The sequence below is a fragment of the Vicugna pacos genome, chromosome 8 (assembly GCF_048564905.1).
Source record: "Vicugna pacos chromosome 8, VicPac4, whole genome shotgun sequence".
NCBI lineage: Eukaryota > Metazoa > Chordata > Mammalia > Artiodactyla > Camelidae > Vicugna > Vicugna pacos.
In genome coordinates, this window is record NC_132994.1 from 31,277,482 (window position 1) to 31,421,660 (window position 144,179).

At 42.6% G+C, this 144,179-nt stretch overlaps 1 protein-coding gene across 1 annotated transcript; it reads right to left on the reverse strand.

The window, feature by feature from the left end:
* Window positions 1-6,174: 6,174 nt before the first annotated feature.
* PREP (prolyl endopeptidase) lies at window positions 6,175-121,122 on the reverse strand. The gene is made up of 15 exons (XM_072965692.1): window positions 120,685-121,122; window positions 115,507-115,581; window positions 101,035-101,168; window positions 100,310-100,440; window positions 97,429-97,638; window positions 94,050-94,171; window positions 76,943-77,048; window positions 67,268-67,459; window positions 63,284-63,481; window positions 57,592-57,695; window positions 21,752-21,888; window positions 20,022-20,116; window positions 16,953-17,084; window positions 9,503-9,659; window positions 6,175-6,913 (listed from the first exon to the last, which is right to left on the reverse strand). The coding sequence occupies exons 1-15, from the start codon at window positions 120,727-120,729 to the stop codon at window positions 6,619-6,621; spliced, it is 2,133 nt and encodes a 710-aa protein (XP_072821793.1). The 5' UTR covers window positions 120,730-121,122; the 3' UTR covers window positions 6,175-6,618.
* Window positions 121,123-144,179: the final 23,057 nt, after the last annotated feature.

Below are 144,179 nucleotides of genomic sequence, written 5' to 3' on the forward strand. Positions count from 1 at the left end.
GCTTGTTTAACATTTGTTGTAAAGCTGGTTTGGTTGTGCTGAATTCTTTCAGCTTTTGTTCATCTGTGAAGCTTTTGATTTCTTCATCAATTCTGAATGAGAGCCTTGCTGGATATAGTAATCTTGGTTGTAAGCTTTTCCCTTTCATCACTTTGAATATATCGTGCCACTCTCTTCTGGCCTGTAGAGTTTCTGCTGAAAAATCAGCTGATAACCTTATGGGAGTCCCCTTGTATATTATTTGTTGCTTTTCTCTTGCTACTTTTAATATTTTCTCCTTATCCTTAATTTTTGTCTATTTGATGACTATGTGCCTTGGTGTGTTCCTCTTTGGGTTGATCCTGTGTAGAACTCTGTGCTTCCTGGATTTGGATGGCTGTTTCCTTTCCCAAGTTGAAGTTTTCAGTTATTATCTCTCCAAAAATGTTCTCAGGTCCTTTCTTTCTGGGACCCCTATAATGTGAGAATTAGTGTGCTTCATGTTGTCCCAGGGTTCTCTTAAACTATCCTCATTTCTTCTCATTCTTTTTTTCTGTTCTGCAGTACTGATTTCCACTAGTCTGTCTTCTAGCTTTCTGATCTGTTCTTCTGCCTCATTTAGTCTGTTGATTCTAGTGTACTATTCATTTTAGTAATTTTATTCAACTCTGGGTATTCTTTATATTTTCCACCTCTTTGCTAAAAACTTTGCTCTGAGCATCTATACTCCTCTTGAGTTATCTGAACTGTTTCTTGGATAAACTGCCTATCTCCTCATCACTTATTTCTTCTTCTGGGATTTTATCTTGTGCCTTGGCCTGGAAGATATTATTCTGCCACCTCATATTTCTACTTGTATTTTTAGGTAGATTAGTTATATTTCTCAACCTTGAACTGGTCCTCTGTGGGAGATGTCCTGTGCGTCCCAGCAGTGCACTCCTCTCTTGTCACCCAAGGGCCAGGGGCCAGCTGGTCCCAGTGTAGAGTCTGGCCTTTGTGGATTCCTTCCACAGGCTTTAGGATTATTGTTTTCTTATTTCTGGTATCTGCCCCCTGGTGGATGAGGCTGGACTAGAGGCTTATGCAGGTTTTCTGGCAGGAGGAGTCAGTGCCTGCCACTGCTGGGTAAAGCTTGGTCCTGGACCTCTGGTGGGTAGAGCTGTGTCTAGAGGCCTTTGGCTCAGGAAGTCTGCTGACAGATGGGGCTGTGTTCCCACCCAGTATGTTGTTTGGCCGGAGGCTTCCCTACAGGCTGTTGGGTGGGGCTAGGTCTTGGTGCTAACGATCCAATCAAGATGTCAGCCTCCAGGAAAGCTCATGTAGATGAATACTCCCGAATGTCCGCCACCAGCTTTTACGTCCCCTGGGTGAGCCGCAGCCATCCCCTACCTCCTCAGGAACCAGGTCTGGCCCAGGTTCCTATGAAATCACTGCCTCTGCCCTTGGACTTGGCACATGTGAGATTCTGTGTACACTTCCCAAGAGAGCAAAGTCTGTTTCCCTGAGTCCAGTGGGGCTCTTGGAGTCAAGCCCCACTGGTCTTCAAAACCAGATGTCCTGGGGTCTCCTCCTCCTCCCAATGCTGGAGCCCTGGGCTGGAGAGCATGACGTGGGACTCAGAACTCTTATTCCTGTGGGAGGGCTTCTGTGACTTAATCATTCTTCAGCTTGTGGGTCGCCCACCTTGGGGGGGGCAGGTATGGGGCCTAATTATATTGCTAGCACGCCCCTCCTACCATCGCGCTGTGGTTCCCTCTTGAAGTTTCCAGTTGAGTACCTTGTTCTTTTGTTTGGAACATATTCCTTTGTTCCTTCATTTTCCTTGACATTCTGTTTTTCTATGCATTAGCTAGAACAGCCACCTCTCCCAGTCTTGAAGAAGGGACCTTATGTAGGAGATGAACCTTATTGTTTGACCTTCCTCTAGCTCTTGGTTGTCTCAAACCTTCATGATTGTCTAAGCAGCTGACTGTATTCTTAGTGGCTTCTGGGAGTTGAGGGTGTGCAAAGATCTCTCAGGGTCCCAAAGGGGAGGATCTCAGTTAGCACCTAGATTCAGGCTGGTTGGAAGCCAGACCCTTAGGCAGCAGCTTTTCAAGTGTGCAAATATAGCTCTTTTAAGGCCAGACTGGAGATGGGCATTTCTGTCTCCTCTCTCTGCCCTGAGCCCTGAGGTAACAGCCAGTTAAGAACTGTTCCTTTGTTTGCTGTGCCATTAACATACGAACACAAGTCCCATGAACACAAGCCCTGCTGGCCACCAGGGTCAGGGATGTGGCACTGCCACAAAAGTCGGGGCAGCAGACGTGGACAGTCTCCTGGAGACACTGGTGAGCTGGGGCAGGACGGAGGGAGAGGGTGACGACACCCACCGACCTTCCTGATCTCTGGAGAGGATTACAGTGGGCCCTTAGGTGTGCTTGGCTAAAAGCTTGCCCCTCGGGCTACCGCTGCAGAAACAGACCTCATTCACAGAAAGTCTTGCAGTGCATTTCATTGTGCTGTCTCTGTGCTGTGCCCTGGGGTGGGGAGCCAGATAAGAACTGTTCTCTATTTGCTACCATCCTATGGTACCTACTGGCCACTAGGGCCAGGTGATTAAGGGGTGTCCCCTGGGTGGCAGCCACAAAAACCAGGGCACCAGATGTGTGCACAAGGTCACCATAATGGTGACCTGGAGCCAGGCAGAGGGGAGAGTGTGAAGATGGCCCCGCCAGCTCTGTGGCCTTTGGAGAGTATTCTAGTAGGCTTCTAGATGTGTGTTAAATTAGAATCCTGCCGCTCAGGCCACAGCTTTAAGATAAGCACACAAGTGTCTTTCACAGAAAGACCAGGCGCTTTGCTGGTGGCTGCCTCTCCACTGGGCCCTGCGGGGGGAAGCCGGGTGAGTCCACGTGAGCCCTTTAAGAACTGTCTCTGGCTGGGCAGAATGGGTGGAGGTGGTCAAAAGGTGCAAACTTCCAATTATAAATAAGTCATGGGGATATAATGTACAGCATGGTGACTGTAGTTGGTAATACTGTATTGTATATCTGAAAGTTGCTGAGAGTAGGTCTAAAAAAAAACTTAAAATTTTCTATATTAGAATTTTGTTTTTCAAATTATAAATGTGACCAGAGAGCACAAAACAAAACAAAGTTTCTCCTTCACTGTAGACTGTGGGTCTCATGCACACAAGCCCTGTTGACTTTCAAAGCTAAATGTTTTAGACGTTTGTCTTTTAGACACAAATCTTCTAAAAGTTGGGGTGCTTGACATGGGGTCCAAACCTTTCGCTCGTCAGGGAGCAGCTGGGGGTTGTGGGTTCCCTCCTGACTGCACTGGCCTGGCCAGGGCTGGGGCGTATGGCCAGTGTCTCAGCCTCTCCTACCCAGTCTCCTACTCTCCTACCCTCTCCTACCCAGACGTGGCTTTCCTCTCATTCACCTGAGGTGTAGGAGCTGCTGTCTAGTTTGTGGCTCTGTCTCAGAGGACGTTGTTCTGTAAGCAGCTGTCAGGTGTGTCCGTGGAAGGAGTGAGTTCAGGACCCTCCTACATCACCATCTTGAACCCTCTTGCTTTTATCTTCTTACTAGACTAGTGGGTAAGAGAGCAGTGTCGAGGGTCCAGCTATCAGGGTTACTGCCCCGCCTGCTTACTTCCTGGTTGGGGAACTTGGGCCTTTGCACATGGGGGTGAGGGTAGCACACGGTTGATAAGGCTGCATGAGGACAAACATATCCACACACACCGAGTGATCAGAACACAGGGGACTGAGCAACGTTCATCATCTGTCTCCTCCTCCTGGAGTGCCAACTCCATCAGGGCAGGACTTTTTCTCGTTGCACTCCCAGCCCCTAGAGCATGAATAGATGCAAATACGGCTAAATGTTCCTTATTCATTGGCCTCAGCCCTCATCCCACTGGCCTGCCTGACTACCGCTTAGAGTCTGACCGTGGCTTTTTCACAGCCCCCCTCACAGCTTTCCAGCCTGGCCTTAACTCACCTTTGAGGCTTTGTAGCCCTTCTGGACACTGGCTCTGTGGTCTGCCCTGGGGAACTCCCTGAGGCGGGTAAACTTATGTGGTAAATATGGAGAGACTGGTGACAGGCTTTCTTAGCTGAAATTCAACCTTTCATACTAGCAGCATCATCTATGTGTAAGTGCCTGAGCTTTAGTGGGAGTATGAGGAAACATGACTAATCTAAAAATTGTACAGTATTCCAGATGTGTACACATTAAACATCATACATGTGACGTTATCTTACTAAGGTAGCGAATGCTCTGTGGCGTGTTCAGCAAAGCCCTGTGACAAGGCAGTTCAACCACCCGGGCAACGTATGCAGCTTTTTTCTTAAAACGTAAAGCAACGTAAGACAGAGTAGATGGGCAGAGCCCAGGACAGAGGGTGGCTTCAGTAGGGAAGAGATCTGGGGAGGACCTCCAAGTCATCCAGTGTTTAAGGTTAAAAAGGCTACCTTCAGTCTGTGGGCTCAGCTGTCCAGCTAAAATCTAGATATGAACATGAGCTTGGACACAGAGAACAAACTTACGGTAACCAGGGGGTACAGGAGGTGGGAAGGGATAAATCAGGAGTTTGAAATTTGTACCTCTTGGGGAGTGACAGAAATGCTTGATTGTGGTGGTGATTTCACAGGTGTATACATTGATCAAAATTCATCAAATTGTACATCTGAAATGCATGTAGTTTACTGTACAGGAATCATACCACAGTAATGGTGTCTAAAAAATAGAAAAGAAAATTAGCTTGGGAAAGAGAACTCACAGTCGGAGGCCAGTTATACACTAGGCACTTCTAAGTGTATTGTTTATTCCTCATGGTCACCAGGTACTAGGTTACAGAGTTGGGATCAGAACCCGGGCCTGACTGACTTCCCTGGAAGCCTAGACTCTATACACAGTGCTTCCACTTCCTGCTGTTAAGTGGGAGACCTCAGGGGGAAGGTACGGCTGGATTCTGTGCAAACATGAAAATGCTCTGGACTGAATGGGTACAACTCAGCTGCCTGCACCTTGAATGACCCAGCCCGTCTAGCATAGAGGCTGCCTTTCAATTGTCTGTGCAAATACATTTCTTTTTCTGCCATGCTGGTCAGCAGTTACACGGCAGTTAGTGTTAGCACCTCTCCAGGCAGATGGCGGTGATGTCAGCCTCTGTAAGCACTCTGCTAGCTACTGGCTCACTTTTCTCTGGGGGTTGGGGAGGGGGCTTATAATGAATCCTATGTTTGATGACAACTGCATTAGATACAGTGCTTATTTAAACCACCAGCAATTGAAAACATGACTCGAGAAAGCCAAACCATGTTTGTGCTTTTATATAGTGATAAGCTTGACAAAAAATAGTGTGTCTGATTTTAGACCACAGTTTGAGAGGTAGAGATCTAAAGAAAAGCACAAATATGGATGATTTGGAAAATAGCACTTACCTGGAAAAGAACAAGCTATCAGAGTAATGAAGAAACCTTTTAAACTATTTTTTTAAGGTTAAACTACTTTGTACAAAATAGTAGTTATTTTTGTGATACCTGATGAAGCAAGACAAAGAAACTGTTTTCTTCTCATAAATTAGACTGGCATCCCCCAAACTGTTGCCCAGAGGAACAGTATTTCATGAGATGTTAAAATACATGCTTTAATTTTTTTAAATGGACAATAGTTTGAGCAATGATACATCCTCTTCTGGAGGATTTAAGGCGAGGGAGACATCAAAACTGTTTTTAAAGCATGGCTATTTCTATACCCAGGCAGTGGTCTGTGGAGGGGAAGAACAGCCTGGCAAATGCTGGAATTCCTGACTGTAAGATAAGTTTGGAGAGTTTACTCATATGGTCTCTTAGTTTTATATCCTAGGCACTCTTATTTCAGGAATACTCTGTCACCAAACTGAGAGACAAACAGGTAAAAAATCTGAAGTTTCAGGTCCATTGATTTTTAGGGGGCATCCAAACCAGAAGAGCCCTGGGTGAGATTATCAGCTGACCAGGTGGTTAATATGTCTAATCAGCCACAAAGGAGGAAGCTGGCGTGGATGCACCCCACTTCTCCACAGCACGAACATCCTCTGACTTCACTGTTTGGAAACTAACTTGTGTGGAAAGCAAAGTGCTTATTCCCACCAAAAAGGGATGTGATCCAGAATGCCTGCACTTCTGGGCTTGCCCCTCAACACAGAGGAACTAGAGATAAAGCCTCCCACTCTTAAATAACATTTATTATTGTTGCAAAGAAGTCTTTCATGAGAACAGTTCTCACATTCATTTAAAGATATACTGGTTATGGTTATAGAAGCACATTTCACTGAGCTGCTTTAGATGAAGGATGCCTGACCACGACTCAACCCAGCAATCTAATATCCACAATGTGTTGGCTGCCATTTAGCTATTTACCCAAACATGCCTTTTTTTTTCCTTTTTTAAAACATGTGCCTGCACAGGGTGGAAAAAGAAACGCCAAGGGCCTGCTAAAAAGGAGAAGCCTAGAAAAGATAAAATCCCCGCAGCAGTTCTGTTCAACTGCAGCCCGTGAGGGCAGGAAGTGTGTTCGTGTGGGGAAGCGTCGTGCCCAGTGGTTTCTCGGCTCTAACGGCGTGAAAGCCCTTGAGGTCTTGTGGCTGGAGGAGGGTGGGCCGAGCCGGTTACTGAATCCAGTCGATGTTCAGGCACCGCGCTATGAACGCGAACATGTCGGAGACTTCTTCTATCACTTTGGCCGTGGGCTTCCCGGCCCCGTGGCCCGCCTTGGTGTCCACGTGGATGAGCAGGGGGTTGTTCTGCTTCCGGCTGCGGCCCACGATGTACTGAAGGGTGGCGATGAACTTCAGGGAGTGGAGCGGGACCACGCGGTCGTCGTGGTCGGCGGTGAGCAGAAGCATGGACGGGTACTGGGTGTCGTCGGCCTCTGGTAACTTCACGTTGTGCAACGGAGAGTATCTGAAAGGCAAAGGCACTTGCCTGAGGCCGGATGTGAACAGCAGAGCTGTGTGTCCAGCAGGATCATCAAGGGGGCTGGTGGGCACAGGGCTGTGTGGTCTACGGGCCCACCTTCACCTGCATCGCGGTCGGGGCCCGGACTGGCCAGGGCTGTTGGGAGCTGTGTCATTTATGTGAGTCCCACTCTGAACGACTGTGGAAGAGCCAAACTCACAGGGCTGCTGAAATGACCCCAACTACATGCACACTGGCTGCCCGGAGTTGACTGTTCTCGTATTCTTCAGACTGACTGAATTGCTACGAAGTGGACTGACTGTCCTTCTGTTTTCACATGGAAAAAAGCTTTTAAAGTTCACGTATAGTGGATTGACAATATTATATTAGTTTCAGCTACAGAACATAGTGATTCTGTGGTTTTACAGATCATACTCCATTTAAAGTTATTGTAAAATACTGGCTCTGCTCCCTGTGTTTTACACCATATCCTCATAGGGTATTTTATACATAGTGGTTTGCACCTCTTAATTCCCTACCCCATTCTGCTGACTGTCCTTTTAAACCCCCGACTGTGCGTATAATAGGTGCAGGCCTTTCTTTTGCTGAAGAGCTTGAAATCCAGTGGACAGCAGCTTTCTGCCTGTTTAGTATCTATAAAATAATCTTTATTCCAGGCTCGGCTTGGCAGTCTTAGGGAGAACCCGGGTCTTCTGTGGTGCTAACTTCCTGTCTGACACTCGGGGAACCCGGGGCAGGCTAGTCCTATGGGAGAAACAAGCTTGGAAAGTTCCGTTTGCTAATACCTCTCCCTGCTCCAACATGCACGTGCCACATTTATACATTACAGATTCTGAGAGGTTCTGCAGGAAAAAAACTTTCAGGCTTGATTTATCCCAGCCATTCGCAAATTTGGAAATCTAGACCTTTTTGGGGGGTGGGGCATAGACCCTTTAATATACCGAATTGAACCCTCCACAGCAGGTAAGAGGAAATAGTCCTGTGAGTGCTGGGTTGGAAAACTGAAGTCAGATAGTATCACAGACAGCTTGAGAGCAAAAAATTTTAGAATGTTCTCCTTTTGCTTTAGTTTTAGAGGTTATTAGGTTCCATCGAATATTTTGTTGCCTTCAATATACAATTAACTCAGTATTTTCAACTGACTGTACATGGGACTTATCCCCTCAAGTGTGTATTTTCTCTAAGTTAATTTGAACGTATGTACCTTCTTCAAATATTCAGCTTTTTCTCGTCTGTGTCAATGAGGCTATTTGTGTATTTTAAAAGTAGTAGCTTTCAAGTAAACTTTCCCTCCCTCTACAGAACAGAATTTAGTAGTTTTAAAAAGTATTCAATTAAAAAAAAATTCAGTCTCTAAACAGCTAGCATGTAAAATGAAAGAAAAACGTGACTTGCGAAACAAGTTATTGGAAAATTTTTAGGCGACAGAAGACAGGCTTCTCGTGCTATTCCAAGGGCACTTCTGAAATACTGCTGATGAGAATCCAAAACCCCTCCTTGTGGGAAGTAAAGAGTGATGAGCCAAAAAGGAGTGTAGCTCGCAGTCTTGAGAATCTCAATGCCTGCCATTTTCTCAGTGTTAAAACCACCCGAGTAGTTGAGGGATGTGAGTATTTCAATAACGCAACCTGTAGTTTCACATCACACGCGGTTATACTGAGAGCACGAAGTAAGTCTAACTGTACTTGCTTATGTTCTTCTTCACTTCCTTATTTCTTCATTTAGAAAATACATGTAAGTTATAATGACACCGTTTTTAAAAATTAGTTTTGGATTGTTGCAGTAACCACAAATTTAGCAGCTTTTAAGAACACAGAGGTTTCTCATCTCACAGTTCTGTAAGTCAGAAGTCTGGGTTGGCTCAACTGGCTTCTCTGGCCCTGGGTCTCTACACGATGGAATCAAGGCGTCTAGCTGGGTTCTTACTGGGGCATTTTAGAAAAAAAACTGGTTTCCAGATTCATTTGGGCTGTTGGCAGAATTCAGTTCCACGTGGCAGTAGGACTGAGGTCCCCATTTCTTTGATGGCTATTGGTGAGTGTTCTTAGGTCCTGAAGGCCCCCTTCCTCCACCTTCGAGGGCAGCACTGCCAGGATGAGACCTTCCCATGCTCCCAATCTCTCTGACCTCCCTTTCTGCCACATTCCCTGACTCCAGCCAGAGAAAGTGCTCTGCCTTTATAGGTTTATGTCATTAGACTGGGCCCACTAGGATAATCCAGGATAATCTCCTTATTCTAAAGTCAGCTGATCACTAACCTTAATTTCATCTGCAATGTCATTTCAAAGCAGTACCTAGATTAGTGGTTGACTGAAAAATGAGGGGTCTCAGGAATCTTGCTGGGGAAGAAGGGTACCTTTTAGAATTCTGCCTATCACATCTTTGTAGTTTGTTTTTTGTTAAAGATCGGATCAAAAGAGGGAAGACAGACAGGTACCCTACTTCCGCAGTAAATTACATGTAAATAGCAGACACTGAAGGGGACAGAGTGTCAAACGCTTATGCTTTTAACTAGGTTCAGTATTCTGATATCAAACTGTTAGAAATAAAGATGTGTCAATAGGGGAACCTTACTTGATGAGCCATTCAAAGTGTTGTTTGCTGTCCGAGCACCCGTAATCGGTGGTCCAGGCGTGACCAATGGTGTATTTATGGAACTTCAGCATGTCCATTACACCCACTTGGGCAATAACACAACCAAAGAGGTCAGGACGCTGATTTGCACAAGCAGCTAAAAACCAAGATAGAAAAGGGAGAAAGTGGTTCCTCATTAAACATCTACATAAACAAAACCAAAACAGAACAAAACAAAACTTAAGTGCTTTCAGGACCCTGGCTGCCTTTCTTCTGAGAGCACAGAATGAAACCATTAGAAATTACCTGCCCAACAGCCCGCAAGCTTTCCTGCCTCCTTCCAGCACACCAGAGGGAGTCTCAGTGGGGAAGCATTATGTATCTTATCCTATGCATCTCTTCCATCCGACTGTTCCTGAGCTCTGTCCTTCATAACGAACCAGTAACATAAGAAAAGTACGTTCCTGAGTTCTGTCCAATTACTAAACCTGAGGAGGGGGATATGGGAACCCCCAATTTAAAAGAGAATATTCCACCCTGTGTCTATAATACTCACACATACACACACACCAAATCTTTACCCATTAATTTATCAATGGATACAGTGGACATTTGGTTTCAAAAGCTTTTTCTGCATCTATTGAGGTATGATTTTTATTCTTCAATTTGAATGTGGTGTATCACATTGATTTACAGATATTGAACCATCCCTGGGATAAATCTCACTTGATCATAGTGTATGATCCTTTTAATGTATTGTTGAATTTGGTTTGCTAATACTTTGAAGATTTTTGCATCTATGTTCATCAGTGATACTGGCCTGTAATTTTTTCTGTGGTGTCTTTATCTCGTTTTCATATCACAGTGATGCTGGCCCCACAGAAAGAGTTCAGCATTCCTTCCTCTTAAATTTTTTGGAACAGTTTGAGGATAGATGTCAACTTTTCTCTAAATGTTTAGGAGAATTCACCCATGAAGATATCTGGTCCTGGACTTTTGTTTGTTGGGATTTTTATTTTATTGTTTAAAATTAATTAATTTTTTATTAAAGTACCATCAGTTACAATATGTCAATTTCTGGTGTACAGCACAATGTCCCAGTCATGCATATACATACATATATTCATTTTCATATTCTTTTTCATTAAAGGTTATTACAAGATTGTTGGGATTTAAAAAAATTTTTTTTTACTGATTCAACTTTATTATTGGTAATTGTTCTGTTTATATTTTCTATTTCTTCCTGATTGAGTCTTGGGAGATTGTAAGTTTCTAGGAATTTATCCATTTCTCTAGACTATTTTATTGGGGTATACCTAATTGTTTATAGTAATCTCTTAAAATCCTTTGCATTTCTATGGTCTTGGTTGTAACTTCTCTTTCATTTCTGATTTGATTTGGGCTCTGTTTTTCTTGATGAGTCTGGTAAAAGGTTTATCAATTTTGTTTATCTTCTCAAAGAACCAGCTCTTTTAATCTTTTCTGTTGTTTTTCAGTCTTTATTGTTGGTCTGATCTTCATTATTTTACTTCCTTTAGGTGTTAGGTTAGATTGAGATTTTTCTTGTTTCCTCAGTCAGGCTTTTACCATTATAAACTTCTTAGAACTGCTCTGACTGCATTCCATTGATTTTAGATCACTGCGTTTCCGTTTTCACTTGTCTCCAGGTATTTTAAAATTTTCTCTTTGATTTCTCAGTGGCTCACTGATTGTTTAGTAGTATCGTGTTTAGCCTTCAGACATTTTTTTGTTTTTGTTTGTTTTTTTTTTAGTTTTTTCCCTTGTAGTTGATGTCTAATCTCATATTGTTGTGGTTGGAAAAGATGTGTGATGTGATTTCAGTCTTACATTTATTCATATGAGTTTTGTGGCCTAACATATAATTTATCCTGGAGAATGTTCCAGATGCACTTGAAAAGAATATGTATTCTGCTGGTTTTGGATGGAATGTTCTAAATCTATCTACTAATTAAGTCCATCTGGTCTAATGTACCATTTAAAGCCAGTGTTTCCTTAATAATTTTCTGTCTGGAATATCTATCCATTGATGCAAGTGGAGTATTAAAGTCCTCTATTATTGTTTTACTCTCAATTTGTCCCTTTGTTAATGTTTGTCTCATATGTTTAGATGCTCCTATGCTAGGTACATAAATATGAATGTTATATCCTCTTCTTGTACTGACCCCTTTAATCAGTATGTAATGCCCTTTGTCTTTTGTTACAATCTTTGTTTTAAATCTATTTTGTCTGATATGAGCATTACTACCCCAGCTTTCTTTTTGTTTTCCATTTGCATAGAATACTTTTTAAAATTTTTATTTTTTTTTATTGAAGTAGTCACTTACAATGCATCAATTTCTGGTGTACAGCACAATGTCCCAGTCTTGCATATATGTACTTATATTCATTTCATATTTTTTTCCATTAAAGGTTATTACAAGATATTGAGTATAGTTTCCTATGCTATACAAAAGAAACTTTTTAAAGAAAATCTACTTTTATACTAGGTTCAATTCCTGGTATCTCTGTCAAAAATAAATAAGTAAACCTAATTACCTCCCCCAAATAAAATAAATAAAACAAAAAAATTAATGAATTAATCTCTAGCAAAAAAAAACCTAAAAAAAATCTATTTTTATATACAGTGGCTAACATTCATAAATATAAAACTCCCAAATTTTTCCCTTCCCCCCCTTCCCCCGGTAACCGTAAGATTGTTTACTAAGTCTGAGAGTCTGTTTTGTTAGGTGAGTTCACAGTGTCCTCTTTTTTCTTTTTAGACTCTACATACGAGTGATATCATGTGGTATTTTTCTTTCTCTTTCTGGCTTCACTTAGAATGACGATCTCTAGGTCCATCCATGTTGCTGTAAATGGCATTATTTTCTTCTTCTTAATGGCAGAGTAAGTATTCCATTGTATAAATATACCACAGCTTCTTTATACAATAGCTAAGATGTGGAAGCAACCTATATGTCCATTGACAGATGACTGGGATACTGCTGCTTTGAACACTGGGGTGCACGTATCTTTTTGCATTAGGGTTCCCTCTGGATATATGCCCAGAAGTGGGACTGCTGGATCATATGGTAAGTCTATTTTTAGTTTTTTGAGGAATCACCATACTGCCTTCCATAATGGTTGCACCAAATACATTCCCACCAACAGTGTAGTGGGGTTCCCTTTTCTCCACACCTGCACCAGCACTTATCATTTGTGGACTTTTGAATGATGGCTATTCTGACTGGTGTGAGGTGATACCTTATTGCAGTTTTGATTTGCATTTCTCTGATAATTAGTGATACTGAGTTTTTTTTTGTATGTCTATTGGCCATTTGTGTGTCGTCACTGGAGAAATGCTTGTTTAGGTCTGTCCTTTTTTGGATTGGACTTTCTTTTTTTAAGTTGTATGAGCTGTTTATATATTCTGGAAATTAAGCCTATGTCAGTTGCATCATTTGCAAATATTTTCTCCCATTCTGTAGATTATCATTTTGTTTTGCTTATGGTTTCCTTTGCTGTGCAAAAGCTTATGAGTTTAACTAGGTCCCATTTGTTTATTTTTGCTCTTATTTCCATTGCCTGGGTAGACTTCTCTAGGAGAACACTGCTAAGATTTATGTTTGAGAATGTTCAGCCTATGTTTTCTTCTAGGAGATTTATAGTGTCTTGTCTTATGTTTAAGTCTTTAAGCCATTTTGAGTTTATTTTTGTGAATGGAGTGAGGGAGTGTTCTAACTTCATTGATTTACATGCTGCTGTCCAGTTTTCCCAACACCACTAGCTGAAGAGACTGTCTTTTCTCCATTGTATATTCTTGCCTCTTTGTCAAAGATTAATTGACCATAGGTCTTTGGGTTTATTTGTAGGCACTCTATTCTGTTCCATCGATCCATGTCTGTTCTTATGCCAATACCATGCTGTTTTGATTACTGTAGTGCTGTAATATTGTCTGAAGTCTGGGAGGGTTATTCCTCCAACTTCATTCATTTCTAGAATACTGTTTTTTTAATCCCTTTACTCTCAATCTGTAGAGTAATTTTGGATCTGAATAGATATATATTTTAGGCATATAGCATATAAGAGACTCTCTTCACTATATAAGGCATATATAGTTGGGTCTTGTTTTATTATCCATTCACCCAATCTGTCTTTTGAGTGGAGCATTTAGTCTATTTATATTTAAATTACTTGTTGATAGGTATGAACTTACTTAACTACTATTGTGGAGTCTGTCATTCAGATTTGAAAGAGAGGTCAAGAGTTGTACAGATGAGCAAAAGCTAAAAGAGTTCAGGACCATTAAACTGGCTCTAGAAATGTTAAAGGGACCTCTTTAAATGGGGGGGTTGAAGGAAGACCACACCTAGATATATGAAAATTATAAAAGGAAAAATCTCATTGGTAAAGGCAAATATACAGTAAAGATGGTAGATCAACCACTTACAAAGCTAGTAAGAAAGGTAAAAGACAAAGTAGTAAAATCATCTATATCCACAGCAGTAGTCAAATTATATACACAAAGCAAAAAGTTGTAAAATATGATGTCAAAACATTAAACATGACAGAGGGAAATGTAAATCCAGGGTTGTCGGAAAGTGTTCAAATTTGAGATCATCAGCTTAAAGTCATCACAAATAAAGAGCCTCATGATAAGCAGGAACAAAACCCTACAGCAGATAACAAGCAAAAAAGAGAAAGTAATCCAAACATAACACTAAAGGTCGTCATCATATCACAGAGGAAGAGAGCAAAAAAGAAGAGAACAAAAACGACCAGAGAACAATTTTTAAAATAGCAGTAAGTTCACACGTAGCAACAATTAATTTAAATATAAACAGACTAAATGTTCCAATCAAAAGCAGACTGGCTGAATGGATAATAAAACAAGACCCAACTATATGCCTTATGTCGTGAAGTGAGTCTCTCATATGCTATGTGCCTATTCCTGGTTGCAGAGTTTTCCCTTTCATCACTTTGTATTGTGCCACTCCCTCTGGCCTGCTAGTTTCTGCTGAAAAGTCAGCTGACAGTCTTATGGGCGTTCCCTTGTAAGTAACTAGTTGTTTTTCTCTTGCTGCTCTCTTTACCTTTAACTTTGACCATTTTAATTACAATGTGTCTTGGTGTGGATTTCTTTGTGTGGTTCTGCAACCTGGATGTCTTTCCCTTCCCCTGGTTAGGGAAGTTCCCTGCCCTTTTCTCTCTCCATTTTCCTTCTTGGACCCCTATAATGCAAATGTCAGCCTGCATGATGTCTCAGGTCTCTTAAATCCTCATTTTTTAAAATTCTTTTTTCTCTTCAGCTTGGGTGATTTCCACTGCTGTCCTCCAGTTCTCTGATCCATTCCTCTGACTCTCTCTAGTGTATTTTTTCAGTTATTGTACTCAGTTTGGCTCTTCTTTATAACTCTTTGTAAAGATTCATTCTTCTCCCAAGTTTGCTGAACATCTTTATGATCATTACTTTCAATTCCTGCTTGGACAGATCGCTTATCTCCATGTTGCTTAGTTGTTCTCTTGGGGTTTTGTCTTGCTCCTTAGTTTGGAACATATTCCTTTGTCTTTCTCATTTTGCCTAATGCTGTGTGTTTATTCTTATGTATCAGGTGTCCTGGTTATGTTTTCTGATCTTGGAGAAGTAGCCTTATGTAGATGGTGTCCTGTGGGGCCCAGAAACAGACTCCCATGTGACCAGAGTTACATGCTCCAGAGGTGTCGCCTATGTAGGGCCCTTCTGTTGTGGCATGGCTCATGCCAGTCTGCTGGTGGGTGGAGTGCTAAGAGCCAGAGGGAGGACTCCAAAATGGCTGCCACCAGCATCTGTGTCCCCACAGTTGCCCCCTGACTGACTCTCTGGGATACTCTCCAAGATTACTCTTTTCAAATTTTTGCCCAAATTACTGCCTCTGTGCTGGGACTTTTAAGAGTGGAGTGTCTGTTTCCCATAGCCTTCCTGCTCTTCTGAAAGTAAGCCCCACTGGCCTTCAGAGCCAAATGTTTTGGGGGCTAATGTTTTGGGGGCTTATCTTCCCAGTGTAGGAATTTGGGGCTGGAGAGCCCAATGTGGGTCTTGAACCCCTGCCTCCTTAGGGAGGACCTCTGCAATTGTCATTCTCCTCCCGTTTTGGGTCACTTACTGGATGTGGTAGGTCCATGTGTCTGCCCCTCCCTACTAGCCTCACTGTGGTTCCTTTATATCATTAGTTATGGAAAACCTTTGCTGTTTTGTCTTCAGGTGGTTCTCATATATAGTTGTTCTGTAAACAGGTGTAATTTTCGTGTGCCTGTGGGAGAAGGCAAGCTCAGGGGCTTTCTACTTTGCCATCTCTACCCTTTCGAAATTGAAATTATTTTGGACATATATATTTTACCTCCATGGGAAAATTTTCTATTGGGATAAAAAGTGAGGATAGGAATTCAGGTTTTGACAAGTCTGGATATTTCAAAGACAAGGAAACTGACTGAATGTGTCAATATCCCCTAACAACAGTGGATTGAAAACTCTGAAAATTGTCAATCATGTGTATTTTAGGTTGAGTTTGTTTGTGCTAATCTATGTTTGTACAATGGCCCCTCATATCCTCATGACATTGGATGTAGGACCCCACCAATGAAAGTTCAGGCCCACCATCAACATTCATTACAAAGTAAGTGCTGCTGAGAGACAAAAAGCACAGTAAAATTGAACTACCAAAAATTAGGAACATCTACTTGGAGGCAGTGCCACACAGAGGTTAAAAGAGCAGATTCTAAAGCCACAGCCCTAAGCACTGACCCCAGCATTGCCATCACACTAGATAAGCTACTCAACTTCTTAGTGCCCCAGTGTCCCCCCCTGTCAAATGGGGATAATACCATCCCCAACTCCCAGGCTGCCTGCATGTCAAGGGTTCAGCACTGGGCCTGGCACACAAGGTTTCAGCAAGTGCGAGCTATTACTGTGAGCTGTTTCATTAGTATTAAGCTGTGGATCAGTCTTTGTATGCACCTCATTTTCTTTCATGACCTACCTCTCTGCAACTCACAGCATTTAGCATCACGTAGAATCACATAGTGCAAGTATTACAAATGTTTCACGATGATCACAGCTTACAAGTTCTGGGTAACAAAGTCAGATTGGCATTATCAGGCTCAGTCCTATGTTGACTGAACCCTAGAAACCTGTGGATCCAGTTTGTGGGGAGAGGGGTCCCACCCCAGGGAGGGAAGGTGAGAACTGTGGTCCAGCTTGGAAGAGCTCGGAGGAGGGACAGCTTTTCAGGCTATGATGAGTTGAGCTGGTATAATGTGGGTTCTGCTGTGTGTCTTTAGATGTCATTTATTAGATGCCCAAATGCAGATGGGTTTTCCTTTCTTTGTACCACTGTTCCCATCCATGAGCCAAAGTAAACTGAGTATCTGAAAACCCCAAGAGTTAACTAGTAAGATCAGTAAATCCAGTTCTCACCTACTAAGAGGCCTCCATTTGAACCTCCGTTAATAGTCAGCCTCTTGGGAGACGTGTAACCTTCCTTGATAAGATATTCAGCAGCACACTGAAAGTCATCAAAGCAGTTCTGTTTGTTGGCCAGGATACCACCTACAACATGCCAAAGCAAGACAGTTAATTAACAACATAAAAAAAAAAAGGGGACATACTTTCAACTGTTTTTTTTTTTTTCCGTTAACAGAGGTACTGGGGATTGAACCCAGGATCTTGTGCATGCCAAGCACGTGCTCTACCACTGAGCTATAACCCCCAGTTTCAACTATTGATCAACTCATTTAGAAAAATGCCTGAGTTTTGTTATGCACTGTAGAAATTCACCATCAGTACCACAACTGCTAATCCATATGGTGGATTTGTATTTTTCTAGAAACTCTTAGAACATACAAGCAAATGTCCCAAAGGGAAGAGAGAATCTGTTACGGTGTCAGAGAACAATGAGAGTGTGAAAGCATGTAATCAAAAAGAACCTGTGTTTTGGGAGGAGCTGAACTCAAAATTGAAACAAGCCCTGGAGCAGAGGTCAGTCCTCCTGGAGCAGAGGTCAGTCCTCCTTGAGCCCAGGATGGGGCTGAGCGCACAGACCCCTCCCTGAGAGGATGGACATGCTCTGCGCAGAGATGCACTTGTCACCCCTCTGCTTCGCCAGAGTTTGAGGTAGGGAAGTGATTACGAGAACTAAGCTCTCCGGCTTTGCCCTTGAGTTACTTATTTAAAGAACTTAAGTAGATGGGGAGGTGGTGCTACACAGAGCAGCCCATTACAGTTTCTCCAGTCTTGAGTGCAGAGGATCTCAAACGTCTCCCCAAAGAATCTGGGCTTTCTCATCCAGAAGTCACTCTAGCGTATAGAGCCAAACAAAGAAACTACTTAAAGAGACGAGCATTTGTAAGGTCTTGGCATATCTAAAAGTAAAGGCCGAAAGTCAGTCACGCCCTCAAAGGAACGGATGTCTGAAACAGCTGCTTATGAAATGAACAAAAAGCAGACACAGATCTAATTAGATATTTGAGACTAACCCCTTTTGTAGAAATTCAATTAAAGACGAAGTAGTGCTACTGAGGAAATTTTTTTTATAGCAAAACAAATGTTATTGAGATTTTTAATAAGAAATTATCAGTGAATTAGAACAGCTAGGATTACTTAGTTTCCAGGAATAATATCATTTTGGGTATATGACTATTTTTTAAAGAGCATTAAATTTTAAACTCAATTAACAGAGTGGAATCTAGATTTATCAATGTTCACTATGCTATGGTCTATCTGGAAAAGGTCCATTTCAGGCCCCTTTGCTGCCTAAATTAGGAGAAAATTTATGGTCAGTTTAAAGACAGGTAACCAACTTTTAGCCTCAGTCAAGCTGCAAACTCCTTTCCAAAGGCTTTTAGATAATAACTTGGTTATAATTAATACAGAGATGAGAAAGAGTTGACCAAGACTCTTACCCATCAGAGCATGGTGGACACTTCATAACCAGAGGAATTTTATGGCTAAGACCCCGGGTTCTTTGAAGAGAAGGCCACAGGGTCTGTAGTCTATACAGATACATATATATATATGTATATATATATTTTTTCAAATTAGGAAATCGGGTGAGTCAAGGGGTCGAGACTTAGCATGTGGATTTGGGATGTAAATCAAACACATGGTATGCAGAGATTTTAATTTTCTTTGTACTAGTCATCTCTTAGTATCAGTTCCAGAGTATGATTTTAATTAGAGTGTAATTAAACTCTAATATCAGGTCCAAGTTAAAATTATACAATGAATTTTATGCTGTTTCAAATACAATGACAACTGATAAAGTCTTTGCGGATGACACCTGGCAGCAGGGGGCCCAACAATGGCTGGGAGACTGGGGGGGCCTGTGTGTTAAGTAGGGACACTCATCCTTGCTAAGATGCTCAAATAGCTTGCTGTCTGATGTCATCCCTTGGGAAGCCTGGCCTTTCCCACATCCTGACTCCTAACAAGTACTCACGAAAAATCTCTTTACTGATCTATCCTCCTCATTGCTGATTTTTGATGCAGGAAACCAGAGCCTTTGGCCTCAGGAAGGCAGAGAAGAGCCCTCTCACCTGGTGCTGCTGGCCGCGCCCAAGCACTGGGGGCCGCCCTTGTCTCGGCAGACGTGGCCGACCGAACGTCTGTACGTGACAGCTGATGGTGAGAGGGGAGAAGCAGGTGGTGACGGTGCCTCCCACCTCGTCCTCCCCCAAACAAAGGAACAAGGTAAGTGAAAACTTCCAGATACACAAAAGCCTAGGAGAGGGGGTGTGCTCCATATATGAAGAAAAGGAAGAGAGGGCTTTAAAAATAACAATTGTCATAGTATTTTTAAAAGAATGATAATCTGGGGAATAAAGTTGAGTACAGAAGCAATTTCCTCAATCAACTAGAATACATGCTTCAGGAGGCCAGAGAACAGGCACTGAATCATTAAAAAACAGAAAAGAAAAATGGCTGAGTTCTCGTGTTTAATAAAACCTGCACAGGATAGAGGCCCAGGAGCAATGCTCGGAGGAGGCCATTTCTCAGCAATGTTGGGAAGGTCAGAGAAAACGAGCACAAAGATGCCCAAACTGGGAACAGGAAAGCTCCATTAGGACTGCTCTTTTCTTTCAAGTGAAAATGACTTGTTTTTGCAGTCTGTCTTGAGATAGCCTGGCTCCTGCTGTAAAGCATTGTTTGGCTAACAGGAGATGCAATAAAAATGAAAAGTATCCCCCAGACTCACTTCTGACAGTGATAGACAAGAATGTACCCCATACATTGCTGGAAAAAAATGGATTACAGTCTATAGGGGATGCTTCTGAAAACTATGTACTTCATTAAAAGAGACTGCAAAGGAAAGTAAGATGTGAAAAGACAGTTGTTAAAATTTAAAGGGGGAGCGGTGCCTGCAGTGTGTCTGCAAGCACCCTTATTTTTCATCTGTCTCGCCAAAATGCCTTTCTGCTCTTAACACCCTTGGCTTTTTCAAACACTGCTTTGCCTGTGCCGTATTTGTCTGCAGAGAAAACACCTCACCTTTATGCCATGTCTCTCCATATTCGCCACCTCCTCTGATGTTGGCCACCGCAAGGACACCACCCATGTGTCTCACAAAGATGAGCCTGGACACACTGAGGTGAGAAATAGTCAAAACAGTTAACCTTCCATTGGTGAGGACTGTGCTATCTCCCTCATCTCACCACCCCCACCCTGCCAGAAAAGGATCCCTGCACACTCTCCACATGTGGTATCATCTAAACAGGAACCCAACACTCCAGCCCCCGTGACACAACCTGGTGTGAATGGTGCTGTCCTTGCAGGGACATCGGGTGATGGCCCCTGCTACCATTTTCCCAGAATTGCTCTCCAAATTGTTCAAGTTGGAAAAAAGAAAGCTCTTTCTGAAATAAGAATTTTACACAGGTTTTCCAGTTTTACAGAAGTTTAGATGTTAAACTAGGTAGGAGTGAGGGAGAGGAGAGATCAAGGACACAGACCAGAAAACAAGAAAGGAGTGCCCAGGGCGTTTTCTAGAAGTAAACAGAGAAGACTACAGCACCGAGCTTCTTTGGAAGGTTTGCATTTTGTTCTCCTCCTCTTTCCACTCTGACCCTAACAATTATTTTTCTGTCTGCTGTTAGCTAAAATTAATTTTGCTTTGAGAACTATTTCTGAAAATTTGATTATCATTCTTCCTTTTAGTAGCTGGGGAAACTGCAGGCTTCTGCAGCCTGAGGCTCTAGATGGTCTTAGTGCTAATTTCCTGAATACTGAGGAGGAAAAGGAAGGAGAGCAGCTGATCAGACCAGACACCCGTGTGGTCCCCTCTCAACATTCTTCATGCACCTCTGATGGTCTCTACAGAAACTGCCAGTTTCCCTTCAACTTACTCATGATGCTGCTGCACAAATCTTCTGGAAATACTGTTCTATATGATCATTTTATACCCTCATCGACTCTTCTAACCCTTCACTAACAAAAGGATAAAACCGAACTCTGCCCAGATGTTCAAAGCAGTTCACAGTTTGGCAACAACCCACTTGATAGGGGGACCATGTTTCATACTTCATTACATCTGAGATAGTTGAGATGAAGCAGTTTCCTACCAGCCTTAGGCTGGGCACTTGCTATCAGCAGAGCACTCTTATTAAAAAGTGCTCAAAATTTGAAAATTTTTAAAAATTTGTGCAAAGCAAATGTCATTTTACACCATGAATAAGGTATTAAAATCAACTGTAAATGTGAAAATAATTGGTTTTTCTCCCTGAACATAGTTATTGGGAGATAATCAGAAAAAGTTTAAAAAACAGTTGAAGTAATAGAGTATACAAAAAATATATGTAGGCTGAATACTACTAGAGTCTACTTTAAGACTATTCTGTTGAAAAACAGAATCACTGGCTGAAAAGTCATTCCCTGAGGGGCAGGAGCGTGGTAGCGAATGCCAACACTGAGGTGGGAGCTTCCCTTCTTCAAGGCTTCACTTGATACTAACCTTCAGTAGCCCGGCAGCTAGCCTCAGCCTCAAACAACCTACTCCACTGAAAGACACAAGGTTAACGAGATTTAACTTATAATGATCCTGAAATTTCTGGCCCCAAATGCAGGTAGTTGACACATAATCCTGCCTCTCTTTGAAAACAAGAAGCCTGAAATATACACTGAAATGTATTAGAAAAGCACGACGCGGCAGACCATTCTCTGGTTTCTCCCAGCTGTCTGGAGAAGATCAGAGACGCGCTGAAGTCCCAAGGTGCCGTGCTCACCTGTAGTTGGGGGTGATGGATATATTGAAGCCGCCGTAGCCGTATAAGAAAGCAGGGTGAGAGCCATCCAATTTTATGCCCTTTTTATGCACGATAAACATTGGAATCTTTGTACCATCCTTGCTGGGGTAGAAAATCTAGAACAAAGAAAGCAGAAGAGTTAGATTTAGCATTCCTCAGCAAACATTTCCATGCTTTTGTTAGGTAGTTTAGATAGAAATGAGCACTGGGAGCGGGAGAGGAAGGGGAAAGGAACCATCCAGAATATAAGGGACCTGAGCTGTCAATCAATCACGAAACCAGGATCTAAAAACAGGAAAAATGAGGGAACGGCGACATTTTTCTCTCTTGGATTAGCCCGCTCCCAATTCTCGGGAGTGGACTATCTTTCACTACTTTTTTTACTTCACTAATAAAAAATCTTGCTTATATCACGCTTTTTGTCTATTCAAAAAATTTTTTTTTTCAGGTGACTAAGAACCGAGGTAATTCTTATCTCCCTTTTTTCCAGTAACATTAATTTTGGTGCCATGACTCAGATGGCGTGCTTAAACCTAATCTTTCCTCCTTCATTTCCCTCTCCCTCCCTGAGGCCAGCTCCTGGGGCCGGTTGTGGCAATTGGACTGAGAATACAAGGTGTGGTAGGGTGACCAGCCACTCCAATCAGACCACAGAGATACCCAAGCACATGGTAAGACTGTGGCCGTTTCCCCCTTTCTGGAGTGGAGGCTGAGACATCAGTTCCCATCCCCGAATCAGGATCCTAGGACGCTAGGCACTGCTGATTCATGGCTACCCTCTAGGATGCATCTGGTTGTGGACAGAAGCTGAAACATCAGACCAGTTAGTCCATGGGCTTTTCACCTTAGGACGCTAAGCTCTGAAAATCCCCCTGTATCCTACCCTTGTTTTTCAGATGGGAAACCAAGAGTCTATCCCTGCTGGGACTCCTTTGGGCTGCATATTGGCCAACTGGGACCATTTTAATCTACAAACCCTCAAAAGAAAGACACTTATATTCCTTTGTAATATTGCCTGGCCACAACATCGACTTCCCTGCGAGGAAGCATGGCCTATAAACAGGAGCATAAACTCAACCATCTTGTTCCAGCTTGACTCTTCTGTAAGAGACAAGGCAAATGGTCTGAAACACCATATGTTCATATTTTTTACTTACTGAGGGACAACAATGATCTCCTACTCAGGTAACGGTTACATCTAATAACCTACTATCCCCGCCACCCCCTAGAGAGGGGGACTCTCCTAAACCTCCCGCTCTGCTGTCCATACCATATACTCTTTGTTTCCCTCATACTCAGGAAAGACACTGCCTTCAGCTCCTCCATTACCTTTGATAGCTAAGACCTGGCCCCTGGTAGAAACAGGTGGAGAATTTGGTCCTCAATTCATATATAAGCCCTTCTCTCTGGTAGAACTGAGACAAATCAAGACTGATTTGGGAAGCTATTCAGATAACCCAGATAAATACAGAGGCATTTCAACACCGCACTCTGGCACATATCTCACCCAGAAAGGTGTTAAGGTTTGGCCAAGGATAATATTATCTCACATAGAAAAGGAAAGCGTTCTCAGAGAAGCCAGAAAATATGCAGACAGTCCACATCTGTCTAATAAGTACCCCACGGGGGAAACAGCTGTTCCCCCAGTGGACCCTGGAAGGGACTATAATGACCTTAACCAAAAGTGGGAAAGAGACCATTTTTAAATCTGTGTTAAGGCAGGGCTCCAGGCAGCCGGACAGAAAGTTATCAGTTATTCTAAGGTGTTAGCTGTTAGGAGCCCAGAGAAAACCCCACTGCTTTTTTAGAGCAGCTCCCGGAGGCACTTACTAAGTACACTAACTTAGACGTCAGCTCATATGAGGGACAAATCATCTTAAAGGATAAATTTCTCACTCAGTCTGCCTCTGATATTAGACAAAAACTCCAAAAGGTGATCCAGGAACCTGGAGTAACTCTTGATGAAATGCTAACCACTGCTGCTACAGTTTTTATAAATCAAGATCAGGTGCAAGAGGCCAAGGCTCAGGGAAGGAAAGAAGGAAGGAGGCCAGGCCTGCCCAGATGACTGCAGCCCTTCAAGGGCAGCCACTGTCCATACGTACTCGGCCCCCAACAGCCCGAGGTAAGTCCAACAGTAAGTGCAACATGTGCCAGTGCAACGTGGTCACTGAGCCAAAGAATGTCCCTAGAGGGACAAACCTCCAAGATCTGCCTGCTTTCAGTGTAGCCAACAGGGTCATTGGGCGGCCCTCTGTCCTTTGAGCCAAATGACCCGTGGGGGAGAACTGGCCTACGACTTGCAAATGGTTGTCCGGGACTAAAAAGCCCCCTCCAAGTCAGCCCCAGTGCAACAGATCCTCATCACTGGGCTGGAGCCGCAGGTACAAACGGATGTGGCAGGTAGGACAGTAACTTTTCTTTTGGATACTGGGGCCACTACTCTGTCCTAACTTCCTTCTCCGGACCCTTCTCTAGACTCTGTACCGTCATGGGAGTCACAGGTAAACCGACCTTAAGGTTCTTTTTTCACTCCCTTTGTTGTTTATGGGACGAACGCTCAGTCGCACTTTCTTTCTTATGCATGCCAGAGTGTCCTAGCCTCCTTTAAGGCCGAGGTCTTCTTTACAAGTTGGGAACCCGAATTATCCTGGGAGAAAATCCCCAAACTTCCACCTCTTTACAACTCTTACTGCTCTCTGGGGAAGGAGAAAGATCTCTGGACCCAGAGGCCTGGGAGACTAAAATTAATCCTGCTGTCTGGGACCAAGGCATCCCAGGGCGACAAAGACGGCTGCTCCCATGGTCATCTGCCTCAGAGATCCCATCTGGTTCCCTAATCGAAAATAATATCCTTTAAAACCTGAGGCAAGGAAGGGCCTTCAGCCAATAATTTCTAAGTTCTTACAGTGTGGACTCCTAACTCCTGTTAACCCCCCTGCAATACACCTATCCTTCAGGTCATTAAAAAAGATGGGACCTATAGACTGGTCCAGGATTTACAAATCATAAATGAGGCAGCAGTACCTCTTCACCCAGTGGTTCAAACCCCTGTGTGTTACTGGGGAACATACCTCCAGGAGCGCAGTGGTACACGACCTCAGACCTAAAGATGCTTTCTTCTGTATGCCCCTTAGTCCCCAGTCCCAATATTTATTTGCCTTTCAGTGGGACTCACCCAATGGGTATCAATGCCAGCTAACCTGGACAGCACGACCACAGGGGTTTAGAGACAGTCCTCATCTCTTTGGGCAAGCTTTGGCCCAAGATTTACAGGACTTACAGCGAAAAAGGAACTATTCTCCAATATGTAGATGACCTACTAATCTGCCCCCTTACTCGAGAACAGGCCATCCAGCATGCAGTCCAGTTTCCAGGTCCAAGGCCAAAATGGTCAAACAAGAGGTAACTTATCTAAGAGTTGTTCTGACTCCTGGAACCCGTAGTCTTTCCCCTGAATGAATTCGGGGAATCTTACAACTCCCTAATCCCACTACTCGAAAACAGCTCAGGGCATTTCTCAGACTAACAGATTACTGTAGGCTTTGGATCCCTGACTATGGGTCTAGAGCCCAACCTCTATACGACAGTTTAAAGGGTAAGGGTGACTCAGTACCTCTCCAGTGGGGTCCTTCCCAACAGGAAGCAATGGAAGAAAGAAAAAAATTCTCCCAGTAAGATCCCTGGCCTTGCAGCTTCCAGATCCCACAAGGCCCTTCCAGTTATATGTTCATGAGAGAGAAGAAATAGCCTTGGGGGGTCCTACCCCACAGCCCAGGGGATACCTCTGCAAGCAGCTAGATCCCACTGCTTGAGGCTGGCCTTCCTGCCTAAGAGTGTCGGGGGCCCTCTCCACTCTCCTGGAGGAAGCTTTTAAGCTAACTCTGGGGGCCCCTATACAACCATATGCTAACCACCAAGTTTCTGATCTTTTAAAAGGCAAGGGACATTTCTGACTCTCAGATGCTCGGCTTTTTAAATATCAGGCATTACTGGAAACCCAGACGTCACTGTCTCCGTTTGTGGGACACGCAATCCTGCTGCACTATTACCATCACCAGACTTGTCTCTTCCCTTTCACCTATGTCATGAGACCCTATCCATTCTCTAGAAGCTAGAACAGATCTCACCAACCAACCCCTGGAAAACCCTGATGGGATCTGGTTCACCGATGGGAGCCACATATTCTTGTGACCCTCTTAGCGATCTGTGACTGCTTTTCAAGCAACACTCTAGTGAGACTGTTCCATTGCCCTAGGGGCCTATGGATTTCTGTTAGATAAACCTCTTTCTTAAATGACTACTGGCTCTAATCCTTACTTTTTTAGGCCCCCCCACCAAACTGTTTTAATACTACTTAAAATGTCTCTGACATTAGGGTCCCTCTTTTTACTCCTTCTTTAGTTCACTGGACTAAATAACACTCCAACATCTGCCTTCTAAACCCTGAACCAACAGAAAGCACAGAAATCAATTTTACAATTTTTCCATTTAAGGAGGTACGATTCTTGTTTGCTCCCTTCATCCCTTGGCTAGGATTAGATCTTTTTAATCTTATAAAATGTGTTTCTTCTTGTCTAGAGTCAAACTTCAAACGGCTATACAACAACGGTAATCAACCAATCAGCCAAGTCAGCTTTTATACAAGCCCCTCGATGGACACCGACCCTTCGCTCACCACCTGCCCAGCGACAGCCAGCTAGTCTGGGACCCCAACGAGCCCCACCGACGCCCCTGATGAGCAGGAAGTAGCTAGAGTGGTCGTCGCCCTCTACGTCCCAAAGATTTGGGGTCCTATGACTAGAAAGGAGAATGTTAGGTAGTTTAGATAGAAATGAGCACTGGGCAGGGGGAGAGGGAGGGGAAAGGAACAATCCAGAACACAAGGAACCTGAGCTATCAATCAATCATGAAACCAGGATCTAAAAACAGAAAAAACGAGGCAGCGGCGCCCTTTATCCTCTCCTGGACGGCCTGCTCCCAGTTCTCGGGAGTGGACTGTCTTTCACTATTTTTTTTACTTCACGAATACGAATCTTGCTTACATCACGCTTTTTGTCTCTCGTCAAAAAAATTTTTTTTCCCATTTCAAAGTGTTAACGGGAAAAGTACAGATAGTAAATTCTCTCTTCAAGATGTGGAGCAGCACAGTGAGAGTCCAGCACCACTAAGGTGCTTCACCGTCTCCTAGCCCTTTTCGGTTTTCACGGAGGTAGTGCAAACAGGCAGCCCTGAATTTGAATTCTTATCCCGTAACTATCAAGCTAGGTGACTCCGGGCAAGGTGTCCTCACTCAGACTCAGTTCTTCATCCCTAAAATGTGACCATCACGCCCTCCTCGTTTAGGGTCTTCACGAAGCCCATGGAAGAGAACAGGCATTCAGTTCCCTGCCCCTGAGTGGCCCTCCCAGCCCTGGAAAGTCAGATTTGGCTTGTCTGCCAAACAATTCAATCCAGGAAGACTTTTTTTCTAGGAAAGAAATTTCATATTGAATTTCCCCTCTAAATGTTAAACATAGGAAAATGAAGAAGGGTTGAGTGTCTTAACTATTAAATAAACATTAGCAACAACAAAACACATAACAGCGTAGAGAGTAGGTGAGGAAAAACATAGAAATCCTATTGTTCCTGATTAAATAAAGACATTTTCTCTAGCGTTGATAATTAAGACTCATCAAACCTTCCGGAATCTGGGCAACTTCAGTCCACATTTCTACACCCATTACTTTTTAGCTAAATGGAATAAGAGAGAAAGGATTCGAAAGAGAACATGAAATGCTATTCAAATGATAAGCCACAGAATAATCACTAAGTCACCAAAGACTGATAATAGCTTCTTCCAGACAGAAAATCTGTAAACGGCTTTCTCTCTGGGCAAACATGGTGTCTTTATCTCCAATAACACCTGGAAGGTGACCCAGCTCAGTGCATGTGCTGTCCTCACATCACAGTCTAGGACGGAAGTCTTTACACTTGGTGTGACTTGGAGCCACAGTCTATCCAAAGCTTTTTAAGGTGGCAGTTGTAGAGTCGCCACAAGGTCCTTGAAAATAAACAGGGTGCGGGCAGAGGAGAGGGGGGAGGCGGTGTGGATGTGGAGAAGGGCACCACAGGGCCACAGTTAACGCCTGCAAGTCTGGTCGTTTTTTGAAACCTGCCAAGAATTAGTATAAAAAGCATTTGCTTCTAACTTTGGAGAGAAATAATGAGAGGGATGTAAATTTGACAGTCTGGGAATCATAGAGAATATACTGTGGAGTTCAAAATTATCCAAGGGGACAGTTTTACTTGAAGTTATTTAGCGCCAGCTAGCAGGCGGTACAGGTGACTGGCTGGGGCTAACGAGCTGACACATAGGGTCTTCCCTCAGACTTGGGAAGAATCTGCACCACTCTAGCCACAGAGGCGGTAGCATCAAAGAGCGGGGAAGCAAACCGTCTCCCAAGGTCCCAACTTAACTGAATCATCCGTTTGAAAACTTTCCACTTATCCTCAAATCCTGGCCCGGCTCACCCCTCCCTCAGGCAACAGCCCCTCTGTACCCTGCTCTTCATCCCATCAGCCAGACCTGCGCACCTCTGTCCTTACTACGCCGACGCTTAGACCCTCCTGTTCGCAAAGTGCTCCATCCTGTTGCTTCCTGACAACGTGGCTTCCTCCTGTGGCACTGCTTTTCCTGCTACCACCTGCAGGATTGCCAGGGCCTGCAAGTCAGCCTGCAACTCTCCCACCTGGCTCTGCGACAAAGGCATCCTCGGGGAATACAATCAAAAGCACGTGGGCCCCTTTATGCCTGCAGTTGCAAAAATATACCCAACCTTTAGGCTGGTGTGGTTTGGTTGTTAAAATAACAACATTTGAATGCTGCCCAAAAAGGAAAGTCACTGTGAGGATGATTACAATAAAATCAATTTCGAGAAAACTCTGTATAAGGGTATTTCAGACTTGAGACAGACATACACAATTTATATACATGTATGTATATATATATATGTATACAGATTTTATCAAATCTCTATATATACACACACAAAGCAGTATTTTATGCCATTTCCATTTATGGAACGGCACCTGATAATAAACCTTAACCTGACTCTTCAATAAAAGGGCAAATTGAACCTGAGTCTCTGGATAACTATGGAAGAACCCATGTGGACAAATGGACATAAAAACAGCCCAGCCAGTGTCCAGCATGCTCTTTCCACTCCTTTGACTTCACTGAAACAGATTTCTTCTTGAAGCCACTTCTCTCAAAACTTTTCTTCAAGAGGCTCGATGGGTATTTTCTTTCTAGATTTGCTCAGTAAGGAGGAGAAACTAGCAAATTCCTCATTTCCATTTGCTTCCCAAACCTGGCCAAACCTAAAAGCTCCACTTCAGAATCTCGACTAGTGGTTCCTGAGCCTTAGTGGCAGGGCCAAGCAACTGTGATAAACATGTTTAAAACACAGTTTTCTAGGCTTTGTTCCCAGAAATTTTGACCTCACAGGTCTCGGGTGGACGCCCAAACCTGCAGATTGAGCACATCTAGCTCTTCTGCTGCACATGGATCTGGGCTCAAAAAACTAGTCACATCATTTGCTTTTATCATTCCCTCAGCCTCATCAATTACATCCACTAAAACCAGGTATTTCCCCACAGTCTTTGACAATTCAATATGGGGCCCTGCACTTCTCTTTACCCAGTTCTCCTATGATTTTCTTCAGTGACTTTACAGATGCTTAAATGCCTCAACGTCAGTATGTTGGCTTCCACCCCAGCCTGTCCACTTGTTCATTCAAATACTTGCTGCCTGTCCACTATGTGCCAGACCCTGAACTTATTAGCACTGGAGACATAAAGATGAATAAGACCCAGATAATTCCTTCCCTTGTGGGACTTAAGTCTCCAGAGTCAAACCAACAGGCACTACAAACACCCATCACCTTGGTTATACCTTGGCCCTAAGAACCTGAAACTCCTCTGCAAGGAACACACATTTCCCCTGTGACTCCGACTTACTCTCTTTTCACCTCCTTCCCTGCCTTACTCCTGAGATATATTGGCCTTTTTTCTTTAAAAACAACCCCCCCCCAAAAAAACCCCAAACTTTTACTACATCATCCAGTCCCTTATGTTTCCCTGGCTCTGGCAGCCTCCCTTGGGCTTTCGTGCCCAGCTTCTGACCCTCAGCCAGCTCTTTAAGTGCCACTAATGCCTGAAGTCCTCTAACTGTAACAAAACCCACCAGATTCCTTCTCCTTGGGCTGCTGGGTACTCAGGAAATGCCAACTCCCTTCATTACAAATTAATATTGAATTCCTGGGTTCTGAACTTATTATGCCTTATGCCTTTTCCCCCCTTTCCTCAAATGAATTCCTTATGTTTTTTTCTTTCTTGACTTTTCCTTCCTATGTCTTTCCCAAATGACTGTCTTGTACCTTTTTTGTTCCTAAATCCACTCCAGAGTAGCTGTTTTCAGTGTTCTCCAATTTCTTCCACTCCCGACAAGCCCCATTTATACCCCCTGCTCTTTGTATCTGGCCTCGCCTATCTTCATGGGGGCCATCTGCTTGGAGTTCTTGAAAAACCTTCCGCCAACTTCACTCACCCTCTACAACCCAGAGGAAGAAGGATCACTCATTTCTTACCATGCCCACCACTAACTGCACTCTTCTGACTTCTCACAACTTTTTCTTTTTGTATTGTCTCCCTTTCCTTGGCATTCAAACAGACTCAAATTTCTCCTATCGTACATAACAAAAGAAAACAACAAAAAGCCACCCAAATCTTTTTTGTACCACACTGTCCCTCAAGCTAAATTTCCATCCCCTGCTTCCCTCCTGATCAAACATATCTAGAGTAACCTACACCCACGGTGCACACATGCCTACTTCGTTCAGTCCTGTCCCCACCACCTTTCTTTCAAAGGGCATCAATGACCATTTCTGTCTCCCCCACCAACCTCTACCCCAGTGATGTACACCCTTCCCAACTTTTTCATATGCTTGCAGACACACCTATTTACACATATTCACGTACACAGGTTATTATTAAATGGCGATACGTAGAAACAGGCCAATTTTGGGCTACAACTTGCTCTTCCTCTCCTCATTTAGCAAGATGTTATGAAATTCTTTCCAGGTTAAGACATGCAGGTTTCCCTCACTAAAAAAATGGCTGCCTAGTACTTAATTCTAGGAAAGTGTGCAAATGTATTTAACCATTTACTCACCAATGGCTATTCAGACTATTCTCCATTTTTCTGTTATCAACAATGATGTAATAAATCCCTTTTACATAAATCTTATACACTCATGCTATGATTTGTATAGGATAATTCTTAGATATGAGATTGCTAGAACAAAGTGTATGTGCATTTAAAAATTCAATAGATTCTCACAAACGATGCTCAAAAAATGGTGTCTCAACTTAAGCTCCTAACGACAATGATTACTTAGGTGTCAGCTTCTCATCATCAATGGATGTTAAGACGGATTTTAATTTTTGCTAGTCTAACAGACGAACATTATGATCTCATTATTAAGATTCAGTTTTTAAATTAGCAAACATGTCCATCCATTTATTAGTCATTTTTTATCTCTTCCTTAGAAAACAAAGTATGTCTAATGTTTTAGTGTTACTTTCTGATTCATTTATAGAGCTCTTCTTGCATTAAGGATACTAACCTTTTTCTGTCGTACATTTTGTTTGTATTTCCTGCCAGTCTATGGCCTATTTTTTAACTTTCTTTGTGGTATCTTAAATACAGCTATCACAAACACAAATAGGGCTCCCTCTATCCCAAGTTATAAAAATATCTGTCTATGTTTTCATTTTGAATTTTTACATTTACAGTTTTAATCCAAATGAAGTTTATTTTTACATATGGTCTCGTATCCCCAAATGGCCAACTATTACACACCATTTACTGAAGAATTATTCTATCCCCCACTGTTCAGCAATGCCATTTGGAACTGGTTTCTTCCCAGGCTTCATCCGTTTTGATCCCTAACTGGCAGCCACTTCTTTAGCTTCCTGGGTGAAGTATTTCTCCAATTCTTTTTCAACCTTCCTAATTGATCCGTTACTAGCTCTTCTTCCTGCTGCTGAATGCTACTATTTTGCAATTTTCTATACTCAGTTTCCTCTTTTCTCTGTAAATTTCGCATCTGCCAACTAGAGCGCTCTATAACCTGCTCGGTGCTCAGGACCTTCACATCCCCATCGGCAGGTTCCTGTGAGGGGCCGGTGAGAAAGCCCTCAGGCTGCACACTCTGAGGGCTGTGACCTCACTCGGAGGGTGGCCCGTCTGTATCTCTCAGCCAACGTGCTCTAGATGGATGTACCTTCTGTGGGCTCCTCTTCAGGCCTCTCTCAGTTTGGCGAGCAACACCTGTCTCTTACACTTCACTCTCTCCTCAGCCCCCCGACTGCCAGCTCTCGGAATCACATCTTGTTCCAAGGACCCCCAGAGCCAGGCCTCACGCAGTCCCTTCCGTTCTCACACCCAGGCCTCCCCTCTCCCACGTGCACCGCAGACCCTGCTCAGAACTCTGCTGCGCCGGCCTCAGACCCACCCGGTCTCCCGGCTCCTCTCATTTGCTAAAGTGAAGTTGTGGCAGGAGCAATAGAACCTTGAACTGCTGTTACTAACATACAGCCGCTATAACGTACTCTGTATTTCTGCAAAACAGAAGCCACTCATGCTGGATGAGGAGACAACTGCCAAAGCTTAAACCCATGTGCCATTTCTCCATTACACGACAGTTTACTACTGTCGTGTAACAACAGGGTCAAGCTAAAAAGCAAAAGACGTACTGTTTTCCCCTACTTGTAACCAAATGAGAGTGAGCTGACAATACACAACTGTTCTTTTTAGTGTCCACGGTGGGCACATCCCTTTAATGGGATGCCAAAGCCTGGGATCCTTAATGGACAGGAAAACAAAGTGCTCACATGGGATCCAGCAGGTGCCCACATGAGTAACAGAAAAAGTCTGTCCGTCATCCAGGGCCAGTGACTCATCACATGAAGCTGATGGGCCCTGTCCTCCCTTCTCCTGTCAGCAGCAGAGCAAATGGTCCATGCGACAGGTCCAGTTCAAACAGGAGCCTATGACACCAAAGTTAGCAACAGGGTCTCTCCCTGGCACACCCGTTCACCCTCAGATACAAGCACCACCCAAGAATCTAAGATTGTCTTTGGAAGCACCCAGGGGACCTCATGAAAGGGGGTGTTTCAGCATGTTGTAATATGAAACCTTCATTGGGGACACCACAAACGAAAACTAAACATCATGACAGCAATTCAAAGCCACAGTTAGTGCTAAACATTAGTGAGCTGGCCAAAGATTGATCCAACACTGAATTAAGAAAGCTTCCTCCCTTAATTTCATGTTCCTCCCCTTTCGAACTTAAATGCTTCATTTTGGAGACCCTCTCAGCAGCGTAACAATGCAGTTCCACGTCAGAAACCCAGAGCATTCCGTACAGCAAGGCCGCCAGGAGCCACACTCTCTGTGAAGCCCTTGCTGTTTCCCCACAGAGGACAGAGATGGGTATTTCCACGCAGTCGCGAGACTGTCCCCTGGAAAGGAAAGCTGGTGTCAGTTCTTTTTCAGCCCTCGGGGACTAAAATAATCACCCCAAATTCTGGGGATTTAAAATAGTTCAGATACAAGGAGAGACCGTTGCTCTGGGACCTCACCCAGCTGGTCACCCTCTCTTACTTTACAAATGACACACCAAGATCCACAAAGCTAAGACACTTGCCGAGGTGACACTGCCAGCTTATATGAAATTACCATCAAATCCAGTTTTTTTCCCGATTCTATCACAAAATAATGCAAACTTTCACTTCCCTCTAAGTATCTTTGTTGGCTGTAATTGTGCAACATTTTGCAAATGTTAGAACCTTTCGCACAGATTTAATATTCTTTTTTTTTTCACCCCAAGACAATGATCACTGATCTCTAAGGAATCCAGGGGACAGATATCCTGCCAGAGATGGTGTGCTTTATTTGCTTTTCTGTTTTGGTTACCCTCTTGAAAAGGACACTCACTCAAACACATCAAAAGCCATACTCCAGACACAGGGGTTGTTATTTATTATTCTTTTTTTAAGCAGAATGAGTTGGCTTGAAAAGATGCTCCTTCTCTAAACAGTCGTCAGTGTTACTGTCTTGAAGACAGATTATTAAAACAATAATAAAAATCCCACCATGTCCTGCCATGCCATTCCAGTAAAAAAATTCAGTTTCAGTAGTATTTTTAAAAGGCACAATTCACTTCAGAAATGAAGCAAAAAAGGCTTGAGAGAATAAGAAAACTAACCCCAACTTACTAAGTCATCAAATTTAAAGCAGCTTCTAACTTTGCATATTTAAAACCATATCCTAAGGAATGACTGTTTAACAGAGAAGAGTTCATGCATCCTTGAACTGAATCCTTTATATTAATAAGCTCTTAATATAAAGGAAAAGAGAGGAAAGGCTTACACTTATATAAACTACACAGTCATGAACCACCCATCTCTATGCCGAGTGTGGCTCTGCAGGGGTGGTTTTTCCCTGGAACCATGTCCCAGCCCGAGATGACAGTCACTGAATGTGCATCCCGCTGTCTTAACATGTGCATCTGGTTTCATAAAGATGAAAGAAAAACATCTTCCTTTAAAGGAAAAAGAGGAGCAAGGAAACATAACAAATCAAGGGTACAATACTGTTCTTTAAGAAAGTGACATTGATTATGAAGAGATCAGCCCTCTCTACTGAAATGATACCTCTCCTTGAGGTGAATACATTTAGTAATAAAATGTTGAACATGTGCAACCATTTAAGCTCCCCCAAACAACATCCCCACTCCCACAGCGAATCTAGGTCAGATCTGGTGCTATCTGCGGCAAACGTCAGGACTCTCGACCAGCCATGGGCCATGCTCATCTGCAGAAGATGAAGGAAAACCGCAAAGGGCGAGCCCCTCACAGAGAAGCATGTCTGCTGATAGCAACTCCCACCTAATTTTAGAGCCTGACAGGTTGGAAGGAGAATGCTCATAAAAAGGCTCTGAGCTCCACTTTTCATCAGACTTGACAGAGGCCACTTGTGTGGCCTGTGCTAAGTGTGGCAAATACATCTGACAAGGAGCAGAGCTGCTCAGAAATTCCATGCTCCAGGCAAAAAGGGAACAAGACATTCCATCACGCAAAGAGCCCGCATCCTCCGTACCCCTTTATCTTGTTTTACAAGGATACGAAGAACCTCAAGGCGGCACTGCACATTCCTGTGCTGTGCTTAGGTTAAAAATACTAGCCCGGCATTTGAAGGTTGTGATCCTATCTCTTCCCGACACGTCACTTTGGAGGAGTGGGGAGGAGTCTCAGAGCCACCTTTGGGCAGAAAACATAAAGGGAAATGTCTATTCCAGATTGTTTTAGTTTGCTTGCCAAAGGATGACTGGGCATTTCTGTAACACTGGAGATTTTACAGAACTCCTGTGGGGCACCTCCGAGACAGCAAAACCGGTCTATTTAATCATCTGTTTTAATTTTGGGGACGTTTCCTGAGCACCAACTATGTGCTAAGTGCTACGCTCACAGTCTCTGTGGAAATGCACCAGCTCTCAGAGGCTCGGCCATCTGTTCTTTGGAATGATAAACCCATTCCCAGTCTCAAACTGTGGAGCAAGAAGTCAAAGAGAAAGTGGAAGGTTCTGAACACAAGGGAAGAAAGACAGTGGTATAGACACAAGTGGAACATGGTACTTTGATGGGTTTTTAGACTTTACAGGTATTCAGGTATTTTAAGGTAGAAAGATATCTGGGGTGATGATGAATAAATATGACTTGACTGCAAAACATGAAAGCTGTCTTCAGTTCCACTGCTGACCTTTCTGTGGTCAAGGCAGACATAATCAGACATTCTCATAAAAGTGAAGGACCTACTTCACGCACAGGTTCAGAGAAAGCAGCTTCTGTTTTTGTAAAAGGCACTGTTCTCAAGGGTGCTCTCCCCGAGCACACACGCTGCCCCGCAGTCAGGCCCATACATACAGTGCGGGATGCGTGTGTGTTTGTTTTGTTTTCCAGAAAAATACCAGAGGGTGATGAGCTCTGCCCTGTGTGAATTCAACAAACATCTGCTGAATGGATAACTGAGTTAGAACTGCATATTAAACACTCTCTTTCTGACCCCACAAAGACCTATACACCAGCTCACCTCAGTTCCTGAGGCTCAGAGTCATCTTGGATATCTCTCATATATCATCTGTTTATCCCCATCTATCCACAAGGTGGCCTGTCTCCACAAAGGACTCTTGCTTCCAATCTATGGACACTTGTTACCAGATTGATCTCCCTGAGATTAAAAAAACTTCCTTTTAATCTAGGTCACTCCCCTATTGAAAACATGCAACGCCTCCTCATTTTCTACAAAATGAAGTCCAAATTTGAGACCAGCAATTGAAACTATCCACTCTCTGCCTTTGTGAATCCTTTCCAACCGTCCTCTCCACTGAAATTGCCATTTCACAGCTCCAGACCCCTGCTCCCAATGTCACATGCCTTTATAGACTGAAGTATGACTGGGGAAAAATAAATCACTTGCTCTTAGGAATTCACTTTTTTGGCCCCCAACCGTTCCTACCCAAGGCAGGCAACCCCAAAGCTACATCTCAATTCAACCTTTGTTTGGATGGTTCTTGTAATGAGAAAGAAACTGACAACAGTCAAATGGCAGGTCATTTCATTTTGAAGTATCTCTAATTGTTAGAAAGTTCTTCCTTATCTGAAAATGTCAAAATAACTGAAAACACAGGGAACACAAATTAGCCAAGGCTCTGGAGACAGAACCTAGTGATAGTAAATTCCTAAGTAAGCTAACCATCAGCTCCAGTTTCCACACATTTAAAAACAGATACGAAAATGCCTGCCAGTTAGTTTCCAAATTTTTTACAACAGAGCTTTCCTCAGTCCTTACTTTGGTCAAAATATATGTTATTTATTTTACTTGATTTGTTTAAAACACTTACATAGTTTTTCCCACACACCAAGTACTACTCTGTAAGGGCTTTCTAAATATATGCTCATTTTATTCCACACATGGGCCTATACCATGAATATCACCATTTTTTAGTGTGTGTGGGGGGTCGACTTTGGCACAGAGAAGTAACCAGTCCAAGTCACACATCTAGTAAGTGATGGAATCAGGGTCTGAACCTGGGCCATCTGACTCCAGACTCCATCCTCTTAGCCACTGTAAACAAGGGACCAGCAAATCCCCAGCCCCTCCACCAGGGGCCCCTCTTGAACCTTCAATAGTACAGCTATTGTGCCCTCATGCATCTCCCTTCTAGGGCTGTGCATCAATTTACATCTGTACCCAGCACAGTGCCTGGAGGGTAGTAGGCACTTAGAAAACAAATGCTTGGTAAGTGCATAAATGCATGCTTAAATTGGACCCCATGCTTCAATCAAACATAAGAAAAAGTATTTTAAGTGGCAGGTCATTAAAAAAAAATCCCCAACAAAATACTGGCAAACCAAATTCAACAATACATTGAAATGCTCATACACCACAATCCAATGGAATTTATTCTAGGGAAGCAAGGATGGTACAAAATCTACAAACCAGTCAATGTGATACACGACATTAACAAAATGAAGGAAAAAAAGTTCTTATGCAGAAAAAGCATCTGATAAAACTCAATTATCTATTTATTGAAAAACTCTCAACAAAGCTGGTATAGAGGCCACATATGACAAGCCCGCAGCTAACATCATACTCATTGGTGATGGCTGAAAACTTTTCTCAAATGGTCAGGAAGAAGACAAAGATGTCCACTCTTGGCACTATTATTAACCATAGTACTGGAAGTCCTAGCTGGAGCAATTAGGCAAGAAAAAGATATAAAAAGCATCTATATTAGAAAGGAAGAAGGAAAACCGTCACTATTTGCAGATGACATAATATATACAAAAACACTAAAGTCTTCATCAAAACAGTTAGAACTAATCCACAGTTCAGTAAAGTGGCAGGATACAAAATCAATACACAAAAGTCTGTTCCATTTCTTTACACTAATAATGAACTATGAGAAAGAGAAAATAAGAAAACAATCCTGGGGGTAGGGGTGGGATAAATTAGAAGTCTGGGATTTACAGATGCTAACTACTACATATAAAATAGATAAACAACAAGGTCCTACTGTATAGCACAGGGAACTATATTCAATAGCTTGTAATAACCTATTATAAAAAGATTTATAAATATTTGCATGACTGAATCACTATGCTGTACAGCAGAAACTAACACAACATTGTAAATCAACTATACTTCAATTAAAAAAAAGGAAAACAATCCTATTTACAATTGCATCAAAAAGAATAAAAGACCTAGGAATGAATTTAATCAAGGAGATGAATGATCTATATATTGAAAACTACAAGACACTAATGAAAGAAACTAAAGAAGATGGAAGGACATTCCATGCTCATGGATTAGAAGAATTAAGATTGTTAAAATGTTCATTTTACCCGAAGCAATATACAGATTCAATTAAAATCCTCACCAAAATTCCAATATTTTTCACAGAAATAGAAAAAACAATCCTGAAATTTGTATGAATCCACAAAAGACCCTGACGAGCTAAGGCAATCTTGAGAAAAAACAAACTGCAGGCAATCATGCTCCCTGATCTCAAACTCTATTACAAAGTTATGGTTATCAATATGGTACGGTACTGGCATAAAAACAGACACATAGATCAACAGAACAGAACAGAGAACCCATGCTTGTATGGTCAACTAATTTACAACAAAGAAGCCAAAAATATACCATAAGAAAAGGATAGTCTCTTCAATAAATGGTGTTGGGAAAACTGGGCAGCCATATGTAGGAGAATAAAAAAGGATCACTATCTTATACCATATGCAAAAATTAACTCTGAACAGGTTGAAGACTTGATCATAATACCTGAAGCCATAAAATTCCTAGAAGAAAATACGGTAAGTTCCTTGACATGGATCCTGGTGAGATTTCTGAATCTGACATCAAGAGCAAAAGCAACCAAAGTGAAAATCAGTAAGCGGAACTACATCAAACTCAAAAGCTTCTGCACAGCAAAGGGAACCATCAATAAAATAAAAGGCAACCTACTAAACGGGGGAAAATAACTGCAAATCATGTATCTGATAAGGGCTACTCTCCAAAACATAAAAAGAACTCACACAACTCAACAGCAAAAAACCAAACAAATCCAATTAAAAAATGGACAGAAGATCTGAAGGCATTTTTCCACAGAAGACATACAGATGACCAACAGGCACATGAAAAGATGCTCAACATCACTAATCTTCAAGGAAATGCAAGTCAAAACAATGAGATATCACTTAACCTGTTAAAATGGCTATGTAAACTGCTGTAACCACTATGGAAAAAAGAATGGAGGTTCCTCAAAAAATTAAAAATAGAACTACTATATGATCCAGCAATTCCACTTCAGGGTATTTATCTGAGGAAAGTGAAAACACTAATACAGAAAGATATATGCACCCCTATGTTCACTGCAGCATTAGCTACAGTAGCCAAGATATGAAAACAACCTAAGTGTCCGTCAGTGGACAAATGGATAAAGAAATTGTGAAGTGTTCTCACACACACGCACGCGCGAATATTACTCAGACATTAAAAAAAAAAAAAAGGGAAATTCTGCCATATGAGGCAACATGGATGGACCTTGAGAGCATTATGTTAAGTGAAGTCAGAGAAAAACAAATACTGTAAGATCTAATTTACATGCGGATTCTAAGAAAACAAAACAAAATCAAAAACCAAGCTCATAGATTCAGAATGCTAATAGACTGGTGGTTGCCAGAGGTAGGGGTGGGAGAAATGGGCGGACTGTTTTGTTTTTAAATAAATTATAAAAAAGTTTTTTTAAAAAGAGAAAAAAATCCATACAAACACAGCAGCTGAGAGTCTGGCATCAAATTCTTGTAAGCTGAAGAGTAATAAAGTACAAATTAACCTGGTTGAGGTTAAGAGACTATATATATAAGCATGTATCAGGTCCCAAATTTCCAACTTACTACTAATGAAAAATACTTACCATCTGACATTTTCCTATGTGCAGCTGTTAATCTATTAATTTAGCAATGCATGGCGGATGAGCTTTACAGTTCTTAAACTGGTTAGTTATGGTAATTTCCTCATGAGATTGCACCTGCACCATAAAAATCCAACAGGAACACTTTGAAATCTATTTCAAGTCCTCATTAACTCAAACCCACAGCAGACCACTTATTTATTTCATTGCACTAGAGAAATAAAATTAATAACCAAAATGTTGAAAAGACAAACTCCAGCCAGAATGTTCAGTAACAGAACAGAACTGCACAGCTTAAGAATTTGTGGCTGGCAGTTATGCATCCTTAACAGCATGAACTATTAAAGAGAGACAGATGTTAGTGAGGAGAAAAGGGAGCGGTTTTCTGCAGTCAAGCAGTTCACGGCCATGGGGTTAGGGGTGGGGGAATGAAACAACCTGCACAAAACTGAGTGGCCCTGATTTGAGGTCAGACTTGGCAAAAGCCCCAGAACCAGGAACCTGGCAAAACCATTCAATGACTATTTTCCCTTTGTCCATCCCAGCAGAAACTGAGAAACAGCAAAAACACTGTGATGAGCAAATGCACACAAGACAATTTTGCTGCAGAGAAATCAATGACTGGAACACTGAAAAGGTGAACCTGGAAGAAAAATTCATGGGCACAAAGGCATTTATGTGAGTATCTGTTGGACACATTCAACGCTGCTATTACCTCTGATCCACCTCTACCTAGAGTCTCAGACAATACAAATGCAAACCAGCAAAATAGACCCCTCTAGTTAAGTAAGAGGCAAAAAATCAAAAATCAAAACACAAAACAAAAAATCAAACCCAACATAGATGATTTCAAGGCTTAAAAAAACAATTATTAGGAAGGTCATGAGCACACAGCGCTGTTTCACTCCCTGTACTGGGACACGTGGGGCCAGAAGTGGACTCGTGCTGGCGAGGACAGGCTGCACAGAGATGGTCAGTTAGAAGGGACAGAACAGAGGCTTAGAGAAGCATAGTAACCTGCTACTGGGAGGCGTCTCAGCAGGGGGCGGAAGAGAGGAAGGGGAAAAAATGAAGGCAAATCACAAAGTTCAGAAATCCTGCTGTGAAGGGACAGGTACCACTTCTTCTCTGACTTTTAGTCTAAACTTGGCTGTGTACATGTTCTGTATTTGTGCGGCAGAGTAACACTGATGATCTTATCAGTGAAACCGTATATAACTCCTTTTTTGATGGTGATAAAATGGCTCCCACCACCTTGTTCATTACCCCAGTACTGTCACGGAAGATGATCTTGTCTATTCATTTAAAAATGTTTTAAATGTGGAAATAATATACTTTCGATTACACACACACATCCATTTTTATTATCACCTGTAATCAAGGCAGCATTAAGGCAGTGAAAAAGCGAAGTCTAAGCTTAAGATGAATAATTGAATCATGTCCACGGACGATGTAGAAAAGAACACTGTGCCGCACTGGTGATGGATGGCACTCAGGATGGTGGATGGGGAACATGTGACAGTTATGAAGCATCAGGAGTGTGTGCAGAAAAGCTGGTTACAAAGCCAGCACACTGAGTACAAAAACCTTTATTTAGTGAATTCTGTGTAATATCTCTACTACCTAGTAATTAACACACAAAGCCAGGGCTGTAAGGAGACCCCTCACCCTATTAGAATTGGGCAGCTGGGCTCACTGGCTCCACTCAGGCTTGTTCAGTCCATTGCTGCTCGACTTTTGCTGGCTACTCTTCCCACCAAATGCTCATGGCCCATCCCAACACCGCCCAACCCATCTCCTCCGTGACTTCTGGGCCATACTGTGCCGTCCTCCTTGAAACTTCTTCCTGTGATGCAGGCTTTCCTGGCTCCTTTTCCCCACCTCCCTCACCTCCTGTCCTCTAAAGTTTAAAGCTCCCCAGAGACTCTCATCCTCTTCCTCTTCTATACACACTATTGAGGGGGCTCAAGCTGTGCCCAGGGACTCATCCACTTCGTGACTCCCCCAACTCCTGACCCTAACTACGAGCACCTGGCAGATGGCCCACATGCAACTGGCACAGCCCCTTTCAAGGGCTTCCCACTGCATACGGGATAAAAATCTCACCCCATTTGGGTGCATACCAGACCTTTAGGGTTTGGACCTGTCTCCCTTCCAGGCTCATCTCTTGCCACTGGGCTCCAGCCGTGGTCCTGAGCATAGATAGCCCTTCTGTGTATGAACTCTCCTCCCTCCCAAGCCCTCCCCGTGTCGGCCCAAAGCTCCTTTCCAGGAAGCCTTCTTCCCAGGAATAGTCTTTGATGTTCCTACTCTTCTGCGCTCCCATAGGACCTGTGATCAACTTAAATCAAGCTGCTAAAAATCTCTGATTACACCTCTATTTCTCTAGTAAACTCTATCTTTCCTTATATTCCCAGCCCTGCCAGAATCAAGGTAGCTGCTTATGAAATTATTTTTTCAATGGCTGAGAAATTACTTTTATTTACTTAAGCAACCTTTTTACCTAGTCATTCCTTGATACTTACTGTAATTCCTCACTTGGAAATTCCTTCTTATTCAAACTAGTATTAGTAAAACTAACACTATCTTAAGTGTCCTTTGGCTTCTCTCTGCGGCACAGAGCCTTCCGGGACCTCACTTACATTCACAGTGCGGAAAAGACCTTACAAGAATCGTAAATACAAATCAATAAAACTACTGACAAGTGAAGAAGGAAAGGGAAATTGAATGCGTGAAATAAGAGGCTGCTTTAGAAAACAAGTTAGAAAAGCCAAAAGCCACTTAAAAGAAACAAGCTTTACAAAGTCTGGAAAAAGTAATAAAAAAAATCCAAAGTAACGATCGCAAACTCTTATAAAACGTAACGAGGAATGGGTCAACTGAATTAACATGTCAGTAGAATTGCTTTTTTAAAAAATTACTCAACTTGTCTGAAAGGTTTCCAAACATTAGCATGCAGGCAACAACACAATAAATGTATGCTAAGGAAATACAAAGAAAAATTTACTTTGATGCTCTAAAAGGGAGGGGCAGTGCTATTTCCTGCTTTTGTCAAGGACTCTGACTCAAAATACTCTTAAAGAGTAGATCATGCAAAAAATTTCACAGAAGTACAAATGGCTGCAAACATTCATTTTCTGACATTGTTTGTTGGTTTTGAATGGACAGAAGCAATTATCAAAGGAGAGGAGAGGGAAGTGGTCCAACACAGAAATTTCACAGGAAGGAAGTATTCCATTGGTAGAGGTTTCTGGCAATGATAGCTAGATGATTTCAGAGTGCTTCAACTATCACAGCCTTGCTCACTTGTTTGTCAAGTGTTTATATATGTATCTACTCTGGGCTCTGGGGACACTGCAGTGGGCAACACCACTTTCTAAAGGGAAGAGACAGGAACACATTAACAGACGAAAAGATAATGTCAGCTGGGGAGAAGTGTGATTGGGAAGCAATAAAGGTGATGTGGGACCGGGACAGGGAGGACCCCTGTCTCACACAGGGTGGAGGGGACGGCATCTCTCATCAGGGCATTGAGAGTGAGTGAAGGAGTGGGGGTGCGGGGGAAAGTGAACATTCCAGGCAGGTTTAAAATGGAGGAGGTATGTTGGGAGTGGGGAGTGTGTGCAAGCAAAGCAAGGTGGCCAGTGGGTATTACTCAAGGCTGGTCAAACACAATCCAAAGGGATAAGAAGCCACATTAATTTCTGAGACAACAGCAGTCACTTTCTTTTGACCACAGATCTCAGAACTGGCTGCCCTGCCCTGCCTGCTAACACAGACCCCAGGCAGGAAGTCTGCCCGTCATTCTATCAAGAACAACATCAATGCTTCACCCAAACCGACACCACCACAAACCCTCAATCCCGGGGTGGAGGGGTGGCGGTAATATGTTTACAGAGGACTGGAACTCACCAACGTCACCTCAAGGGGAGAGCCTGGCTAGATTCTAGATTACACTTGCTTTTTCCCACTGAGAGTTACTAGGGGCCATCATCTCTCCTACCGCCAACCCTGCTGTTGGCAGCCCTGTGGCTGTGCAGGAGCGAGCAGCTGTGGAGGGGGTCCAGCTCCTGGAGGGAGGGAGGGAGGAGGCCTGCAGGGGAAGGAGCCTGCAGCGCGTGGAAGGAAAAAGGTGACTATCTGCTAGGTTTTTTCTAGGGCTGCTTATATTTCTGAAGAACATACTTGGAAAAATGAAGGCTTAAAAATAACAGAATGCATTTCTATTGACAGAATTTTGGGTCAGAGGATGAGGCCAGGTGCAGAGGCAACCCCCAACCCCACTGAGACCTAATCTGCCCTCTCTGGGGAGGGGTGTGTGGTGTCCGCAGGGTGAGTTCCTGCTGCTGTTCTTGCTCCTTCCAGCACGTGGAGGGTGGCCGTCACCATCTGCCCACTCTGAGGCTGGTTTGTCCTCAGGACATAGTGTTGGCCAATGATGTGTGGCCAAGGTGAGAGATGACACTTGTAGCCATAAGGACTTGTGGGTGACACGCTTTCCCTCTGCGCCACAGGGACAGGCCTGTGGGGTGGGGAGGCTCCTCGGGCAGGGCCTGGAGGGAGTGCAGGCTGATGGCTGACAGACAGCACCAGGAAACCAGATGTAAGCTCTTCCGAGGTTAAGCCCTTGAGATTCTGGAGGTGCCTGTTACCTGCAATGGCCGAGCCTCTCCTACTGACAGAGAAGAGGGCAGCCAGGAAGAACCCGTTCCTCATGAGTAGAAAATTCTAACACTCGATATCTGAGAGTCTCCCCACTCCTGAACTGAGTACGTAACACAACACGTACATATTTCAAAATTCCGAAACAATTTTTTTACTTTTTTTTCGATTTTGGAAGTTGAAACTCAAAAGTTGGGGAAAAACAAGGTAAGAAGACAGAGAATTCAGAACCCAGGAGGTCTCACGGAAGGAAAGTGGGGAACTGGTACTTGGAGCTGCCTCTCTGAGGCGCCCGGGCATCTCGCACACCCTCCCTCCCTCCCTTCCTTTCTTCCGGGCTGAATGGAGCAAATGTCCCTCCTTCTGTGAGGGCCAGTCCTTCCACGGGGGCTTGGGGTCCCCTCACCTTCTCAGGAACTGGGCCCCTAGGGTGGTTCTCTCCCTCCTAGAACCAACCCACTGACACACCAAAATAATCTTAACAGGACATGCCACTGACTTCATACACCCCACACCACTGAACTTCTCAAAAGCCTGTCCACTTCCTCTCCCCTCAAACCTCCTCCCTGATCCTGAACTTACTGCCACGAAAGCTATCGAAGGCCCAGTTTGTAAATGTCTTACAAAATTACGATTTGATTTTTTTGATTGATTTGCTTTCTTAGCACAGCTATACAAGTTATTCCACAGGAAGAAAATGACAAACTTGGAAAGCAGACTGGAGAAGGAGGAAGAGAGTGGGAAGATATAACCCTCAACTGTTAAAAGTCAGAGACGTTCCGTTCATCTATCAGGGATTATTTCTTCTAAATTTTTTAAAAAACATTTAAAATGTAAGCCTTTCAGATTACAGCATTAATAGAAAATTGCTGCAACTAGGAAAATAATACAATACCGACTAATGCATGAGAACAAAGCGAATCCCTCAATCCCTCAGTAACAGCCACCCACGAGAAACCAATACTCAAGTCTTCTTCAACTTACGATGGGGCTGCATCCCGATACACCCATCGTAAGTTAAAAAACATAAGAAGTTTAAATGCACTGAATACATCTAACCTACGGAACATCATAGCCTCGCCTGACCTACCTTAAAAGTGCTCAGAACACTACAGTTAGGAAAATAGTCTAACACAAAGCCTATTTTATAATAAAGTGTTGAGTAACTCATATAATTTATTAACACTGTGCTGAAGGTGGAAAACAGGATGGCTGTCTCGGTGCGGAATGGCTGTAAGCGTACCGGCTGTTCCGGCTCGTGATCGCACGGCTGCCGCGGAGCTGCGTTTGCCGCTGCCCAGCGTCGCGAGAGAGTATGTTACTGCATCTCTCTCACCCAGGAAAAGGTCAACATGCAAAATTCGAAGTACAGTTTGTACCAAACGTGACTGCGTTCACACCATCATACAGTCAATCCCTTGCAAGTCTAACAACTCGCTGTAAGTCGGGGATCACCTATATGTGAACACCATGCACAGACGTCCTCGCCTCTTTCTCAATATACCCTCTCCAGCCACCGGTCGGCCCCCACTGTGCACTGCTAGTGCTGTTGTCAAGACCGTCAGTGAATCCGCCTCATCAAATCCAAGAACTCTCCTTCCTTATTTGACCAACCAAACACATTGAGTGTCACCTGCTACTCCCTCCTTTTCACACCCTCCCCTTGGCTTCCTGGTCTACCTGGTCTGCATCTGCTGGTTTTCCTTGCACCTCTGTGGTTGCTTCTTAGGCTCTTTGCTGGCTCTTCCTTCTCCAACCAACCCCTAGATGTGGGGCTCCTGAGGGCTCAGTCCTGAGCCTTCTCCACTCTTTACATGTTCCTCCGTATGATTCTGTCCCTGCCCCTGGATTTAAATAACACACTTACACTGAAGAAGCCCACATTTATAACTCCAACCCAGATCTCTCTTTGGACCATAAGACCCAAATATCTAAGTCCATCCTTGACATCATCGATAAAAACTTAACAGGCACCACAAACTTGACAGGTCCAAAACATTTCTCCTCCCCAACCACTGCCAACAACTTGACACCAGCTGCTCAGATTCAAAACCTCAGAGTCATCCTTGATGTGTCCCTTTCCCTCCCCTCCACATGCAATCCCTCACTCCATCCTGTTGGATGTACCTTCCTGGTGTATTCCAAACTCACTTTTCCCCACATTCTATGTCTACGTTTTAGTCCAGGCCACCTTATCTCTTACCTGGTCTGCTGTTACGGATGACTACTGGCTCTCTCTACATCCACACCTATCCTTTACATCTATTACCCACAAAACCCAAGATGGTTTTCTTACATCAGACATGTCACCTTCCAGCAAAAACGCCAAAGGGAATCCCACCACACTTGGGATTCCAAACGAACTCCTAACATGGCCACAAAACCCTGCCTTTCCACACGCCCATTTCCTCTTTACTTACCACACCCCAGTCTTCTCTCAGGTCCTCTCTAAAGCCAAGTGATTTGTACTCAGGGCCTTTGCTCTAACATGCTGGGCTCCTCTTCCCTCATTTTCATACAGTTTGCTCCCTCTCAGCTTTTAAGTTGCCACTTAAATGAAAACTCAAGGGAACTTCTGTTGCCGACTGAATTCACACCAGGCCCCTCTGTCACTCTGGGGAACAGTCCCTGTTTATTTCATTCACAGCCCTTGTTCCAACTTGCAACGTTCATATTTTCGGTTCGCTTGCTTTTGCCCGTATTTCCCATAAGAGCAAAGACCACTTCTCTCTGGGTCACTGCTACATTCCCAGGGTTTAGCCCAATGCTTGGCATAGAGTAAATTCTTAATAAATACAGGGACTGCATAAATGAACGTGGTTTTTCCCCATCCCACCTCCACCAATCAATGCTGACCAAGAATTTCTGATGAAAGGTGAGGAGGAGGAGGAGAGCTGCTGGCAGCCATATGTGGACTTGAATGAAGTGTGAAAGTCTGGCTGGGTGAGCAGAGGCAGCTCCACAAAAGCCCTTCTAACACTCTGCCCTTCCTGTTGCTGAGGATTCTGAGCAAAGGATCAAAGGCGGGGCTTCCAGCACAGGCAGGTTTGCAGATTCTCAAACCCCCCAGCCACAGTTTAGAGTATTTATACTTTTTTCTAATCTTTTCTGAATATTTAAATTAGGTGTATTCACATTAAATTTTGGAGTTGAACTAGACATATCCTTTGCAAAATATAGAGAAGTTGAGGGTCCAGATGTAGGCAGCATGTACACAGGGATTTTCACTTGTACCCTAGATGGTTTTCTTAATTTTTTTCTTTTTTAAATTGAAGTACAGTTGATTTACAACTATATATAATACACACACGCATATATAAATTGTGTTAGTTTCAGGTGGACAGCAGAATGATTCAATTATATCTATCTATTCTTTTTCATATTCTTTGCCATTGTAAGTTGTAACAAGATACTGAATATAGTTCCTTGTGCTATACAGTAGGACCCTGTTGTTTCCTAGATGATTTTCTATTTGAGATTCAATTTCGGAATTGCCCACTACCTTAACTAGGATCAAAGGGTATATTCTCTGTTAAAAATGTTTGTATGCATATTAATGTTTATATTTACGTACATAAGTGTACAAATGAAGGCAGCTGGAGGCAAGGAGGACCCGAGGCATCGTCCACTACTTAATGCAGCAAACTCAACTCACAGATGATTTTTAAATGTGTAAGAATGTAGACTGTGTTTACCAGTACAGCCCGAGTAGATGATTTTACATTTCCTTTTTTTCGGGACATTAACCAAGGGAAATGATGAAGCTTTCTCTCAGGTCTTAATAAGGCCACAGTGTTTTATGTCAATTTCTACATGAAGACCTAGAACCACCTGCCTTGGGGCATTCAACAGCAGAACTGTGGCAGCTGGTCAGAGAAGCAGGTGGGTGCTCAGATGCTCAGAGCATCACAGAATTGGAAAACCTGGCTTAAGCACCAGTTTTGCTACCGTGTGACTTGGGGCAACTCCTCTAACTTCCCTACACCACAGACTCCTCATCCAGAAAACTGAGACCATGAGAGTGATCTCCAAGGATGGTTTTCCTCTGAAGAAATGAGATGATGCACAGAGAATGCCAGCATGGAGGCTGGCGTATTGTGTGCACTCCCCTACGCTATGTGTTCGAGTACCAGCTGAACATCCCCTCTGCCTGTGCTTCACTTTTGACTGAGCTCCCAAGAGCAAGAACAAGAAGAGAAGCTTCTACAGAGGAAATGGGACTTGACTGAATACTTAAAAATGTGTTGAATTTCAGAGAACGGAGTAAAGGAAATAAGCAGTGTCAGGATGGAGCCCCGAGGAAGGAGAGCCAGGCAGAGGCGAGCCTGACAAGGCTTGTATTCAGGAGGTGAGCCTGGGCGGCGAGGAGTATTTGAGGTGGGGACTCGGGGTGGTGAGGCGGCACCTTCGCAGGTTGGATGAAGGTGCCACCAAGAGCTGGTCGAGGAGCTCACACCTGACACCGACAAGGACCAGGACGCCGCGTGTGTCCCTGTTTAGTGTCCTCACCATGCCTCCCACTTGACGGTATTTCACTACCATGCTTATCACTATGACAACATCTCTAATCTACTTCTTACTGGGAATGAACAACAGAGAAAGATCGAGTCCACTTCACAAACCCAGGTCAGAGGATACTGAATCCAAATCAAAAGATTATACTTAAGGGAAAATTTTCTTCCCTTCCCACAGACCAATGATAGGCCAGGAATGGCTTTCCCTCCAGGGAGATAATGAACATCCACAGTGCCTGGTACTCCCGCCATCAGCCAGTGACCATCAGTGTATCTCCAGGCAGAGGCAGAAGGCAGGGGAGACTTCTCTCCTTCTGCCCTGAAGAGAGAGCAGAGCAGGAAGTCAACGAACACGCATCTAGCTGGCAACCTACATAAGATGTACCTTGGGGTTTAGGGGAGACACCGTCACAGAAAAGCAGGAGGAAGATCACCCCTAACTCTCTCCCGTCAAGCCTTCTCAATGCAGAGAAAGTATGAACAATTATCAGACTTCCAGACACCCTCCCAATCCTATGAATTCTTTAACTTCACCTATGAAGGCAGAAATCCACAGGCAGACCCAGGAATGGATGTGCCCCGCTAAGAAAGAGCCATAGAGAAAGTCTGCTTTGGGCACTGAAGCTGCTCTCCAGGTTCACTGTACAAGAAGCGGAAGTCATGGGCAAGAGCTTTCAAAATAAATCTGTGAATATTCTTTTGATTTTGAATTAGAAGCAATGTAATATCAGCATTAGCATTAATGCCAATCCCTGAGTAATATCTTGGGGAAGTCCAGCAGAGATAACAAAAGCAAAAACATAAATACTCATGCTTTTTACTTCTGAACATACTTTAAATGGAGTTTCAAGCTGCCACATGGTGACCAATATTTAAGACTTACATAAAACTCCTCTGTATACTTTAATACATTAAAATATAAATGTATATATGTATGTATAATATATATATGATCTAAATAAATGGATAAGGCAATGAGAATTTCCATTACAATGCAACAAGGAGAATGGAAATGAATATTTAAATAAATCATAACAATATTGTAAGTCATTAAAAAATGAATTTATGGGCCCTCATGTCTTCCCTTTTACACACAGAGTCTTTTTATTATTTAATAGGTTCCATAAAAGTCCACAATGTACTCACTAGATCCTGACGTGATGTGAAAACATACTTCTAGAGGTAAGGAAGCTTAGGGATTTAAAGGCTTTTTAGTCTAATCTGTTTATTTTAAAGGTGCAAAATCCCAACCTAGCTAGAGAGCGAGCAAGTACCTTAGCCTCATGACAGGACGTGCAGGGTTAGCACGGCTCTGGAGTTCTGCGCTCTAGTCTTGGCTCTGTCAACTAGTGATGGATGGTGTGACCTTTGTTAAAACACTCAGCAGACCAAGTTTTAGTTTCCTCACCTTTAAAATGAGAAGGTTCAAACAGATGAACCCTAACATATGTACAATTTGTCCAGAGCCCACAACCGAATTAGTGGAAAAATACACCACGAAGGAAAAAGCAAAAGAGACAGGTATGAAATTGAGGACCTAACATCTCCCCAGAGGCTGATTCGTGCCCTGCTTCCATCCCAGAGGGCAGGCCCCTCACGGATGGCCGGTGTCCACGTCCTCGGCAGGGTCAGTGCAGGGGGATGGCTGGGAGTTGGTTAACCCAGGCATGAAGAAAGAAGACTCTGGCCCAGAACAGAACACCTGCAGAGCCGTCTGGACACTGCTTACCTAGCTTCCTCATCACACCAGAGGTAACCTCTCAGTTCATCCTGATTTTAATGCTCAGCTTCATATACCCTTGTATCACTTCTGCTAAAGTCAGGGGAAGGGTTCAGGAATGGCAAATACTCATGTCCTAGAAGCAATATTAAATGTCTTTCTTTATGGGAGAGAAGAGCCTCTTTAAAAGGTACTTCTATCTTTGTAGTGTGCAGTTTCTACTGTCCACAGTGATAATATTTGAAAATTCAACTTTTTTTGAGTCTCAGTTTTTCCAATGAGACCCTGAGATTTAGGTACCTGGCCACCAGGTTGTATCTGGGTTCCTTATTCTCAGGGTCCACACCAATAAGTTTTGCTGAAGGCCTGCTTTGTCCTATGTGGCAGATAGCCAGCTGTCCCCCAATATCCATTCCTCCCATTTCCTTGATAACAAGGCCCTAATTTTTAGCTGGCACATTTTTTTCTGGGAATAAAATTACATCTCTAAACCTTCTTGTGCAGACATAATACATGCCATTTTCTGGCAAACATCCTTGTAAGACATCCTCCCCCTTCCCTATTTTTCCCTACTGCTGCCTTCATGCTGGCTGGAAAGTGGATATAATGGCTGGAACCCCTGCAGCCTTCTAGGACCACGAAGTCATACTGGGAACAGAAACCATATATGGATAAAGCAGCAAGAGAAAAGGAGCTTGGATTCCTTACACCTTGGACATCAAGTCGTTCCTGAACTGATTCCTCCTGCACTTCTTTTTACGTGAGAAGGAAAACTAAACATCTTTCTCTTTAAGCCATAGTCATTTTTGACTTTGTCTCTGTTGCTCACAGCTGGGCCTAATTGAACAACACATCTTGAGATTCAGATTCATTTTCAAAAATAGAAATAATGATTAAAATGGCAAAAGATAAGCACCATTAGCACACATATTATTCACACAGATGATAACTACACTATTGATTCAGTTCTAACAAAAAGGAAGTGACTTTTTACTTTGTTTTCATCAGATAATGAAATATAACATTCTTTTCCCAGGACAGTTTTCTACCAAGGAGCTGGAGCTAGGTGCCAGCTGTGAGTAACCTGAAATCTACCCGCTCCAGCATCACCAAAGCTCAGCAACCCATAGGTTTTATGGATCTCACAAGCATGACTGTTAGAACAATGTAAACAAAATTTGAACCTAAGGGACTTTATTACCTAAAACAGCAAACTCAGCATCATCTGTAGATTATCTGAAATATTAAAAATTTTGTATATACGAAGGATGAACAAATCTCTAGTGAGTACAGCTGTCACCTACGGCACTGAGTTTATGAACAGCCTGACCTGTCATAGTTATGGCCTCGACTACAATGACATTGTTAAAGAACAATAAACCTAGCCGGCAGTCTGGAAGTGAATCTAAGCCACCCAAATTAAAACACCTGTTTAACTCATTAATATCGCAGCAAAATAAACAGCAAATTCTCATGATGCCAAGTCACGGCCATGTCCCCAGGATGCGATGGGGACTCTTTTCCTGGCTGCCCTCCTCATGCTGTCAGCCACCAGGCCTGGGGGCTGCTCTCCGGGGCCCCAACTCAATGCAGACCCCATTTCCTTAGAACAAAGTTCAGAGAAACTCAGAGGAAGGCAGGCATGGGCCAGAGTCGCCCCTGAGCTGTTATCCACCTTGTCACAAGGGAGCCCTGCAGGAGGCGCAGAAAATCTCCCCAGGTCTGTCTTATGGGGACCGGCTGCTCACTGCTCAGGCCACCTTGTGATTTTTACTGTAAGTGGGTTACTTATTCTCAGATTGCTGCAAAGCACTGTCTTTTTTTAAAACATGGAAGAGGATTTATTTACAGTGGAATGGCGACCGCAGCCACCACACACTTGGACGCTGGAGCCTATTTCTCTGTTACAAGATAGCAAGAAAACAGACTCTTCCTTATCATCTTTTACAGTCAAATTATTTCAACGCAGCTGCTATCGAAGAAGGAAAGAACACAAACATGTGCCCTCTGAATATGAATATTATGCTCTCAACCTAGAAAGCCTGAACAACAAAGAGAATTCTAAAGAAAGGCAGGAATCTGTTTATGCAAGAATATGTCACTATGAAGCACAATATAAAAAAAAATCGTCAAGAACAACTGATTCAATTTAAAACAATTTCCTAATCATATGCAAGCACCATGGCCTCTCAACAGGTTCTTTTTAAAAACACTCTTCACTCACATGTTCTGAGTATTTCTGACCTATTCTGAGCCATGAGAGCACAGCGCCAGAGAAAAACACCTTTGCTAGTTTCAGCAGTCCGCTCTCCACGGATGCGGACGAGTCAATATTCAAAACTGCACATGCCACGCACTCAGCACAGAGGTTGAAGAGGATGAAAACACTAACTAGTGTTCTGAGGACATGTTCTCTGAGTGGCAAAGCCCGTATACCAGCAACTACAAATTATGTAGCTCCAAGGTTAGAAAAATCTAGACTAAATTAAAGGGAAAAAAAAAACCCCACTCTTTCTACCCCAAGGCATCTTACCTTGGTAAACCCAAAGAACCATCTAATTTTAACATTTCTGGTCAGCTACAAAGCAAACCACCTTTGGGATATTCTTGATGTTTCACACACATCACTGTAAGTAAACGTCAGAAGAGTAAAATTCCTCAGTATCAGAGAACAGGAATTAGGATAATACAATCTGTGTTAAATATTTATAATTCTTACTATTTTGTACTCTATTAAGTTTGCTTGCCCCATAAAACTTTATCTCCCTTCTAATGTATTCTTTTATAAATTGTGGAAACTGTTATTAATGAATTTATTCAGAGTACACTCTGTTCCCTATTCTTTTTCAGGTCTATAAATTTTGTCTTTCATTTGTGGAGGACAAAAGCCAATCTTTCAGCTGGCTGAACAAAATCGAGATTCTGAGAAACCAAAAGGTACATTTTTGCTACACTACATCCTCTGTCACGTCACGGTCACCCACAGTGCAAACACTACTCCACTCATGGAAGACAGCTGCCCAAGGCAACCCGACTGCATACGATGCTGAAGGCATGAGGCCTCTCTTCTTGAATATACTGAGAAATTATGAAATTACACTGTAATGAAAGGGCAGGGGCAGTCTCTGAATGAGGGTTGCGGTAAAATTGTTCAGGAGTCCTGCTGAGGACCTCGGAATTTCAAAAGCACCCATGCCTCCAAGCCCTACCCAGTTTCCACCTCTCCTGTGAAGACTCCCTCCCTCCCAGCCCGGGCCAGGACATCGCAGTGCTGACGGGAGCGTTCACCTTTCCCTTGATCACTGGGAAAACATCCTTAGGGTATCTGACCTTTCAGATCTCTGTGTCTCAACTTCTCAGTCCAACTGTAAATTTCCCAGGGCCAGCGCCTGTGTCTGGAATTTCTCTGTATTCAAACAAACAGTACCACCTGGCACTGAATGTCATGGCATAGATATCTGCTCACAGACTACATTTAACTACCACTTCCCTTTTGTTTAAAATGAAACAGATCACTGATTATAAATATAGACAGACTTTTCAGGTAAATCACCTAATCTGCTTTTATAAATGTAATTTCTAATGCTCAGTATTTCAATTTCTTTTTAAAGACACGGCACAGAGGTTCTAATCAATATTATGTGGTCCTGCCATTCACAATTAAAGAAAAACATTAGTCAATTGCAGATTTGATACACCATATTAAAAAGAAATTCTTATGTGTACCCCAGACTGGAAGAGAAAGTTTTTCTAGGATCTGATTTTTGAAATTATATTTCTGATACAGATCCATTTTCTACCCACAGCTGTAGTCAGGAATAGATAAAACAACACAGCTTGTTCTGAGTCTCAGCAAAATACGATACCCCTCGCCCACCATTCAAGATGCTCTGGGTCCTGACTGAAAGTCCGTCCTACAAAGAACAGAGCAGCGCCCTGCAGCCTGTTCAGCTGCACCACCAGGCAGACGTGCATGGTCACAGCCACCATTGATGGCCCTGACCAGTCGTGCAGGGCAATATGTGCTGCAGGATTTGCTTCAAAACGGTAACATGTCTCATGGAGTGTAAGAAGGAGGACAAGCAGCCTGGGGAATTTTCTTTTTAAATCACATACAGAATAAATATAAATGCCAAGGTCAAGTGAAGTCAAAAGCTGTATTATCCTAAAGTAGCTGAAAACAAAAACAAAGTATCTCCCCCCTCGCCTCAAATGCTGTGGTTTCTATTATACACCATGAGGACTTTTCTCCACTCGTGCACAAATCCCTCTCTAGGCCCTGCTTTTACAGCGGCAGGTCACGCTGGCAACACCAGTGAGAGCCTGATCCAAACGTGAGGACACCTGTCACGCTCACGTTCCCTGTCAGAGCTCTGCTGTGTGCACTTGAGCTAAACCACCGCCAAGTGTTGTGACATCACACTACCTTCCAAAGGCACCTTTCCACAATGAAATAATTCTACTTGAATAACTCAGTGCAATACTCACTATGTGAATGAATAATCAATAGACGTAAAATCTTCTCCTGGCATTATACCAGAAGAGCTATCTGCACTTTCCCCGCAGGCACAGCTCCATCTTCTAAAACGTGGGAAAGAGGAGTAAGGCAGTAAGATCTGGAAAACCAGTGTGTTCTTGTCCAGTTACTCACTTACTATCTTTTTAAATATTTACCACAAAGCTTTTAATCTTTCCCCCCTGTTGGAGCAACACAAATAAAAGGCTGTACACATTTCAGTAGCCCAAGAAGGCCAAATGTTACAGTTGATAGGGACGTATTTTCTACACATGGAGAATAAAGAAAACAGCAAAGAATGACAGCCTAAAAGAGATTTTAAAAGTCTAATGCAGGACTAGGGTGAATTAATGAACCATACAAGCACGAGACAGAGGCTGCTGGCCCCTAAAGGATACCTCTCTACGCAATGACTCACCTGGCAAACGAAAGAAGCCAAAATAGCTACGGAAGGCTGAAAGTCTGTTGTACTTATTTCTAACACTGATTGAAACAAAAAACCCAAACTGATTGTATTCTATGTGCCAGATCCTTAATATGGGCACACCTTGGGGATACTGCAGGTTTGGTTCCCCACCACGACAATAAAGCAAATACCATAATGAAGCGAGCTACATGAACATTTTTGGTTTCCAAGTACATAGAAAAGCTATGTTTACACTATACTGCAGTCTAGTAAGTGTGCATTAGCAATTATGCCTTAAAAAAACCAGTGTATACACCTTAATTGAAAAATATTTTATCACTAAAGAAAAGCTAACCATCAACGGGGGACGGTACAGCTCAGTGGCAGAGCGCATGCTCAGCACGTGCAAGGTCCTGGGTTCAATCCCCAGTATTGCCATTCAAATAATTAAATAAATAAAAACCCCAACTACCTCCCCGTAAGCCAAAAAAAAAAAGCTAACCAACCATCATCTAAGCCTTCAGTGAATCTTAATCTTTTTGCAACAGTAACATCAAATTTCACCGACCACAGATCATAACAAATATGATAACGAAAAACTTTGAAAATTTGCAAGAATTATCAAAACGTGACACAGAGACGTGAGGCGAACAAGTGCTGTTGGGGAAATGGCACCGACAGAGCTTGTAGACGCAGGGTTGCCACAAACCTTCACTGTGTCAGAAATGCAGTGTCTGCAAAGTGCAGTAAAGCAAAGCGCAATCCAGAAGGTGTGCCTGTGCACAGCATCTCACATAACCCTGCAGGGATCCTCCCGCGTGGGTACTATCTGCTTACGCTGAGAAAAACTGCTGGAAAGCTTACGTGACTTCCTTGGGTCATCCCAGCGAGCACATGCAGACTTCAGCCCGACAGAGCTCCGTGACAAAGGCCCTGTCCGTCTACTGAGAATGCTATGACTTCATAAATACTATTTTTATAGACTAAGGATCAGCAAATGTTTTCTTAGGGGGCCACGCACTAAGTATTTTAGCCTCTGCGGGCCGTGCGGTCTCTGCACCTGTTAAAGCGCTAGGGCAGCCTAGACAACCTGGTAACCAGCAGGCGCGCTGACTGACGTGGAAGAGGGGTTCCAGAAGGCTCCCCGACAGGTGGAGTGCAGTCCACCACGCCGAAACAACGCTCGAGCTCCACAGAAGCATCCTCGGGAACAGCCAGGGCTCTTTGTTCTAACTTTGCTTCACAAGCATTCTGACTCCCAGTCTGTGGTCTGTGTTGGTCTAGCCCCCAGGTGGGAGGTCCCTGACAAACACCTGGGGCCTGACAGGTGACCTCTCACTGCGAAGGAGCAGAGTCATTCTGCATCATGGATCAACAAGTGATGCGGCTTCTGGGAGTCTCAGTACAAAAATGCAGATTCTTAACCTGAAAGGATGGTGACCAGAGCCAAGCCTGTGGTGCCGTGACAATTATGCACTTAATTCACCCATTCCAATATTCCATGGAGTGCTGACCACTGCCAGGCACAAAGACCGATGAACTTCAGACTGAAAAGACAGGCTCAAAGCACTTCAGTAAGTACTTTATGTAGACAAGTCTATGTTGTCTTTTATGACACAATACCTCGAAACAACCCACTTTTAAGCAAAAGCAGACAAACTGTGTTGCTCTGATCCCCCAGACAAGGGACGCTGGCGTCCTGTCAAGGGTAGCAGCTATGGACGCAGACCCTGGTAAGCTCTAGGAGGGCAGGGACCATGCAGGTTCGACGCCCAGAAACAGCAGGAGTTTCCAAAATATCTGTTGTGTGAATCACTGTGCATTACCTCCACTGCTCCTAACCAGTGGGGGTGTGAACAGCCTGGCCTGGAAGTCAGACTCTCTAACTCTGCCATCACCAAGATTAAAGGCTTCATACCTGGATCGTCTGGTAATCGGAAGCATCGATTCCCTTCACGGTCACCTCTCGGAAGACTCTTGGCTCCAGTTCCTCTTTGGTAAGATCACAGTGATAAATGATACCTAGAAGGAAGTGGAAGTCTTAGTTTAGTCAACAAAGTCGCTGGATACAAGAGGGGGCAAGGATCACACAGCACAGCAGGCTGCCGTGGGGAGCAAGGGAGGAGCATTAGTGAGGGACAAGGCCACTGCAGGAGGAGAGCTCAGAACGGCCTGGCGTGTGGGGGGCTTATGCATGCAGCCAGGCTTCGTCACCGCTGTGGGGGCAGCCTGCCTTGTACAATAGCCGTCTGCCTATACATCTGAGAAGATTCTAATGTACTCCATGAGCATGAGGCGAGGTAAAACCTCACTGCAAAAACTTAACAAGTCTTCCCCACGCCAGGTCACACAGCAGCGCAGGTCAAAGATGACGGGAAACGTCATGGAGGGCTATTTTACCTGAGATGTGATTAAGATGGAAAACTCAAATGACTTGCCCAAAGCCGACAGCCGTTCAGGGCTCTCTAGATGGGAACCCTGGGGCGCCTGCTACTTGACACTCACTCATCTGTGGATGCACACATGGACGGCAATCAGGCGCCAAAGACAGCCTCTTAGGGTAGCCTTTTAGAATTGCCTTTAAAACTTTGATTAGCCCAGTAACTGCACAACACAAACTACTGAACACACATGAAAAAATTTTAGCTCACTTAACCACTGATTAAGATTCCATTTCCTTAATTTAATGTTACTACACTGTAATCCTTAAGAACTACATCAAAGAAACGGTAAGTAAGACAAGTCAGTACTGTTTGAAAACAACGACACTGCTATGGTTTATGAAACAGAATTAGTGATGCAGAGTGGCTGGTGTGGAAACAGCCCTCCCACATAGTACTTTAAACATTCGCTGTCAAGTATATGAAAAAGTGGTTTAGAGATCCCAATATTTGCTGGAAAGCCAGAAACCAAGTGGTAGTCCCATAGGGTACGTTCACAATGATGGATCATGTGTTAACATGTGCCCTGTGCTCTTTCCTCTGTGTGTGCGTGTGAGTCAGTGGCAGCTGAGAAACTGCACTCTGATCCCCCGGCAGAGAATAACTCGTTTAGGCTCGCTAACAACATGACTGCTCATGCTCATGAACATTATCTCAATTCTCATGCTTACAAATTATTTTAAGGTCTGTAATAAGGAGTGTGACTAACAGTGACAGTGGGGAGATGTGTAACATGACCCAAATACCGGTTTTCTTAGTTTAAGTCATACTTGGGTATTTTTTGGAATATATCTTTATTATAGAAAGTACTCCTAGACTACACTCTGGGCATTCATTCTAAATTACCAGATATGCTCAATACTGTACCTGCCTGGACAAATGTAACCTCGAGGACAAAGGCTATCTTCACATACATGTCAATTTTTTGGAGAGCTTCTTAATCAGTACCTGCCCCTCTTCCTCAAAACACAAAAAAGCATCTGCACAAGGTCCTGGGTTCAATCTCCAGTACCTCATATAAAAATAAATACATAAACCTAATTACACATCCCTAACCCCCCAAAAAACAAACAAAAAACCCTTGGAAAAAAACTCTAAACAATCAAAGTACAACAAAAAGAGACTGCAGACCAAGCACGTGCCATTTGAGCGCTGGACTCACCCTGGCATCACTGTGACCTGTACTCCAGTGAATGACAAAGGACCAAGGAGCCAGGATTCCCAGCTCCGACCAGTTACTGCATGAGTGATCTGGCACAAATCAACTAAATACTAGAATGCAACTGTCCCAGTGAAAGACAATGAGTAGGAAACATACTCTAACTGCCTATTTTAGCTAGAAAAATTGACATCAAAGCCTCTAACAACAGAACGAAATAAGTATACAACACAGGCTGGCTACCGTTCAGAGAAAGGGTGCCAAGTGCCTGATCTGTATTCTTCAGTTTTGAGCAGAAGTGGCATTTTGGGAGAAGCTGGGCTAAACCCAAAAGCACCCGTACGTAATATATTTGATCAATACTTTCCATTTTCAATTCATCTGGGTCAGCGCAGGTTAGCCCACTACATTCACACTGTAATGTGAATCCCTATAGTCTAATGATGCTCTGGGTCCCGTCTGAATTGGCTGGTTAAGTACAAGGAAAAGGTTATGGTTGGAGAAAACATGAAATCAGAGAAGACTGGTTAGGTGATCTCTGGGAAATAATTTCCAAGTTTAAAAGCAAAAGAGAATGGGATTATGGAAGTTCCTTAAAGCCAGATAAGGTGTCTGGACTTGAGGAGATGGGTCTCCTGATGGAAACAGTGCTTTCACATAGCTATTTCAGCAGGAGGAAGGAGGCAGGGACGAGCAGCTGATATTCTTGCTATCCTCTGAAGTAAATGTAAGGAAGTCAAAGAGATGGGAGTTAGGAGGAAAAGACAACTTTAGGACAAACTGCAAAAGAATCATCAGAGGAATCTAAAAAATTGGATATGCAAAGAGAAGACAAAAGAACTTTGTAAGTATGATCCAGTAAGATGCCATTTCATCTGATTATAGATTGGGTTTTAAGTTTATTAAAAGGAAAAAACACAAACAAAAACTAAAACAAGCCTCTTAAAAATTTTTTGCCCTCCTTGGTTAGTTACCCAAAGGTGTTGAAAACATGCCCACACAAAAACCTGCACACGGATGTTTATAGCAACTTTATTCATGACTGCCAAAACTTGGAAGCAACCAAGATGTCCTTCAGTATGTGAATGCGTAAATAAACTGTGGGACATACGGACAATGAAGTATTATTCAGTGCTACAAAGATATAAGCTACCGAGCCACGGAACAACCTTAAATGCATATTACTAAGCGAAGGAGCCTATCTGAAAAGGCCACAGACTCTATGATTCCAATTATATGACCTTCTGGAAAAGGCAAAGCTGTGGAGACAATAAGAAGATGAGTGGTTGCCAAGAGGGAAGGAAGGGATGAAAAGGGCAGAACACATAGGCTTTTCAGGGCAGTGAACACACAGCATGACACTATGATGATGGATACAGGTCATCGTACATTTGTCTAAACTCACAGAATGTACACCACCAAGAGGGAATCCTAAGGTAAGTTATGGACTTCAGGCAATTAAGTGTCAATGCAAGGTCATCAGTTGTACCAAATGTACCACTGTAGCAGGGGATGCTGATAACAGGGGAGGCGGCGCATGTGTTGGGGCAGGGAGTATACGGGAACTCTCTGTACCCTCCCTTCAATTTTGCTGTGAACCTAGAACTGCTCTAAAAAAAAAGAGATAAAAATTTAAAACATGTTTTGCCTTTCCCAAAGATTCTGAGCAAGGTTCTCTGATTTCTGTCCCCTGCTTCTCAGAGCCATGCAACTGGGACTGCTGGACTGGATCATTACAACACACGCCCGTCTGGAGTGAGCCTTTGACACGCCTCTGAAGTTCCAGGAGTACAGACTCAGTTGGCTTAAACACTAAGTGATTTGAGCCACAGGGAGTAAGTGCATCGTGCTCCAAACTGCCAGGCTGCCTGTTTCCTTCCAAGTGTAACTCAAGATACAAAAGTCCTAAATGGTTTGGCTCAAGACGCGTCCTCACCCTGTACCTCCACGGGAAACAAAGTCAGCTGGTGTGCGCCAGCCCGACATACCCCATGTCCACAGCAGCTGGCGCTGCAGGGATGTTTGGTTCCGCAGCCTTACTTACAAGGTAGTGTCTCTGCTGTTTTCTGCAGCAGGGGACAGCGAACCTTCAGAGACCAGTGCAAGCCAGCCTGTGGCTGATGTGCATGTGTGCATGAACAGTGACCATTCCTGCTTTCAAGGGATCTAGTTTAATTATCAGATGGCCATTTTTACATTTGGACCAGAAGATCTGAGTCTGGAAGCCCTATTCTCTGGTTTTTGATGTCAAATTACACTAAGGAGAGAAAAGGAAAAGCTGGAGGCAAATATGAGTAAGAAAAGATGAGGGAGAAGAACAAAGCACTACAGTAACAGATTAAAGCCTGTTCGGGAGCTGCCTATTGGTACAGAACTAAGAAAACACTTCTCTTTCCAGACTTCACAGCCACAGTCATAGGTAACATTTCATCGCTTGGCACAGAACCCATCATTTTGCGCTAGGACAAGGGGCCCCTTCATCCCTGGGTGATGATGAACTTGTCCCTGAAGTAAACGGCCACGTGGGGTCACTGCAGGTGGTTTACAGGTCTTGAGGGACTCCAGCTTTTATGAAGGGCAGGCGAGTCAGCCCTATTCTGTTCTCCCTGCTGCCCTTTACCCATTTAAATTGATGAAAAGCTATGAGGCTTTCCCAAGCACAGTTATAAGACCAGTGTAACTTGAGGAAATAAAGCGAAACCTGCAGCAGTGGGTTGAGAACAGTCATCTGGAGGAAAGCCATTTTTCTTGGCTCCTGGTCACAACTGCTACTGTCCCCCAGGCCCCGGGGGAGGAGGGATGAGGCGCAGGACACCCTGGTGTGGGGGCCTTGACTTGTCAGTCCTGGACTCCTGGCCCTGGGCGTGGTGTCCACATCCTTGTGGGCACTCTCCCAGCCCCCTGAGACTCGCTGAAAGGTGAGAGGGCAAGGAAAGCTTGTGAGGTGTTGCAGGTGTACCATCAGACCTACGCACAGAACATCACTCTTTTGGTTATAATAACCTGACAGCAACCTGTCATGAGGATGATATTCCTTATAGACTGCCTGCTCTGTGACTCCGAGGCGCAAAAAGAAAAAAAGTGGAGCAGCCATCACTGTCATCTGCCAAACTCCAGGGGATGAGGCCTCTCCTGCACCTGTTCAGCTCTCCCCAAGTCTGCTTTATTTGCTGAGGCCCAAACTACTGCAACCGAACAGTGCAGGACAGAGAGGAGGAGGAGCTCGAAAGATGAGCAAGCAAAGTGCAGGCATTCTTTCAGCCAGACTGCGTTCAGGACAGGGTCTGCCCGGTCAACGGCAAACTGCCAGCTGAGCCAGGCTCCTGGGACAAATCCACGCATGTGTTACGACTTCGGCTATAACAGGAACAGTGCAGCCGAGTGGGGAAGTGGGAAAAAAACAAAACAAGCAAAGTGAGTGCGACCAACTTAAAAAAAAAAGTTATAAAGAGAGCCATGTTTACTTTGGGGAAAATTAACTCATACTGTAAAACTGCAATTTACAAGTGTTTTTTCTCTTTTCTACCAGAACCAAGTAACGAGTGTATTTTTCTTCTGTATGTTTTAAGACTGTATTTGGAGAATTATATGGTAATCCAGTTTAACAAAAGCATAATTTATTCTCAGTTTTAAAACAGATGGGACTATAGATTTTTATTTCATGCTTCTGGTTATCTGCACTGCATCTGTCCTGGTATATACAGACCAAAGCCTGAATCTACGGTTATACTTGCTCATACTAATTTTTTAAAATCAACCTAAAACACCAGACGGTCCTGTCTCTGGAAGAGAGACTCAGGATATAAAATTAATGACAGTGCAGTTTTAGGTGCTCACATTTCCCTTTGTTCTGAGTGTCTGTTTTACAGTTTTAGTCCCACTAAGGAATTCCAGCTGTAACACAGCATATGTCATTTTCAATAATGTAGGCATTATATTTCCACCACTCAAAAAGAAACGCGCACATTAGTCTGATTTTGACACTGGACAACGTTGGTGAAAAGACTCACCTGGAGATAAGAAGGAAGTAAACTGATAGAAGATTTCAGTGTCCTTCTTCTGACCGCTGTAGCCCACGACGCTGCCCACCTCCAGTGGGAAGGTCTTGAGGAGAGCACCGGTGGCCAGGTCGTGAAGCTGCAGGACGTTCTTCACGTCGTGGAGGTAGCATAACACCAAAAAGTTGGACCTGACGCAAGCTACCCACTCTGAAACGATAAGCACAGATAAAACCTGATGTTGTTTTGAAAATTAGCCAAAAACACATTCATCTCACTGAACAACGGTTCGTGAGCTCGACACTGTGCTCTGCAGCAGGGGGACTGCAAAGTGATTTTACAACTAATTTTAACCACCCATCGAGTTTTCACATACTCCTTTAGTAAATCATTGTCACCGTCATGCCCAGAGGAAACAAAATCGTCTCCACCTGGGGCCAGGAGCTTTTGATGATCTAGATAATGTGTGTAATACAAATTACCCTGCTTACCTATTTTACGCTTACCTAATATTTATGACAGGAGGTGTAAGAAGGAAAATAACAAAACCAAATCATGATCCGTGTCTGTCAGGGTTGTTTATTGGACAGACATGTATTAAACTCTTGCCTGGTATGCGTCAGATGCCCTGCAAGATGCTGGACAGACAAGCAAGAAGATGACATCACTTCTGCCCTTGAAACACAGTCACACGAAAATGTGAGTAGTAATGTGGAAACAAAGGTGAGTGAGTGGGTGGTTGGGCTCTAATCAGTGGGAGCCCTTGAGCAAGTGCTGAATGACGTCCCAGGGCCAAGGGTGTGGAGAGGGGGGTGCCTGGGTGGTCGCAGGGACAGGACAGTTCTCTGGGGGTTGAGGAGGAGACTCAGAGTGAAGGCCACAGCTGGGACTGAGCAGAGAGAAGGAACACGAACAAGGAATGAACGACAGCAAGAAGGAAGGGTGGGAGACTGGGGAAGAGAACAAGTGAGAGGTCCCACTGTCAGGATGACGAGAAAAGCTGATCTGTCCAGGGCTGGGTGAGCCAGGTGGAGGGGAGCTGAGCTCTGACTCAGCTGTTACTGACGAGCTACAGCTGGACAGAAGGGGGACACAAACAAAGGTGACTTCAGTGAGGGAAGTGTGCATGTGAGGCAGTCTAAAGAACAATGGAGGACAGAGGGAGACCAGGACGGACTGCAGGGAGCCAGGCAGAACACCATGTCAAGCAGGAGATGAAGCCTGGAGGGGGAGGGAAAGATGCGAAAGGCACTTCCCAGAAAGGTCACCAGGATGCAGGGACTGAGGGATGTGGAGGGTAAGGCAGGGACGTGGGTCCCCCCTGGTTCCTGGGGCTGCAGCTCCAGCAATGGTGAGGGGGGAGCGGGGAGGGAGAAAGGGAGAAAGCAGGAGGGCAGGGGGCACAGCACATGGTCTATCCTGTTCTGGACAGACCATCCAGAGGGAGAGCCGCTGTGGTCCATGGAAGCAAGGTCAGGGCTGCAAGCAATGGCTCAAGCCCAGGGAAAAGACAAGCCTTTCCCAGGTTTCTTGGTGGGGGCAGGACAAGGCGCTCCTGACACTGCTTGTTTTTATAACCCAGGAAACCGGGCATTCATGTGTACAACATTGCCAGTTACCAACAAGACCCTGGCCAGAGGGAGCACTGTGGGTCACCGGGCCTCGACCTCGCCGGGCTGCGTAGATTACCACGGCAAACTTCTCTCAAGTGAGGCCACTGAGAACTCTTACTTCTGAAAGTAATCTGCTTGTTTGTCAACACAGTTTTTTTTTTTTTTAAAGAGCCTCAATCAAGGCCTATAGTTCATATGGCCTTAACGTTTTAAAGAAAGTATGGGGAAAAAAAACTGAAGTAAATTATTTCTGTCAAAAAATAATCAATCTGCGTTAGCTACGAGTACATCAGAATTACAGAACAGACAGAGTGAACAAGAAAAGGACAGGATGATTTGCGGACTGTCGTTAATAAAAGATCTGACTATACAGCCGTACTTTATGACTCATCTCTGGTTTTTATTCTCAGTAGAGTTCTGTGCTAGTGATATACAGCAAATTCAACTGTGCTTCTCTTTGAACTGATGGGTTCTGGTGACTATCGAAGATTTCCCCTTTCCAGTCTCAAGAACCTACAACCTTTCAGAAGGAGGGTTATAAACATCTATCACCCACCCTAACCAAAATCCCCAAGCATCAATTTGCATTTCATTAGGTCTACAAGTGAGAGAGGATGTCACCCTAGCACATAGGTGGAACTGCGTCTGAGGAGCTTTACAAGGCAGCAAACTCACATGCCTCGGGAAGTATCTGCATCTCTGATGGTTCTCGGCATGAGAACTACCTTTCCCACCTGACTTGCACCTGAAAACCACCCAGGGCACTCTCCATGAATACCTCTGCCACCAAGTCTCCTCTGGACCCACCAAGGCACGAGGTCACCTCATGTGGCACTTAAGAAGTACTCACTCGGTGTTGGGGGGACATTCTGTCTCAGTCTGGACAGAAGCCATCAAGCTGCCAAAGTCACCGTGGTTTCCTTGGGTGAAGATGTTAATGGCAAAGGCCAAAAACCTGCTCCATGACCGGTGGGTCCCTCATCCAAATACACGAGGGTCAGAGAGTGAACGGAAAGTTCTGAGGAGATGGCCCCTGTGGTGCTCTAAGTCCCCTCCCCACCGGGGAGAAGCCCTGCCTGTGACAGAGCACTGGGTGGGCAGCTGTGTCAGGGTGCGGGTGTGGGTTCTGCAGGAAAGAGCACAGGCAGACAAGGCTGTGTTGGGTCCTGGGGACAGAACTGCCCCAGGCGCTGGAGACCTCTGTACAAGAGCAGCTGGAGGGGGGCAGCCAGATGCCCCGGAGCTGAGGGGAAGCCCAGGCAAACACCAGGACAGTGCTTTCCCCAGGGCCAAAGGAGCCGCCCAAATGAGTGCTGCAGGCAGGGGTGCCCCAAGGAAGCATCCCTGAGATTGTGCCGTAACCATCTGCCCACCTTCCGCTTGACCCACTGGTCAAGGCGAGGCCTAAATGTCTGTGGGCAGAGCACGCCGCCTTGAGCCAGGGGCACAGGGTTCCTTACTTTTCCAGGATATGCACCTGGGTCTGTCTGACTCCAACATCTGTGCTGAAAGTCACACAGGTAAGGGCTGTTTTATCCGAGACGGGGCCACCCAGCAGATCTCACAAGGAGTTAGTTATTCTCCTAATTTTATACCTCATACCTTCCCATTTTGGGATGGCCCTAGATTTTACCCCCATTCAACCCATCGGCAGAAGTTCACCCCCACAAGTCAACTCTCCACTGGCTTGAAGGTACTAGACTCTCCTTTTGCATCAAAAACTGTAGCAAAATTAGTGAGTCTTACTCTAAATCAAATCCAGTTTTCAGGCAATAAATAATTTATAAAGCAGCATATCATTTTTGGGAAATTACAGAGAAAATGAGTAAAAGGGAACTTTAAGGCGCTCGGAAGCACAAAGGATAGAGGAGTGAGGTTCTCAAGAGGTTAATGGGGCGCAGCGCACACAGCAGTAAGTGCGATGGGTTTCAATTACATCTGACAACAGTCTGTTCTCTTTCTGACAAGAGGACCATGAACCCACCTGAATATCTACAATGGGTACAATGCAAACCACCAAAGGTGATTCCGAAGCAAAAAGCTAAGGATTCTGAAATCCAAATGGTTAAAAAAAATTAAACGTTAGTGATTATTATCAGACAATAACCAGAGACAACTGATAATAAAAAAAAAAAAAGAAAAAGAAAAAGACTACTTCTGAAAGTCAGGATTCACACCTCCACGTTTTTTATGAAGACCCTTCCCAGCATTGCACTAACTACAGAGATGTCACACGGTGAAGACTCATTTGCTATCAGACATCTCACGATTAGCAGATGAAGGTTCTTTACCTCGTAACCGGTCACCAGAGGATGACAGATATGCCAGCTTCCCTCCCATACCACAGACAAGGGCACAATTTCCACACAGCGTGTACTCTTACCTAAGACGTCTTTCTCATGCTCAGGAACAAGCACCTTCCACTTGGACTCCTCAGGATCCGTGAAGTCAATGTTGATGAGGCGGTAGTTGGGAGAATGGCGGTTCGTCTTGAACGTGAACACCGTGCCCTCGTTGGTCACGTAGTCGTACTCTCCTTCGAAGTTGTCGATCAGTTTTACCCACTTGAGGATTCCTGGTGAGAGACCAGGGTTTAAAATGGTGTGGCTTGTGTGTAGCGAGGGGATGGCTCTTTTCTGCCCACAGAACACAAAGCAGACACGATATTTGTAAGAGCCAAGGCATGAGAAAGGAGGAGGACAAGTGTGGGTGAATTTTCAGGTTTCCAAAGAACGCAAAGCAAGTTTTTCCTGAAAAAACCTGGCAACGAAGGAGAGTGAAGAATTCTCTCAGTCCGCCCGTTCACAGAACCTGGTACGTCCTCTTCTACCTGAGCGGGTCTCAAACCTGAGCACGTCTTTCTGCCTCAGCTGCCATCACTGCCTTCCAGGTCTCCACCATCTCCCCCCCGGCCCACGGCAGTGGGGATGACCTCACCCCCTCCTCTCAGGTGACTTTTGGAAACGCCTGCAGACATTGTGGTTGTTACAACTTGGAAAGTCGGGAGGAGGCCTACTACCAGCACCTAGCGGGCAGAGGCCAGAGGTGCAGCTTTAACGCACAGGACAGCCCCTTCCACGAAGAATCAGGAGCCTGAACGCCAACAATGCGCGGCTGAGAAACCCTGGTCTGCAGCACCGTCCTGCCTGGTCTTCCCACTGCCGCTCTCGACCTTCCTGGCAGCAGCCACCACAACGGCTTAATACCCTACATCAGCCCATGTTGGTTCCTTTCCTAGACATTTCCCCATTGCTCTTTGAATAAAATCCAGATGCTCTCCCACGGTCTCCATGGTCCTGCCCACTTAGCCAACCTCAGATGTTTCAACTCTTGCCTTGCTCCCCATCCTCTGGTATCACTGGCCTTTGTTAGGGTCCATAAGACATGTTTCAGGGCCCTGTCGCAGGCCAGTTCCTCTGCCTGGCCCACTCCCAAATGGCAGAACACAGTTTTTTTCTACAGCAAATACTGCATGATCTGCAGTTGGTTAAATCCATAGACGCAGAGAGACCGTGTACCCAGGGGGCCGACTACAAGCTACACACAGATTTTCGACTGTGTTGAGGGTCGCTCTAACCCCCGCGTTGTTCAAGGGTCAACTGTACTTATTTGCTTATTTATAATTTGTCATTTTTATCACTATTTGATACTCAGCACCCAAATCGAGTGGCAGGTACTTCAAAGGCGCAAAATAAAATTGGTGTTGAATGCAAGGAGGACACTTTCTAGTCCTTTCATCCTAAGAACCAGTCTGGAGATGGTCATCACTAAAAGAAATCTTAAATGTGTTCACCATCATCATCATTTTAAATGGCTCCTAAGTGCCACTTTTAATGTTTAAAAAAACCAACTGGGAAGACATCTGGTTCATAATGTATGAGACATAAATATTCAGAGGAAATCTCAAAAATTTTATAAACAAAAGAGCTGTATGACTTTTCAGTTACTCAAAGACAATGCCAGATCTCAGCTACTCTCCAATTAACCTCCTACTTCCAATTTCACTGTGAAATTGCTACACTAATTTGGATAGTTCATTTATATTCCTGGTGACTTTACAGTCATTATCTCATTCATCTCTACAGCATAATATTTTTATATAATTTGTTGTTGAACTAAATTAATCAGGGAAAATATAATCCCACGGTGGAGAGTTTCTCAGCTGGACATAACTGGATTAAACCCCTACCTCCACCACCATCTAGTTGTGTGGCCTTGGGCAATCTCTCTCTCCCTTGCTAAAAAGCCTCACTTTCTCAAAATGCAGGTGAGGAAGAGTAAGCAAATGCAAAAACTATTCTAAAGTGACTACTAATACCTACCCACAACAAAAACTCAACAAATATTATTTTAAAATAAACTATTGGAATTAAAACTAGTAAGACAGGCAGTTAAAAAAAAAATCTATAGCTTTCCTACATGCTAGCAATACCAGTCAGAAAACATGGGGGGGGTAACCTCATTTACATTAGAAGCAAAATGAATGAAATACTTAGGAATGTACTTAACACGAAACGTGGGCTCTCTATGAGGAAAGTTCTAAAGTTTTTCTAAGGAATCTTAACCGCGACAACAAACAAAACCTGAATAACCAGCAACATGTACATACGTGTTTGCTAACAGAATGAGGAGGGACTTCTGGGCTATGATGCTCTGATAAGCCCCCTCCCCTCTGAAGGCAACGACCATCCTGATTCGACGGTAACCACTTCCTTATTCTTCTGTTCTTTTTTGCCTTAACATGCATCCACAGGCACTGCAGTCTAATTCTGCTTCATTTTTGAACTTCTAATGTTACTATTTTAATAGTAAAATCACTAATTTTATCACTAGTACTTATTTGACTTCAAAATTCATGTGCTGCTTCTTACTTTTATACTGTCTATTGATGTTCCACTTTTTGGGTTGTTGGCAATCTCGCTCTGACACACAAACTGATTTTCTAACAACTCCTTGCCTCTCACAGAAGCCCTCCTCCCCTGTTGGTCTGACTTTTAACACTCAGATGACTTTGCTAAACTTCAGACAACTCATTTGTTTCAAGCTTCTTGAATGTTTGTCTCCCTCATTCCTCTCCACCCCTACCAGGCATGAACATGAAGTCAAAATGGTCCCGGCTCCCTAGAAACAAGAGGTCACCTGCCTTGCACTGCCGAGATGGCTGCATGAACAATTTAAGTGTCTGATAAACCCTGAGCCTCCTTTTGTAGTTCTAGGTTAGCATGTAGTGTAGACTGATTTCTTATGCAAGAGAAAGCCAGTTTTCTCTAATGACATGAAAGAATTTAAATGAAGACATGACAGGTGCTGAAAATTTCATCAATCTAAAATGATTAAACTTTCAGCAAAAAAGGAAAAAGCCAACATACAGGTTAGTGAAAGTCTAGATGAGGCACAGGATGAGCTGCTGTTTCCTTACAAAGGTCAGTGTATCAGCATGACTCATCTTTCCCCCCCAAACCCTTCATACATGCTGTAACATGTGCAAAGACCACTTCAGGCCCATGTGAAGGATGGTACCACTCAAGCAGAAAGGTGTTAAGTTAACAACCACAAAGATTTTAGACATTTATAGTTCTTTCACCTAACAATTGCTTTCCAAGGATGCTATTTAAAAACCTCTGATATAATTGTAAACTTATTTAGAATCGAGCCAAACAGTCAGTGTCTCTTCTGCTGCTGATTATTCTATAAAATAGAGATTCAAGTATCTGACCTTCTACAGAAAAATGAAAGAACCAAAAAGAAAAGGCAACAAACAAGAGAAAGACAAAAGAGAGGAGTGAGAGGGAGTTTAGAGTTTTCAAACTCCAGCAAGGCCACAGCACTGCTGATAAGCCCTGAGGCTGCGCACTGGCGGTCCAGTGGCTGCTGCCCAGCCAGCGGGGAGCACGCCTGGGCAGGGACGGGCTGTCATCACCGCTGTCACCCAACTGACATGAAGCAGGGGCATCGATACACGTCTGCTCCATAACTACATATAACACTTACACTATCCTACATTTTAGACTGAACCTTAACATACATTTCTTGATAATGTAAAGACAACAGAAGCAACCAAATTTAACAGAATTTAGCAGTCTCTTCCACTCTCCCAATAAGAATATTTAGAAATATAATATACTAAGATAAATATGTATAAAAATACATTAAAAATTATTATTTACACTTTTAGGGTATACATTAAGTTTTCATGTAAAATTGTAAAAGTCCACCTATTTGAGAAAAAAAGGACAACTCTGAGGCCTGATGCTCAACTGTCATGTAGAAAATGTGAAAATTACTCTAAATTTAGTCTATGTTAAGCAACTTTATGTAGTCATAATAGTATTTTCAACAAACTCAGGAAACAAAGAATATATACATATTTTGAAAGAAACCATAGTCTTGATTTAGAAAAGCACAAAAAATATAACTAAAAATCCAGACAAATCATTTTCTTGCAAGGTTCAGGATGATTAATTTCAACTAATCTGCGGGCATGAATCACATTAAGAGTCACAGGAGTCAAGACTCAGCTGTCTTTTCCACTGCAGAACTAATAAAATGTCATGCCTGCCTGGCGTCCTAAGTGATACCTTGGTACCTCTTCACTTCGTTACACAAAGAACAGAAAAAAGAGAAGCAGAAATGTTCTGCTCATACAATACACAGGACTGGAGAAACACGGTCTGTACTTTTCCACTATCCTTGGGGTTTAATAAAGGACAAAAATTTAACTGAAAAAAGTTAGGAGGCCAGAAGGGTAAAGATTCAAAACACTCATAAGTAAATTAAGTTACAGATGGAGGACGGTTCTCCAGCAGGGCCACCTGGGCACAGGATCCCTAAAGGGGCAAGTGAAGTCACTTGAGACAAGTCGGTGCCCAACTACTCTTGAGTCTGTGCTACAGAACTGGTATTCTGACCCTTAACACGTTAACACATTGATTGCCTGCTGTGGGTCGGGTGTGTTTCCGGTGGGGCCCCAATTCACACTTCACACACAGTGTGACATATATGTGCTTATAACTAATCTGTCTGTTTTTCCAGTATAATTGGAATTGTTCTAGAAAACAATTTCTTATTTTCAATTTTCAGCCTCTTCACCATTTTATTTCTTCTTGGAATGTTATTATTCTGCATGGAATAAATTCTGCATAACTGGATGAGGAAAGCATTACCCATATCTGGGTGACGGAGCCCCAGAGGAAACACTACTGTCACCCAGATTTGGGTGACATGGTGATCGACGTGTTAAAATGGTAAAGAAGCCTTTAGTCAAGATTTCTGCAATTAAGGAGAGAGAGCAGGCTGAACCTGAATACGAACAGACAGCTGGAAACTTATAGCCAATGTGCAGAATGAGGGGGTCGGAGGATCGAAAATTACTAAGTGAAGACATGAGAGTAGGGGGTTCTTGTTAAACTGACCTAACTGGATTCTTGGTGAGGGCTGGTCCAGGTTATCAGGTATCACCTGTGTGACAGGACCAGTGCTGGCTCTACTCAGCGCAGGTGAAGGGAGTCAGGGAAGTGACCTGTCCAGGAAGGTGAGGGCAGGGGCAGCTACAGCATCAGCCGCAGCTCCTGTGGAAAGGCCCACGGTTTGCAAGGAATGTGCTCGTGTTAGACGTCAGTAAAAGTACTGCAGGTGTAAATGGTGGAGATGAGGTTCTCCAGAGAGAGGCAAAGGGAAACCAGAGAGAGCTCCTGCTCGGGGGCCTGCACGGAGGAAGGAGGCTGGTCAGCAAGTCAGCAAACGGAAAATCAAATACATGGGACAAATGTAGTCACAAAGGAATCCAGTTTCAGAGAGAACTCTTAAACTCTCAAGAGTCTTAAGATTTTTTTCCACCCTGGATTTATATGTAGTTTTGTTTTCCCTGTCTTTTTCTATATTAAATAACCATTGGCCACTTTCTTGTGCTTCTCATTTCAAATGCATGTAGAAAAAAGGCTTTCCTGGGAGACAAAGATGACAAAAATGGTAAAAAAAAAAAAAAAAAAAAAAAAAAAAAAAAAAAGCTTCCTGAGTGAAATTAGTAGTTCTCCAGACAGGGAATTTTGTGGTGCCCCAATAAATAAATAATTAACTTATAGGAAAATATTGACAAATCTCCCTGCCTTGAAGGTAAAAATGATCAAAATTTTAACAGAAAGGTTATCAATTTCAGCAATATAACATTAACAGTTTTGTAACACTGCATTTAGTCTTCAGTCACCAGCTTTTCAGGTTTAACTCACCTAATATTTCAGTTAACTAATACATACAGCATTTAAGTTATATACTAATTATTCTCCCCTTCAGTTTTTAAAAAGAGTAACAAAAATGGGGAGCAGTAAGGAAACAGCAAGAAAAAGATCTTGGGTGGCAGTCAGGGTCACCAACTGGACACGTGTACCTTAGATTTTTTCAATTGTCAACCTGCAAAACTAGAATCGTGTCCCATGAGAGGCACAGCTCTTCATGTTTTCTCCTCTTTCCTGACTGTGAACTGGGTTTTACAGAAAACATGTCAATATCAAGATCTATGTTTAGAGCAGCTCTGATATTAAAGATAAAAACTTCCTTCAATCTATTTTAACCTGCTACCTCAAACCATTGTGTGGTGGTTCTGAATATTCTCCTTTCAGTCAAATAACAAAGGGAAAAAGAATGCATACCTGAGAACTCCCCCTATGCCAGGAACCCTGCTAAGCCCTTTGCTGTGAGTTTCGTCATTCCTCATGAAGCAGGTGTCACTGCCTCGTTTGCAGTTGTGGAAATAGTAAGAGAGAAAGGATAACTTTCCCAGGGTTACCAGTTATTTAGTGATAGAGCTCAGATTAAAATTCAAATCTGATTTAAAAGTCTTAAGGTTACTGTCTCAATATAGCCAACTGTAATTTAATAAGAACTATTTAAAAAATTTTAATGATCACTATCTCAATCTGCTATGTCTCTCCAATTACACACTAAATGTACTTAGTATCGTCAACAGTTAAACTCACACACAATACTTGTTTTTTAATCAGTCATAATCACATCATTAACTTATAATGGTCTAGCAATCAATTAAAAAACAAAAAAACCCCTAAGATCTCTCTAAGCTTGACCTACACAATTAACTTTTGAACCCCAGGGTGGAAACTGATACCCAGGTCATCTTCTTAATACTGGTCAATCACAGCAACTGCTGAGAGCTTTTAGAATCCCAGGACTGCCATTCAAAAGAACTCTTCTAAGGTTTATGTTAGCCACAAATTTAATGTTAGTAAAGCAGTAATTAAAAAAAGATGGCAGGCCCAGTGTTACACCCAGAATTTAGCAGCTTTCTCTGGAAAACACGCTCCAAACTGATCCCAATCCATTCGTATGGAACTCAACAGCTTAAAATCCACCAATCTTAGTCACTTAACATTCTGCTTTCTCATCTACAGGAGATTATGTACCCTTCTAGGTGACTCAATGAATTCCACACAGGGTCAGTTTAGTAATCTCATTAAAAAATGACATTAGGTTAGTATTCTAAAACTCGTTTGCTCTATCCCTTCCCATGTGGTTTTCCAGGAGCTCTCTGTGATGGTCTTTTTGACAGGTCCACTTGTCTAGGTTGATGTCCTGAGTTAATTAATCAAACAGTAACAAGGTGTTAACTGTGAAGGTAGTTTAAAGATATGATTAAAGACCATAATTAGTTGGCTTTAAATAAAAAAACACTGTTCTAGGACAAGCTGGGTGGGGCTGACTCAATCAGTTGAAAAGCCTTCCAGCAGAGCGAGGTTTCCCTGAATAAGAAACTCCACTTGTGGACAGCAGCTTCGGCCTGTGCCTGACAGTTCCAGCCTGCCCTTCCAGACAGCCTGCCCTACTGACTCCAGACTCACCCAGCCAGCCCCACAATCATGGAAGCCAATTCCTGGCAATATATTTCCTACTACACATCTTCTACTGGTTCTACTTCTCTGGTTAAACCCTAACAGACACATTCACAAGCCATCAATATTCCACAAACATAAAATACCCAGAAGTAACTTTAGTAAGAAATACATGGTTCCTACATAACTCAGACATAGTCCCAAATAAATGTATAAGTTTACACACAGTCCTTAGTCAAACATACAGCTGGATTTTTGTTCAAATCGTGACAGAAAAATCTTAAAGTCCCCCTGGAAGAATAAAAAAAAGAGAGAACAATTTGGAAAAATAATGATTGCTAACATTTACCAAGTGCTTACTCGGTGCTAGGCTCTTCACCTAAGCTGCACAAAAACCATCTAGGAAGCAAAGACAATGGTCCTGTAAGTCAAGGAAAGACCAAGTTAGAAAGGCAGGCCAGGACCTGACTTACTTTGTAAAAAACATCTTCTAATCTGAATGCATCACAGCTCCGCAGGATTCCTTACATTCCCTTCTTTCTTCCTTATGTTCATTCATGGCTGCAATGTCCAGAATTTTGTTTGAGGGCTGAGTGCACCTCTGCACTGCCTTCCTTCTGAAGTCCCAATCCCTCATCCCTAATTCCTCACCAATGCTGAAAAAGTCGGGGAGGGGGAGGTAGTGGAGAAAAAAAAGACAAGGACCAAGAGCTCAGGAAGAAAACAGGGGGTCCCTGCAGTGCTGCTGGCACCTGTGAGGTCTCATTCCAAGTACTACTGTCTATTATTAAGTGGACACAGCACTTCCCGTACATGAACACGTGCATAAAATGTCCTTCTCTGCATCTGCAGTACGTTAAGCAATGTGTGTACCTTTTAATAACAAGCCTGCCTAACAATTTATAAAGCTTTTTTTGGAGGAATAACTAGAAAGAGACAGTGGTACTCTCTGGAGGAAGGACACTGTGACTGGAACTCTTAATGGACTGGAGAAAGACCGAGTCCCTTCCACCACCCAGACTCACACAGGAACGCCGCGCAGGGTAACAGCGATCACGGCTGTCGGGCTCTTTCAGGTTCGACTTTCAAAGCTCAGTTCTATGCAGACCTACACCTGTAACTCAGGTGGGTAACTCCTGGGTGGTGGTTTAGTCCTGTCAGAGAATGTGGAAACTGACGTGACTGGCGCAATTTTTTTTTTCAGATCAAAATGGTTGTATCTCTTTTTTTTCCCTGCCCCCCTAAACAGGAAAAAAAAAAAACCAACTGTAGCTTTAGTCAATGGATATATATATATAACGTTAGAATAAAGGTTGGTGGCTTCACCCTGCTGTATGTGCGAACGGTGTCCTGTAACAGCCAAGAATGTTAGGATGTGACTCTTGCTCAGAGAAGTTTAAAAATGATGCAGTGCCCAATCAGTAACAAAAAAGTATATATTTTCTGATCATACATAATACAGATTAGATACTAACAGCAAGGTAATCTAATCGATAATCAGAAGCACACTCAGGACTGTGTATTTTGAAAATGTGCATCAACTATCTCTAAAATACATTTATTTTACATTAACCAGAACATGGTGTAATCAGTTTAGTGTCCTTCTCTGGGTGCGAGCCTATCTCTGATAGAGCTTTTGGGTCTGGGGATTTTCAGCACAGTCAGGCAGCTGAAGAGCTTCAATGCTTGATGATGGTGCTGGTATGACATAAATGTTGGAAGAAAACAACATTTAAAATGAGCCATCTCCAGAACATGTAACTGGCTGGTCCTATGTTTACTATCTTTATACATAAGGTTTTAGGAAGCAAAACCAGGCTGATGCCGCACATGTGGTTCAGTACTGAGGAGCTGTCTTATTAACCAGGTGTGTCCAATCTCTTTCCTGGGACAGCTTACGCCACTACATCTAGACAGTCATGCTTTCCAGACCAAGGGCCAGCTTCTCCTGAACGCTCCGCATCTGCAACACAGGCAAGATACTTTCACACTCATAAGCATGCAAAAAATATGGCTAACCCCAAGCTACAGAGAAAATGTAATTTCATTCCATTTTTTTTTCATTTCTATGGAGTAACATCAAGAAAAGAAAATCCCATGAACTGAGATGATGTGGTTAAGCGGAAGAAGGTTTCCTGGGAAATGAATTAGAAGACCAACATAACTGCTTTCTAATGGAGCTTCCTGGAATAATTATCCGTGTTTGGAAGATAGCTTACCAGCGATGCCGTTGGATTCCTGCTGGAGGTCACAGTACCAGAGTCGGTTTACTGGGTCACATCCCTCCCTTACTGACAGCAAGACATAGCGACCATCATCGGATAACTGTGGAGGAACCAGAAACAGCACGAGGGCTGAGCAGAATATACTTTTTGTGAGAACACTGTTAAATATTCAGTAAAAAATAAAGATTCGCCACAAAGGTAGTATCTTAACCTGAAACTTATGATTGGATAAGAAAGTGACCAGCAAAATAGATAAACACTAATTTTAACTTACTTCACTGTTAATCACAGTTTATTTTAACGAGACCGTGGAATATTTAAGTTGAAAATATCAGTGTATACGACTGAATGTCATGACTCAATGTGATTTTTAAAGTCTATTCTTATAGTCAATAATATGGTAATAAATTTGTAAGGTTACTGGACTTGTCATAGTGATCATTTTGTAAAGTACTTGATTGCTGGATCACTATGTAGTATGCCTGAAACCAACATAATGTTGTATGTCAACTATACTTAAATTTTTAAAAAGTTTAAAAGAAAAAAGCTTATTCTTTAACTGAGAAATACATGCAATCTGTCACTCTGGAAAAAATATCCCTAAGTTTGAAGGTCTATCATACGTTACACATTTTAAAAGCTGTTCTAAATGAGGAAGAATTAGCAAAATGGGTGTGGATTCACAACAGTTCATTAGTGGTTCACACTGGTCACATTAGCAAGTTTCTAATGAACAACTCTTTAAGTGCGTCTTTAGTCCCCTCTACCGCAAGGCAGCACAGATAAAAGGCCTATGTTTCATGGGTTTCTTTTATAATATTAAACAGGAGAATATTAGGTAGCAAAAAGAACCTCAGCAAAAAACTATAATTCAACAATATATTATGGTCTTGAGTTGTCAAAACTGATACAAGTGGTATCAGATTATATATCCTTTTGCAACTATTTTTTCATTCAATATAAATTTGAAAATTAATCCATGTTGATATATATAGTTATATACACACATGCATATATATGTAAATATATATATACACACACATACATATACTTGCTTCATCTGTTTTAACTGTTGTACAATATGCTAATCTAGGAATATATCACAACGAACTGATCCATTTTTCCTCTCAATAAGCATTTTGGTTACTTCCATTTTCTTCCACTGTATTTTAGCTCCTATTACAAGCAACACTTTAGAAAAATTCCTCAACATGTTTGTTTGTGTTCTCATTTATGTGTTTCCTGTGGTACATAAGTTAAACTGCCCAGTGATACAATATGTACATACTCAACTTTCCTAGAAGTTGCCAATTTATTTTCCTAAGTGGTTGTACCAACTTGACACTCATATAGCAGTGTATGACAGTTTCTATTTTTCTGCATCCTACTCTGATGGTGAATTTTATGTGTCAACTTGACTAGGCCACAGTACCCAGATATTTGGTCAAACGTTATTCCAGATGTTTCTGTGGAGGTATTTTTTTGGACGAGGTTTACATTTAAATTGGTGGACTCTGAATAAGGCTGATTACCTTCCACAATGCAGGTAAGCCTCAACCAATCAGTTGAAGGCCTTCATACAAAAAGCCTGACCTCCCCCAGCCAGAAGGAACTCTGCAAGCAGATGGCCTCTGGACTCAAACTGAAACTCTTCCCTGGGTTTCCAGCCTGCCAGTCTACCCTGTAGATTTCAGACTTATCAAGCCTCCACAATCACGTCATCCGATTTCTTAAAATCAGTTTCTCTCTCTATATGTATACTATATACACATGTATATCCTATTGGTCCTGTTTCCCTGGAGAACCCTGACTAATGCACTAAACAACAACTGCTATCCTTTCATTTATTCATTTAGTAAATATTTGCTAAGCAGCTATTATGTGCAAGACATTTTCCTAAAGCTAAATCAGAGAATAAATCATGGGGGGAAAATGACATTCTAGTGCAGTAGACATGCACATAGATACAGAGTAACATAGAATATTATAAGATGGTAAATGCCGTACAGAACACGAACAGGTCTGGGTAAGGGAGGCAGGCTGTGTGGGGAGGGACTGTATTTGAAACATGGCAGTCATGGTACAGGCTTCATAAGGTGTCTTTCCACCGTATTCTGACTTGCACTGTTTCAGATGAGAAGGCATTCCTCCCTTTGTGTAATGCGTATTTTCTTATCTGGCTCTACTTTTAAGGTTTTCTTATTATCACTGGTTTTCTGTGAATTGATTACAGTGGGCTTTGCTGCGGTCCTGCTTCAGATTGGCTGAGCTCCTTGAAACTGTGAGTTTGTTCACTCATAACATTTTTGGCCATTTTTTCCCTTATGTAATTTCTGTGTCCCTACATCCCTACCCTAGGACTTCAAATACATAATGTTAGATCACTTGGTACTGTTCTAAAGTTCAGTGAGACTGTGTTCATTTTTGTTTCAGTTTTTTCTCTTTGTGGTTTAGTTTCAATCATGCTGTCTTCAAATTCACTGATATTTTCCTCTATAGTAACTGAACTGCTTTTAAACTCACGCAGAGACCTTTTGGATTCAGATAGTTTTTTCTTTTTCTTTTAACTTTTTTTTTATTGAGTTATAGTCATTTTACAATGTTGTGTCAAATTCCAGTGTAGAGCACAATTTTTCAGTTACACATGAACATACATATATTCATTGTTCACCTCCAGAAGAATATTTGGTTGTTTTCATATTTTCTATGTCTTTGTTCTTTTACATTACGTTTTCTAAAATCCTTTAAAAATTATTTTTAAAATTGCTTTCAAAAAGTCCATGCCTGCTAATTCTACTACCTGTCATTTCTAGATCTCTTTTACTGACTAATTTTTCTCCTGGATAAAAGCCATATTTTTCTGCTTCTTTATATATCTAGTACTTTTTAAAACTGGATTTTGAACATTTTGAATGCTACTTTAATTTTTTTTTTCCTTTGGTCTTTCTTTAAAAAGTTTTGAGACAGTTAACTTGTTGGTGGGTCAGCTTGACCCATTTAAGGCTTACTTTCAAACTCTGCTGCAGAAGATCTCCAGCCCTGCTGTTAAGGCATGGATGGCCTTTCTGGGGCCTCTGCTGGATACCCTGGGTGTGCACAAGGTCTTTCCACCTTCACCAGTCAGAATGCTAAAGTCTCCCAGACTTGCTAAACCTCTGGTATCCGTCAGCTTACAAGTCCCTGGTAGCTGCTCTTAGCCTGAATCATGGAGTCTCATCCTGTGTGTGCACTGCTCAGTAGTGCTGAGATGCAGGGTGATGTCAAGGCAGATTTCTGGGGCTCTTAGTAGGTGGTTCCCTGCTTTTGGTACTGTGCTTGCAAATTTCACTGGCTTTAGTCTTCCTGAATTCCAATCTTTGGGTCCTTAGTTCAGTGAGACTGCAATATTCTGGGGGTGCCTCCTCTTTGTGCCAGAGTCCAGAAAATTCCTCCAGGCAGAATGCTGGGGCAATCACAGGACAACATCTCTCCATAGGTCACAGCCCTGTGACACCTGCAGACTAGTACCTGCACACAGATGTGGTGTCTATTCTGTAATAGTTTTCTAGCTGTTTATGGCAGGAGGACTAGTCCAGTCCTAGTTACACTGTCATGGCCAAAAGCAAAAACTTGTCATTGTGGTTTTTTTTTTTAAACTCATTTTAAATTCTTTCTTAGATAATTACATTTTTAGGGTGTATTATTGTGTATGCTTAAAATACATCGATGCACGAATTAAGAATGTAATATAGGACTAATTAAAACGCTAACGTTTATGATTAACAAAAAAAGTAACAATGATGTATTTCCTTTTGCCTTATTACATAGTAGGATATTTTAGGGTTTTACTTACTAGCAGCATCAAGTTTTTAGATGTGGAAGCATTAGATTCCAGCTCTCAGAAATGTCCATCCACTTTCTTACTGCAGGTTTGTTTTGGTAAACCAGCTCTTTGTCAATCAGGTTCTCTGTATTTATAAATTAATCACAAAGGCTATGTGTGTCTAAAATATGCCACGTTTTTAAGCACTTGGCAGCACACTGGATGTTATAAGTTAAATCTCTTTCTCAGGAAAAACGACTTTGAAGCACAGAGGCAACTTGTACTCGTGAAACAAGTGGGATTCCAAGTAAGTTACAGTTTAATAAAAGATTCTAGGAAAGTCCTGTTTAACTTGGCTGTTCTTTCTTGGTGACATTTTTCTGAGTTCTGAAGTAGTCTCCTTCCCCCAAAATGAATCAAGTTCTGCTGGATGAGTCTGCATCACAAACTACATGTAATACTGAATAATTCAGGTGCGCTCTCTTCATCTTTTTCAAGGTTCCTTACAGTCTTCACAAAGATCGTCAAAAGGTATTGGAGAAACTGTATATACATTTATAATTTCCACTAATTCTTTTCTCCATTCTCATCCTCAGTGTATTTCCAAATTAATTGTTGTTATGTTTTAGGTCCTTCTCTTGAAAACGAACATCTGTCTTGACTGAGTTTAAAACTTCTATCTAAGAATTTGTATTTTGCTTTTACCAGTAAAATTAAGGCGTGGAAGCCTTAATTTTAAACATTCTAGTCACCTTACTTTCCCCTCCTCCTTTCCTCTTTACACTGTATGAATATAAATTCTTTATTATAAACGTTTCTCCTTCACTGACTGCTTTGGGAATTACTCTATTTCTAGGCTTTTGTACATTTTCCTTAAGCTTCTCATATATGTAGCTAATAAACTATTTTCTAGAAATTGAGTTCCACTTGATTTTTAAACTGTCTTACATCAAGAATATCATTAGCAACCTCACAATTGTAACTTTATCAAATGTGATGGAAAGCAGCCTCATTAATAATACTGCATATTTTTGTTCTCCTGTCCTTTAAATAAAGACAGAATCTTTACAGTTTCGTGCTTACAGTCATGCTACATCAATCATAAATGATGGCTAATTCAGCTGCAGTGATTCAGCCAACAGAATGATAGGGCAGTAAAACTCACTGCAAGGACCGCACCAAACGGTCGATGACAGCTGTCTCAAGCACATCTAATGAGTTTTCCTCAGTATTTCTGGTTGGATAAGCGGATGTAGTGGTTTATATGTAATCTCAGGCAGGAAGTCCCAAGGGGACTGCTATTGGAATGCCAATTGAGTCAGTGTTTTTCACTATAGCTCTCTTCATCACAGCCCAGAGATATTCCACAACCACTTAACAAATTTGCTAAACCAGAATCAACTTTGAATTTTCAAATGCTCATGGTCTCAATATTCAAAATCATTTTTAAGTCAATGTTGCCCCAAAATACATAGACTGGAAACATATCTTCTTCCACTAAAATTTAATCAGTAACAATGCATATTCAACCATGGTCACACATTCAGACTATTTGAAGACAGTTTTTAAAATGAATTTTGGAAATCACTTGGAGGGAAAGATGAAAATACTGTTGAGGACACTTGAATCTCAACAGCATAAAGTGACTTTCCTGAAATCCAGATGAAAGGAAAATGGAAAAGCAGAAGAGCCAAGGGCCTCATCAGGCCTTTTGTGAACAGTATAAATTCCAGTTCACAAAATGCTGTTTTTCTTTAAACAATATGATCTCAGCTAGAATAACCATGTTCTCTGGAAGCAATTAATCTAATTCAAAAGCAGGGACTTTTTGCAACAGGGTTGCAATAATTCTAGTCCGAGTTATGAAATATGTGATTCTTAAAATCACAGCTTCCTTCTACTTATGTCTATATTATTTGAAACAGATTTTCCATAAGTCAAAATTATTTTATTACATGAAAATCTGTCTTTTATTTAAGTAAATATTAATTAACAAAAACAAAATTCTGGGAATTACTTTAAATAAAATATTTACACTTGCTGATATTAAGCCCATGGATCGCATTCCAAACACCAACAGGGATAAAAGTTGAAACTCTACTAGATAGCATTTCCCTTCAGATACAAGTCACCTGTATTATTGCAACTCTGTTGTAAACTTGGTGCTTCTGAATTAGATTAACTGCTTCCAGAGAACATGGTTATTCCAGCTGATATCATACTGTTTAAAGAAAAACAGTGATACAATCTAATTCTGTGAAGTCATTTGCTGAATTCCATTTAGAGTACTAATTAAATACCTTTAGAAAATCTTAATTAAGAAAGACAGTAATAACATCTATATTGATAAAAGCATCTGGAAAGAGAAAAAATTCAAATGTACAAAGAATGTGGTATTCTCCAGATAGGCTAAATAACATCTGGAAACCTGCTGGTACTTAGCTATTCATTATCCATAACCAGATGACCTTGACAGATAAAAAACAAAGCCAAAAGCCACCCTCCCTTGCTTCTGGGGTGGATAAGGTTGGAGATAAGACTCTCACCCAGTATGGCTGGTTTTAACAGAGAATCTAGGTGCCCAGCCAACCTTCCATCTCCTCTACCAAAGACAAAATGTAACATGTGCCACCAAACACAGCTGCCCACATTTGGGAGAGTCAGAGTTAAGGCTGTTTATTTAACCATCATCTACTCAAAGTCTGCTGTGGCTGAACACACAGATCAACAGAACAGGGCCTTCGAGCTCATGTTCAGGTGGGAGAGCCAGATGCACGCACGCACGCACACATGCACGCACACACACAGATTAAGTAATGTTGTAAACATTAGTACTGAGAAGTATAGAGCACTGACGAAGAGTGCTAGAGAAAACCATCTAACAGGGAGTGGAACTGAGAAGAACAGTGAGATCGGAGGAAGCTTTGGGGAAGGGGTGGCCCCTAACTGATTCTTAAAAGAGACGCAGAATTCCTCTAAATATGGTTGCTTGAATTGTACCATTCTTAAAACTGCTATGCTGGCATAGGTATCGGATTCAGAGAGCTACCTATGTCTAACACACACTTGCACTATATACGCATTCATTCTCAAGTACACGCCTCACCCACAGACATCCACATGAGTAGTGGATGCTGTGGTCTGCGGAAGCACTCATCCTCCCAGCTTCTGGCACGGGGACAGGCAGCTCACAGAACCTCGGGGCTGTGTCCACCAGCTGAAGAGAGCCACCCCTCCTAAAGTCACACGTTCCTCTGGGTTCATCCCACATGTGATGACTGATCAGTGCAGAGGCATTAAGGCCCAGATCCCTCATCCCCAGTTAGGAAAATGCCAAAGGGCTAACCCAGCTCAACAGCTCTCTGGAAGGCTGGCTGAGGCCTCTGCAATGACTTCACTCAACTTCTCCCTCTTCGACCTTCACTGTCCAGCACAAGTGGAGGTTCTGAAAGCCCTCCCACTGAATGTCCAGAGGCTGCTTCCCAGGGAGCCTGACCTGTGACAGTGTGCAGTGCATCAACCACCCTGTAAACGTACAGCACACAGACCAGCACAGCCCACAGCTGCTCTTCTCCACTCAGCCTCATGGAGGCCCAGCCAACAGCACACTGCTCCCTGGAGCTCTGCACCAACGGAAACGAAACAGGAGTCAACAGATGTTAACCAGACTTCAACCTGATTGCCAATAAGGTGCTCACTTAAGAACGTGGCTCAGGGCTATGAATCAGCTAGGCTGTGAACTCCTAAGCTCCCTCCTATCCAGGCAATGAGAAAACTGGACAGAAGAAAACTGCTCCCCAGGGAGGTCAGAGGAGTGGAGAAAGAACTGTTCCCCCCTTGCCTTTGTGGTTCCTCATCTTGGTATATTTTATGCTAAGGAAGGAAACCGTTTTAAGTGTTGGCTCCTGTCTTTGAAGAGGGCACCCAGTAACGGCTGCCATGTGCATTTACATTTATCAGAAGGCAGGGCATAAGGTATGGGGTTATCAGACTTTATACTGTCATTAAAGAAGCTGCATTAATTCAATGAGAAACTCTGATTGTGCATATTGTGGTATTAAGCTTCACTGAGACAGCAGTATTTACCAAGGAAACCTGTGACACACATCAAACTCGTGGATGGCATATGCATTTTATACTGTATTATATTAGATTCGTGTGTGCTGCTCCAACAAACACATGATTCAGCACATACAGGAATATAATCCCTATAAACCCAGCAGCCATAAAGCCACAAAGGTCAGAGATAAGCAGCAACTAGGGCATTCCTCTGGGGACTCCAGTCCCAGATGTTTTCATGACATGTGTTCAGTTAATGCCTCATGTAGGTGTGACCGTGATCCATTCGGATCAGTCTGGGTCACGTGGCTCTGTGTTCACAAGAGGCCATTAGCTCCACCACCAGCTCATGTGAGACTTTAAAAACAAAAAAATGTATCTACAGAAATAAGTGTGAAATAGAACTAGTATGTTGGTAACAGCAGTTTCTCTACAGAACGGGATTTTTGTATTTTATTTTAAGCAATAAACTTACATTATTTATTATCACCGATGTCATAAAATTTTTAAAGTAGATGAACCTGACTATTTTTAGTCTCAATACTACATAGTAAGATCAGCTGGCCTTCCAGACAACCTGCATAAGCTAGCTTTTCTTCATGCATCTCATGTTTAGGGGAAAATTAACAGAAGATCATTTACTAATGTTTTAAACTCTCAATCACTGAACTATCTACAAAGTTGTCTTTCAAAACAATGGGCCACATAACAAATATTTATATATACATAGAATATGGGGACTTTCATCAAATATACTATCCTTTTCAAAGAAAAACTCATAAGCTCTTTTATGCTAGAGTTACTAGACTCCATGGTTAAATGGTCTGGCTAATAACCATATCTTCACAGACATGAAATTTCTTTAATATGTATAATTTTTTCCACTTAGGATACAAGAAGAAGAGGGTGGAGAAAGTTTTTCATAATTTGAATCTACATGCACTGTTTCAAATCAAGTAAAGTGTTTTCTTTTATATATTATAATAAAAGAATTGTGTGTATTTAAAAAGTACACTAGAAAGCAGTAAGACTTAAAATTGTCTGGGAAATTAACAAAAGGAGTGAAAACGGATTTTAATAGTTTTGAGAGTTAATCATGTTCCTCTCAGAGCAGGAAACTTTATCAATTTTATTTCATGGACCCTTTTGGATTCCTTTCATAACAGCTGTGAATTATAACATCTCTTTAATATTAAGTATGTTTCCAAAGTGTAATTTAGGAAAACTTTTAAATGTCAAACTAATCACCTACAGTGATGGCTTTTCATTTATGAGACGCATTACGGAACTGTAATAGAAATAGGAAATAGTGTCAGAGCAGCAGTACAGGGGCAGCGGTAAGCAATGTGACCTGCATTGACAGAAACACTTTCAATAGGCAGTCCTTAAAGCGAAGTACCCAGCTTTCTCAATACGGTGTGCTACCACAGCGACGGGGGAAGAAAAGACATCAACCCAAATAATCTGCATGTCGCTCAGCATGCCAGAAAGACTAACAGACAATTCTTGGAAAAGAAAACCCACTCAAAGTAAAATGAGTAATGGAGGTCTTGACATGATTTAGCCACTCTTGTTTTTCATGTTCCTGTTTGTTTCTCTGGCTGATAAGCTTCATTATTTAAGAATCTACCGTTTGTTTTCTTTTCTCCCCCACTGAGCAATAAGAGGGGGCAGGTGAGAAAAGGGACTGACCAAGAAATCCAACCTTCCTACTATAAAAACCACCTCTCTCCGTCAGGAGCTGTTCTATGAATACAGAGCACCACGACCTTCCAGACTTGCTCACATCCAGGTGTTCAGTTTGGCTTCCTGACCTCCCGCCAGGCTCTGAGACGTTCCTGTGTGCCCATCAACACGACTCGTATCCCTTTACGCAGTGCTGGTGAAAGGGAGGACGCCGGTGACGAGCTCGGACACGCACAGTCCAGTTAGAGGAGTCCACCCTGGGACTCCTGTGAGGAACAGAGGGAATCAGTGTCCAGGAGACAGTGAAAGGTCAGGACCCCTCAGGTTCAACTACTGAAGTTAACATCAAGAGGACAACGGCATCTTTAAAATGACACACAAGCTGAACATGGTGGGAATTCCATCATGAGCCCTCAAGGGGCTCTGTATTACTTAAAAAGGTTTACACAGAATAGTCTACCACAAGCAAAACATCTTCCGTCAGGGCCGGCACCTGTGCATCTCTGCTCCTGAGTACCGCCCAGTCCTGGCACAGTGCTGGACCCAAGGCAAGGGCCTCTAGGTGTCTGGGGAGTGAAAGCATGAACTGTGCTGACCAGGAAGAGGGCTGCTGGATGATTACTGCCCTAAGCAGAAACTACCCAACAAGCAAGGGGCAGGTGAGTCAGAGTTTCCTGCAGAACATCGGACTTCACTGGCTATACACGCTCTGTAGGGTGGGGCTGCGTCCACACCAGGCCTAGAGGGTCTTCGCCAGCGTGAACCTCCGCAGGGAAGGGGGAGGACGGAAATTAACATTCACTGAATGCGCACAATGAGCCCGTTCACATGTGTGTAAAACATATAAATGTGTACACAAATACAGCTGACCCTTGAACAACGTGGGTGTACTTATTCAGGGATTTTTTCAATAGTAAAGAGCACTACATGGTCCAGGGTTGGTTAAACCTGCGGATGAGAAATAGTGGATACAGAGGAACCACATATACGAAGGGCTGATAAGTTATAAGCACCTCTGACACCTGCATTGTTCAAGGGTCAGTTGCACACACATATTTTAATTACTAGGGATCACAGTAAACATATGGAGATGGCTTATGAAGGTATGTCATAGACATTAAGATCAGAATTACTTTTGTTAAAAACAAAACAAAACCAACAACCTCCCCTCCCCCCAGCCCCAAGAATTAGTACAATAAAATTAGGTTCTCAATGTAGGATTCAGCTAGATAATCATAAAGAGGCTGGCATTTTCTCCTTAATCCTTTCTAAAAGGGACTTGACATATTTTCAGAATCTGTTCAAGAGCACCCTCTGCTGGAAAAAGTACCCCAAAATGCTTGATCTCTTTGGGTTTTTGTTTTTCGGGGTTTTTTTTTTTTTTTTTTTCAAATGCTCACTTTACAATAGACTTTTTCTTCTTTGGTCCAAAAGAACCTTTTAAAACATGGTGATTTCTATCCTCCCACCATCCTGCCCTCTAACTGAAACCTCACCGTCTATCTTACATAAAGCTGACATCACTGTCCCTCCAAGCCAAATGCCAGCAATGTGCTTCATGTTACCTCCCCAGGGCACAAGGCAGCTGCCGGTCCAGTGATCCCAGCAGCTGGGAGGTGCTGAGCAGACAGAGGGCTGGCAGGTGAGGAGGGCAGTGTTGCACTCTGCCTGCACTTCCAGGACAGAGCCTCCCGTGGATGTGGCTCCCCTGGCACAAGAGGCACCGGGAAGGCAGCTGGCCTCCAGTAACCCTGAAAGGTCCCTGCTGAGAAAGGATAGAAAAGGCAGGCAGCAGAGAGGAACGAATCTCAAGGGAATCCTGCTGGGAGCAGAAGCTTTGGGAGGAAAGGGAGACGATGCAAAAAATCAGCCAGAGGGTTTACTGTCCACATGAGGGAACGACAAAGTACAGAGGTTCCCAGAGTCGAGGGGATCTCACTACAAAGGATGCCACAAAGAGCTGGTGCCTCGAGGGGAGGGTATAGCTCAGTGGTAGAGCACATGCCTAGCATGCACGAGGTCCTGGGTTTGATCCCCAGTACCTCCATTAAAAATAAATAAATAAATAAACTTAATTTTCTCCCCTCTAAAAAAGAGCCAGTGCCTAGACACACATCACAACTGTAAGCTGCCAGGAGACAGAGACAAACAGCTCTTTATGAGCAAAAATCCTGTTCTCCTTCTCCAACTCCTCCTCTCTGCATGGCTGCGGGAGAAACTAAGGCACAATGAATAATCAGGGGGAGGAAACAGGCGATCTTGTCATTGCTCAGAATGAGCTCCCTCGTCCAATGTTCCAGTCTGATCACCCCCCAGCTTCCTCCTGCCCTTCACATTCCCTCCTTCCTGCTCCCCGTCTCCCAAACCCCAAGCAAACACTGATCTGCTCTATGCCGTGACAGACTTGCTCACATTTTCTAAGAAGTGTTTTATGTAAGTGGAATCCAATGCTGCATGCTCTTTCTTTTCTAGTTTCTTTCACAGGACATAATTATTCTGAGACTCATCCCTGTTGTTGGGTGTATCAGTGGTTCATTTCTTTTCCATTGCCGAGTAGTATTTCATCATAGGGATGTACCACAATTTGTTCATTCATGCACTTGCTAATGGATACTTGAGCTATGCCCAGTTTTGGGCTATCATGAGCAAAGCCACTATGACTACTCATGTCCAAGTCTTATGGGGAAAAAAAAAAATAACCAAGAGGAGGGAACAAACAGCCCTCCAAGTGCTCACCAAACTTGAGCTGTGGAGAGGGAAGAAGCACATGAATGGGAACTCTGATATTCTGTTTTGGGGCTACAACGGACCTTCAGTAATGGTTATAATACCCTAAAGTGTCCAGAAAGCCCTGGGTTCTGCCGGGTGGAAGATCTGTCCTGGGGAGAGGTGCTGTCCTGGGCAACAGTGGGAAAACTAAAGCTGCTGTTTGACAGTGGCTTAACGGCAGGTCAAAGCCATGCAGGAAGGCAGAGGAGGTATCTGTGAAGGAGGAGATGAGTGATGGGCATCTAGGGTATAAAGGGAAGTCCTCAGTGGGCCTGGACTGCAGCAGCCAGAGGGGAGGAGGATGGCGGGGAGAAGCTCACACAGGTCCACGCACTCAGCCAGACACCCGCCCACGTGCACCTCCAACCACACCCACAAGGCCCGACACTCCACGCCCCACGGCTCTCACATCCAGCAGCTGTGTTCTCACCCAGGAAGCCTGCTTCAGTTCAGGGTCTATGAGATGCCGTGATAAATCCTCCAACCAGACTGAAAAGGCCCTGGAGGAAACTTAGGAAACAGACTTGGGGAGAACTGACTTGCCCAAGGCCACACAGAGAGGACTAAAATAAAGATCTCCCACAGAGGTGCCAAGATGGCAGAGTAGAAAGACTCACAGCTTGCCTTCTCCCACAAATACACCCACTGAATTGCACAGAACACCTACTGAACTCTGGCAGAGTGTCCCTCACTTCAAAATACAGGAGGATTCTCACAAAATCCAATAAACAACAAGGTGATACTGTACAGAACAGGGAACTATATTCAGTATCTTTTAGTAACTTACGGTGAATAGAATAAAGATCTCCCAATTTCTGCCCAGTACACCCATCACTACAGTGCTGCACCCCACCCCTTTCAGAGAAACTGTTAATCGTATTCACGAAATACTGAGTTCAAAACGATACTCCTAAAAGCAACGACTTGAAAAATGAAAGCAAGGACTGCAGCACGTGCATTTGGTCGGTGGTGTTGACGGGAGCTGCTGCTTTTTTCTAAGGTCTCTAAGTAAAGGCTGTGAGGCACCATCTGCTTCCCTCCCAGCAAATGCCCTGAGCGCTGTGCTGTGCGCCAGTCCTAGGTGCTCCGGCCCAGCCAGCAGACAGTGCCTCAGCTTCTTGGACTCCCCTAGGCTTTGTCATGCTTCTTTGACAGGTACAAGAAACTCCTACATCCAGACTTCTTGCATGAACTAGATTTTAGTGACCTAGAACTGAATCATCAATTCAGGGTGGACCTGAGGCTTCTAAAAGCTTCACGCCTGCAGAACTCTAGCACTTGTGTTTAGGTGACCAAGAATGCTCTTCTAATTAGCAAAAGGCCCTCTCAGTCCAGGAGGGTCACACTTACAGAGGTAAGGAAGGAAGGAAAGGGACACTCAGCTAGTCAGCAGGACATGCCCAACTAATCCTGGTAACTAGAGGGGTGACATCTCTCCAACAAGAACCCCCCCCACCCCCAGGCAAGCAGCCGGAATACAGCTTGGTGAAATCTACACCCAGTGTGTGTTTGCTAAGCCCCCTGTTGTTCTTAGACTTCCTCTGCATAGTCTGCTCACTAGGGCCCTGATCCAGTATCAAGTTCTTTAGGACTCACTGTACATGCCCCTTTAGTTGTTTTTTTCCCCCAACAACTTCAGTCATTGCTTCTGGGCAGTACAGATGCACCTTTTCTTTTACTGTCATTTTTTAAGTGCTCATTTCTTCTGTTTCCATGTGACCTCTCACCTTCTGACCTCTTAAGAAGATGCAGGCTGTGTGGTCTAACGAACCCAAAGGCAGTTCCAGCCACGGACCTGCAAGTTAGTCGCCTTAGCAGGTGTTTTACTTTGTCCATACGGTGGAATGACCGCCGCCTTCTCAAGGTTATGGTAAAAGTTGTGTCAGTCAAATTAGGCAGAGTGAACGTCTACTGAGTGAACGTCTATTTAATGAACGGTAGAAGGATCACCCAAACTATTCAAATCTGCTTTTCTTGTCAGCTGCCGAGCTAGCAGAACTGAACATACATATGCTACATGCACACATGACATGTCTCCATTGTATTTTTAAAAACTGGATGCTAATTGCAGCATTATTCACAATAATGATGTAAAAATACCCAAGTGTCCACTGACGGATGAATGGATAAACAAAATGTAGTGTATGTACCCAATGCTATATTATTGTTTTTAAAAGGAAGGACATTCTGACACATGCCGCAACATGGAAAAACCCTGAAGATGTTATGCTAAGTCAAACAGTCACAAAAGGACAAATACTACATATTGACATTTACGTGAGGTACTCAGAGCAGTCAAACACAGAGACAAAGTGCAACGACGGTTACCAGGGACTGGGGAGGAGGGGGTGGCGAGCGATCGCTTGTCGGGTACAGAGCAACGGTTTCACAAGGTTAAAATAGTTCTAGAGATGGACAGTGGTAATGGTTGCACAATAATGCGAATGAACTTAATGCCACTGAACTCTACACCTAGAATGATTAAAACGGATAAACAAATTTTAGGTTATGTGTGTCTTACCATTATTTTAAAAAGCAAAGAAAATAAAACAAGCTGCTTCAACCAAATGCTAACAGAGATCTGAGCAACTAGCTGCACGTTATTCCACAGCTAAGCTTCTTTTCTTTTAGATCAATGTGTTAAAAAATATCAATATTCTGGCACTTATTTTCAGCTGTATTTCACTGTATCCACTAAATAATTTTACCTTGACTAAAACAGGTCTGCTGCAATGCTTTCCCCATTAACATCTCTCCCTTCGAAAGGTGAAAAAAAACACATGACCTAACATCACAAATTTTTTTTGGTAGCCTATTTACCCTCCTAACTATTTTACTCAGACGGAGGTAAAATTGTATATTATTCTATAAACAAACACCTATTACCAGGAGAACGCAGAAGCCTTATGTGTGAAGAGAAGCTGGACTGAGAAGAACACTTAGTAGAAACAAACTACAAAAAGAATCAGAAAAGCCATCAAAAACAAATATGCGAGAAAAATAACAACAGTACTTACACAAAAAAAAGCTTGTAGGGTGGGGAGTTAGGTGGGGAAGAAAAAACAAGAAAAAAGGGAACAATCTCAGGTAATAATGTAGAACTCCTGTAAATTCACTTCTAACACACTGCATTAAAGTCTGGCAAACTTTCTACTGAGGGCCAGAAAGTATCTTCAGCTTTCTGAGCCACATGGCCTCCTGTGGCAACTAGTCAATTCTGCTGCTGTAGCTTGGAAGCAGCCACAGACAAGAAGTAAACAAATGGGTGTGGCTGTGTTCCAATAAAACTTTGTTTACAAAAGCTGGCAGCAGGCCAGATTTCGGCTGAGGGCAGTCATTTCCCAACCATGGTTTTAGGGAAACAAAATTAATAAATGAAAGGACAATTTGGAAGAAGTTATCAACGCACATGGACTAAAATACCACGGATTCCTCTTCTAGTCCCCAGTGAATCAGACCCATGAGCAGAAGTTCAACTCTAAAATGCCACTTTCTACTCCAGTTTGAAAAGACATCTGCACCCCAATGTTCACAGCAGCACTATTTACAATAGCCAGGACACAGAAACAACCTAAACGTCCACTGACAGATGACTGGATAAAGAAGACATGGTATATATGCGTGTGTGTATATATATATACACACACATACACACACAATAGAATATTCTTCAGCCATAGAAAGGAATGAAATAATGCCATTTGCAACAACATGGATGGATCCAGAGATGATCATACTAAGTGAAGTAAGTCAGATAAAGACAAATGTCATATGTCACTTACATGTGGAATCTAAAAAAAATGAACTTATTTACAAAACAGAAACAGACTCAGAGACACAGAAAACAAACTTATACATTACTATATATAAAATAAATAAGGTCCTACTGTATAGCACAGGGAACTATATTCATTTCCTTATAATAACCTATTATGAAAAGAGTATGTATATGTATGCGACTGAGTCACTATGCTGTACACCAGAAACACAACACTGTAAATCAACTATACTTCAACTGAAAAAAAAAAGAGCCCTTCCTTACCAAAGTGCTAACTGCCTCCCAGAGAAGAGGTTAAGTGGCTCAATGAGCTAAAAAGTTTCTAGTGGATTCCTCATTTCCACTAAAACTTGGGATGATAGGCAAATATTCAGAATGCTTTTCTTCCTTAAAAAGAAAATACTTCTTAGTACCCAGAAATGAGCTAACAAGAGTCCAATTCTTACTCTAAGCATCTCTAGGTTTTTTCACAGTTAACTCTCAAGATGCATGAATAAGATCTGAGACAGTGATGCATCACTTCAAGGAGGCTGGTTGTTATCAAGACCCCGAAGGAATGTATGAACCACCTACAAAAGGGGAAATATGTAAAAGATGATGTAAAAACAATTGAACAGGCATGAAGAGCACAGGGGACTAAAAGAGAAAACACCAGCTCTCCCCCCACATTCTCACTCGTGCACAAGAAAATTTTTGGAAAGCAACTCTCCTCACCTCTGAGAATTGGGATTCTAAGTTTCAAAATGTTCATATTTTACTTTCTGTTATTTTGTACTTTTACATTTTTTTACCATAAGCATGTATTACTTTTTATATCAAGACTCTTATGTTGCAGTTAAAGGAATTACCAACTTATTAAGAGTATTTGAATATTAACATTTTTAACAAAAGAATATTCACTCAAAGGACTTCTACCATCCATAAAAATCATCATCTAATGAGAATATTGATAAACACAATCCATGAGAGATGGTCTTTGTGGGTAAAATTTGAGGGTGGTACAATACCTCAGCTCCACCCATCCACTTGGGCTCATCAGGAAACTCAGCACACAGAATATCTTCTGACTGATCAGTCCCCAAGACATGGTAGCACAGCTTTTGGTGGAGATTGGTGGATGTCTCTGTGCCTGAAGGAGTTAAAAATGTACACTGAAATGTAGTTGGCAATTTTAAGAAAATCCACTCCTCCCACACTGTACAATGCTAGAAACTCTACAAAGTTAAGTATCTAGTTGCAGGATGCAAGGTTGATATACAAAAATTGATCATTTTCCTACATAACAGCAATGAACAAGAGGAATCTGAAATTAAAAACACAATGCCATTTACATTAGCAGCCCCCAAAATGGAATACCTAGGTGTAAATCTAATAAAAATACATACAAGATCTACAGGAGAGAAACTACAAAACCGATGAAATAAATCAAAGAATAAATGGAGAGATGTTCCATGTTCATCGACAGAAATACTCAATACTGTTAAGATGTCAGTTCTTCTCAACTTGATCTATAAATTCAATGCAATTCCAATCAAAATTCCAGCAAGTTATTTGTGGATATAAACAAACTTATGCCAAAATTTATATGGAGAGGCAAAAACCCCAGAAGAGCCAATGCAATATTGAAGAAAGAGAACAAGCTGGAGAACTGATACCACCCGATTCCAAAGTTTACTGTAAGTAATCAAGGCAGTGTGGAACTGGCAAAAGAATAAACAAATAGATAAGGGAACAGGGTAAAGGGCCCAGAAACAGACCCATATAAATTCAAATCAACTAATTTTTGATAAAGGAACAAAGGTAATAATATGGAGAAAAGATAATGTGTTCAACAAATGGCACTGGAACAACTGGACATGCAAAAAAAAAATGAATCTAGACACAGACCTCATACACGTCACAAAAATCAACTCAAAATGGATCACAGACCTAAAAATGTAAATGCAATTATAAAACTCCTAGAAGATGACACAGGAGAAAATCTAGATGACTCTGGGTTTGGTGATGACTTTTTAGATACAACATGGAAGGCATGATCCATGAAAGAAAGAAAGGATGAGCAGGACTTCATTAAAATTAAAACCTTCTGCTCCATGAAAGACATTGTCAAGAGAATGAAAAGACAAGGCATAGAATGCAAAAAATATCTGCAAAAGACACATCTGATTAACCACTGTTAATCAAAATATACAAAGAGCTTTTAAAACTCAACAATAAAACAAAGAATCCAATTAAAAAATGGGCCAAAGACCTTAACAGACACCACCCCAAAGAAGATACAAAGATAGCAAATAAGCACATGAAAAGATGGTCCCCAAAATATACCATCAAGGGAGTGCAAATTAAAACAGTGAGATACCACCACACACCTATGAAACTATGGCTTCTGGCTGATTATGATGTGTCACTGTAGGCTCATCAACTGTCCCCTCTGCTGGGGGTGTTGATAAGGGGGAGGCCATGCGTGTGTGAGAGGCAGAGGGCATACAGAAAATCTCGGCACCTTCAGCTCTGAACCTAAAACTGCTCTAAAAAATTAAGTCTATTAAGAAAAAGAAAGTGAAGTATCAGCTGGGTATCACCCTGGAAGTAATCATACATACCTGCTAATTTTGGATGCTGTTATGAAAATGTACCAAGCTTTCAGGACAATGAAGTAAAAAAGGAAGGTAATACCATAACATTAAAAAAAAAAAAGCATATGGTACTTGATGATTTTCCATAGGTTTTCCAAGAACTCTGGAAAGATGCACAGGATCAGAACTGCTTAGCCTCACTCCTAAGTCCTCCATCACGCACCCTGAGAGGCCGCTGAGGTCTTCTGGACAAGGGGACAGCAAAATGACAGCAGGGAGACGATGGTGGCTTTCTTAAATCAACCACAATCTCTAACCATTATTACTTCTGCCAATGAAAGTGAAAGCTAAATAATTTTCATGTTTTCCGCAAGTTTACTAACACTGTTCTCTAACCAGGAGTGGCCAGTTACACACTACTTTGGTGTCCTGGAACTTGGAAACAGCCAACATTGTCTAACTCAGCAGCACTCCTCACACAGGCGCCAATTCAGTGTACAGAGCTCAGAGGTCTTTCTTTAACCATATCCTTGAATAAAAAGCTTACTCTCAGTTCGCTGGTGAACCAAGAAAAATGTATTGCAGTAATCTAATCAAAAGGCAGCAAGAACTAAATGTAGCCAAAATAGATGAAATAGCCTTATTCCCAATTCAACTGGGGAGAAACAGAAAACAAAGTGTGTCCAAAGACGATACAGATACAGCAATTCGTGACAAGGGGACAGCACGTGCAGGAGACCGCACTGGAGTAGCTGCGCTGCCTACCAGCTCCAGGGCCTGCAACAAGCAGCTGAGACCCCTAGCTCCAAATCCCTAGCAAAGGGATGGTAAAACCCACCTGTAAACACCAACCGAGATAACACGAAAATACTGTGTGCCACGTGCAAATGTGGAGGAGCATAAAGAAGATGATGTTGACAACTTGTACCAGCAAGGTACGGGCAACAGGGCCCTTCCAGCCCGGGAGGGTGAGAGGCAAAGGGGGCAAGAAAGAGGGGCCACTTAACACAATAGGACCTCTGTGCAACTGAAGAGAATAAAGGCGTGACCTGGAAGTTAACAAGGACAAAAGTGTCAAAATAAATGCGACCAACACATAACCTGTAACTTCTGAGCAGAGGAAGAGATGCAACTACTGCAGTCAGGAAAATTTTATCATGTCATCACTCAACATCATTAAATAAGTTGGTTTTGTTAAAAAAAAAAAATCCATCATCTCCATGATCCCCTTGGGAGACAGAACACGCCAGTGAAGGATGGATCGCAGTAACGTTTCCAGTTTTTCAGTTGCCTGTATCTGCCTCCCCACTCACTGAATAGCAGGTGGTCCTATGACTTGCTTTGGCCAAAAGAATGCAGTGAGGTGATGTGCCCACAGCAAGTCTAGGCATCAAAGAGGCTGTGCCTTCAGCTCTCCCATTTGGAATCCTGCTGAGCTGCCGTGTGGACAAGCCCAGGCTGGCCCGCTAGAGGCTGAGAGACCACATGGGAGCAGAACCGAGGTCCCAGACACATGCAAGACTCAAGCCAAGATCAGCCAACTGACCGGCAGCAGACCACAGATACATGACAGAATTCAGCTAAGCCCAAAGAACTGCCTGACCAACCCGTAGGCTCACAGGCAAAAATCAGCAGCCATTACTCTAAGCCACACAACCGTGCAGGGACCTGCTAACTGCTACAATGTGCTCTGAGGAAACATAGCTCTAGCCCAAGCAACCTCTACGTAGGGTTTAGCATCCTTCTTTAAGTCATGTTATGTTACACTTCATTTCATGAAAAAGGTGCTTCATCTGAAGTCTTAACTTACCATCGCTTTTTCCATCCTGTTGTGGGTATGCGTTGTAGAACATTCCCTTCCCGTCATGGGTCCAGGCCATACAGCTGAACTTGACTCTTTCCAGCACATCTGGAAGCTCTTTGGCACCATCGACTTTCATGAACTTGATCGTCACCCAGTCTGAGCCGCTGGCACTGAGACCATAGGCAAAATATTCACCATCTTCACTGAATGCATAGCCTAAGGGACACATGAGAAACTGTCATATGTGAACAAAGGGACACAACTCCCAGCCTCACACACTGCCCCCTGTGCCGTCTGACAAAGCTCTCCGTCACATACGGGGACAGAATGCGGCAACAGGAGGAACAAGCACCTGGTAGTGAGCAGCTCTGGGAGCTCACCCAGGTCTCCCAGGAATTCACCCTATGACCTTGGACAGGTTTCCTAATCTCTTCAGGTCTTAGTTTGTTCATCTGTAAAATGAAGTACTGGATTAGATGGCCACTAAGAGGCTTCCATTGTTAAAATTTCTTTAACTCAAAAAGCAGTTCATTTAAAAGCAGAGCTCATCTGGGACTTCCAGCATATTTTATTTATACTCTACAGGGAAGGAGAGGATGAGAGAGTAAGGAAACTGCTTTCAGAGTAATGACTGTAACAGAGCTAAACTGAAGCCATTACGTAATTTTTAGAACAGATTCCAAACTATGTGAAATTGCTCTTTACAATCTCATTCTCTGAGCACTGCTGGCACTCAAGGACTAACTTCCACACCATCGGACACCACAAGCCCAGGTAAATGACGCCTGAGGGTCTGCACTGAAGGCTCACACAATGCATATTCCAAAAGTGACTGTGAGAAAGAAAGAAAAGCAACATCACTGATGGAAAAATCGCACTGATTCTTCGGGACCATCACAAACAGAATGTTCTACCACTGTGGAATGTTTCTTGACAAATATTTATGTGTTTATATTGGCTTTTATGATAATAAAGAATGTGTAGTATTTGGTACTAGACACTCACACCAGAGATTTCCTCTTTTGATGTCTGCTAAACTTCAGTGGCGGTCGAAAATTACCCTAAGAAACCCAGCTGTTTTCAGGGGTTGCCTACTATTTTACATGGAATTTGTATGAGTAGAAGTATGTTTAAAATTTCATAAAACCTACTTTTTAATCACTTGTAATTCCTAGAAAGTATCCAGGCTCACACATATATAAATGCAGAAATGAGTCAAGAAAGTGATGAGAAAAAAAAAAAGTGATGAGAAAATGTTCACTTTTTAGGGGGAGGGTGTAGTGGTAGAGTGCATGCTTAGCATGCACTAAGTCCTGGCTTAATCCCCAGGACCTTCATTAAGAAAAAGTAAATAAATAGACCTAATGATCTCCTCCCTAAAAAAATTTTTTTAAAATGTTCACTTTTTACTCTACATAAACGATATATAATTTTTTAATTAAAAAATTTAAATAAAACATTTTGATTTGAAATATATGTTTAAAAAGTCATACACTATCAAAAGAAATCTGCACATCTACCTAATATTGTAACTTCCCTCAAATATCATTTACAGAAAACTCAAAGACTGGGACCAAGTCCCATGTCTAATTTACTTTGTCATCCATCAGGGCCTGTACATGACAAGCATTACATAGAAGAGTTATTGGATTGAATTATTAGAGTGAGAGGTGAGACCCTGTGATAATGAAGTCCTCCTGGATGAGTTGCAATGGACTTTGGCTGAAATGAAATGAATTTTCTATACAGGGTATATTACTGTACAGAATTAAATTCATTCACAACTGTAAGATCAAATTCTTGGAAGAAAACTCATAAGAAGCCAGCTGGCATCTTATTGCCAATATCTCAATATCAAAGGATTGGATTAAGGATCATCGTCTATATACAGTCCACTAGGGGAGAGGAGGAGGGAACCACTAAATGAGTGAATGCCTTTATAAAAGGAACTTTGCACAGATCTGTTGGAACACAGCTCTTTAATTCCCACCTAATCATTTATAGGACTTCAGTGTTCCAATTGCTCAATTTTGTAGGGCTGAATCTCCAGAACAAAACAGAAGATGGTACAGAGAAAATGCTGAGCCAACTTCACTAAAGAATATCTAAGATGCTAACCAGAGATGGTTCTCAGAGTCTGTAACTATTAAACTATAGAACCAGAGTACAGACAACTTCCCTACCCTAGAAGTAGTGCTGACAGCACCAACCAGGGGTAATCTTTGTAGCCTGTGGAAGAGGCTATCTTGAGAGTAAGTATTTAGGGGACATACGGCAACTGCATACCTACTTTTGCACAGAACAAAACTTATCTACTTAGTTTTTCTTCAGCTTGCATCCTATGGGGCCAGGGTACCAAGCTGCCTAATTTCTGTAAGACTGTGTTTTACACTTTTAATTCTAATTCTTTTAATACTTTTAATTTAATTCTAATTTTATACTTTTAATTCTAATTCTCATTCTTTCCCCACCAAGGAAGTACAGATCTCATAAATATTCTTTCCTGCTTCATATTTACACTTAAAACATTCTTTGTACAACTTAAATTTCTTACAGAAGAGGGTTAACTTTTTCCCAAACACAGGTGGGTCTCAAGGACGCTACGGGAACTGATGATGATGCTTCCAGGTCCCAGGAGCCCTAGAAGCTAGCTGAGGTCCAGGGCGCACTATTCTCAAGTTCTGCTTCACACCATCAAAAGAACACGTGACTACTCACATGCTGGAGATACATTGTGCAGGAATCAGCTCTCCTGATGCTGCATGTGCATCTGCTCTACAATACGGCCCACGCCCTGCCTCGTATTTTAGAGGCGGGGCAACGGGACCACCACCAGAGCTGCACGTGAGAACCCAGGGACCCCGTGGCCCTGCTGTGTAGCCCTCACCTCGGAGCGCCACCGTGCCATCATCGGAGAGCATGTTGGGGTCGAGGAACACTCTGGCTTCGCCCTCTAAGGAATCCTGTACATATAATACTCGCTGGTTCTGTAAACCTGAATTGTAAAAATAGAAATACCTGGGGGACAGAGATGGTCTTTATTTAGCTGTGGAGTTTTCTACTTGTGACGTAAAAACAAGCACACACAAACAAAAAGAAAAAGAAAAACAACACACAAAGGTCCAACTGCAAACAAGCCATGCCAGGGACGGGGGATGAGCGTGGAAGGTCCCACCATCTCCCTGTACCTATAGTTTGTTACCTGAATTGCCTGAAGTGGCTGTTAGGGGGAGAGGGGCCAGAGAGGTGAGTTGCATATAATAAAATCTTTCCAAGCAGCATAAGCCAAAGAAAATTAATTTTAGAGGCAAACAAGTCTTCACTACAGTCTACAAATCACACAATCTCATCGATTCCCAGCCATAAGAATGATTTTCTACAATCTAGATTTCATCCTAGGACACATCTCCATTAAATTTCTTAGTCCTTCTCTTAAGAATTTGGACGACAGATAAAAAAATATTATCCTCATAGTCAAGCACAGAAATGAACTGATTTTTATGATGAACTAAGTTTATAAACTGCTAAGTTATTTGGAATTTGTATGGTAAAATTTAAGAAAGTAAGATTAGAAAAGTAAAAGGGAAATGAAGTAAAAGCGACTTCACGTACCTTTTTCCTTTCTTGAAGTGGCAACTGTACTTGGGGTAGTCATACAGTTCAGTCATTCTCTCTTTGTATAAACCCCTGATAGGGCACTGCTCAAGAAATGGCACAGTGATCTTGTTCTGGGCCTCCACAAAAGCCTACAGAGAAAATTTAAAAGAACAAAGCAAGTCAAATATAAATTTTTCCATGTGGAATGTTTTCCATTAACAAGTATCAGCAAGATCCAGCAATTTCAATTCTGGGAATCCAGCTGAAGGAAACAAAAACACTATGTCAAAGAGATATCTGCACCCCATGTTCACAGCAGTATTATTTACAATAGTCACAACATGGAAACAACCTAAGTGCCCACTGATGGATAATGGATAAAATGTGGTGAATATACAGACAACTGAGTATTATTCAGCCATAAAAAGTAGGAAATTCTTCCATCTGCAACAACATGGATGGACCTTGAGGGCATTATGCTAAGTGAAACAAGTCAAACAGAGAAAGACAAATACCGTATATCTCACTTTTACGTGGAGTCTTAAAACAAAACAAAAACCCCAAGGTCAAAGAAAAACCAGATTTGTGGTTATTAGAGGCAGGGGATAAAAGTTGGCAGAACTGGATGAAAGTGGTCAAAAAGTACAAGCTTCCAAAGATAAGTAAGTACTAGGGACGAAACATACAATGTGGTGACTACGGTCAGCACTGCTGTACGACACAGATGAAAGCTGTTGAAAGGTGATAAATCCTAACAGTTCTCGTCACAAGGGAAAAAATGTGTTATTCTTTCTTTTGGTGTCTGTATGAGATGACGGATGTCAACTGGCAATCATTTCATGATACACGGAAGTCAAACAATTATGCTGTACACCTCAAACTTATACAGTGCTGCTGTCAATTTTAACTCAGTAATAAGTGGGAAAAATATTTTTTAAAATGTGTTAGTGAAAGCATATCTTCCCTCAATAAATAACAACTAATACTTCCATGGCACTAACTACGTACCAGGAGACCGTTAACTGCTTTAGAACTCACAGTCCTACGGAGAAGGTTCTTTCATTAGTCCTCTTGATCGATGAGGAGATTGAGTCTTAGAGTGGTTAAAAAGGTGCCAAACCTTTTTAAGTTTGCAAACTTAAAAATGCAAGTGGCAGAGCTGGCTCTTACCAGCACACTACACTGCTGCCCAGACCATGCACTGTCAAGAAACCACATTCACTCTGTGCCAAGGCTCCTGGCTTCCGTGCAGCTGGTGATCCCAAAAGAAATCAGTGTTAAAGAAATCAAGTCAGAGATACTGCTTTTGTATCAATTTTGTTTTTGACTATCTTTCTAACACCTACTACCCTTGTCAACTTCAGAGAACTTTGCTAAATTTGCAAACTAAAGAATATTAAAAAAAATTGGAAAGTGGGTGGCATTGAATAAGGATAGCAACAAAAATGGTTTATGAGAACAGCAAGAGACAGCTTGCTAGAGGTCAGGATACCCTGTTTGCAAAGGCTGGGAAAGGGGCAGTTTTTACAACAGATCAGTTGTATCCATGCATAACCTATTCATAACTAAGCAGTTAGAAAGTTTATAATACTATAACAATATGATAATACTATATAAAATCTTGGGTCCATAATAATTCACATCTGGCTATTAGAAGTGAAACAAGAATAAGTGTATCATCTCTAAATTCAATTGAAGGTTTAACTAGATGCCTATAAAAAAGTAAGCCCTTTTGTACAGGAGAAAACGTCAGGAAATTAACAACTTACTGTATTTGGAATGGCAGACAAAAATGTGTTCCTATCAGAGTCCATCAGATCTGAGGGCCCCGCCCAGCTCCAGCAGTTTTTAAATGGGCTCTCCTACACAAACCACCAACCCTGCTCTAGGGAACCATGGTTCCAGCTGAGAGGCAGGGGTTCTAAAACTCAAGGTTTATAATGCACTAGGAAACAAGAGAGAAACAGTGTGAGGAACGAGCACGGTCATGAACAACAGTTTTGCAAGAGGATCAATTTAAGAGAAATAAAACTGTTACGGGTCACAGTTCTTATTTCATTCAAACAGAAAATAAAATTGAGAGAGTCCCAGAAAATACAACTGCCTATCTTGAGGGATTGGCAAAACTCACCCTAGCCTACTTTCCCGTGACTCCAGCTTAGAGGAGTTCTGATGTTTTTAACAGTTGGGCGGGGGTAGGGGGTGGGCCTACATGGCTCACAACACCTGAAATACTTCCTGTGTGGCCCTTTGCCAGGAAAGTTTGCTGTCTCCACTCTACCTCATTGAAAAGTGTCAATGAGGAAATTAGCTTTTGTTTTTTCATTGCAAAACCGATGCACAACTGTGAAGCCACACAGGGGCAGCATTCTGGAGATCACTAAGCCTGGGCAAGAGCATAACCTGATTTCATGGAGGAAGGAAGCACCAGGCCTACTTTACAGACATGGAAACAGAGGTATGTGGTATTGAAGTCATCTGGCCAAGGTCACACAGTGAGTTAGCAGTAGTACCTACATCCCACAAACATGGAGGAGTTTCTGCTGCAAATTATACGTACGTGTGTGGGCGTGCATATGTGTGTGCGTAAACGTGTGTGTGTGTGTGTGTATAAAATGAATGAGCTGGGTAAAGCAATTATGGTTAAATCAAATGGCTGGTGTCCAGTATGATCTGGCAGAAAACCACAAGCATGGTCACGTGTGAAGGGCTGACAGCATCCTGGAGACCAGAGAAGGAAGCACACTTGGACCCCCTCTCACTGCTGGGAGTTCAGCAGAATTCAGAAATGACTTTCCAAGTGCAGGGATACCCCCATAAAAAAGAAGCCAAGACTGGCAAAGCTCATCCCTGAGGCTGCAGGACCCAAGGCCAGGGAGGCTGGATGCTCATGCAGAAAACTGAAGTCAGGTCATGCCAAACAGGGAATGAGAGGTGGCTGCTTCAGGAAATAGGTCTAGAAACTGAGACTCCAGAGGAATGGAATAAAAGTACTCTACAAGACTCATTTAGGAACCTAAAAAGAGAGAAAAGAGTGCCCCTTATTTTCCAGTATTCACTGAACATTTACAAATATTAACAGTACATCAGACAACAAAGCAAACCTTGAATTCCATGAAGAAAGATTGTTCAGGTCATGGTTATGACTGTAATGTGATAAACTTCAGCTCAGGGAGGTGCCTTTCTCCTCCTGGCCCCACACACCCTTACTCACCACCACGGAGGAGAGAGAAACCCAGCTGGTGAGAGCCCGAAACCCGCAGGGCTTGTCTTTTAACAGTAAAAGCCCGGAGTGGGTCCATCCGCTCTCTGGTCAGGAAGGCTCCCACGGAGCTCCCCACTGCACGTGGGGAACAGATCAGGTGCAACTTCCAGAAGCCCAGACAACTCTCTCTCCACCTTCTCTACCTGTCCCCATGTGGGCAAATCAGCTTGCTCCCTCACTAGGCTAGTGACTACCAATCAAGGGAGAAGAAAGGAGAAAGCCTCATTTTGACCTCAGATTCAAGCCTTGTTCTCAAATCCTGCACTGCCAGGGAGCCCATTCAAAGCTGGAACAGTAACCCCATCTGGTTCCATTCTCTGGTGTACACACTACTGAACAGAACCCCAGCAAGGACAGAGGTGATCTGCACATCAAATCCAAACCTATTAAAAACACGCGCACATCCTCATGAATAATCCTTATATCAATGAGGGAATCTAAACTACAACAAGAGTATTCAGAAAACAAGGAAAACCACGAAGGATTAAAAGGGTGTGGCATCTGTTTCTTTTCGGTAACTTTAGGAGGTCCCGCTGATAGACTGGGGAAGGGGGCTGTGACCTCTGCTGGCCACCAGAGCACCCGTCCCCTAGATCCAGGGATTCATCCAGGGCCAGGCAGGACAACCATGCAGGATGAGGCTCGAGGCTAGTCTAGGGGCCTGTTTCATCACTCTCACACACATCAGGGTGGCTGACCTGATCAAGCCCACAGTACGGAACTCAGGAGTGTATCTGGAACAGGCTCGGGAGACAATGTCGCTGTCTGGATGTGCCATGTACCAAAGGACAGAGATCACACTGTGACTGATGAGGTACACCTGGCCCAGGTGAGGTCCTCTGTACCCAAATAAAAAGGCTTAGTCTGGAAAGTGACAGTTATGCCTTTAGAAGTTTAAGGTTTACCTTCTCTCTTGATGAGATTTTATCATTTCTGTTATCTTATACCACCATCTGTCAGGGATGATGTTAGTGATACCTGTCTGTATTCTAACTACGCTAACTCCTTTCTACATTCCTTACATAAGTAAACCCTGTTCATTCTCATAAACAGAGTCTTTCTTCAATTCTTACCTACATGTAACAGCCAATAAGGTAGTTGTAAACCCAGACAAAGCAACCAGAATCCTTTTTCAGGCATAGAGGTGAACACGCGAAGGCAGAAATTATCTCATCTTATGAGATTTGGAGCTATAAGGACTATGTAAAACCTGAAAAGGCAAAGCCCATTTTCCTCTTCCATGTGGCAGAGGCTGCTAGAAAGCAAGACACTCAGAGAAAAGCAGATGACCTAAGAGACAAAGACAGGTTTCAAGAAATATCGCATGCACTCCTGGATCAGGCTGTGTCTAAAGGCATATACTGAGCTTCGATGATGTGAGCCGTTCAGCAATTTGTTTTATGTGAGCCAGTGTGAGCTGGCTTTCAGGCACTGCTCCTCTACAGTCCTGGCTGGTACTGCTCCTCCAGGAGTCCCTCCACTTGCAGAGCCAGGTGAGCCTGGCTGAGCATGGGCAGACGAGAAGAGGAGGAACCCACCAGAAGCTTGCCCAAGGGAAGGATGGGGAAAAGGCCATCTACACCAGTCTCATCAGTAAATGAGGAAGAGTGAAATTTAACTAGACGTTCAAAGTTTTAAAGTAACAAAAGAAAATAAAAGGAAATGAATGAGCTAGAACATTTAAGAATATAACATGTAAGTCCTAGAACCACCCCTTTCTAAAAAAAAATAAGGAAAAAACCCCCACGCAGCTAACCAACGCTCTGACTAAACTAATCAAAAGGGTGGAGAGAAGTTACAGATACTGGAAATTAGAAATGATAGAAATAAAGCCACAGACAGCAGAATAAAGTCATTATAAGAAATAATTCACATAACCCCATGCTACTAAATTTTAAAATCTCAATGATACAATTTTCCAGGAAATACAACTGACTAAAATTGATCTAAAAAGAAAGGAACAGAGCCAAGAATTAATTGCAATAAAAGAATTTGTCCCAGATTGCTCTAAAGATGAGGCCTTTTAAATTATCAGATAATTCTTATGCTATTTAAACTATTTAATAATAAATGCCATGCAGAGCATTTATTAAGCACTTTATTGCGTCTACCACTCTGCTGCTTTGATCACAAACATCATCCCTTAATTTTCACCACAAGCATACACAGTAGTTTTCTCTAAACTATAAATCAGAAAATTGAAGATTCGAGGGGTTAATAAGCATGACCAATGTCACATCTCTGATAAAACTGTGGAGTTAAGATTCAAACCTATCTTTCTACCTGTAAAACTGCTCACTAAGTGACTATACACTATTGCTTTCCTGTGAATAAACAGGTTCCAAGACCTCGAATGGTTCTTGTTAGTTGCTGGGGAGAACAGGGTAGAAAGAAGATTCTGGCAGAAGGGAGACAAGTTAGGAAGGTACTGAATGTCCAGCTCGGTGGCAGTGCACGTCTGAGCCAGGGCAGTTGTCAGCAGGGATGAAGACAAGAAGGGAAGGAGATTTTACAGAGTTGGGACTGGAGCTCCAGAGAATTGTGTGTGTGATTAGACAGAAAGCTGATCCCAACGGTCGGAGTTGGGTCTGTATTACAGAGGAGAGTCCGAGTCTTTATGATGACACAGGCCTCAGTTTCCTTCAGTGAGAAAAATCAGAATCACGAACACTGTCCCTTCAATTTGCAAAGACGCTATGAACAAGTGAGGCGTCTGTGAGAACCTTGAGGCGCCCTGTATAAATCAAAGGTGTTATTATCGGTCTCTAGTCATGCCTAAGCATTCTCTAGGGCAGTTCTCCCAAGCTTTCTGGATCTTAAGCACCAGGTGGTGAGGTGCTTGGGAGATAGAAGTCTGAATAATCGTGTGTTCCAGAAGTAGAGCTTGGGCATCTGTAGTTTGAACACACACCCAGGAGATTTTTAGGACTGAGTGCTTTCCCCCAGACATGGCAGCTGCAGTGGTGAGTGACTTTAGATACATAAGAGAAAAGTCAGAGCTACTTTCATTCTTCAGTTGTTAGTTCTCTAATAACTGTTTTCCCACAGACACCATGTCTGGTATCAGCAGTTCTCATGGAGGAAGTGTGGATTATTCGAACCAAAGCTCAGTAGCTGCCTCTGGGGAAAATATTCATGTTAAACGTACACAAGCACCTTAAGAATTTCATCAATGTTCTGGGTGTGCCTTCCTGAAATGGAGCTTGCCCTGACTCCCAGCCTCTACTCAAGCTGTGGCTCAGCCTCCAGCAGCTCAAAGGTTAAGTGGCTCACCCATCTCCAATCTCTGATCTTCCTAGGCTGGAATGTGATTCCCTGCACAGGCCCCATCCGTCTCCCCCCCCCCCCCCCCGTGGAACCTACTGCTTGGTGCAGTGGGCACACAGATAAAGCTAGGACAGGGGAGGTCAGGGAGGGCCTGGGCACCTGTAGAGAAGGAAGAGGAATAAAACCAGCAGACCTGTGGCATTTGGGCTAGCCAGTATCCACTCCCCTCCCCGGTGTTCTCCCTGCTCAGTGGGACAGAAGCTCTACACAGCTGTCCTGCCACTACAGAAGCCAAAGAGGATCCGTGAGGCTTCCACCAAATCTTTTGTCATTGCCACAGCACAACCAAGGGGCGAGCACACGTCTGGAGCTTGGCCAGTCAAAACTCCCTCTCCTGGGATGCAGCACGAGAACAAGGGACAGAGGGCTGAATGACTGTAATAACAGACGCCATCAGCTGTGCTGAGTGAAAACTGGGAACTCCTGCCGCGGAGCCCCAGAACGAGCTGGTTCCTGCCTGCTCCAAGCCTGGCCCTTCAGTCCACCCCAGGAGCTCGCCTCCTATCCTTGCTATGAATTCCTTATTTGCCTCGTGTGGCCAGAATTCATTTCTGCTCCTTGCATCAAAAGCCTTGTTGCAGAAGGCAAGAGAAAGGAAATGGAAAAGAGAGATCACTCCTTAGAAAAGAGGGTGGCAACGCTATCATACATTTGATAATTATCCCACGCACAGATCAAAAGGACGACATTCCCTAAATACATACGTCAACTGTGGATTTACGAGAAGTATGTTTGTGAATCATAATAAAGGCTAACACTTCTGTAGGAGGTGCTGAGATGTTTAAGACCTTGGAAGTCTTGGAGATTGAGAAAACATGTGCTAATATATTTACCTAAAGCATTTCTTGCTTCTGCTAGAGAAGGAACAACATAGTAGTAATTCTCAATCCAGGTCCTCCCGTGAAGCATTAATGAATGGGTGGCAGGGCGTTTCAGACCAGCTTTGCCAGGGTGGTTCAAAAAACACCAATTAAAAGGGGCACTACCAGTAAGTAGCTTTAGGGTAATCTTTGACCTAATTTGATCATTACACTTTGGAACAATGAAACCATACTTAGAAGTTGCAGTTCCATTGCGGGTGGGGTGAGGGGTAAATCAATGCTCAGAATCTAAGTTTCTTCTTCTAAAAAACTAGAATTCAAAAGGAAAATCCTGCTTCACTTTGTGGATGAAGATAAAAACACAGAACTGTCTTCAAAAGTCAACACTCTGAGTATGCAAGTAGGGACTAGTCTGAAAGCCCACATCTCAACACGTTTATTAAGCAGCAGTGCCCACGCTGCACCACCTTTGAACAGAGCTCCGCCGTGCATGGAAAACGAACTTTTATGTGCATTTTCTCAGTTGGGTGTCATTAAAACCTTGGAGCTAGACGAACTGAGCGTGATTATATTCATCTTATAGATGAAGGAAAGGAATACCAGGTAAGGCAGGACAAGAAAATGGGAGGCCAAGGGCTATGACTTCCAGTCCCACCTGGCAAACACTCTGCAGCCTGACAGCCTGGCAGGGAGATGCGAGTGGACAAGAGAGTCTCGGCTCGCCCAGCTCCGCCCCAGTTCTTCCCCAGCTGGCTCTGTCCATGCTGGGCGCGCACGCCGCCCAGGGAGACCCAGGCCAGACTGATTGCAGCACAGAGCAGAAACACCTCACGCTATGTGCTTTTACAGTTAACCTTCAAAGAACAAAAACAACAAGCAAGTGAGCAAACCAAAAAACCAGGTTTCAGGACAGACAGGAAGGATGCCAGGGAAAGGTGTTATCTGCCCCAAATTCCATTCTCCACCACTTCTGTGACATCAAAATACCCACACAGAAACCCTAGGCTATTGAAATATCCTAGAAAGAAGTCCTTTAATATTTAAATCTTCCCTTCTAAGGAAGAAAAGAGTGCGGGCAGGGGAAGAAAAAGGTGCTATTTCCAGGTTCCTTACCTGCAAGAAGACTGAAAAGTGTTCTCGTGGCTACTCTCACAGCCCCTGATCCACAGGCGTAACGGGCTGCCTTTAACTATTCAGCCACATGGGATGGGGGGGCAAATAATGTCCTAGAAAAGACCTACATTGTGTATTCCTTTGATCCTCTGTGAAACAAACAGTAATTTAATTTTTCAGAAGGAATGAACACAAAAACTTTTATTTTTAAATTTTTTTTGCTGGTTCCTATTAAGAGTCCTTCTTTCAAGATCCACAGAGGACACAGAGCTGCTGTTACTGCCATTTAGCCCAGCCCAGCCCTCAAGAAGGAAAAAAGCAGCCATCTGATACATGCAGCTGGTATCCCATATTCGCTTACCTCCTGCAGGACAGTTTCTGCAGAAGCCAGACTCGACAATTAGTTACAATGACAGCAGCTATCCCTTGAAAGGTGTAAATTCTTCCTTTCTGTATCTCCCCTTATGTAACTCAGGGACAAGTTCTAGAATATTCAGCCAAGAGGGTGAAGCCACAATACAATGAAGTAAGATGAGGAGACTCTTCAAAAGGTCACAAGGACGTTGCTTCTATCTGACTGTAAAGCAGCAAAACCCAGCCCAGTGATGCAGAGAACTAGCCACTATCAAGAAGGGGAGCAGATGGTGCCATGTGGATGGACTGCACCACGATGGGCTGGATGGGGAGGCCAGGAAAAAGAAATAGGCATTTAGTAAGTTCACAGTGACCTGACAGTGAAGACGGCTGCTACACCAACCAGAGCAGGGCAAGCAAACTCCAAGGGCTGGAGAGGCGGAGTGGGTAGAGCAGCTCCCTGGCCAGTAAACACAGAAGACTCCACAGTTCCCTGCGATGGGGTCCACCTGTGCCGCGAAGGACACAGGATGATGTTAAAGTTGCGGCACTGGGCAGCTGGGCCCCACTGTGATCAGTGAGAATTGTTTATGCTGACGGGAGACGTGACAAAGGAAGGAGGGGCTTCAGCTAGAGGGAGGGGCACGCAGAGTGGCTGATGGACAGGAAGAGAGGGAGACGGCCCACAATAAGATCTGAAAGTTCCGAAGGAGCCAGAACACAAACTGAGAGGAGAAAGAGGTTGCACAGAGTTAAGGCAGAGTGTGAGGTTTGGGGTTCACTTGTTCATCTGTCACAGGAAACCAGAGGGAACTGTGGAAGTTAGACTGGGAAGTCAATCACACTTCTATCAGTCAATGGGGGATGGGAGCCTTGCTATCAGCAGACTGGATGCTGGTTACTCAGCGTCAATCAGGGTGCATCAACACTGCTACATACTTCCTTGGATGATGTGAGAAGGGCAGGCTGGAAAAGTCTGCTGAGTGGGAAGTAGGGGCTAACTGCCTGTGTGGACCTGCCCATCTGTCTACAAATCCTTTTTAATGACCACAAACCTCCCTCTCCGGCACCACACGCTACTGACCCCAGTGAGACTTCACTAAGGGTCAGACACCTCAAGAATATACCACACTCAGTAGATGTCTAAAGTGCTTTTAACCCAGAGCCTTCCCTGTACCTTATTTTTGCTTACTTCGTATTCTATACAGATTGCCCTAGAATTACAAAGGCACTGATGAAGCTGAAATCATCGGAAGCACTGCAACCTTGCATCCTTTTCCCACTTACTATTCTACCACGAGCACTTTCTCAGTTCATAAGCAATCTTTATAATCCAACATTTTAATAGATGCACGCACTATTTCATCAAGCAGGTCCACCATATTCGGCTTAACCACTATTGTTGGAAATGGAGATTTCCAATTTTTCACTATTAAAAATAATGCCCCAAACTGGCCCTTTTCTAGATCGCCCTATTTCTGAGGTGACATTATTTACCCTCCCAGGAGGCCTGAAATCTCTTCTTCTAAGTATTTGCTTTTTGTTGGTGCTATCAGATGGTTAATTTTTCATTATCGATGGTCTATATGAGTACAAATGATTTTATGTTTATTTTGGACATATTCACTTTACTGAGCTCATTAATTCTAGTAAGTTCTCAGTTGTTTCCCGTAGGTTTTCTAGACGTATAATCACAGAATCTATAGTGAATAATTTTATCTTCTCCTCTATAAATTTTAGTCCATGTTTTATTGCAGTGGTCAAAGATTAGCAAACATACAAAAAAAGCAGCGACAGAGATATTCCAGCCTAGTGTTTAGGTTGTTTTGAATATTTATTATCTTATTAAAGTTATTTCTATTTTTATTTTGAGTTTTCTTTAATTTTTAAAGTATTAATTAGGGTAATAATAAAGGCTTACTTAATCTATGAATATAATATTAAACTGTTCTTGAATTCTGGAACAAACTTTGTTTTTGTTTTTATCTGCTAATATTTACTTATATTCTTTACATCTATATTCACAAGAAAGGTTGGCCCATATCTTCACTGTCCAGTATGGCAGCCACTAGCCACATGTGGCTACTGAGCACCTGAAATGTGGCTGGTCTGAATCAACATGTACCATAAGTGTAAAACACACATTGGATTTTGAAAATTTAATGTATGAAAAAAAGGATATAAGATATTTTAATATTTTACACTGTACATTGAGGTGTTAATATTTTGAGTATGCTAGATTAAATAAAATGTATTTATTACAATTAATTTCACCTGTTTCTTTTTACTTTTTAATGTGGCTCCTAGAAAAATCTGAATTATATATGTAGCTTATGCTATATATCTCCTGGACCGTGCTGGTCTGTTTCCTCTTCACAAAGCATCTCTGTTGAATTTTTACATCAAGGTCGAACTGACCTCAGAGAATCAACTGAGTAGTGTAGGATCTTCTACCATCCAGAACATCTGCTATAAAATAGGGTTATGTGGGCCCTGACTTGAAAGGATTCACCCAGATTCAAGTCTCCCGCACCACTGTCTCTAAGAATTTTCTAAGTTACCAGACTGCTCTGATATTCTTTCATAAAGGATAAAGCCTCAAACGCCAGCAGTCAGAACTGGACAGCCTGTATGAAATACTAGGTTAAATCAAAGACCTACTGATAGCTTTTCAGATCTTAGTATAAATGAGCTATCGATGTTCCTCACTTTCGGACTGGTTTTTATTGAAAACGTAGCAAGCAGTTTTTTGTGTCCTGAAGGCTACGTGAAGAGTCCCGTCTTTACATCAAGGTATGGCTAGTACACCTTTGTGTCCACGCCTCTGACTGTGAGTGGAAAATGTTCATGTTGCTCTTCTGCTCATAAGAAGAACACACCCCACCTATTCAGTCTGAGACCAAACTTCAACTATCAGGTCCCAGATGACATACTAGCTCTGGTCAATACCGAGCCTGTTTAGAGAGCGGTGGGAGAGTATGTGTGGAGGACATGGGGTAAGTCGCGAGCTCACAGCCCTCTGACAGCTGAGGTATGCTATCTGAACAGGTCAGCGTGGGAGCAGGGGTAGGGCAGCCCAGGGTCCCTGCAGGACCTGCAAAGGCCCGAGGCAAGCACAGACATGAACAGATTCCTACAGCTTGCATTCCCAAAGCTACTACACTCAGAGAGTCTTTGATCTTTTATTATTTCTTTACCATGAAGTTGATAACCTGCCTGGGTTCCACTCCTGGCTCCATACTTAACTAGCTGAGTGACCTTGGACATGTTCCTCGGTCATTCTAACTCAATTTCTTCATTTGTAAAATGAGGAAAATAAAGACCTCTTACAGAGTTTGAGAACCGAGTGAGATAGGGTATGCAAAGCTACCAGTGAAGTACCCAGTACATAGTAAGCCTCCAATAAACATGCCATGAAAATAACAGCATAGAGACCAACGTTGGCGTCTGTCCACTATTGACGGCAAGATCACTAATTAGCAAAGTTTCATCTACTGGTAAGTGGCTTGTCAACCAAAGGACCAGTCAACATCAATTAAGGAACAACAGTGTACCTTCCTTAACACGTAAACAAAAACTGGGTCATTCTGACACAGCTGAATCACTCAATCGCCATCAAAGGCTGAAGAAATCCAGGTTGCAGTCAGTAGCTCAGATAAAGCAATCATCATAGAGACAGTCCTTGGGGACAGCTTTCCAAGGGATGCACAGGAAGTTCATTCCGTTCCCTCATGCTCTCCATCCATCACTGGCTGTAGAGCTGCCTATGACTCTCCATCCCCAGGTTGGTCTCTGTCTCAGTTCAGCCCAAAGCTGGACAATCAAGGCTGTCCATGGCAGACCTGAAGTGAGGCGGCTGCCTCACACCTGCTCTCTGCTCCTCCTAGCCTTCAACTGCTTCTAAAGTGACCCATCTGCTTCTCATTTGGGAATATCTACCCAGGAACCTCCGTAACCCACTGCTTCACGAAAGAAAAATAAAAACACAAGTACCAGTCATTCTCATCAAGGAGACCTGTCTGTCTTGAAGGCAATTAGGAAAGAGAGAGAATGAAGGATTCTAGATAGAAGTAAAAATGATGAGAAAATCTCAAAATGGTGGTTTATGTGCTCCAAGGACAAAGGATAGGGAAGAAGTTTTAAGAGCTTCTGCAGTAGGTAGAGGAGGAGAGAAACGCAAGCCAGGAAGAGGTGAGGCTGGCAGAAAGGCAAGCCAGCAAGCCAGGGCTCTGGGAATGAAGGAAGAAAAAAGAGGTGAGAGGGATTTACTCCAGCAGGAGCAGCAAATCCTCTCTCTGCTTCTACTTTCTCCTCTTCCACTCATCGCCGGGCCTGGCTAAGCCCTTACCCGACTCAGTTCCCCGTCAGGCTTTTCTCCAAGGATACGAAGGTGGTGAAACCTGCAACCTCACTAAGCAGGGAGCATGGGGACTGGGGGAGGTGGGCAGTGGGCAGGAGGTGGGAGGAGAGGGGCAAGGAGAAAACCCTGATCTCACTGGCCAGGTCCACATCAGAAGGGAATGCCTTCCTGGCAGATCTGAACTGTCCTGGAAATCTGACCTCAGTTCTCCAGAGACCACTGGTATATATGGTGGCAAGGGACCAAAAGACAGAGGAGCAGGTAAGACACAAACTTTTAGAAGCTGGCCTAGAAAACCACCCAACGTGCATTTAACTTTCTTTTTTTTTTTTTAGTGAGAAATGTACTCTGGGATTCTAAAGCAGCTCAAATAAACTTTTGGAATGGTGAGCATATTAGAAACTGTATACCCAGTCCTACATACTATTTATAACCATATTTACAATTGCAAATATGGTTCTAAATAAAAGAGTCAAGGAACTTGAAGTGAACTGGAGAACCACTATTCCCTCATCCAAGCAAACATAATGAACCACATACAGTATATGTAAATGATGAATCTCAAACGACAAGTCCTGTTCACTCCAAGGAGGAAAAAATGTCCGTGGGACATGGCACTTATGGGTAAGCTTCATCACCGAAATGACACTTCAGCTCAAAACACTACACATTTCTCCAAAAGAACAGGAAAGCGTCACATTTTTAGACAGATTAGAAAATTCTCTTCACCCCTTTACTTCTATATAAGATACTTACAATTTACTTTACTTATAATTTAGTTCTTATTTTATTGTTGTTGCATTAAAATCAATAAGTAATCGAAGACCAGTATTCAGTTTTCAAGACCTGATATTTGCTCGACATATAAGGTTTCTTTCCTTCAGAAAAAATGTATTAGGCAATTTTCTCCTCCACATGATTTTCCTCTAGGTTTTCATTTGGCTTTGGTAAAAATCAGTTTTCCTTTTTTCAAATATTTTCATGTCAAACAATTGGTTCGTCAGTGTCCCTATAAACCATCAACATTATTCAAAATGGTTATGTGATACTCTCCAGGTCTATAAATGCTTTCACCTCTTTCCTATGAATTATTTCACAGCAAAGTGTTAGTACCAACAGGTCTATTTACCATCCCACAGTGGAAAACCCAGGAAGACACCAGGAAGGAAAAGCCATGATTACTAATGTCGAGGGTCTGGTCCTAGCTACGAAGGCTGCCTCATCTTTCATCAGAAACCCCAATTTACCTTCGTCTGCTCACTGTCTGGGTCTTCCAGCCAAGCGTAAGGGTCACAGATTTTATGCCCATGATAATCCTGTACCTGCAAAAGACAAAATGTAGTATTAGATAACAAGGGTCTAGCTCCAGTTAAATTAGTACTTTCTGAGTGTGGTGGAGAAATAGGAGAGAGACAGACAGAAACACCCCAATTGGTTCACTGTCAACGTGTCTGCCCAAATTACCATATGAACCGAAGTTGGCAGGTTTTCAAAGGTATCGAGCCACCCTCCATGAAAAGAACGTATTAGCTGGAGAGGGAAGAATGATGAAAGGTCAGACTAGGAACTGCTCAGTCTGTACAACACAAAACAAAGGCCCGCTGCTGTGCTAAAGAAACTTGAAAATGTGCTGTTGGTGGCAAAGCGCAGAATGACACCATGTGGTGGGGATGCCGGAAGGGCACGCTCGTCGGGGCCGCCACACACATGCCCGTCTCCCTCTCCTGCTCAGCTCGCTGGTAATTAGAAAGTCTCCTAAGCAGGTATAATATGATCTGTTTCGCCTCCAAGGCTAAACTGCCAAAAAGCAAGAAACTAATGTGTAATGATGCTAACTGACATCAAGCTGAAAAGGCTGACTTAAATGCAATGAAAGAACATTTCTAAAACTGAAGCCTTTCTTCCTCTCAGTGTACTGTTATGAAATGCTTTCTTTCACTGTGCAGAATAGGAGACACAAAGGCATCACACGTTCAGACTACCTTGATATTTGAAGAAATAAAACTTAGTGGGAGTTGGACCTGGCTAAGGGGATGCCTTTGGGAGGGCCCACGGGGGCCAATGTTCTGAGCCACCTGAGAGCTTCTGAAAAAACAAACTCCTGGGCCTGGCCTCAGAAAGTCTGTAAGAGCAACTCGGAGTCACCATATCCCAGGTGATTATGCCTAAAGAAACTATCCACAGAGCTACAAAACCTCTCCATTTCATGCTAACGTGATTAATCTAATTAAGTGAAACCACCTGGATGTCTTTCCAAACAAGTCTCTCTCAACAACTCTAACATTCCAGTTAAGGCTTCCTGATGTTGTCCAGGAGACTAAATGAATTTTTCATTTGTCTCCCTGCTTTGTTCTAAAACACCAGAAGGTAAGGGCTATGCCCTAAGGAAAGCAAATACTTTCCTAGAAAAGGAAAACCTGCTGTTTCTACTGCTGGTCAAAGTTCCAGTGTGGCTGCTGGCCAGTCAAGATAAATCTCCCACCAAGCCTCAAATCTCAGTTTTCTGCAAGGGGTCATCAGGTGCTGCGCAGAGAGCACCTGGGAAATGCACACCCGGAAGAAGGGGCAGTTAAGGTGGGACGCTTAGAACTGTTCTCATCAAACCTAATGACGGATGAGCGCAAAGGACAGAAAGTCGGACGAAAACCTTCCTGACGAGTCTTCCTAAAATTACCAATTTTCACTCCTTATCAAAAGCCTCTAGATGGTAGCTGATTATCGCCACTGAAGCAAAGCTTTTTATCTCTTCTTCACTTGCAAGTCTCTTACATTTTACACACCTTGAAACAGTTGTAAGATATGCTTACAATAACAATCGACTTTTCTGACAATAAAAGGTCAGAAAAATGTAAACTTGTAAAAGATCTTCCAATCCAGCATTTTTAGGAGTAATGACAAGTGCAACACTCCCAGGGCCAGACTGAGTTCAATCAGAGCTGTGACTCAAAACAATCTGCCAACAGCTTTTCCCCAAAAACTGCTGGGAGGGGGCAGACCACACATCTTAAAAATGTTCCTCGATTATGATGCTACTAAAACTCGGACATATCCAGAGACTTAACTTCTCATAAAGAAGAGGAAAAGAGTAACTGCAAATCATGGTAGTTTTATGACTACGTGAAGATGTTGCCAACTGCGAGACCCATTTGCTAAATATCCATGCTGTCATGCCTGATGTTTTAAAGCAAACTTGCAAGAGTTGATGACATTCCTATTTTACAGACTGAAGAAGCAATTCACAGAGACTAGAAGGGTAAAGGCCACAGATTTATTGTTTATACAGAGATCACTGTGAGCTAAACATTGCGCCATAGCTACATTCTCTGATCTGTCCTCACTGTGAGGTTATTACGAACTCATTTTCCAGATGAGGAAACTGAAGCTGGAAAAGAGTGAAAGCAATTGACAAGGGCCAGATGGATAGTAAGCAGGGGGTGAGGGGCTGTGACCCACCTTGAGCAGACTGCAAAATCCAAGGACTTAACCTTTTGCTAATAAGCAGGCCAGCTGTGAACTGGCAGGTGCACAGCTGGACCCTGACTCAAAACCCAGTGCATTCTACACTGTACTGCCTCCTGAATGGTGTTTACCTCTGAGCAAACAGCCTCTTCTTCCCAGAACCAGCACTGTCATCTAAAGCAGACTAAAGTCAGTTCCTGAGCAGACATTTTTAACCACAAGAAACTGATTCTCTCCAGGACAATCTGCCCTCCCTCCATCCACCCACTCCCTACGTGTTTCTTTTACAGGACCATACCCTACAAATGAGGTGATCTCAGCCACATTCCCTGAACTCAAGTTGTTCAGTATCTGATTCTACCAAGTGATTTAAGTTTGCAAACCTGTCCTTTCTTCCCAAGAGGCTTTAAAAATAGAATCCTGATAAGACACTGTTACTATTCAACCTTTTACTTGTATTATTCAACAGCTTGCCTGCTGCCTTCAGGATGAAGTGCAGACTTGTACACACAGCAGGAAGAGCCCATCAAACCTGGCCCCATTTTCCTTTTTTTCTTTTCAGCCCCCACCCAAGCTTACCCACCCATGGATGTTCCAGTCACAATGGCCTTCCTGCCGTCCTAAAGCAAATGCAGTTCCATGACTGTCCAGCTCTCAGAGCTACAGTCAGTAATGTTTTTTACACCTTATCCAACTGGCCAACTTCCAGGCTTAATTCACATATCGTCTCCTCCTCCTGATGGAAATGAATCTCATCCTCCTGTGTTCTCCATGCACCCCCCCCACACACACACACACTTGTCATCCCTACAGCAGGCCTGAATTCCCCGACAGCATCACTCTCCAGGGACGGGCAACGGCATTATATTGGAACGTCATGGTTTCCAAAAATCTGCTCGCTGAAGCAGAAATCCACCAAAAAGGACTGCATGCTCCGGCCCCACACTTCAGCAGGAGACTGCCCAGTATGTGGCTAGAAGATGCACAAGAGAGAGAGACAGAGAGCTACAGCAATCTGTAGCACCCGCTGGAGAGAAAGAAAGCCATCCTAGAAGTCAATTTGAGCAAATGCGTAAGTCAAGCATTAGTAGTTAGTAATCTGGATTCTGTCGCAGGGAAAACTGGCCCATGTAAGCTATCAGGGCTGGGTTAGGTACACTGTGGGGTCCACAGAGCAATGTCCACGCTGGACCAGAGCTACATTTCCTTGGCCATGAGGCTTATCATGAGTTCTTTGATGAAAAGGAACTGGAGAGTATTAAAACCCACAGTACACCCTTCTGAGTTAATTGTTCCTAATCTTTCTGATGTCTTCATAAAATCCTCACTTAACTGTTTCAAGAACTGCTAAACGTAGATAAAGGAACTGCAGGATTTTGGTAACCTGAAAAGGTTAAAATCCAAGCTTTACAGAGAAGGAAAAAAACCCTTTAAAAATAAAACAAAAAACCAAAATCTAAAACGGCACTTATCAAAACACGTAACAGGTAGTTCTTTATATTTTTATCTCTCCTGAAAACTCAAAGATCTTCAAGAATCAAACGGAGAGAGTCACATCTTGCCATTAGTAAAGTCTGGCACGCTGCTGGGCTAGACTGTCACGAGAACGAATGAATGATGATACTCTTCGTACAGAAGCAAGTGAGCTCTGTGGTTAGCCGAGCCGGCCCGCTCATAATTCACATACGGGAAACATGGCCTGCAACAGGTAAGTGACCTGCCAAAGGGCATCCAGCAAGTGAGGGACAAAACCAGAACTAGCACTCAGGTCTCTTCTTATTTGGTCTGTCCTGTTTTCCATTCCGGCTGGATCACTTTACCCCCATACACAAAGGAAACAACTTCTTCAGCCACAGGAATAGAGCTTCTTGGGCTGTTAAAGAGTAAATTTAATAAGCAAGCAGCTGAACAGACTGAGAAAACATGGTTACCAGATGGCCACTGGTCTAAGAAACCATGCATGCATCAGGGCCACTTGGAAGTCTTAATTTAAAACAGTATGTCCTTTACTCTAAAGCCCCTCTACACTTTACCCCCAAATGAGATGTGCTTTAAAGAACAGACTTTCTCGTGTAAATCGGGTCAAAGTAACCAGGAAAAAACCTAGAACTGTACCATACACAAATCCTTTTGTTCTATTTCCATTTTAAGTAACCTGAGGAAGTTGCCTCCTAAGAGAATCATGCCCACAACATTCGGATTTACTCCAGTTCTTAAGATGCCATATTATCTGTTAAACAAAATAGCTGTTTGCCCAAAATCCCACCCACAGGCTCTCAACAGTGACCCTGAGTTCATCTGCAGCTTAGGGAAATGGTGGCTAACCCCCCGTACTAGGCAGAACTTCACTCAGAAACGGGCCATCTCCTCTCCCTTCTAAGGCCTCCTCTTACCCCTATCAACTCCTTTTCTTGTTCAGGAACACCTGGCCCAGCACTGCTACGCTACGGGGGCCCTGCTCCATCTTCCCAAGACTCTGCATCCCCGGCGCTGGACCCCAGCACCCGGCCAGGGGCAGGGTAAGCGCTCCACACACGTTTCCAAATCGAATGAATGAACTTCAACTCGAAGTATTTTTAATTTGTGAGTTGAAAAAGTTTGCTTTCGTTTTAAAATTGCACATCATCTACACGCATGCACACGGTCTCCCACGACTACATTTAAGCAAGAGCCTCCTAGGGTCAAAAACAGGTACACGTTCGGTTTTCCCACTCCCTTAAGTCGCCCGTCCCTCTCTGGAAGTCTGCCCTTGACCCCGTTGGTTTTAAGAAGCGGCTAAGCGGCGGCTGACCACGGGCTCCGCCGCCAGCAGGCGGATGCCTACCGCCACCAGGGGCCCCGCGGCTCGGGAGGAGCCGGGCGCCCCCCGCCTGGTCTCGCAAACAAAGGCCGAGGGGGAGGGGAGGGACGCCGGGGGCGAGGGGCCGCGGGCGGCGGGGAGCGGGCCGCGCGGCCGGGGTACTCACGGCGGTCTCGTCCCGGTACACGTCGGGGTACTGGAAGGACAGCATGGCTAGGGTGCGCGGGGGCGACTTGGGGTCGCGGGGTCCGGGGAGCTGGCAAGTGGGCCGCAGGGCGAGGCAGGGGCGCGGGCGGGGGCCGGGCGGGCGCTGGCGGCGGCGGGCTTGTGGCTCTCGGCCGGGGAGCGCAGGACCGGACCGGCGGCGAGGACGTGCGGAAAGCAGGAAGCAGCTGCTGGCGAGGCCGGGAGCCCCTCCCCGGCGGGCGGGCCCAGAGGCGGCGGCGGCGGCGGCGGCGGCGGCAAGAGGGAGCAGGCGGCGCCGTGCGTGAGCCAGGCCGGGCGCACAGCTCCCTCTGCAGGAGCGCCGGCCGCGCCCGCGCCGCCCGGGCGCACGGACCACCGCGCCCGGCGCGCGCCGCACCCACCGCGCCGGGCCCACGCCGGAGGTGGGCCCACGCCGGCCGGGGACACGCCCGTCACGCCGGCCCCGGTCCCCGCGCCGAGCACACGTGCGGTCACGCCGGCGGGCCACCACGCCCCCTCTCCCTCCCAGATGCACCCCCCACCCCGCCAACCCCCTTACATAGCTGGCCGCTTTGCTATTGCGGCGCTGGCTCGCTCGGCCTCCCTCAAGGGGAACTAACGGGGTGCGGGGCGGGGGGGTTGCGCATTCCAGTCCCTCGTCTTCTTGTTACCGGGCTGGGTAGGAACCGCGAAGAGACCTGGCCTCATCCTAGCCTTGAGAGCGGAGGGCTGCATTTGGAAGGGAAGGAATAATGAATTTTGAGGACCATGAAGGGAACACATCTCTTCAACCTCAACAGCCCTGGTGGTTCCTGAGTGATTTGGCATCTGGATTACGGAGGTGTGGGTAGCACAAGGATGAGCCCTTATCTGAGGTTTACCAGTGGAGAGGGGACCCAAGTGGGAGGACTAGAAATCATTTAGGGTCTTTTGCTCATCCTGCCGTTTCCTTTATCCCTTTCCTGTCAGTGCGTTTGTTTATTGAGCATCTTTTATGGGGGTTGGGGGAGTGGAGGTAGTAGATGCTTGACCTCAAACCCATGAGATTTTAATAGTTAGATATTCATCCTCAGGTGAGCGACAGGTATTCTGGTCCTGCTTTTTGAACCATCAGGAAGAAGCTTTATAGCCCTGCTTATCAGAGCTGTGGGCAATGTGTTTTGTACTTCTGGCTTCTTACAAGTCCTGGGAGGTCATGGGTGTGACTAGAAAGTCCTTCACATCCTGAATTCCTGATGGACACGGTAACTATTGTAAGCTTGTGTCTTCTGTTTCTTTTCTATTATCGTCCCCATTCTCACCCATAGTTCAGTGTTTCTGTTCATGGTGGGATGTTTGATAATCATGTTTTGCATGTTTCTAGACCTCCACTCCTTGGGTAACCTGAGAGTCCTCAGTTCTGGGAGAGCTCACACTGTTGATGCCAACTTTGTGCAAACACAGGGACATAGCACGCTGCAGCCCAGTCACCACCCCTGCCTTGCCTGCCTGTCACCGAGCCCCAGGGCTCTGCCAGGCATTGCCTTATGCTTCTGCCACGTGTGGGCATTTGTAAAGAGTAACTCAGGAACACCTGATCCAGCAGATCGAACAACAACACAACAACAATAATAATTAATGCTTTTGGAGAGCTGCTTATATGCCAGGAAATTATCTTGTTTAAACTTTATGAGATTAAGAACTAACATCCCAGTTTTGCAATTAAGGAAAACTGGGGCTGTCTTTAGCCCAAGACTTCAGAAATAGTGAGGGAAAAAAAGATTTGGGATTCAATCCCAGATGGCTCTGGTGCCAACACTCATTCTTAACCACCCTGATGGCCTCCCTCTTCAGAAATAAGGAGCATTCTGTGGTCTAAAGCACACCTCTTCATAGGGGGAACTTCCCTAGGACTTCATTTTATCGGAACCTAAGGTAGAAATTATAGGAATTGTGGTACCCAAGGGATAAATCACATCACAAGTATCCTCTGTTCTCCTCCAGGCAGTTATCCTGGTTCCCAGCTCCTCTGGGCCCGGAAAGCCAAAGGTTTGTATGTTGTTCACACAGTGCAGTCAGCTACCAGCAATAGATAGTCTGTCCCTGAACTGAGGTGGTGTGGAGCAGAAGACACACCATTCCCCTCCAGCAGGCCAGACTGATCATGCACTACCTGCGTCTGCCATGTACTTATGTATGTTGTCTGCTTTAATCCTCCTAAAAAGCCCATTTTACAGATGAGGAAAAGGAATCTCAGCAGCTTGAAAGGAATTTGAAGTCATCACATAGCCAAGACGGAGACAAATGATTTGTCAGTTGACTGCAAAGTCCATGCTTCATCTTGTCCACAGGAAATAAAGAAAAGGGGCATATTTGGACCATCTCAGAAATGGAGGTGCTTCCTTCAGAATAAACCCCAGGGTGCCGTTTGACTTCTGTTACCGCACACTATTTCCAGGGGGATTATAGAATTAATACTGCAACAATTCATGCTGTAAGATGGAGCAACCCATCCCCACAAGTCTGTTGTTGGGTGGGGACTGGCAGAGGCAGAAGGACCTCCAGGGAAGCTGGTAGCTCCTCCTCTATTGCCTGACCTCAAACTTTGTACCCCGCTCAGGTAACCAGAGTCACCCTCCTAAGGAAGCAGGCTAGTGATCACTTCCTGCTGCTTGGCTCTCTCAACCCCTCTCCGAGTGCTTGACAAAGCATTCCTCCCCACCAACATGAGGGGGTTTCTGGTAAATGCACAGGGATGCTTAGCCAGGGGGTAAATGCAGACTGAAATCCACCTCAACTCTCCACTTGCCACACTGTGCACAGGGCTCTGGCTGCATTCACCTGGAGGAAGGGGTGTCTTTATATTCTCACAAAGGGCCACCATCAAGGGGCTGCATCTGCCCAGGGGAAGCCTATTTCTCTAATTGATGCAAGAGTGCCGTCTGTAAAGACTGATGCCTCAGGTGATTGCCTGGATAATCCATCCTTTAAATTGACTCTGGTTTCCAGGTAACTAAGCTAACCGACTGACTTGGTGGAATGCAGTCATTTCCAACTACTTTCCCCCAAAGACTTATATTACTTTTTCCATTTATTTTGAATGAAAATTCATATATATGTTCCTGTATATCTAATCTCTGCAAAGCATCATGAAGTGTGACATAGCAGGACAGTAAGAGTGAGGTTCTCTTCCTGGCCCTGTCACTCACTGTTTCACTGGCTCTGAATGAGGCCTTGCATCAGCACTATTTTTAATCTCCAACAGGAGGGAACTGGATCAGGTGGTTTCAAAGAATTCTAAGATACTTGAGTTCTAATTAAGAACTCAAGTGAAGATGGAGGAGCCTCAAAACTGACTCTGGATTGAAGAATGAAATTGCCCTAGGGGAGTGCCATCCATGCCTTGAGGACAAATGGAGGCAAGAATGGGCAGTAATTGTCTATCTACTGAAAGGCCTTTCTCTATATTCTTCTGTTTTCAAACCATCCGCAGGCCCAGATTTAGCTCAGAGGCCATTGCTGGGCCTGTGGTTCTTACTGAATTCAAAGATCTGGTCTTTTCAGGGATTCTAACTGTCCCCTTCTAATACCCTTCGCTCATTAGAGCCATGTGGTCAAAGGGACATGTGAGGTGTCTGGGATTTACAGCTGTGGAATCTCACTCCCTCCTCCCTGAACTTAGTGCCTAACTGAATTAAATACCAGAATGAGAGGATAGGGCTGAGTTACATTCAGATAAAAAAAAACTGGGCAGAGAAAGTGGATCAAGAATAAAATCTGGAATATTTTTCCACTTCAGTCCATAGAACTTACTCATATCATTTCTAAGGAGATTCCCAAGTGGGGTGTGTTTCCAAATCAGGAGATAGAAATATTTTTTCCTACTCTGTTGTTAGGAGAAAAATCAGGTGTGGCCCCCACATGTAAAATGAATTTGTTTCATTTAAGTAAAGAAAGATGACATCTGTTCATCTGTTTTAAATTTAGAACTTAATATCTTTCAGTAAATACAATATGTGATTCAAGAATCTGTTCAAAATTCTTGGCTGTAAAAGTGGAGAGGTAGGAGTTGAGGAAGAAACAGAGAGGAAAAGAAAATGAGGTAGATAAAGCAAGATGGAAAGACACCATCCCAGATTTGATACAATCAAGAAAGGTAAAGCGAAGCACAAAAAGATAATATGGAGACACAATAAACACATGGAAACACATGCAGAAAGCCAGAGTTGGACACACAGAGAGACATTTTTTCACAGAACACCACTTCATCGTATGGCATTTAGCATATTAGTGTTAAAAATGTTAAGTTCTGTTGGAACTTTTACGACGCTGGGGTAATAATGATGGACCTGGTAGCGTTTCCCTCATTAACTGAAACTAAGCAGTGTAGCTGACCTGCGCACAAGAGGTTCTCTGCCCTGTTCCAGGTCTCTCTGGACTTACTAGGAAGCAACCAGACTGTTTTTCCATTACTACTGCTTCTCTCATGAAGTCCTCAAAAGGTGTCATCTTGAATTAGCTAAACCTAAAAACCAAACCTACATTCAAGTTCACTGTCCTGGTCTTACTTGACACGTATAGTTTAGCCATTTTACTGCGGCCACACAGCCTACAGTAATCACAGTATTATGGTCTCTAATAAGTAATACGTGCCTATTATGCTCTGCACTTTTGGAGATTCAATGTCCAGTAAAACCTAGAGTTTGACGGCCAGCTGGTTTAAGGGGTTGCCTCATCCTCCAGGACAGTCCAAGTTCTGGAAGCCCTCTCTTGCTGATAGCTCAAGTTTCATTAAAAAGTAACTGACAGAATTCCTGATTCTAGATGAGCCTTACCATTTTCTTCCATCTTGCTGAGGGGAGGGGCAAATGAAATCAGTTTATTGTTTTTGTGGAAGTACGTCATGGAGAGCCCCAGTTTGGGTCAAAAGGCAGACTTGATAGTTCCTGCTGAAGAAAGAATTGTTCATGTATTGCTGGGCTCCTGGGACACCCTGCTCACTCCCTCCACACAGACTAGCCCGTAAAGAATACAAATGAAAACAGGGCAGTGGGAAGCAACAGAGGCACCAGGATGAAGAACACCCAGGGGCGTCATTTGCATTGCATTCTGTGTAAATATTACCCTCTGGAATTGTGCAAGGTAGTTTCCGTGTACGCACTCCAGAAGGATTACCCTAAAAACAAATGACTGTTACAAGGGGCCATCTGTTTTTAGGGTAATCTTTCTGGAGTGCATACACGGAAACTACCTAATGAAGGAAAGCACCCTAATGTAGTCCTGGAGGTTTTCTACTGATTAAATCAACCAGTTCAACTCACAGTCACAGATCATGCAAGAAAATGATACTGGATTAGTCTGTTAGCATTCAGCAACATTTTCACACATTGATGGTATCCTCTGCCTTGCAAGAGGCTGTGAGCCTGCAAACTGTTTCCTAAATGCCCTTGTCAGCTGCTTTCTGGTTAGGTTCTATCAACGGGAGAGAAAAGAGATGAGAAGGGGTAGGAGAGAGACGACTATTTTCTCTTCTTGCTTAGGTGCTGGCAATGGCAAGCACCTGCAGATCACTGCAGGCGGCTACAACAGCAGCCAGCTGGATCTGTGGCGGGGATCCTTCAGTCCCTGAAGCGTCGGCAGCGAATTCGCTATTTTCAAAGAAACCGTGGCCTCCCGGGCTCTTGCAGCAGCAGTGGGCGTGCAGGCAGTAATTCGTGATGGTGCAGCTGGTGCAGCATCAGGGGGTGTGCATGACGCCACTTCACCTTGTTCTCCTCCAATCTTAGGAGAGAGTGGCTTGTGACAGTTGTTACTCTCTAAGTACCATCACCTGTCCTTTTTCGCTCTTCCAGCCCACTCCACTTGCATAACAAATTACTTGTATTAAATTCCTTGCTTTAAGTATCTAACATGGTAATTTTTTTCTACCTAGACACTCTTTAAACCATAAATAAGAGTAAGAACAAATAACAAGCAACCTATTCTGACTCTCTGAGGGTTTTGGGTATTAGCAAGATGAAATACACAGTATAGAATGCCAAGATATGGAGTGTTTCAAGAAAAAAAATAGTAAGTTGTAAGAAAGCATTAAAATAACTGCCTGGATTTAGAAAAAACAAAATATAACTTTTAGAAATGAAAAATAAATTGGTGAAATAAAGAAGTCATGGATAGATTAAATATCAAATTTGAAAGTTAATTACTAAACTGAAAGATAGCTCTGAAGAAATGACACTAAACGCAACACAGAGACAGATGGAAATATGAAAGGAAAGGACAAATATTAAATGTGATAGTAGAAAAAAAGGTTTGATCATCTTTACATGTTAAGACAAAATTCCATACTCATTCATGAAAAAAAGCTCAAGGAAAGGTAGAAACAGAAGAGAATGGCCCTAACCTGACTTAGGTAACTATAAAAAACAAAGACCCCAAACCCCACCCCCCAAAATTACAATCATTTTAAGTATAGAAACAACAGAAGCATTGTATAATCTCAAAGGAAGAATAAGCATGCTACAATCACCACTTCTCCTCTGCAGTGCACTGGAGGATTAGAAAAGAGAAATTAAAACTGCCATTATTTTTATATGATATGTGTTTTCCTCGAGAACAAAAAAATCTGCCAAAAATTATTCAAAATAATAAGACAGCTGCTCGCTGTGGCTGGATATATGATCAATGTGCCAAAGTCACTTGAGTTTCTAGATACATGAACAAACAATTAGATAAATTAATTTTAAAAAGATCCACTTACACTAGCTATAAAAAGTATAAAGTATCTGGGGATAAATCTGAAAAAAAGATGTGCAAGATTGGACCACAGAAAATGAGAATACTTTCTTGAAAGACATGAAAGGAAAACTAAATAAATGGAGAAACAGCCCATGTTTGTGGGTTGCTATATTTAATACTGAAAAGATATTATTTGTCCACAAGTTGATTTGTAGATACACTGCAACTATAGTTAAAAATGTCAATATTAGCATTTATTTAATTTTTGGTGGAACTTGACAAGCTGATTCTATAATTTATACAGAAGAGTAAAAAGATAAGAACCATTAAAATACTTCTTAGGAAGGAAGGAGGGCTTTTCCTATCAAGAATTAATATAAAGCAAGACTAGGAATAGACTTACCATATGACCCAGGAATCCCGCTCCTGGGCATATATCCAGAAGGGACCCTACTTCAAAATGACACCTGCACCCCAATGTTCATAGCAGCACTATTTACAATAGCCAAGACATGGAAACAGCCTAAATGTCCATCAACAGATGACTGGATAAAGAAGATGTGGTATATTTATATAATGGAATACTATTCAGCCACAAAAACCAACAACATAACGCCAATTGCTAGAGAATGTCATTCTAAGTGAAGTAAACCAGAAAGAGAAAGAAAAATACCATATGGGATCACTTATATGCAGAATCTAAAAAACAAACAAAAAAACAAACAAACAAAGAAAAACATAAATACAGAACAGAAGAAGATTCATAGACATAGAATACAAACTTGTGGTTGGCAGGGGGACAGGAGGTGGGAAGGAACAGACTGGGATTTCAAAATGTAGAATAGATAAACAAGATTGTACTGTATAGCACAGGGAAATATATACAGGATCTTGTGGTGGCTCACAGCGAAAGAGAATGTTACAGTGAATGTATGTATGTTCATATATAACTGAAAAATTGTTTTTTACACTGGAATTTGATACAATATTGTAAAATGACTATAACTCAATAAAAAAAGTTTAAAAAGAAGGAATTAATATACAGCTACAGCAATTGAGATGGTATGGTGTATGAACAGGGATAGAGAAATGGAATAGACTAGAATAGCCACAAACAATTGCACAAATACAGGGAACTTTGACAGGTGGTGCTGGTGCTATTGTACATTAGAGGAGAATGGAGGAACTACAGTTGACCCTTGAACAACATGGGTTTGAACTGCACTGGTCCACTTATATGTAAATATATTTCAATAAATACATTGGAAAAATTTTTGGAGATTTGTGACAATTTGGAAAAAACTCACAGATGAACCATGTAGGCTAGAAATATCAAAAGAATTAAGAAAAAGCTATGTCATGAATGCCACAAAATATATGTAGATTTACATGATGTATATTTTTACATGAGCATAAGGTAAGTGAATATTTAATATGAAATTAATGGGTTTTTTTTTACTGTTTTATAGCCTTACTTTCAAAGAATTACATATTACTGTGCAGTTTGTCCTTCTCTTTCGTAATTGGAGAAACTGTATATCAGTCTATTATCACAGGTAAGTGCTTTTTTAAAACCGTAACAATGTTCACAACACCCTATTAGGACTAGGACTGTAATACTGTACGCCATACAAATATTACAGTGATTCGTTCATTAGTGTACAGGCCACGCTATTGTGAAAAATCATGTTGCTAACACTAGGCTGCCACATTGCAGCTTTTTCGTCATCAATGCATGAATTGTTATACCTGTAAATAAATATGAATTTCTTTTCTACGTTGTCTTTTCATTTTTAATGTCTAGTGTGAGTAATCCAACATCTATAGTATTTTGTATCTTATAGGATGATATTGATGTAGGTACTGACAAACTGATGCTTCATCTTGCAAGCACATGATTTACAGTATCGATAAATACACTACAGTACATGTATTTTCTCTTCCTTCTGGTTTTCTTAATAACAGTTTCTTTTCTCTAGCTAACTTTATTATAAAAATAAAATATATAATACCTATAACATACAAAATATGTTAATGGTCTGTTTATGTTATCAGTAAGGCTTCTAGTCAACAGTAGGCTATTAGTAAAGTTTTTAGGGAGTCAAAAGTTATACATGGAATTTTTATTGCATGGGGGTCATTGCCCCTAGGCCCTGTGTTGTTTTAGGGTCAACTCTATTTAATAAACAGAGTCAGAATAAATGTTTATCTACGAGGAAAAAATAAAATTGTTTACTACCCCAAATCATACCAAAATAAACTCTAAAAATAAACCAAAGAATAAAAATACCAAAAAATAAACTCCACAAGGATTAAAACTTAACTTTCAAAAGCAAAATGTTAAAACTTTTAAATGAAAACACAGATGGATTTCTTAACTGGGGCCAGAAAAAATTTCCTAAACATGGAACACAAAAAAAGACATATTGATTAATTTGACTGCATTAAAATAAAGAATGTCTAGACATCAAAGGACTCTTTTGAAGAAAGTAAAAAGGCAAGGCACAAACAGAGAAAAGATACTTGCTACACATAAAAGTAACTTACTCTTGGATTGAAAAAATGTACAAACAACTCATCAGAAAACTGGATAAAAGACACAAAATAGAAGTTCTGGAACAGAATAGAAACATATATGGTCAATAAACATTCAGAGATGAACAATAATATTAATAATAAGAGAACTAGAAATCAAGATCACAATGAAGTCTAATTTTATACTCATTCAATAAGCAAAATGCAAGACATATGACAGCACTAACATGGAAGGGGATGTAGATTCTCATACAATGCTGCTGGTATGATCACATAATGAAAACTTCGTAACACCCTAAAATATAAAGCAAAAACTAACAGAACAATAAACAGGAACAAATTCACAATCATAACAAGATTTTTTTTTATCTCATAGTAATTAAAGAGTAAGCAGACAAGAGTTTGTAAAAATACAGGAGAACTGAACACAATGATTGAACTTGATGTACTGTTTTTTTTCCCCAGAATGTAAATTTTACACTCAGTGAATGTTAATCAGCAAAGCTGAATCTTCTCTCCTTTGAGATATGGCTAAGCTTTACAGAAATACCAGGGTGAAGAAAAGAATTAGGTCACAGATCTTTATTTTCACAGAAAATATTACACACTGCAGTCAGATAAGGGCCCAAGTTGTTTCCAGTGCTGATTTGACTTAACAACTACAAATTATACACTCTTTTAGAGCACATATAAAATATTTTAAAAACACCTGGACCATAAAGCAAGCCTTGAAAATTTTTAATTTAATTGAAATAATAAGAGAATCTGCTTTCTGATTATAATGAAATTAAGGGGGAGTCCTTAATTTCAATAGGAAAGGAAAGCCCAATAATTTTAGAAATTAGAAATCAGATTCTAAATATTTATGGGTCAAAGAAAAAAAATCAGAAAATCTTTAGAACTGAACAATAATGAAAATAAAAACTTGTGTAGGTTTTCATGTTTATATTGTACAATTACAAAGGCTGCATTAATAAGTAATGCATCCATTTTGTGAAATTAGAACAAAATAACTCTCCTAAATTAGAAAGAAACAATAAAGAGAAAAAATTAATGCTATAAAAAACACACTGATTGTATCTAAAGAGCCAAAATTTAGTTCTTTGAAAAGGCTGAAAAATTGTTAAAACTCTGGCAAGATTAACCAAAAGAAAAATAAAGAATGGAAGAATAAACAAAAGCAGGGTGAAATAGTGGACAGAACTATGGACAGTGCAAAGGAGAGATGAACAATTTTATGCTAGTAAATTTGAAAATTTCAATCAAATGTGCAAGTTCTTAGAAATTGCATCTTTTGAATACTGATATAAAAAGAAAAAGTAGAATTGATCCATAACTATTAAATAAATTGGTAAAAAATATCCAGACCTGGATGATTTTCAGTCTACCAAACACCCCAGGAGAAAGTAATCTCAATCTCACACAAAGTCAGTCCACAGTACAGAAAAAGGGACAATCCCCCAACTGACTTTATTAATTTCACTTAACCTTGATAAAAAAATCTGATTAGAATGATATGAGAAAAGAAAAATATAACTTGTTAACATAGATTATAAAATATTAGCAATGAATAGAAAGGACAATCCCTCATGATCTAGTTGATTTATTCCTAGGGTACAAGGTTGGTTTGGCCTTAAAAAAATCAATTAATAGGGGTATGTGGCCAAGCTGGCAGATTAGGAAGACCCTGAGCTCACCCTTCCCACAGGCACATCAAAATTACAACTATTTACAGTTCATCTATTGATGAGAATGACCTGAAGGCTAGCAGAGAAGATATTCTACAACTAAAGATCTAAAGAAGGAACCACACAAGATAGATAGGAGGGGTAGAGACGCAGTATAGTCAAGATTCACATGCCCAGAGGGGTGACCCACAAATGGTAGGATACTCTCAATTGCAGAGGTTGTCCCTGAGGAGTGAGGGGTCCGAGGCTCCCCAGCCTGTGGGTCCTGCACCGGAAAGATGAGCCTGCAGAACATCATACTTTGAAGTCCACCTAGGCTTACATACAGATGATCCAGAGGGCTGTGGGAAACAGAGATTCCACTCTTAAAGGGGGTGCACAAAATCTCACATCCTCTGAGACCTAGCACATGGGCAGTAATTTGAAAGGAGCCTGCGTCAAACCCATTTGCTGATTTTGAAGAGCCTTCTGGAGAGGCAGGAGGCAAGTGAGACTCCCCCTGGGAACACAGACACTGGCTACAGCCATTTCGGGGAGCTCAACCTACTGCAGGGACAGTGGTGTTGACAAGTGCCATTGTGGAATCCTCTCTCTAGCCTATTAGCCATGGGGGATTACCTGCCCACCAGCCAGTCAGCACCAGTCCCAGGAGGCCCCAGGTTAAGCAGCCAGCTGTGTGGTGACCCAGCCCTGCACACCAGCATGCTGGCTGCCTTTGCGTGAGGTAGAGCCTGGCGGCCAAGTGGCTAGGTGCCAGTCGCACCTACCAGTGCACCCACAGTTGTCAGCCGCAGCACAACAGAAGAGCTTGTGCAGCCCACATAAGGGAAACCCCTACAGCATATAGCTCTGGGGACCAGAGAGGAGTGTGCTACTGGACCCTAGGACAGCTCTATATAAGGCCACTTCTCCAAGGCTGGGAGACATAACCAACCTAATACATAGAATTGAAAGGAAATAATTAGATAGAAGTAAAAAAGAGATAATTAGGCAAAATGAGGAGACAGAAGAATATATTCCAAATTAAGGAACAAGATATCTTCAAGCTGGAGAGATGTAAGTCGTCGTGACAATAGGGATCAGGATGACCGCCACTGTGAGAAAGGTGATTGCCGTGATCTAAGAGAAAGACGAGATGACAGAGAACCAAGGGGACCTCCTCTCACATCAGAGCACGAGGAAGTAAGTTCTTGGAGACGTGTTGCTGACAGGAAAGATGACTGGGCAGAAGAGCACGATGCCCCTTGTTGTGTTCCTTCCCCAACTCTTTCAAGAGATCAAGAAAGAGATTGAGACCGAGAAAGAGAAGGTGAAAAAGAGAAGACCTCATGGAGAGCTGAGAAAGATAGGGAGTCTCTTTGTCATACTACAAATGAGACTGGTGAAGATGGACAGACCACAGTACGACGTTAAGTCTCAAGACAGCGGATTCAAACTCATGTCTTACGTAAGTCTGATCACATTCAAGGATTATTATACTTGTGCTTCAACAAATCTGAACTTGTGTTAATCCTGTATAATAGATTGATCATGCACCACATCCACAGAAGGCTGGAAAACCATGCCATGTTCTGGAATTTAAGGTGTTGCATTATTTCATCAGTCATTTGTTTACAAAAAAGAAAAAGTAAAAAATAAATTAAAAATGTGAATTCTTCATGTACTGAGTAATATCTGTATCTTGGTGTAGAACTGATCTTTTTTCTTTTGATTTTGAAATATCTGATATTAATCTGGAATGAAGTAAGGTTCTGTTATAGAAAATGTATTTGAAGACTCTGAAGCAGGGAGCTGAAACAATTTTCATACCATTAGCAGTTGAGACATACCTTAGGTATTTTGAGGTATTTGCTATCGACTAAATTTAGAAAGTTTTAAGGCTTACTATAAGTGCAGTAAACATTACACACATTGGATACAGTGGTATTTTCTGCAGATTTTACTCAAGAGAAGGTGAGTATAAAGCAATGTGCAGTCATTGTTGTAATGACAAGAATACTGCTCAAGTGTGAATCCAAAACAGATACGGCGTTTAAATTTTATAGCATTTGATAAACTATTGCTGTTTTTTCTGTTGCCAATAGCAAACTGCTTTTCCATTTATGGAGAATTCATGCCTTCAAGCATTTAAAATATGACAATATTTATAAATCTGTGGTTCAGAGGAATTGTTTAAATTCTTTTTCCTAATTTCCTTTCTCTTCAGGATAGATTCTTTCAACAAGTAATTTGTAGTAATGACTGTGTTGATTTCAATCTTGGAGTGTAGTAGCCATGTTAAGTAAAAGTTAGCTATTTGGCCTTATTGAACACCCCCCCCCAGCAAAAAAAAAAGGAACAAGATAAAACCCAGATGAAGAACTAAGCAAAGTGGAGATGAGCTTTTATTAGGTAAATTGCTTAAGATAATGACCATAAAAATGCTCAATGAACTTGGGAGAAGAATGGATGAGCCCAGTGGGATGTTTAACAAAGACTTAGAGAGTATACAAAAAGAGCTGAAGAATACAATAACTGAAATTAAAATATACTCGAAGGAATCAACAGTAGATTAGATGATACAGAGGAACAGATAGGTGAACAGATTTCAAATGATACTACAAAGCTACAGTAATCAAAACAGTATAGTACTGGCACAAAAACAGACATACAGGTCAACACAACAGAACTGGACTACTTTTTCACACTATATACACTATAAACTCCAAATGGATTAAAGCATTAAATGTAAAACTGGAAACCATAAGACTAGAAGAAAACATAGGCAGTATGTTCTCTGACATTGGTCTTAGCAGTGTTAATTTGGATATGTCTCCTCAGGCAAGGGAAACAAAAGCAAAAACAGACAAGCAGAAGTACATCAAACTAAAAAGCGTTTGTACTTTTGCATGAAGGAAACAACCACCAAAATGAAAAGACAGCCTACTGAGTGAGAGAAGATACTTGCAAGCAATATATCTGATAAGGGGTTGATATCCAAAATATACAAAGAATTCATACAGCTCACCATCAAAGACAGAAAAGCCAAAAGCCGAAACAACAAGTCAATTTAAAAAATGAGCAGAGGAACTGAATAGACATTTTTCCAAAGAAGATGTGCAATTGGCAACAGACACACGAAAAGATACTCAACATTATTAATCATCAGGGAAATGCAAATCAAAACCACAATGAGATACCACCTCACACCTGTCAGAATGGCTATTACCACAAAGATGACAAATAACAAGGGTTGGCAAGGATGTGGAGAAAAGGGAACCTTCACACACTGTTGGTAGGGATGTAAATTGGTGCAGCCACTATAGAAAACAGTATGGAAGTTCCTCAAAAAATTAAAAATAGCAATAGAGTACATTCCAGCAATTCCACTTTTGGATATTTTTCCAAAGAAAACAAAAATGCTAACTCAAAAAGATATAGCACCCTTGTGTTCATTGCAGCATTATATACAATAGCCAAGATATGGAAGCAACTTAAGTGTCCACTGATAGATGAATGGATAAAGAAGATGTAGTATACATACGTACAATGGAATACTCTTTAGCCATAAAAATGAATGAAATCTTGCCATTTGTGATAATGTGGATGAACCCAGAAGGTATTATGCTAAATGAAATAAGTCAAAGGCAAATACCATATGATTTCACTTATATGTGGAATTTTAAAAACAAAACAAATGAACAAACATAACAAAATAGAAACAGACTCACAGATGCAGAGAACAGTTGCCAGATGGGAGGGGAGTTTGGTGATAGTGAAGTTAAATGAGGGAGATTATGAGATAAATATTTCCAGTTACAAAACAAATGAGTCATGGGGATGAACTGTACAGTGTGAAGACTATAGGCAATAATATTGTAATAACTTTGTATGATGACAGATGGTAACTAGACTTATCATGGTGATCATTTTTCGATGTATAAAAATATAGAAATCACTGTTGGGTGCCTGGAACTAACATGGTTTTGTTGGTCACTTATGCGTCACTTAAAAAATAATTAAAATAAAAACCACTGAACTGTACTCTTAAAAAAATCAATTAATAAAATTTGCCACATTAGGATAACAAATAAGAAAAATCATGTGATTATTTTAATTTTTATAGAAACATACTTATTAAAATTCAACATACATTCATGAGTTACAAACATAGTATGACTACTTATGTATATAATTTTAAAAAAATCTATGCATAAATGATTAGAATTAATAACATTTAGGAAGCTGCTGGTAAGAAAATGGGTATATAAAAACCAATTGTATCCTTAGCAATTGTAATGACACAATTGTTTTTTATATAATAAATGATGCTAGACATAATTTTATATATAATGCAAAATTTTATATAATAATGCTAAAATATGAAATATAATAAATGACGCTAAATGTATAATAAATGATGCAAAAACAATTCTGTGCTCATATGGAAATTTTAAATTTGGACTTACAGCTTATAGTAGACATAAAAATAAATTTCAGGTAGATTGAAGACCTAACACAAAAGAAAGAGCAATAAACTTTTTCAGATAAAACGAAGGAAAAAAAAATCCTCTTGGTTTTAGGATGGGGAAAGATGTCTTAAACAGAAGTATCAACCATAAAGGAAAAGAATGATAATTCTGACTACATTAAAATTAAGAACCTTGTTCATTAAAATACATCATAAAGAGAGCGAAAGTAAAAGTCTACACTAACAACAGTAATATCTCTAGCACTTAGAACTGCGAAAATCTAGTATGCAGAATGTATTTGAAGTATTCTGAGAAATCAGTAAGAAAGCACTGATCAGCCCAATTAAAAAAAAAAGTGGACGAAAGATTTAAACAGGCTCTTCATAAAGGAAGAAATCCAGATGGCCAATTAACTCATGGAATGGTACTTCACAAGTAATCAGGGAAATGCACATTAAAACCACAGTGAGGTATCATGACAAACCCAGTATATTAGAAAAATTAATTCTTAAAACACCAAGTGTATGAGAGGATATAGAGCAAGAGGAACTCGGCTCATACACTACCTATGGGGGAGGGAAGGAAGGCGGGCACAGGGACGGGCACAGAGAGGTAAATCCACTTTGGAAAACTGTTTTGCTTTAACTAGTGAAGTTGAACACACACATACACTACAACTGGGAATTCCATTAAAATACAGTCCTCCAGTCTTTAGGGAAATGTACACACGCACGCCAGGACACGTGCGTAAGAACGCTGACAGTGGTATCTGAGCCTAGTAGCACCAGACTTGAAACAAAACAAATATCCATTAACAGTAAATTGACTAAATAAACTGTGGTGTATGCAAACAGTGGTCTATACAACACATATTATGTTATTAAATAAAAATTTTAAAAACTTAATACATGCTCGACTTTAACAGAAGAAAAAGAAACAAATAAAACTCATAGGATTGCTGAAATGCAGGTAGACATTTCTTTAAAAATAGAGACGTCAGTTCTCAGAAGAGCCCTTTGATGTTAAGGGGGTAATATCAAAAAATGAATAGACCTGCATTTCCTCCTCCACCACTTCTTGTAGAAGCAGCAGCTGAATAAATAATAGTAGTTTGAAAAATCAAGATATCCTAGTCTTCACAGAGAGTTCGTGTGTGCGCGCGCACGCGTGCGCATGTGCGTGGGCGTGTTCTTAATTACAAGAGTAAATCTCAGATAGTATCTGCTGATTTCTTACTCTCTTTCTAGTCAGTTGAAGGTCATGGTGGAAATCAGTTGTTTTAAATTCATATGTGACTGATCTCGAATTTCCAGACATGGCCCTGGTATCAGAGATACAAGTGGCCCAAGCCTACTCTTTGGGCTTGTTTTGTCACCTTCCTTGTCAGACGATGAAGACAATCGCTTCACCAGATTAGCCCACAGAGCTGGTGCCAATTCACAGTTTCCTTTGTGGGCTTTGGGGACCAGAGACTGACCTGACTGTTACATAAGGCAGAGGGAACAAAGGGAGCCTTCCTCTGGGCCTATGGGTGCCCCTCACGTTGAAGGGGTGGACGAAGCTAAAGCCATGCTATGGGAGCAAGATCCAAGAGTAGAGTTAAAGTTTGAAGGCTGCCAAAATGGAGAGATCCAAAGGCAGACATCAAAATTAGGATATGAGACCCAGAGTTTGGGGCCAGGGAAACCAGAGCTTGTGTGACTCTGAACTATTAAAAGAGAAGCTGATGGAGAGAGGGGCAGGAGGGCCTTGAAGAAGGCCCTGAGTGACTGAGTATTGCTCACGATACTTAGGGAATTCAGTCAGCTATTACTTGAGGTTAATTAAGGGGTGGCAAGAGAGCAGGGCATGGGTGTTTCCATAGGATGTATCTATCTTTTTTATTTTCTTATTTTTTAAAGTGGCTGTTTCTTTTAATTAATTAATTTATTTTGGGGGGAGGAGGTAATTAGGCTTATTTATTTTTTAATGGAGGTACTGAGGATTGACCCCAGGACCTTGTGCATGCTAAGCAGGCACTCTACTACTGAGCTACACCCTCCTCCTCCCGCCCGTTAGGATGTAAAAGCTCAGGGTTGGGACACCAGTAAGCAAGCTGATTGCAGGGTAGTGTAAGGAAGGCTCCATTTTTATAAGTGAACAGTATTCTATAACCTGCCAGTAGGAAAGCTAGTGAGCAGTGGCTCTGGGCCTCAGATTGTCTTTCTGTGTGCATTTCTTTTTAAGAGCTAACTGCTGTCCAGTGGGGCTTCTAGGTTTATACTAGTGTCTTAGAGTCCCTGTGTCCAATGGGGTCAAGGGCAGCAACTCTGGCTGCTCCCAGGACCTCTTTTCAGAGCTTAGACTGGGTACTGGGCTCAAAAATAAGCTTTCAGAGTCAATAGAGCTCACCTGGCCTCCCTTTCCTGCCCACCTATGGGGCATCAAATTAAACGAATAACACACAAACTTCTTTTATTTTTTTAAGGTAGAAGCCTAATGATTTGGATTCCAGTGGATAAAGAAGGAAGCAGTGTCCTCATACACCTTCCACCGTGGGGCAAGGTAGGATCTCCCCCATCCAGGTGGCTGGGGGTTTCTGAGGTCCACAGCACCACTGTGCCGGCTTCCTGTCAAGCCTGTGTCTGGAGGGAGTGGGAAGGACAAGGCGAATGTCAGGATCTCACCTGGGCCGGAAGGGTCTGGGGTGCCAGTGGCAGATTTCTGGGAGAGTGTCTGGGGCACAACTGGTTGTGGTCCTTTTCTCCTGTCTCTGGCATCAGAAGCGGGCCAGTTGCTTACTGGTCCATATTCTTTGATGTGAAGTGGAGACTGATTCATCATGGTCACACTTTAAAAATCTATTCATTAGAAATCTGGATTCAGTCCTGATGGTTTATGGATCCTGAAAAGGCAGCCTCCATTTCCCAGGCAATCCCCGACCCCTTATGCACACACAGGCTCCAGTTCATACTCACACCTGCCAAACTCTCCTAAGCCCCAGCCACCGCGGTTCAAGTTCACTATGCTGCCCTCTGCTGGCCGGACTCAGAGTTGGTAGCTCTGCTTTTACTTCAGGCAGAAGTGGCTCTTACAGTTAAGTGTTAGACTTCTTTACTGGGGAAATTTCCAACTCACAACGAACTTGGAAATCCTTATGCTGTCATACAGTTTCTGCAAATGTTGCACGAGGCTCTCAGGAGACTTGGCTTCTCAAATCTGCCCACCTATTCATGGCTTAATCCCTCTGGGGATATTTTCCTCTGAGGCCAATTTCTGAGACTCACTCTGCTTTCTAAGCAACGGATCCTCTCTTGGTTCTCAAGTACATTGTCCAATACTTCACCTAGATCCTTAAAGTGGAGTTAGATATCCCTTCCCTGAGGTACTCAACCCTGGAAGTTTGCAGGGATACCAGTTGTTCCAGTCCATTCTGATTGAGACCGGTCCTGTGAAGACTGAAGTACGTACCACCTACAACTGCTGGGAGCACTCATCCTGTGTGTACAGCCCAGGACGATCTGCCTTGAATGTGTTCTAGAAAGCATGTGCGAATCTTAAAACTATTTCGTCTACTCTAAGGCAATCTCTCATCACAATACAGTGCAAACACAAGGTGTGTTACCGAGAATTTACCCAGAAATTCAAGATTTGCCATCAAAATTCAAAACCTTAACAAGAAGAGGATTTTCTTTGCTTCCTTTCCTTAGCTCTTCGGAAGCCATCCTCTGAGAATTTGAGTGTGTGTGTGCATATACAGCATTCCATCACTGAAATCAGCTTCTAACAGACTTTCACAAGTCTAAGAGTTCTTGATCTGATTTTTATTTGCTCGCCTATAGGATTTGACAACCCACTAAAGTCTTCTATCCTTCAGATTAACACCTTCATCTCAGTTCTAAACTTGACCTGATGTTGCTCTGTTTACCCGAAGTATATCTTTTGCATTTGTGTCAGTTATTCTGGACATCCCTTCCTCATACATATTTAATTGCTTCAACTGTGACATTAATCTTTCTGGACTTTTCCTAATTATCCCTCAGGAAAAATTTCACTCCTTATGCATACGGAAGTACAACTAGGGAAATGGATAAAAAGTCATCTTTAGGATAAGATGGAAATATTGGATCAGGCATGAAAATTTCGCCCCGTCTTCCCTTAAAAAATAAAATGTAAGTCTTTCTCAAGGGAAATAATCACCGAGATATGTACAGGCAACATCCACATACAAGGGATTGAATTAAACAATGGAATTATAAAATATCAAATATGTTGTCTTGTTCTTAACATTATCTCAGATTATTATCTTAGGATGTTGAGGGCTACTACAGGAGGAAGTTTTTCATTTCATAAATACATGTTTATACAATGGAATACTACTCAGCTATAAAAAATAATAAAATAATGCCATTTGCAGCAACATGGATGGAACTGGAGATCGTCATTCTAAGTGAAGTAAGCCAGAAAGAGAAAGAAAAATACTATATGATATCACTCTAAAAAAAAATCTAAACAACAACAACAACAAATGAACTTATTTACAAAACAGAAACAGACTCACAAACATAGAAAACAAACTTATGGTTACCAGTGGGGGAAGGGAGTGGGAAGAAATAAATTGGGAGTTTGAGATTTGCAGACAGTAACTAATTTATATAAAATATATAAACAAGTTTATACTGTACAGCACAGGGAACTATATTCAATATCTTTTAGTAATTTATGGTGAAAAAGAATATGAAAATGGATATATGTATGTTTCTATGTGACAAGTATTGCACTGTACACCAGAAACTTACATAACTGACTATACTTCAATAAAAATATATTGAAAAATATTTATTGAGGGCATACTATATTCCAGGAACCACATGAGGATTCAGAGATTCAGTTTTGAATAAGACAGAGTTCATCTCATGGAGCCTAGATTCTGGAGGGGAGACCAGTGCAGGAGGACCCGTAGGCTAGGGCACTAGGGGAGCACAGAGGTCACCCAGCTCAGTCTTGGAGGGATAGAGAAGGCTTCCCCAAGGCAGTGATGTCCAAGTGGCAATTGGGAGAATGAGTAAGGATGAACCAGGTACAGATCAGGAGCGGGGAGGTGAGGCGGGAGGGGCAGGTGAAGAGTGTTTAAGGGAGCATCCCGTGGAAATGCTGAGGGGTAGAGATGCATGTGAGGGAACATGACAGTACAGCACAGGTGGAACATGTATGATAACGTGGGGAGTGAAGAGAGGTGAAGCTGGAGAAGAAAACTGGTCAAATCATGCAGGTGTCCTATATTCATTGTTGACAGGAAACCAGGAGAATCATGCCCTGCATTCATAGTAAATAACAGTGTGTGAGTCAGGTAAAGATCTTATGGTAGCTCACAGAGAAAAAAATGTGACAATGAATATATGTATGTGCATGTATAACTGAAAAATTGTGCTCTACGCTGGAATTTGACACAACATTGTAAAATGATTATAAATAAAAAGTGTTTAAAAAAGATTAAAAAAATGATATGAGGCAGGGTAGGCCTTGCTGCAGTAACAGAGAAGTCCTAAAAATCCAGTGACTTACAGGACAAGAATTTTCTTTCTCGCGTGGCGAGGACTGAGCGGCTTCAAGTCAGCAACTAGAGGTAGGCTAGGGGAAGGTGGGCCCTGCTCCTGGCAGAGATCCAGGCCAATTGCAGCTCTGCTGTTGTTCACACCTGGCTTCCAATGTCATCACCACGAGCAGCTAAAAGGGGAGAAAAGGGGGCTTTTGTGGGCCAGGCCTGAAAGTAGCACACAGCGCTTCCTCTCACGTTGCAGTAGTCAGAGCCCTGGCACGTGGCTACACCAATGGCAAGGGACCAGGAAGATGGAGCTCAGCTACATGCCGGGAAGAGGAGGATTTGGGGGGACAGCCGTCACAGTGATGAGGGGAGAGCTGGTGGGCTGTGAATCGGAACCATTGCTCCCATTTCCCCTCAAAGCTCTTTGTCTGCCTGCCTGATTATCTCCTAGTCCTTGTCTTCTTTCATTGCATAATTGCTTCCTGCAGATGTACAGAGGTCCTCTTGGACTGTTTATCTCGACACTAACTACCAGTCTTTCCTCAACTGCATCCGATACTTTGATCGATCTCCTCTGACTCCCTGCCCGACAGGCTGTGAGCTCAGCCTGTTTTTGGGAAAGAGTCTGACCCTGCTGGTTGGTTGGGGTAACCAGAAATGCTGGTTGGTGAATCAGTAGGTGGTACTCTGGGTTAGCAACACACCAATTCCGCAGCAACACGCACATACCGAGTTCGAGGATGTAGTCACACTCAGGACACCACAACAGCCGCTCCCTTGCCCTACTTCCTCCAGACTCAACTTTCAAAAAGAGCGACCACACCCTCAACTGACCAGTGGATTGTTAAAAACAGGGATGTCAGCACGCTGTGAACTGACGGCCAACACAAATATTTCCTTTGTGTGGATGCTTTCTTCCTCCTGCCCTCAGGAAGGGCAGAGCGGTCCCACCTGTCTGGGTTGGAGAGCGTGGCCGACTGCTGTCCTCGGGCTTCTGAGGGAGGCAGAGAAAGAGGTGGGCGTGTTGTTTCAGTGGCACTTGATGCCACGGCTTTCATAACCACTGATTAGTCCCATTTGCTCTTAGGAAATCCTCGGGCTCTGCATCAAAGGCCTCACTGTTTGGTTCTTTCCTTCTTTCACTTGTGTCACCCTGGTAAGGTAGCCTTTCACTCAGCCATGTCTTCAGGGTCATTTTTTGTAACACTGCCAAGGTGTGGACGAAATTTGGAGATACCTTTCCTCCTTGAGATTTTAAAATGGACACTCAGAAGAGATAAAGCAGGGACGGGAATTTTGTTCATGAAGAATTTGTTGGTATCTGTTTATGTCCCTTGGGTCTGCCTCTTTTTTGTCCAAACCAGATATTAAAGAATCATGCAGCTGTGCTCCTATTCAAAGAGATCTCCACTGGCATGATAAATAAAAGAGGTTCTACCTAGAAAAAGGATGTCTGCATGTTAGGCTTTTTATTTAATATACAAGCCTCAAAGACATGCAGGCAAAGCATTGATTTTCCTTGAAGCCAATTTCGATATTATAGTGTATGAGAGATTAGTACTTGATATTGTCTAAAAAATCAGTTATTATTGATCATCTGACTCTTAGCTGTATTTCAAATTAAGCTAGCCATAGGAACATACTAATTTTTTCATTAGTAATGCTTATCACTTATTCTGTTACTTTTTTTAAACCTTTGTTAAAAACATCTCTTCCAAGAAACCCTCCTTTGGTCACCTCTACTTGACTTATATTGTTTCTTTATATTTTACAGTTCTATCCCAGATGTGGCTAGACCTGTGGGCCAGTCAGGATACACCAGGTAATGTTGAGGTAATACTCCCCAAATCTCAGCGGCTTAAATCAGCCTGTTTCTGTCTCACCTGCCATGGCCAGTATGGACCAGCAGGGGGCTCTGTTCACATGTGGATACTCATGGACCCCATCCAGACTGACAGGCTCCATCCTAGTATGAATTCCACAGTCATGATGTTAGGGTGACCAGAATGTAGTGAAATACACACTGGCTTTCAAAGCTTCTGTCTGGAAGTGGTGGGTCGCTCTGTTCATATTTTATTGGCCAGAGGAAGTCACATGGCCACAATTCACTGCAAATCAATAAGAAGCAAAGGCCAGGTTAAATGAACAAACACGACCTTCCATTTGAATAAGGCTTACAACTTTAAGGCACTTTCTCAAACATCTCAGGGAGGTATGAAGGACAGGTTGATAACTTTCTCATTTTATATATGAGGAAATTAAATAATTTTAGAGAGATTAAATAATTTATTTTAAGGTCAAACACCTTTCCTTTAGATTAAGTTATCATGACTGCTGGTTTTTTAAAATTAATTATCCACAAATTTTCAACATCATATTTATAATGTTTGAATGAACAAGTGCCAATGCTGGGGCACCAGCCTGGTGCTAAAAGTAAAAGAAAACAAACAACTACTTGCTAGCTGTGTTACCATCAGCAATTAAGAGAATTCCAAGTCCTTAGAAGTCTGCTGTCTCAATTAACTCTGGGAATTTCCGGGGATATTTCCTATGTGCCAATAAA

Excerpts from the sequence above, each read along its gene's own strand:
- PREP (XM_072965692.1), bottom strand. The coding sequence starts at position 120,729 with ATGCTGTCCTTCCAGTACCCCGACGTGTACCGGGACGAGACCGCC. Across the intron at positions 100,441-101,034 it reads CACTTCAAGAAAGGAAAAAG|GTATTTCTATTTTTACAATT; the intron begins GTACGTGAAGTC and ends TCTGTCCCCCAG. Across the intron at positions 6,914-9,502 it reads CACTTTGAATGGCTCATCAA|ATACTCTCCGTTGCACAACG; the intron begins GTAAGGTTCCCC and ends TTTGCCTTTCAG.